Source organism: Bufo gargarizans, chromosome 3 (assembly GCF_014858855.1).
Source record: "Bufo gargarizans isolate SCDJY-AF-19 chromosome 3, ASM1485885v1, whole genome shotgun sequence".
Lineage (NCBI taxonomy): Eukaryota > Metazoa > Chordata > Amphibia > Anura > Bufonidae > Bufo > Bufo gargarizans.
The window spans coordinates 88689776-88833954 of record NC_058082.1 but is presented as its reverse complement, the minus strand read 5'-3'; the positions used below and the strand labels follow the sequence as shown (position 1 = coordinate 88833954).

General features: G+C 44.5%; 1 protein-coding gene across 2 annotated transcripts; it reads right to left on the bottom strand.

The window, feature by feature from the left end:
- Positions 1-25884: 25884 nt before the first annotated feature.
- Positions 25885-111360, bottom strand: PSPC1 (paraspeckle component 1). 2 transcript variants are annotated; one of them, XM_044284942.1, is made up of 9 exons: positions 110872-111360; positions 95174-95475; positions 79036-79131; positions 77277-77473; positions 74946-75030; positions 53091-53193; positions 31685-31742; positions 28532-28731; positions 25885-26377 (listed from the first exon to the last, which is right to left on the bottom strand). In XM_044284942.1, exons 1-9 carry the CDS (start codon positions 111250-111252, stop codon positions 26192-26194), a joined length of 1608 nt encoding a protein of 535 aa, XP_044140877.1. In that variant the 5' UTR covers positions 111253-111360; the 3' UTR covers positions 25885-26191. The 2 variants fall into 2 exon arrangements, with proteins under 2 accessions (XP_044140877.1, XP_044140878.1); XM_044284943.1 differs by lacking the exons at positions 25885-26377; positions 28532-28731; positions 31685-31742 and adding an exon at positions 37195-37483.
- Between the last annotated feature and the right edge of the window lie 32819 nt (positions 111361-144179).

Sequence of the window (144179 nt, the reverse complement as noted above, 5' to 3'; positions counted from 1 at the left end):
ATGCTTCCCAGAATTCCTTGGCAGAAGATCTGCAGCATGTACACCCCGAACAGACATACCCTGAAAACACTGATCAGTTAAGAGTATTGGCTAACAACCGGAAAAACAAATCAAAACATCATGTAAAATTTATCTAGGTTACAATAATAAATTCACCTAGAACAGGTGAGTCATATTAGGCTGAGATGTTTAAAAAAAAAAAAGAAGAAAATATTACATAGAATTTACAAAACGTCGTCTTACAAAGAATACAAAATTGCTTTTTGTGTCATGAAGAACAAAAAGTAAAAATAAAATAAAAAAATCAGACAACCTATGCTGGCAAACAGTGGTGTCGCAGGCTGGAGTGCAGACAGGGAGAAACAGAATTAAAGGGGTATTCCAGTTATGCAAAGTCATACCTTATCCACAGGATAGGAGCTGACTATTAGACCAGCGTGGGTCCTACCTCTATAACCCCCATCGATCACGAGAATGGCTACCCAGTAACCTAAATGAACAGAGGCTGTTCGGGCATGCGCGCAGCTGATCCATTCATTTCTACAGGATTTTAGAGATAATTGAGAGCTGTACTTTGGAAAGGGATAACTTTATATGGTGATATATCCCTTTAAGATAATAAGAAATAACTTATTAGCATTTCTGTTGTAGTCACAAGAAAACTGTACACCGAGTAACAACCTTCATAGAAGGACTGCAGATGATGAATTCACATATTCAAGAAAAGCTCCCAAAATATTATATAATTTAGTAAAAGTTCATTGGATGGTGTTTTTTTAAAAGCCAAAACTTGGATTTGATTGAATGCACATTTTTTTTTAAATCCTACTTGTGCTTTGTGAAAACGAAAATGCACTGCATGGGCATGGTCCAGGGAGAACAAAACTTACATGTAAGCAACGGAGAACGTGTAAAACGAGTTAGGTAAAATAAAAAATTCTCATACATACCTGTTCAAATTTACAAAAAGAAAATCCCTAAATCATAGATCCATAATGCACACTAAATGCTCATTACTGGCACAGTTTATTTATCATACTTTTCAGACTACAAGACGTGGGTTTAGACAACAAAAAGTTGGAGGAACAAAATTCTTCCTAATTAAACCTTCCTTGGTGGTATAAGTAAGCGGAAGGGTTATGTGGTCTCACTTCAGTAAGTGGCATTTATCATGTAGAGAAAGTTACTACAAGGCACTTACTAATGTATTGTTATTATCCATATCGCTTCCTTTGTTGGCTGGATTCATTTTTCCATCACATTATACACTGCTGGTTTCCATGGTTATGACCACTCTGTACATCCATCAGTGGTGGTCGTGCTTCCACAATATAGGAAAAAACGCTAGCTGGGACCATGGGAGGACACACAGGCTGGTGCTTTTCCCTATAGTATGCAAGCACGGACACCGCTGATGGGTTGCAGGGTGGTCTGTACCCATGGAAACAAGGAGTGTATAATGTGATGGAAAAATTAATCCAGCCAGCAAAGGAGGCAATATGGATAATACCAATACATTAGTAAGTGCCTTGTATTAACTTTATCTACATGATAAATGCCACTTGCTGAAGTGAGACAACCCCTTTAATGTCCCAACTAAGCATGAAAGTTGCCTTAGAGGAAACCGAGAAAGTCGCTTTAAAGGGGTCATCCAATGTTCATAAAAAGCCCCTGGGCGTTTTCATCTGTGTACAGGGAGAAGCAGCAGCAGCGGTGCAGGGACCAGGAGCGGCGCAGGGAGCGGGGTAAGTATATTCACTGGGAGGGGCTCGGCACAAGGAGGGGTGGCGTTTATGATACTGAATAACCCATTTAATGCAATTGTTAAATCTACATTTATTATTCCCCATAATTAAGTTTGCAGTGACATGTAATATGAGTATTCAAATAGAAGCAATTATTTAGCTTTTTCTAATTACTGAGCATAAGATGTGTGTATTAAATGTTTAATGCATGCCTAAGTCAAGCCCCTACTAATACAAAAGTACATGGCATCAATGAGTAAGGCTGTCAGCCGTCATGCAGAAACGACTAAGGCTGGTTTCACACCAGCGAGTGTCATTTTACCTGAGCACTAAAGATGGTGTATGTAACAAGTCAGATGGGCAGTGACAGGGCACATGTACATCGGGACAGAGATAGTGATGAGAGGCGGCAGGAAGCCTCTGTATGTTGCACACAGGCGTCTTCGGCTGACCGAATGCTGTTAAAGCTTTGCTAAGAAGACTCTTTATACTGTTTTCTCATAGAAATACATTGTCCTTAATATAGTACACTACTAAGTATTTAATATCCCTGTCCCTACACATGAAAAATAAAGCAAAATAACAGACTTTAATGTAACTGGAATAACCCTTCAATGCCAAAACTGAGGCTAGATTCAGGTTATGTTTGGGAACTATGTTTGTTGAGACCCTTTAAATTGACCTGCTCAGCACATCCCCCAAATGTATGAGATACTATGGATATGTCTGCCACAGATCCCTACAACAAAATAAAAAATCCTACACTGGTATATGCTATCGTAGTTAATGGGGCAGACGGGCCTTCAGCTTCCGGCACACATGGCTTTTGTAGCTTTGCCTGAACTGTACTGGAGAATGTGTTGTCAACTGCATTTTTCAACTGCTTGTTTCAGCAGGGCTGTTCTAGCAGGGAGAAGACTGTCGGAGATGTCTAGGGCTAGGATGAAAGCAGCAGCTGAAAAGTGCTCCAGTACATTCTCCAGTACAGTTTGTCCCTGTTCCACTCTCCAGACTTTCGGAATAAGAGAATCAATGTGGTCAACGTTAAGTAGCACCTGGGCGTACATCTACTGCTCAGGCAAAGCAACTGTCCTCCAATGCAAACTTTAAGCTGCTACCGCTATAACGTAAGAGTTTACAAATTAACGCTTTGGAACAAAGATGTCATAAATATTAAGTAAAGGCATGTCTCGCTGCTTCAAGTAGACCTCGTCTTATGTACTGCAATAACAGTATGTTGCCAGTACTTACCTGAGCGATACAGGTTATTAAAAAGTACCTATTTTGATTCCTTAAGACAAACAATGCTGCATAAAGAAGGTATGGTGATCACTGACATGTATAATATTTTTCTGGTTAACACGAACCCTGGAAAGCAAAATGCATATCAATATTTAACAACTAGATATCGGATACGTACTAAAAAGACATCATGGGATTGGGAGAAGAGCACAAAGGAGACGAAAAGGACGAAACTATAATTCAAGACTGAGTCTGATCAGAATTTATGGATTTTTGTACTTCTGTAATATATCAGGCAGGGGTTATTTATTTAACAAGACCATGGCTGGTATAGAGAATCCATTTACTAACAATCCTTACAAGTCCTGGAAAATGCTGTGAAATTAAAATGGGCTTTACCAGGGTGCCTGTATTTTTGGTAGAAAGATTATGTCTCCCACACAAACTAAGGTGAAATGTATCATCCTTCTGCACCAAGGATTTGGTATTAAGTAGCAAAACCAGATTTGCAACTTTTTAAATGTCAATGTGACTTTTTTTTGCCACAACTGCCATTTTTACACCATCTATGCAAGAAACCATCATAAAAGACAAATCTACGGCAGCTATGAGCTAGAGCAGATTTCAGTCTGACACACAGACCGCCAGAGGCATTAATTTCACTGCAAGGCCTGCGCCACGTCAAATTAATTGCCTGCTCCGGCAGCACAGGGCCTATCAAGACCAGGGCAGCACACGCGTGTCTTGATAAATCAGGGCCTGTGTGTATATAACTCATGTTAAATGGCATATGACTACAGTGATCTTCATAGAAAAGCCTGACCAAAATAACTGAAAGAGAGATGCACCCATAATCAGTACTTTATCCTACATATCTCCAGTTCTGAGAGTGCCTGGAATGTGGCTGCAAGGTTATTTACCCATCCTTGGGATCAGGTTCCAATAATTGTGTGGCAGAGTAACGAGACCATTCAGTTTGAAGGGAACCTGTTAGTGGCAAAAACCACCCCAAACCGCAAGCAGTACCTTTAAGTAGCCAACAGTAGGGATCGACCAATATAGATTTTTTTAGAACCGATAATCTGGGAACTTTCAGGCCGATAATTTATACCGATATTCTGTAAATTTTCATTTTTGAAAAAAATGTATAAAAATCCTACACAAATCTGCTGAAAATGAATATGTTTATGGTTAACGTGTATTATTATTTTTTTTGTAAATCTTTTTTTCATTTATACTTCATATTTTGTTGTTTTTGTTTTACTTAAAGGCTTAAACTGCTGGGGCTCCGATGGGAACTGCCACTGAGGAGGAGGGATCCTGTAGCCACTGCCACCAATGATTAATACTAGGGGGCTTGGGTGAGGGGGCGCACTGCACCACCAATGATTAATACTGGGGGGGCGCACTGCGCCACCAATGTTTTAATACTGGGGTTGGGGGGGGTGCACTGCGCCACCAAGATGATAACTCTCTCATTAATTTATATACAGGAGGCGGGAGCTGGCTGGAGAATCACATAGCCGGATCCCGACCTCTATGAGCGGTAGCTGCGATCCGCGGCAGTTAACCCCTCAGGTGCGGCATCTGAGGGGTTAACTACCGCAGCTACTTGTCAGAGGTCGGGAGCCGGCTATGTGATTCTGCAGCCAGCTCCCGCCTCCTGTATATGAATTAATGAGAAAGTTATCTTCATTGGTGGCGCAGTGGCCAGAGCCCCTCCCCTCCTCTTGTCCTCCCTCCTCTCATTGGTGGCAGCAGCAGCACAGGGGGGAGGGAGACACTGCTTCCTTCTCCCCTGTGCTGCTGAGGGAACACGAAGAGAGCGCTGACAGCAGCGCGATCCGTGTTCCCGATTCGTTATCTAATTATCAACCGATAATCGGTTGATCCCTAACCAGAAGTGTGTTTCTAATGATTTTCTTCTTGCAGTCAGATGTGGTAAAAGCAGGATAAAAAAACAGTGTGCGCTATTTTCCAGTCAAGGTAACATCACCCCCCTTCCCTGCCCCTTTGCTGTGACTGACAACGCATCTGCAGAGAGTTCGGCTAGCTTTGCTGAACAGCTGGCTGTCAGTCACAGTTGAAGGTGTAGCGAAGGAGGCGCTTGTTACCAAAGAAGGTGCTCTAGTTCTTGGAGGTTGAAAACAAAAAATATAATAATAAAAATCACTGGATTTGAAGACGAATCCAGGTTTTTACAACATAAATTGGAAGAATGTTTCTTACTAGTTCAGGCTAAATAATTTTTCTATGGGATAGTACAAGTATGGCAGTACCAAATACGTAGGTTTTTCACGTCCTTTTGAAAAAGAAAAAATGAAATAAAAATATAATTTATTTTCGCATCGCCTCAGAGAGCAATAACTATTTTCTTTGGATGGAGCTGTGTGAAAGCTTTTTTTTTTCTGAAAGTGAGTTGATGTTTGCATTGGTACTCTTTTTTGGAATATGTAAAAATGTTGGCAAAAAAATAAATAAAATGTTAATTTCAAATTAGTTTTTTTTTAAGCAAAGTTGAGTTGAAATTGCTACAACAGCTAATAAAATGAAATAAACCGTACAAATATATAAAGCAGGAAATTAATCCAGTAGCCTGATTTGCAATTCAATAATCCTTTCATAACATGGTATGGCGTTTCAAGAAAATGTAACACGGAATATGGTACAGATTTCTTTCTATAAATTAGTTACTCCACAAATAGACAACCCCTACACAAACGCCAAACTATAGTGCAATATAAAAAAAAGGTTTGTGCGAGACTCATGTATTTTTTTTTTTATATTTCTTTTTAGAACTGTCACTTTATCAAAAAGTACAAATATTTATTGCCTTACCTGAAGTACAAATGCTGCGATGGAAGAAACAGGCGCACAGTTCATACAAAGGATATACCATTCACAACCCGGCAGTACACTTGAGTAAGATTATTTAGAAAAGTTGTACCGATGTGATCATTGATGAAACAGTGGTGAGCTTTACTATAATGTGAGCTAATAGAAAGATCAAGGTCATACTTCACTACTATAACTGCTGGCATAAAGAAGTAAGGAATTCAAGGAGTCTGAGTGAAGAGTTCAAGCTATTTTCATAGTTGGCACTGTCAGGAAATATTCCATTCAGTCTCTTTACTTAGAACCTAAAAAAAATTTGCGTAAAATAAAAGGGACAATACATATATCAAATAAATATTTAAAAGAATTACCAAGCAGTAAATTAGTATGTACAAGTCACACAATGCCTTCATATATAGGAAAAGAGTGAAACAATATTTATGGATGTTGTACATATGAGAAAGTTATTCGAACAATGAACAGCACATAACTGCTGTAGACCAGAGAGAGATATTTAAAAGCAAAGTGTTTTTTTTCCTCCTTTTTTTACAGCCTATGCCTTCTGGCAATTTTAATAAAAACTCTTCAAAAACCATTTAAAAGTAAAAACAAATTCTCTACTAGAAAAAACTATGCAGCTCATATATTATGGGCACTAGAATACTCAACTACCACTTTCTTAAAGATGAACAGTCTTGTCTTCTGTATCTGAGGACAGCATAGGATAAAAGAGGAAGAGGCTTCTCCTGCCCATTCACAGAGAAAGCCTGCGAGTCCTGATTCTCCTGCCCATTCATAGAGAAAGCCTAAATCTTGCTAAATTTAGAGAAAGCCTGTGAATCCCACTACTCCTGCTTATTAGCGGAGAAAGCCTGTAATCCTGCCCATTCATAGAGAAAACCTGAGAGTCCTGCTTATTCAGTTCTGCGTTTCCTGCCCACAGAGTGATCGATTCCTGCCCCTGTATACAAACTCATACAAGAAAAGCAGTCAATCGGCAGTGTGTGGCCATACAAACGCAACAGCATCCAGTAGGTACGGAAATATTCTCAGCTAAAAAGCAGAAACAGAATTCCATACGTCTCCATATTAAATCAGAGGCATAGAGGTACAAAAGATGCCATTTGTAAATATATGGAAGTCCTACTATACATCTGTGGGCATGAGCCCCCAATATTCTGTACCCAATTAGAAGGGAACTGTGCCACTTCAGAGGTACTACAGAGAGAAATTGATCAAGGAATCTGTTAGCATGGTCTTCTATGTATTGCTATTTTAATAGTGTAAAATTAAAAAAATATAACTAGGGATGAGCGAATCGACTTCGGATGCTTCATATTAGAATGTATGGGCTCCGATGAGCTGAAGTTATTATTTCACGAAGAACTTTGGGTAATAACTCAATTAATTTCTACTGGTACCCTGGAACCGAACCAGAGTTCGTGAAATGTTTTTTTAAAGTAGAAATTGAATTATGAAGTTATTATGCGAAGTCTCGCGAGACTTCGAGAAGTAATTACTTCAGCTCATGGGAGTCAGTAAATTCTAATACTGCGTGGAGCTCCGTACAGTATTCAAACAAAATATTATGCAAATCTACTTCGGGTGTTTAATCCGAACTCGATCCCTCATCCCCAATTCTAATACTTACGGAGCGCTTGCTCCGCTCAGTATTTTAACTAAGTTTTATGTGAATCAACGTCAGATGTTTCATCCCTTTTTCATTGACTTCGGATGTTTCGCTCATCCCTAAATATAATTCAATACTGACCAACTACCACTTAACCTTAAAAAAAATACAGTACACACAAATTACACTAATTGAACAGCATATTTTTGCATTGCAGGCATATAAATGTTTAGAGGGTAAGCTATTCTTTAGTGGATTAGCAGTGTTATTGATTACATTATACAGTTTATCAGTATACATTTTCCCTTTAACACGCACAGTCAGTTCAGCTAACCATACATGTTTATTCCTGGAGGAAATCTCCCAAGTCACTCCCTTTGGTGGGTGAAGACCGATGCCAGAGGTGGATGGTGGTGGATTTGGTGGTCCTCCACACCACCTTTTCTTTTGTCCTGGCTACTGGGACTGGTAGGAAGAATCCTGCTGTGCTGCCAGGTAGTTAACTGGGGGATAATTTCACCCTGGGCTTAAGCGTATGCAAAGCAAGACCTGTAGAGCAGATGTCTGCCTCCTACAGACACCAAGCTAAGCTAGTGATTAGCTCAGTGCCTGCTGGATGGGTACAGCTGGTGGGAGGAATTTAACACTCTTTGCTTAGTCTGCACCTCCTAGTGGCCTAACAGCTGATCGGCGTAGGTACTGGTTGTCAGAACCCGGCTGATCAGATATTGATGACCTATCCTGAGGACAGTGAAAAACAGTCAGCACTCCGTCCTCTCAGTAGCGTGGTGCGCATGTCAAGGGTCAGCCTTCCATGTACGTAGTTGAAGACAAGGATTTAAAGCCGAAATGCGTCACAAGTGTTTTCTTTTATGTGACCAATAATAGATACAAACTGCATTTGAGTGAGTGCTGGCCTTATCTTCCACTATCCTGAGGATAGGTCATCAAAAATGTTGTATTCTTTATACGTTTCTAACTAGGCAAATGTAACAGCTTTCCAATTCACTCACTTTATCTCCAGTGGCTGCTTTCTCAGATTTCACTGAGGGTCACATGACCTGTGATGTCAGCTTCTCTCCCTGCTCTGATAATGTTTGTGCACAAGCCTGAGAGATCTGTACACCAGATGTCACAGTGCTGACCACGCCCCCCTGCACTGCCAGCTGCTGCTTATTGCTCTCTCCCAGGATTCTTAACCCCTTCAGCTGCACAGACCCAGGGCTGACATGTTTACTGTGTAGCTGCAGGCAGTGAGGAGACAAATGTTGGGCACAGGAGCTGAAAGAGAAGTTCTGCAGAGCATTGCAGGTAGTGGGAAGATCCTGTGTGTATTAGCAGTATTATTGTACAGCTAGGACTTGTAGTTCTATACATACAACATGCTGTGTCTCCCAGCAGGCAGACATGTCACATCAGATTTACAGTGCTATATCTTTTTTTTCCAAAACTTGAACAACCCTTTTAAGGCATAACTCTTAACGACTATGGTGGAGGACCTGCTATCCTGGATGAACAAGTCCTCAGGGCTGATCTTCTACAGTCTAGAGCAATCATCATAAACTAGGCAAGATAATTGCTTCCTAACACAAATATACCAAATTTGTATATACATTTTGTCCCAAACCACAAAGTCCCTTGGAGCGCAGCAGGTCTGTAGTGAATTAGGTTCCAATTCACACTCAGTCCTTTGTACAAAAAAAGACTGCGCAGCTCAAACGCTTTCCATAGGAGCGTGGATGAATAAGGTAGGTGGATAGTATCTTTAGATGCACTCGATCACTGGATTTAAGCTTTCCTTCACATTAATTTAAGATGAGAGGATTACTGGATTTAAGCTTTCCTTCACATTAATTTAAGATGAGAGGACTGAACATAGTGAGGTACCGCAACAATTCATTAAACATAGTGAGGTACCGCAACAATTCATTAAACAATTGCGGTACCTCACTGAGAGGACTGAACATAGTGAGGTACCGCAACAATTCATTAAACAATTGGTTTTATTATACTCACATAGATTAAAAGTCTCATGCATATAAAAGTATAAAATGATGCTCAGAATCGCATGCCCTGGGGAACCTTAAATCCAGTGATCGAGTACAAAAGATAATTACTTCATTTTAATAAACAACGTTACTTTCAATTACAGGAACACTTGAAGCAAACCCCCCCCCCCCCCCCCCCCACTGATCTTCTCAAACACTGTTTGTGTGGGGACGGGGGACGACACACTTCTGTTGACTATTTCCCTAGGATGTCATTGGGTTACAGCAGCAATTTCTTGTCTTGTTTTAAACATGATGATCTAATCTTTTAAACAAGACCAAGATGGCAGCACTAGCCCTGATATATTGCAAGTTACAGCCCCTAGAAATGGGCCATAGTGAAAGATGTATATATTCCCGACCAGATTTCAAATAGCTGTATCTCTCCGTGTATATCACCTAACACCGTGATCTTGATAACCTTTAGACCAGACAAGGCTCACATCTGTAAGTGCAACCCAGCCCGAGATATTAAGGGGTAAATAACCCCCCCCTTTAGCTGGCTGTGATGTCAGCCATCCTGGAGGAGGGGGGTAGTGGAGGAGTGCTGACAGGCTGCAGGGAGAGACAGAAAACGATGGTCTCTGCTACCTGCACATGGTAACTTGGAATTTTATGCATACTATCAATCCATCTTCACCCAAGGTGATATTTTTTGAATAGTTTTTCCAATTTGATGTATCAAGGGGGGGTGTTTAAGGCCTGCACTAAGTATAACACAGATTTAGACCCTGTATATTTAAACAGTCTAATAATGCAACAGATTTATCACATTGGTAGATGCTGAATGGTAAATGTGGTGCATATTTATAAACTGTCTAGTCTAAGTTTGTACCACCTATTTGTTGAATTACTTTACACCAGAATTGTGCGACACACACCAGAGGTCGACTAAGGAAATTTTGGTACATTTTCATAAGCCTGCGTTCAGTTGCATTGTAAATCTGGTAGCTTGTCCTTAAAGGGTTAGACACAAGAACTATTCAACATTTTGGCTTACAATGGCTCTAGCTAGTAACTCATCATAAAACCAAAGTTCTGGATTTTACAAACTTCTTGGTACTTCAAAATCATGATGATGTGCAGTTAGGACATCACTTTCCGTGTGGAGCTACAGGCTGTAATCTCGTGATTCTGCGGAAACAGATTTTACTAAAACACACGTTAAAAAAGAAAATGCAATCAGTTACTACTGACATTCTGTTCTAGCACAACATTAACAAAGCATAAAAATATTTAAAAAACACACCTTTCTGTATCACACACACCTTATATATTATATAGGTATAATTAGAAATATTTAAGCAAATATTTTCTCGATAGCTATGCAGAATTAACTTTCACTGCATATAAAAAAACAAAACAAAAAAACTTCTTTAAACACGTCAAAAATTATAGCCAAGGGTTTTTACCGGTGGACATTCATGTGTGGAGATTCTCACTGATCACTAAAATGAAGTGACACCTTTTTAATAAAAGGGAACCATTTATCCTCCTCTCAAGCTTTATGAAATGTAGATTTCCACTCTTCATATCTGCAGCTCTTCCTGGTGTGATGTCACTGCTGTGATGTGTGCTCTGAGCCAATCAGATCTTTCCTTCATGATAATTCCCTCACTGCATGAGTCTCGCAGTCGAGAGAGAGATGCTGCTCTATTCCCCATCTCCCAGAGTCTAGCATTTAGAGTTTTAAACTAGAGGCATTTTTTGGGTGACTGAGGAGGTTTCTGAAAATACTGAGAGTCTGCAAGAACAAACGTAGGGTACAGACTGCTGGAAGATGAGAAAGATGCCATTTTCCACCAATAAGAGTTAAAATCATGTATCCACATTAAAGGGAATCTGTCACCTGGATTTTGTGTATAGAGCTGAGGACATGGGTTGCTAGATGGCCGCCAGCACATCCGCAATACCCAGTCCCCATAGCTCTGTGTGCTTTTATTGTGTAAAAAAAACCGATTTGATACATATGCAAATGAACCTGAGAGGAGTCCTGTACGTGAGAGGAGTCAGGGACAGGACTCATCTCAGGTTAATTTGCATATGTATCAAATCGTTTTTTTAACACAATAAAAGCATACAGAGCTATGGGGACTGGGTATTCTGCAGCCTACTGTATGATATCCTCTTATTAATTTAAAATGGCCAACATTAATAAACTCTGCTAAAAAAAAGTAATGCATAAAGCGTTTAGGCAGGTGTGGAAAAAAATGCTTCCAGGAATGCAAAGTGAATGAACAAAAGAGAAATCTAAGTCCAAATCAGTATTTGGTGTGGACACCCTTTGCCTATGAAACAGCATAAATTCTTCTAGGTACCCTTGTAGACAATTTTTGAATGAACTTGGCAGTGATGTTGTTCCAGACATCTTGGAGAACTAACCACAGATCTTCCATGGATATAGGCTTGCTCAAATTCATCTGCCTCTAAATCTAATCCCAGACAGACTGAATGATGTTGAAATCATGGCTCTGTGGAGGCCAAATCAATCACTTCCAGGACTTGTTCTTAACACTGAAGATAGGTCCTGAAATTGGCTGTATGTTTGGCATACTTGTCCAGTTGCATTATAAATTTGGAGGCAATCAGAAGCCTCACTGATAGTATTCCAATAAATCTCTGCCTCCATTTTTAAGCATTGAGGCCACCATTAATCCTGACCAAATCCCAAACACCATTTGCTTTAAACTTCGTGCAGCAGAAGAGAGTCATCATGCTTACCGCTCATTAAAATTGTGAGGTGTCCAGCAGTGCCATCAACTCATATGGCAGAAACCAGTGGGCCCTGGGTATACCCATCTACTGCTTGTAGTAGTATGGCCAGAAGTTGTCTTCATGAAACAATTACGTCCAAACAGCCATACCTTCTACATGAAACAAGGCCAGGTGACTCAACTATGAATAAAAACATAGGCACTGGGAAGCAGAAGGTGCGCTAATAAGTCAAAATTTAAACTATTTGGCTGTAACAGAAGCCACTATGTTTGCCAACGGGATGGAAAATGGTACAATAATAAGAGTCTGCAGGCAACAGTGAAGCATGGTGGAGGATCTGTGCAGGTTTGGGACAGAAATTAAGCAAATTAAGTTGAGAATTTGGTTAGGATTAATGGTAACCTGAATGCTGAGTCAAATACAGGCAGATAATTAGCCATCAAGCAATACCATCAGGCAGTGTCGGACTGGGGTGCTTAGGGCCCACCAGTAAAATTTATTTGGGGGGCCCACAGTACTGATTCATTCAAATATGATAAATAATCTAAAAATTTTTATATGAACATAGGCTGGTCGAGGTGCTGTACATTGAATATATGTATGTAGTGCAGGAAGTCTACTTGTGCAAGGGGTGGGAGACTAAGGGCCCACCTTGCTCAGGGGCCCACTGGGGGATTCACCTGTACCCCTGTGGGCCAGTCCGAGCCTGCCATCAGGGAGGCAACTGATTGGCTCCATATTTATTTTGCAGCAGGACAATAATCCTAAACATACTGCCAATGTAATGAAGAACTTTCTTAATTGTAAAGAATAGGGAGTCCTGGAAGTGATTATACTGCCCCCAAAAGAACCCTGATTTTTAACATCAAATCGGTATGGGATTACATGAATAGACAAAGGGATTTGAGCAAGTCTATATCCACAGAAGATCTGTAGTTAGTTCTTCAAGCTGTTTGGAACAACCTCCCTGTTGAGTTCTTTCAAAAACTGTGTACGAGTGTATCTGGAACAACCAAAGTTGTTTCGAAGGCAAAGGGCTATCACGCAAAATATACATTTTATATGGATTTCTCTTTTGATACAGTCAGGTCAATAAATATTGGGACATTGACACAATTCTAACATTTTTGCCTCTATACTACACCACACCGTTCACCTGATTTGGATGTAAATACCCTAAAATTAAAGCTGACAGTCTGCAGTTACAGCACATCTTGTTTGTTTCATTTCAACTCCATTGTGGTGGTGTATAGAGGCAAAAATGTTAGAATTGTGTCGATGTCCTAATATTTATGGACCTGACTGTATATTTGTAAAATATGAGAAACAGCACAAGAACTACAAAGTGTTAGCACATAAGGAGTCACAGAGGATTAGGGTACAATCACACTTTGTGGTACACAACTGGTAACCAACCTATGGTGATCTGCAGGTCCGGGCATTGTGGCTGTAGTTTGGACACTGTAGTGCAGCCATATTACAGCTCTTAGAGGTTGTCACCCAATTAGGAAATCCTTTTACTACCATTTCTGATATTAGAAACTCTTGCAGCATTGCTTACCAATGATAAGGTTTTAATAAGCAGCATAAAACTTCAGAAATGCTTTAACCATTAAATGAGTATGGACATTTTCCAAGTAGCTAACATATACTGGAGTATAGTGACAGTAATATTCATGCTAAAAGCAATATACAATGGATTAGGGTCCATTCACACGTCCGTATGTGTTTTGCGGATCTGGAAAACACTGACACAGGCAATGTGCGTTCTGCATTTTGTGGACCGCACATCGCCGGCACCCTCATAGAAAATGTCTTTTCTTGTCCGCAATTGCGAACAAGAATAGGACATGTTCTATTTTTTTGTCGATCCGGAAGTGCGGATGCAGACAGCACATTCCGGTCCCATTGAAAATAAATGGGTCTGCACCCGTTACGCAAAATTGCGGAACGGATGCGGACCCATTTTGCAGACGTGTGAATGGACCCTTAGTCTTATTTTACAATAAACTGTAAAAAGAGTAGATAAGGTAAATACTGTAATTTAAGAGCATAAAGCATGCTTGACATATAACTGGGTATTTGTTGCACGAGTCCTACAAGTATCATAACTATTCCATGTTGGTCATACACGCTACCTGCAGATATCAAATAATTAAAGAGAAAAACTTTACAAAATCAAAACCTGTATGTCACCATGAACCATTAAAATTGGAATTTATCTTTAAACATGACAAGTAGGTTGCGGTCGTGTATTGGTAATTGTTGAAATGTATTCATCATGAATACCATAAAACTCAGCTGAGGTTCCAGATTTGTAATAATTTTTTTTCCAGGCAACACACTATCGCCTGTTCACTGTAAAAATGTAGCGAACCCTTTCATTAAATTATCAAGAATATCATAAGTTTTCAACTTGTGTGTCAAAACTGTAACCACTGAATAATAAATAGCTTACAGGGGTTTTCCATGCTGATATTGATGACCTTATGGAACAGAAAGCACAGCTCTGTTCAAAGTCTAGTGGCCGTGCTGCGTTACTGCAGGTAACTTTCCACTGAAGTGAATGGGAGCCGAGCTGCAATACCCAGCATGGCCACTACAATGTGAACGGAGCTGTACTTCCCGTTTCATTCAAAGTGCTAGTTCTAGCACCGAAGGCTGCAGAGAAGAGCCAATTGGTGGAAGTGTGGGGTGTCAGACACTCTCTAATGGAATATTAATGACCTATCCTTAGGGGAGGCCATCAACATCAGGCGCCCGGAAAACCCCTTTAAAGTAGATCATGAAACCATGCAGATACTGTGCTGATATACTACAATATCATGTACTTACTGAATAGACGTTCAACCAAATGAAAACATCAGTTGAAGGGCAAGTCCATATTTGAATACTATTGGCTTCTTGATAAGTTAGGGTTACATTTATGCAAAATCAATATTTTATGGTAAACAAATTTGATAGCTCGAAAAATCTGATAGCTGTATTTTTATTAATAATTTTTTTTATTTGGTTATCCACACTTTCGTAAAAATAAAAAATGCTGTATCAAAATTAATAAAATAAGAACACATTGTTTTCACCCAATCTGTAACGGCCCCAACTATAAATTATCTAATCAGCATGGTCTAGTGCATAAAAAAACCTAATTGCTTAGTTTTTCCTTTATCAAAAACAATACCGTTGATAGTGTAAAAAAAAATAAAAATTACATAAAAATTAGAATAGGTGTAGATGTCATGTATACATCTTCATAATATCATTTGCATCACAAGGTGAATCCCAAAATAAAGAAACCAATAAAAAAATAAAAATAATTCTTTTCCATTGCGCCCCCCCCTTCATTTAAATGTTTTAATACATTATGTGTATCCTAAAAAGGAGCTGTTAAAATACAATTGGTCCTACAAAAATAGAGTCCTCATAAAGGCTATGTTGATAAAAAAAAATAAAAAATAAAAATAAAAAAAAAAAAAAATTTATGAGCCCCAGATGGTAGGGAAAAGAACGCTGAAGGTAAAACCAGCTGTGGTGAGGGGTTCCGAAAGCATAGGCGTCTCCCCATTCATCTTCTTGCTGCTTCTATCACCAGATATCTGAAAGTGCACACTGGCATGACTGTCTCCATGAGAAGACACCTAAACCTCCTGCAGGAATTGGGGGTGCAAGCCAATAAAGCAGGTGCGAATGATCAGTCCGATTCCAGCCACATAGTTGCGATGTGCTGCTCTGCTGAGGCTTTCATGGGGTTCAGCAAAAAAAAACACAAGGGAATACTAAGGATGAGATGTAAAAACCTGTCTGATCCGTAGGAGATGAAGCTGGACTGTAGAAAACGTATGATGTATACAAAAAATTCAGTTTGTTAGGCAACATCTTTAGGTATCATGAAAATAAATCCATGTATTGTGTATTAGAGTACCTTTCACACTAGCGTTGGTCAGAACCGGCAGCCAGTTCCGGCAAACTGTATGCAAATGGAAATATGTTTTTTTCCAGATCCGTTAGAGGGATCCGGGGTTATTCTCATCCGGAATAACTGATCTGGTATTTAATTTTTTTTCAAGGAACAAAAGCAAAAAAAGCTCTCCTATGTCCCGGCGCATGTGCAGACCGGAAAACCGGATCCGGCAACGCGGCAGTTTCCGGAACACTTGGTACCGGATTTGCCAATAATACAATCTCTATGGAAATTAACACTGGATCCGGCAAGTGCGGTATTGTTCTGGGATTTGGGCAAAAAAAAAAAAAAAAAAAAAAAAAAAAAACTTCAGCAAGCTGCAGTATTTTGTTCGGTCAAATACTGTACAAGGGACGGAACAGAAGACATCCTGATGCATACTGAACGGATTGCTTTCCATTCAGAATGCATTAGGACAAGACTGATCAGGTTTTTTCCGGTATTGAGACCCTTTACCGGATTTCAATACCGGAAAAGAATAACGCTAGTGTGAAAGTACCCTTAAACACAAAAATCTTACTTTTTAAAGAATTAAAAAGAAAAACAAATCTACCAAAAATAAAAAATAATAAAAATAAACACCAAAGAATATATGGACCTTCAGTTACAGACGAGCGTACTATGGGTGCATTTATGAGCCTGTATCATGAATGAGTGTCCAAGCCAAATCATGGGATCTATGATGCTGGTAGTTCGGATCACTGGACCCACAGATGGACTGGGACACCTGTCTGGAATATGAGCACATAAATTAGCCTGTAAAACGCTGGTCTGAAGCCGCCATAACAGTTATACAGCCTGCAGTTTGCTTGTCAGCAGCATTAACATTTCCGTATATATTTTTACTAACCTTGTTGGAAAAGCCCTGGGGAAAGAAAAAACGTCTGTCCGTTCCCTATAATCCTACATAAATTCATTACAGGAATCTTTGTATTTACATATAACGGCCAATTGTATAGATGGACACATTTGACAGATTTATTACTAAACATACAATGAGCATCCCCAAGCATCCTACGAGAACTATACTTTTTTTCTACAATCTTTAAAAATCAAATTCTAGATAGATGATAAGCTAAATCATAGTATGTATCATAGTTCAGTGCTGCATTTACTATTTTGCAGACTTCAGAGCTGGAATTTTGCAGCATTCGCTGCTGGTTCAATGACTGGACGAAGCTTGTTCCAATGATATGTAAGCATTTGAAATTTTCACTGCACAGTAATAGAATGCACCAAAAGATGTAGAGCTTCATTTTAAGGCAAGCTGTTAACGGTCTGTATGTCAAGCTTTTCCAACTGTGAAGAAGATCACCAAGTCTTTACAAAAGTTATCACATGTAGATTATAAATGGCGCTCAGAAGTTAACATATCGCTTTAAAAAAAATACTCCTTTAAAAGGGCTTATGCAGCAAATAAAATAGATTTTTCAAACCAGCTCAAAATGGGGAAAAAAAACAAAACAAAAACCAAACACCATTGCGCTCCCATTCCAACACTGCCCGGACCCTCCAGCTTCTCTCTGGTCCCTCTGGACATGCAGGATACACCTGCTCAGCCAATGACTGCCTGCAGTGACCAGTTTCAGGCAGCGATTGGCTGAGCAGACATTCACCGCACATGAAGCAGTGCAGTGGGGGATCCAGGGGAGACTTCAGGATGGGAGAGGCAGGGGGATCGCCAAGGTGAGGATGCTCTTTTTTCATTTTTTTTACCCCACTAGTTGAAAAAAGTTGGACAATAGTTTCAACATAGCATTAAACATCAATTTTATTTATTCATCTTAGAAATCAATAAATAGAAAATGAAAATGTGGCAAACTACTAACCAGTGCCATTAAAGGGCATCTGTCAGCAGTTTTGTACCTATGACACCGGCTCACCTGTGACAAGTGTGCTCGGCAGCTGAAGACATCTGTGTTGGTCCCATGTTCATATGTGCCCGCATTGCTGAGAAAAATTATGTTTAATATATGCAGATGAGCCTCTAGGAGCTGTTACACCTAGAGGCTCTACTCTCTGCAATTGCCGCTCCCTCTCCACTTTGATTGACAGGGCCAGGCAGTGTAAATGTTATCACACCTGACACCGTCAAAGTGGAAAGGGCGCAACAGTTGTAGAGAGAGCAGAGCCTCTGTGTAATGGCAACACCCCCATTGCATATAGCAAAACATCATATTTCTCAGTAATGTAGGCACATATGAACATGGGACCAACACAGATGCCTTCAGCTGCCAAGTGCACATGTAACAGGTCAGCCAGTGTCATAGGTACAAATCTGCTGACAGTTGTCTTAAAAAGGACCTTTCACCTGGAAAAACATTGTGAACTTAGTATCCTGACATATACAGCGGCGCCCGGGGATCTCACTGCACTTACTATTATCCCAATCGCTAAAGCCTAGGAGGAGGAGACGCCCGGCAGAACAAGGGCAGACTCCGCCTACTATAACCAAGAGTCCTAAGTCCCAGCCTACTATAGCCTACTGAGCGAAGATACCGGAGGACATAATGGGAGAACGGAGCGGCGCCCAGGGATAATAGTAAGTGCAGTGAGATCCCCGGGCGCCGCTGTATATGTCAGGATACTTAGTTCACAATGTTTTTCCAGGTGAAAGGTCCTCTTTAAATCCAAGCATTTTTCTTTGGCAACAAAACCTCATGCATAAAGCCATATTACAGCCTTGTTGCACAGTGCTGTAATATGGAACCATGGAAGTTGAAGAGGACCTGTCACCACAAAATCCAGTACAATCTGCAGGCAGCATGTTCTAGCGCAGGAGGAGCCGAGCAGATTGATAGAGTTTTGTTGGATTCAGCAACACTTGTAATTTATACATTCAAATCTCCCCTCTTTCTAGTACACGTGGGAGGTGTTATCAGTGATTGAAAGCATTCTCCGTGTAAGTGTGTATACATAGATAGTTGTCAGTCACTGACAATATATCCCCGATGAACAAACAAATCAGAAAACAGAGATATACTGCATATATTACACATTTTACTAAATCTTTTCCCACAAAACTATACATCAATCTGCTCTGCTCCTCCTGCTCTATAACATGCTGCCTGGAGATTACATTACAGGGGCTGTAAGTTTTTCTTTAATGCTTAATGTTACTTGTGTTGCAGTTCAAATGCAATGAGGTGTGGGGGTAAAAAAAATGGACAACCAATTTGGTGGTCTTGAAAGTGATTGCACATTTGTTTTGCTTTGATCTAACACTGCTGTGGCTAGAGAAAAAGTTTGAACGTAGATCTCCAAGACCAAAAGAATCACAGCCCTGTAATTTACCTGGGTAATCTAGATGTCTGGGGTTATCCCTTATACACAGGATAGGGGATAACTATTAGATCGCTGGACGTCCTACTGATCATGGGTACGGAGGCCCCAAACCCCTGCAACCCCTTTTAAAATGATTGGAGCAGCCGGTCGTGCATGCACATGGCTGCTCCATTCATTTCTATGGGAAATCTGGAGATAGCCAAGTACAGCTCGGAACTCCCAAAGAAATCAATGGAGCAGCCGCACGTATCAAACAGGAATACCTCTTTAATCCCCCACAAATAAAACTGTAGTGGAGTTTAATACTATCAATTGCTGGAATATCACTAAGATACAGCATTAATGTCTGACTGGTGCAGGGTCAACCACTGAGATCCCCAAATATGAGATTTTGTACCATTTATATTGACAAAATGCTTGTTTGCAATGTGTGAAGTTACCATATAGAATCACCTTAGAACATTTTAGGTTAACACCAGTGTTCCCATGTGGCTTTCTAACCCCTTGCACATGGTTCGCAGGCTGCTGGCCGATTCTATTGCACGTCAACCACACCAGTAATGCCATGTAAGAAGTTAAAGGTATAGCACAGGAGTTTCATGCCAGGCTAAGATTAAATACCAATAGCACTCAAACCCATAATGGGCAGAAGATGCTGCACCAGTAAAAAAGTATTGTCTAGTAGAGTGGCAGTTTTAGGCCTCATGCACACGACCGTAGTTTAGGTCTGCTTCAGATCCGCATTTTCTGCAGATTGCTCATGGACCCATTCATTTCTATGGGTCCGCAAAAAAAGTGGACTGCACACGGATGTTATTCCTGTGCTGTCTTGTATCCATATGGCCATTCTTGCAGACAAGAAAATGCATTTCTACTGATGGGACTAAGAAAATTGCTTAATCTACACAGAATGTATCTTTATTTTGCCGATACGCGGTTTGGACACAGTCGTGTGCATGAGGCCTTACACTGAAACTTTGACTAGTTATTATATTGGAAGCAAACTATTCATACGGTTAACTATTCAACTGATTCAATTTCAGTTTAATTAGACCAACATTTCCCTCTAATATGTAGTGAGGAGAAAAATGACCTTTTATTTTAAACCAAAAAGTGAACTTCTGCAAATACCTTAGTAAATTTTGTAAAACTTTAAAACACACCACCAGAGCATGAGGTTATGATAATGCTTCACAGTATAGAATAACTGCCTGCCTAAATTCTATATAAGAGAAGAGCATTTCTAAATTTAATGTGAATAAGGGGGAAATAACTACATTCTAAAAACGGATAAAAAAAAAAAGGAAAAAAAAAAAAGGTTTTTATAGTGCTTTTCAGAGCAGATACACAAATATCAGACAGGAGAAAACCATGAAATCTGGATTATTAAAAACCTCCAAAACTCTTGTAATTTTCTCGGTGTATAGACGTACCAAAGAGGTAACTTTACACAAACTTCTCCATGGCCAACGGCAAGATCAAAGCCGTATAGCACTTTTGTTTTTATTTAATTTTTGTAAGGCATATGACCTTCTTAACATTTGCAGAGTAGCAGCCAGATCTCATTATAGTCAATGGGGGCTGGTGGGAACGCAGTAACATCTGGCTGTGCCGAATATCTAGAGTGTTCTCTGCCGAAACAGCCAGCTGGAGAGCTTCAACGCAGATGTGAAAAGAGGCAAAGGAGGAGGATTGCATTCTTAAGTCTATTAAAATGAATTGAATGGTAATCTACACAGACGAAAAACAGACTGAGTACATAATATACATATATTTACATATTTGTGATAGCGCTAGAAGTTTAAAAAGCTTTTGGAACAAATTTGCAAATGGCCTGAATTAAACACATTCGCATCTTTTGGGGCCCCATAGGAGTGAATGGGTCCGCATATAAATCAGCTGCAGAATCAAAATTGATGTGAACTCAGCCTTAGCCTACATGCACACGAATGGGGTTTGGTTCACTTCAATGGGGCCGCAAAATATGCGGACAGCACTCCGTGTGCTATCCGCATCTGTTGCTCTGCTCCATAGCCCCGCAAAAAAAATAGAACATGTTTTATTCTATAGGATAGGCATTGTAACAATGGATCCGCAAAAAACAAAACAAAAAAAAAAAACATACGAACGTCATCCTTTTTTTTTTGCGGATCCACAATTTGCGGACCACAAAACACAAACGTTTGTGTGCATATAGGCTTATGCAGACATATGCATCACCTGGCAACAGACTACAAACATGGTGCAGTCTGATCCTGCCATTAACCACCTATTTCGGTAACTTATTTGGTAGAGTAACAGAGGAAAGAATATGACTGATCAGATTACACAGGACACGTGTAGCCTGTTACCATGGAGACACATAGGTCGGCAGAGGCATAAAAAAACAAAAACAAAACAAAAAAAAATAAAATACACCCCACCCCGAATTGGTGGCATCCACAGAGAAGCAGCGTGTACAGACTTTGGCTTCAGCTGAGCAATGTGCATCTTCAACAAAAGGCTCCTGAAAGCTAGCTTGTAATGACGTATCCATGTCTGTAGGACTGTATGACTCCTAAGTAAACTAGGGCCACCAACATAGCGCTTTAGATAGAGGTAGCGAGTCCAACTAGATTCTCCTTTATGCTACATGGGTCATTGAGGTGATATCTTAAGGCCAAGTTCACATTAACATTTTGTTTTACTTTCTTCTGATTTGTTAAGTGAAAAGAACCCCCCCCCCCCCCCCCAAAAAAAAACGGATCAGTTATGAGCATCACTCGTGCTTAGCATCAGTTTGCACAAAAATAACCGATCAGTCTTTTGAGCATCAGTTATGATCAGTTTGCATCAGTTCCGTCAGATCTGTTAGAAAATGTCCTGCAAAAACTACTTTCTCTCCTGTCAAAGATAACTAACGAAAGTGACGCAAACTGATCATAAAACTGATAATCAAAAAAAGACTGATCAGTTATTTTTAGTGAAAAATTGATGCTAGCTGATGCATATGGTGATATTCACTTGATCTTAAGGCTACTTTCACACTTGTGTTTTTTCCTGGATCGGCAGGGTTCAGCAAAAACGCTTCTGTTACTGATAATACAACCGTCTGCATCCGTTATGAACAGATCCGGTCGTGTTATCTTTTACATAGCCAAAACGGATCAGTCATGAACTCCATTGAAAGTCAATGGAGAACGGATCAGTTTTCTATTGTCAGAGAAAATAAGAAAGATCCGTCCCCATTGACTTGCATTGTGGGTCATGACGAATCAATCTTGCTCCACATACCAGGACGGAAACCAAACCGCAGCATGCACTCCGGTATGGGAACGCAACCAAACAGAACGGAATGCACTTTGGAGCGCTCCGTTCTGTTCAGTTACGTTTTGTCCCCATTGACAATGAATAGGGACAAAATGGAAGCGTTTTTTCCGGTATTGAGACCCTACGACTGATCTCAATAACTGAATATAGAAACGCTAGTGTGAAAAGTAGCCTTAGGCTTAGGGTACTTTCACACTTGCATTGCTGGATTCCGGCAGGCAGTTCCGTCACCGGAACTGCCTGCCGAATCCAGAAATCTGTATGCAAATGGATACCATTTGTAGACTGATCTGGATCAGTCTCACAAATGCATTGCAATACCAGATCCATCTCTCCAGTTGTCAACCGCAAAACCGGATCCATTTTTCCAGAGCACTTGGGGCCAGATCTGTCATGAATGCATTTCAATGGGAAATAATGCTGGAACAGGCATTCCGGATTTTTGGCCGAAGATAAAACCGTAGCATGATGCGGTATTATCTCCATCCTGAAAAGTCAAAGACTGAACTGAAGACATTCTGATGCATCCTGAACGGATTGCTCTCCATTCAGAATGCATTAGGATAAAACAGATCCGCCCCTAGGACGGAACTCAATACTGGAAAAAGTTTAACCCAAGTGTTAAAGTACCCTTAGGCTACATGCACAAGACCGTATGTGTTTTGCGATCTGCAAATCCACAAAAAATAAATAAAAAATGAATGACATCCGTATGCAATCCATTTTTTATTTTTATTTTTTTGCGGATCCATTGCAACAATGCCTAAAACGGACAAGAATAGGACATGTACAATTTATTTATTTTTTTGCGGGGTTACGGAACAGACATACTGATGCGGACAGCACACTGTGTGCTGTCCACATTTTTTGCGGACCCATTGAAATTAATCCTATCTGCCCAAAAAAAAACTGGCAGATACGTGTGCATGTAGCTTTAGTTGAACACTAGCAGCGGCGATATAGCAGTGAACAGCCTGCCTGATCTCTCTGCATTCTGGCAAGGCTGGAGGTTTGTAATGCTCCGTCCAACCTCACTCACTCATAATGGGGACCAATGGAGATCTGGCTGTATTCTGGCAAATATGCAGAGAGTCAGCCGATGGAAAACTCAGCATATATGCCAGAATGCGGGTGGATCTCAGTCGGTCCGCATTGTAAGTGACAAACCTCCGGCAATGCCGGAATTCTCAGAGATCCAGCAGCCTTAGAAATCTATTACCATTCTGTCTAAGGCCACTTTCACACGGGCGTTGCGGGAAAATGTGCGGGTGCGTTGCAGGAACACGCACGATTTTTCCGCGCGAGTGCAAAACATTGCAATGCGTTTTGCACTCGCGTGAGAAAAATCGCGCATGTTTGGTACCCAAACCCGAACTTCTTCACAGAAGTTCATGCTTGGGATTGGTGTTCTGTAGATTGTATTATTTTCCCTTATAACATGGTTATAAAGGAAAATAATAGCATTCTGAATACAGAATGTATAGTAAAAAAGCACTGGAGGGGTTAAAAAATAAATAAAAAATAATTTTACTCGCCTTAATCCACTTGATCGCGAAGCCCGGCATCTCCTCTGTCTTCATCTTAGCTGTGTAGGAACAGGACCTGTGGTGACATCACTTCCGGTCATCACATGATCTTTTACCATGGTGATGGATCATGTGATGACCGGAGTGACGTCACCACAGGTCCTGTTCCTACACAGCCTAAGATCCAAGACAGAAGGAGATGCCGGGCTTCGCGATCAAGTGGATTAAGGCGAGTTAAATTTTGTCTTTTTTTTTTTAACCCCTCCAGCACTATTTTACTATGCATTCTGTATTCAGAATGCTATATTTTCCCTTATAACCATGTTATAAGGGAAAATAATAATGATCGGGTCTCCATCCCGATCGTCTCCTAGAAACCGTGCGTGAAAATCACAACGCATCCGCACTTGCTTGCGGATGCTTGCGATTTTCACGCAACCCCATTCATGTCTTTGGTGCCTGCGTTACGTGAAAAACGCAGAATATAGAGAATGCTGCGATTTTCACGCAACGCACAAGTGATGCGTGAAAATCACCGCTCTAGTGAACAGCCCCATAGAAATTAATGGGTCGAGATTCAGTGCGGGTGCAATGCGTTCAACTCACGCATCGCATCCGCGCGGAATACTCGCCCGTGTGAAAGGGGCCTAAAGCTACTGGTGGTGGTTTAGGGGCTATAATCAGGTGATGGCAGATCCCCTTGAAGACCAGCTACAAGATTGCTTAATGTTTTAGATGCACTGGATAACAAATTGCTTGCAAAGGTGAACATGGCTAAATACAAAATAGGAATATTATGCTAATAAATTATTAAGCTAGTTTATTAAACCATGGCAACCTGAAATGGTCAATCAACTTGATAATTAACTGTGCTTCAAAAGGCATGACAATTAGCATGCACTGCCTCCGTTACACCCACATTATATTACACTCAGTTGTACGGCATGCAAGTGGTGTGAGATGTGCCAAACTATGCAGCAGAAAAGCACCGTTTCACACTGGTCAAAAGAGCTGCAAAAATGAAAATGGCAAAGGATGCATATCCGTATTTGTACTGCAGCATGCAGTGCTGTGCTCTTCAAGTGCTTCGGCCAGTCACAAGAGCAGCAGCTTCCCAAATGTTTAATAAGTTACCATGTAAAATGAGAAATCAATAAAGAGTTTCACTATGGATTGCCTATCCTCAAGATAGGCCATCAATATCTGATTGGCGGTGGCCCGATACCCTGACGGTCAGCTGCTTCAGAGAGACCCTGGGGACAGAGGACAGGGTTGGATTTCACTTTGAGTGGCACAGCGGTGAACAGCTCCGTCCACTACACAATGATGGAGCTTTGTAGTTCCAGCTCCTGAGCTATTCTAACAATGCTGATAGGAGGGGGTTCAGGGTTTGGAACCCCGCCAATGAGATTTTGCCTATCCTGTGGTTAGTCCATCAATAGTAAAACTCCATTCAAAACGTCAGCCTTTATAACTCATGTTATACTATACAGAACTCCTCAATTTAGAGGAAGGAAAGAGGCGGTGGATATATACGGCGTTTATAAGGGAAATACAGGATCATGTATTAATCTAGACACTGAGATTCTACCTTTTAAATTGCTTTATTAAACAATTCAAAGGAGGTTTTGCCTTTATTGCGATCGTTTACGGTGCAAGTTTTACAACACTATTACAATTCGAGCAAATCACAGTAACATTTAACTTTCACAATAAGGCATGATAAATCTTGGTAAGATCAAAAACACAATATGTACGAGTTACATAACAAAACTTTCTACAAATGCTAGAGTTAAGACAAAACAATAGGTTCAAAAGTAAAAAGAAAATAAAACAAAAGGCATTCCACCGGAATTCATATACTAAAAAGGTTCTACACGGTATGGAGTGAAGTACTAATAACGGCGACGTTTGTTAGATGCATCAAAGTTTCCCCCTTGGTTTCCTCTACCATAGCCACCAGGTCCACCACCAACTGCATTTACACCACCCATTGCTGGCTGAGCAGCTTCTGTTCCTGCTCTGTTAACCATGGGAGATCCCATTTGGGATGGAGATGGCTGTGAGAATCTATCATTGCGCTATAATGCATTCGTTCAATGTGCAGTCCCAATAGGTTAACATATGTCATTATTATTGGATATATTCACAAAGTGCAGTCATGACGTTCAGAAGACAGTCCAGGAGAGTCGAACATAGAGGGAAGAAAGGAGCAACTAAATTAGTAACTATCACATGTAATATAAATATATAAATATAAAAAAAAAGAAAAAAATAATAATCAAGTGTCATTAACTAGGCTAAGTACACATCAGCATTACGGTATTACGGTAGTCTCATCCGGCAGAGGAACAAATACTTGTGGTTTTCAGCATTAACGCTGGGTTTCTGCATGCAGATTTAAATTTTCTGGTAGAAAGCGGCATTCATGCCAGAAAACCGACAGAACCCATTATAATGAATGGGATTTGGTGGCCCCTGGCGGAGCCCAGATTACCGGAATATCGTAAAGGAAGATAGACATAGCCTCACAACGAAAGAAAATTTTAAAAATAAATAAAAATCAAAGTGGATTATATTCTTTGCTCAAGTCAAAAGGATAATCCTACAAACCTTAATTAAATTTACTACTACAGGTATTTAGGTATGTGGCCAATACAAATTTTGTTAAAAATAAATACATAAATAAATCAAAATATCACTTTATGCAAAGAATCTCTTTTGCAATAGTGACGAATGAAAAAAATAAAATAAAAGTTGTTTTAAGGTTACTATACGATTTAAAGAACGGACCTTTTACAAGAATCAGATTTGTTTCAATGACAACTCGAACATCCAAACAAGTATTCAAAGGAAATAAATGTCAACGTTCACATGCTAAAGTGCATGTAAAACATTTCACTAATTTACCAAGTACAAAAAATAAAAAATAAAGTTTATATGACGCTTACTTACAAGTATGAATCACAAAATCTCTTTATAATAGTCATTTTAATAAGTCCTAATAAAATAACCGTTAACACTTTGGTATGCAAGGTTCTTAAATATATTTGGAAAAGAAGCCAGCAAAAATGTGTTTTTATCAAGAGTAATATTTAGGATAGATTCTAAAATCTAAACGCATAATTCCTGAATTTAATAAATTTCGTAAAAATATTAAATTGAGAATTGAAATACCGTATTTTTCACCTTATAAGACTAATTTTTTTACCCTCAAAAGTGGGGGGAAAATGCCACTGCGAATACTAATGAAGTGCTTCCATTATGGAAGCGCTCATTAGTACAGGAGGACCCGGAAGCGGTGAAGGCTCTGTACTCACCGCTTCCTGGTCCTCCGCTGTCAACTGTGCAGGCTGCGCACAGCGTGATGGCGCTCTGACCTCATGCTATGCGCGCCGGTTCACAGCACAGCAGACAGAGGAGGAGGAAGACCAAGCGCGCTGCAGGTGAGTAGCGGCGGCATCCAGGAGCAGGAGAGGTAAGTTGCTTTTTTATTTTATTTGCTCTGTGGCACTAGGGGCACCATAAATGTCACTGGGGGCTCATAAATGGCACTGGAGGGCTTATTCTGAGGTCTTATTAACACTGGGGCTCTGATCTGAGGTCTGATTAGGGGGCTTGTTAACATTGGGGGTCTGATTGCGGCTGTCAGATGAGGTCTGATTAACATTGGGGGTCTGATTGCTGGCCTGATCTGAGATCTAATGAAAAAAATTTTTTTTCTTATTGTACTCCTGTAAAACATGGGCGCGTCTTATGGGCCGATGCATCTTATAGGGCGAAAAATACGGTACTTTCAACAAATGGTCTAAAATGTGCGGAAATTACAATCCTTAACTCCTATTTAGAGAGTTACCGGATAGGTCATGTTAACGGCGAATAGAATATTTTCCTTAAATAGTAAATTAAACTAAAATTTAAATTTTACAAAATGTGAGCAAAGACTATGATCACACGAAAAAGGCTAAAATTATTTTCTAATTGCATACTAAACATTTATAAAAATGGATACTTTTTTTAAAGACATAATATGAACAAAAATGCGAATTTGTACTGTATACCAAATATATATATATAAAATATAGATATACATTATGGCTATCAGTCACTGCGAGGTGAAGGGTGGTTGGTATAAGAGTGCAAGTGGCTAAATAGTGGAATCAAAAGTAGGCTAACTGGATTCCCCATTTCAATCACAATCACGTTTTGATAAGGAAAAACTACTAATACATTACCACTGCTCCATTATCTGGCATCATAGCCGCTCCAATGCTTGCAGCTCCTTCAGAGCCCATTGTAGCACCAGGACCCATTGAAGGGCTTGAGACAGTTGCCCGGTTGGCGATATTCATCCCCATCATTGAAGGAGGAGGAGGTGGTGGTGGTGGTGGAGGAGGAGGACCTTGGTTTACAGCAGGAGCTGGGCTATAGGTATCTATGTAAAACAATCTTTACTTAGAATGGTTCTTTTATCTGCTGTACCCATTGAACATTGAATTATTTCTAAAGAGTTAATATTTAGATAAACTAGAGGCCATTTAGAAAATAGACAAGAAAACAGGATACAAATTGTTCTTTGCAAAAGTGATCGATATTTCTAAACTTTCACTTCAAGCTTTTCTTGAAGAACAGACTACGGTAAATAGGTTCAGTCAAAGAATTAAGTTCATTACATTGCAAAATGGGTGCTCCTTATTCCGAGACCAGAAACGATAGGAGGGATTTTAAATGACTGAAAACTTAAAGATACACAATACAAGGAATTATATCCACAAGTTAAATGTAATGAGGTGTGCCGGGTAACGATATTTCCTGGGTTACTTACTCAATGCTAGTCAAAGAGTAAAGGCGCCTCGAGACGAGCAGATAATTCGCTAAAATTCTATCAATGATTCATGTTGAATGATAATTGTGTAGTGTAAATGTGCGGAGCAAAATAATGATTGTTCTCAAAAAGCTTGTTCAATACTTGTAGAATTGTTTATGTGAACCAAGTAGTTATCGTTTGTTAATTAACTGTGGTAATATAAAGGAACATCCGTTTTAAAGGCTATGAACACCTTCGGGGGCAATATTTTTTTAATGAAAACATTTTACTTATTTTGATCTTTATTAAACCTCCCAGTATTTAGGTTCTACAGGGTTAGGCCTCATGCACACGACCGGTCCTTTTTTTGCGGTCCGCAAAAAAAACGGAAGCCACCCGTGTGCCTGCCGCAATTTGCGGAACGGGCGGCCCATTGTAGAAATGCCTACTCTTGTCCGCAAAATGGCCAAGAATAGGCCATGTTATTTTTTGCGGGGCTACGGAACGGAGCAATAAATGTGGGCAGCACATGGAGTGCTGTCTGCATCTTTTGCGGCACCCGAGCTGCAAAAACTGCGGCTCGGATGCGGACCAGAACCACGGTCGTGTGCATGAGGCCTTAAGTTGCAGTTTTCAATTTTACACTTAACCATCAGGTTTCTGCGCAGACGTCCAGATGTACAGTCTTCATCTCTGAACTCCTGATAGCTCAAACATTCACTTAAAGAGGACCTTTCACCTGGAAAAACATTGTGAACTAAGTATCATGACATATACAGCGGCGCCCAGGGATCTCACTGCACTTACTATTATCCCTGGGCACCGCTCCGTTCTCCCGTTATGTCCTCCGGTATCTTTGCTCAGTAGGTTATAGTAGTAGGAGACTTAGGACTCTTGGTTATAGTAGGCGGAGTCTGCCCTTGTTCTGCTGGGCGTCTCTTCCTCCTAGGCTGTAGCGCTGGCCAATCGCAGCACAGAGCTGACAGCCTGGGAGTTTTTTTTTCTCCCAGGCTGTGAGCTGCGATTGGCCAGCACTACAGCCTAGGAGGAGGAGACGCCCAGCAGAACAAGGGCAGTCTCCACCTACTATAACCTACTGAGCGAAGATACCGGAGGACATAACGGGAGAACGGAGCGGCGCCCAGGGATAATAGTAAGTGCAGTGAGATCCCTGGGCGCCGCTGTATATGTCAGGATACTTAGTTCACAATGTTTTTCCAGGTGAAAGGTCCCCTTTAAGCCATAATCTTTAATATGTTAGTGTTATGGGGCTGTCAGGAGTTCAGAGATAAGATCTATAAAATGAGCCTTTAGAGCAGCAACCAGAGAGTTCTGTATGAAACTGAGATACTATGCACATAGACAAATTTTAACTCTTGGGGGGGGGGGGGGGGGGGGGGACAACAACAATTTTTTATAAAAACCAATAGATTTTTTTTTTGTTCCAAAATGAGTAAAATGTAATGACAAAGATTCCCCCGGAAGGTGTTCATAGCCTTTAAATAACTAAACGGGATTGTCTTTAATCGCCCATTTAATTATCTACTCATCTAAATCAAACCTAGCTACATTTTGCAATGTCATAGTGACATATCAAAGGTTTTGATCAACAGGGGTTTGAGTACGAGACCCACGCGGCAAAATAAAGAGTTCAAGAGCTCAGCCGAGGCATGCGTCTCCTCACTGCTTAAAGATGACCTTTCATGGGTTCAAACATTATAAACTAAGCATCGTGATACGTAGGGCATAGTGCAGGGATCTAATTGCACTTACAATTTTTTCAGGGTGCCGCTCCGTTCGCCCACTGTGGCACCCGTTGTATTTTCACTGTGGGCCCCCGGTATGGTGATTAATAGCATCGGAGCAACGAGTAGGAGACTGAGTCTTTCTCCATGGGCATCTCCTTCTCCCTGGCTGTGGCACTCTACGCTGCAATTCGACAGCGCTACGGCCAGAGAGAAGGATGCGCCCACGGCGAAAGACTGTCTCCTCCTCATTGCTGTGATGCTAAAATTAGCATACCAGGCGGGAGAATACAATGGGGGCCACAGCGGGCGAATGGAACGGCGCCGAGAAAAAATAGTAAGTGCAATTAGATTCCTGCACTTTGCCCTACGTATCCCGATACTTGGTTTATAATGTTTGGAACCATGAAAGGTCCTTTCAGACAACCTCAGACTTTTTACTGAGGAGCACAGCCCTTCTAACCTCTCATTTTAGCCATTGACTGGAGTCTCAATGCTCAGAACCACTCCAATCAAAACTTCAGATACAACACAAGTACAGTTATATCCATTTTATTTTTGTAACAGTACATCAAGCAAAAATTGTAACTGTCTTTGCAAATGTTATTATATTGTAACATTACAACCTAGCAAAGTTAAAATCTCAATATTAATTTTATATACTGATTTAATGTTAAGTACACAATAAAAATGAAAACCCTCATACAACAGGATGAAGTATAAAATATTTTAAGTAAAACAAAAAAAAAAAAAGGCCCACGACAATATCGATGTCAAATTATGGGCTGCGTGGACGAGGAAAAAAAAAAAAAAAGGTTTCCAGTAAAAATCCCTACCTCCCATATTTATTGCTCCTCGGACGCCCATATCACCCATCCTCAAATCCTGTTCTCTCTGAAAATAAACATAGTTTTTGCAGTCAACCTAGATAATACGGAATTAAAATGTGCAAGGGGAAAAGTATTTGACAGTATTATTTAGTGTGGTATTTTATACCATCATGCAACGGTAAAAAGATAAACAAACACAAATCTGAAGTCACTTATGTCGAAAGTAATGCTTGCTGAGAAATGAAAATAGTAAGTATACTAAACTAGAAAATTTGCATTTTAGTATGACATTGTTGTGTTCACATTCCTACCATTTCCCTTTAGTCACCAGTAACACATCGATAGAGCTTTAATAGGCTTTAACTTATATTCTGGTTGTAGAGAGCTTCCAGTCTTAATAGGATCATATAAAAAGACAATAAAATAAAAACTAATATAGGAATTTAAATTTTTTGGTGCATGTTTCCTTTCCAGTGTGCCTCAAGATAGGCCATCAGTATCTGATGGGTCCACCAATCACATATTAACGACCTATCCTGATGGTAGGTCATAAATAGTAAAATCACTAAGAACTCCTTTAAAGGGAACCTGTCACTGGGAGTAAAAACGAACTTTCCGGCTGTAAGCTGCCTTTATGGTCGCTCATTTACACATTTATCTGACAGAAAGAGAGACTAAGGCCTCTTGCACACAAACGTATTTTATTTCCGTGTCCGTTCCTTTTTTTGCAGATCGTATGTGGGACCATTCACTTCAATGGGTCCCCCCAAAAAACAAAAACAAAGTTACTCCGTGTGCATTCTGTTTCTGTATGTTCGTTACACAAAAAAAATAAAAATAGAACATGTCCTATTATTGTCCGCATTACGGACAAGGATAATGTCACGATCAGTGTGGGGGAGGGGGGGGGGGGCACCACACTGAACACAGGAGGTAAGGGGAACATTTACTGGGCTTGGAAACTCCTAGACAATCCTAATCCGGGCCCTATCAATATGAATATACCCTGAAGGTAGGAATATTCATATGCAGGATACCTAGGCCTTTATATACCTATAAGGCCCTGGAAAAGGTTAGGACCAGGGACAACCCATTCCTCCCCAGATGAATGAATGGAAGTCTCTCTCTTTAAGGCCAAACAGGGAATATAACAAACACAAACAAACGAGACACTTAAAGGGGTTGTCCGGGTTCAGAGCTGAACCCGGACATACCCTTATTTTCACCCCGGCAGCCCTCCTGAGCCTGGCATCGGAGCATCTCATGCTCCGATGCGCTCCAGTGCCCTGCGCTAGATCGCGCAGGGCACAGGCTCTTGTGTTTTCAATAACACACTGCCGGGCGGTAACTTCCGCCCGGCAGTGTGTTCGGTGACGTCACCGGCTCTGAGGGGCGGGCTTTAGCTCTGCCCTAGCCGTTTTACTGGCTAGGGCAGAGCCAAATCCCGCCCATCAGTGCCGGTGACGTCACCGGGCTGCCTGTCAGCCCCATAGAGAGCCCGGTATGTCACCGGAACTCAGAAAAATGCCTTTGCCCTGCGCGATTTAGCGCAGGGCAAAGGAGAGCATCGGAGCATGAACTGCTCCGATGCTCATGTCAGGGGGGCTGCCGGGGTGAAAATGGAGGGATGTCCAGGTTCAGCTCTGAACCTGGACAACCCCTTTAACTTCTGTAGAGACTGACAAGCAGGAACACCATAGACAAACCCAAATGAAGATATCTACCACAGTCAGAAGGGTGAGGTCAGAATATAAAGGGTACAAGTGATGACCATTGAGCAACAGCTGAGAAAAGGGAAGTGGTCATTAACCCTATCAACACTGAATCAAGAGAAATCAAGGAGGCTGTTAGATTCCTCCACGCTCAGCCAATCTACTTGATTTCCTGACATCAGTCACCTAAGGGACCGTGACACATATTACTGTTCTATGAAGGGCCAGCTTTTCCTTTCCGCATGCGGATGTCATCCATATTTTTTGCGGACCTGTTTTTTTGCACACCACAAAATACATATGGTCGTGTGCAAGTCGCCTAAAAAGGTAGAAAGTACACAATTAAAATCGAGATTAATAAAACCGTCAAGGAAAGAAAAATACAGTTCACACAAAAGTCAGAGTTTGTTACATAGTTGTTTTTTTTTGAATTTCACCACTATTTAATCCAGGAAATAAAACGTAAATCAGATCTGATAGACCCAAAAGTATCCACCATCTACCATAAAGCAAAGTGCAATTTTATTTTATTTTTTTAAGTTAGAAACTAAGCAATATGCAAGTTCCATTCTATATAGTACTTGAACAAGATATGAAAAAAGGAAATTGTGGCGCCAGATTTGAAACGGCTTAGTGTTCTTACGACGTTACACGTGGTAACTGTTCTCTTCGTCCCCTTTAGTCATTTATAATAAATGGTTACTCTGGTTTTACTTTACAAAGCAAAAGCCTCACATGGGATTTCAGATCGGTGGGGTCCAACTCCCAGCAGTGGTCTAACTCTGTAACTGACACAGCTCCGTATTAAGTAGTGGTCGGGAAATGTACTGCAAGCTCGGTGCCATTCACTTAAATTGGACACTCTGCTTTAGTACATTTCCTGACTCCTTCCATTAGATGACTGTTGGGGGAGCCGGGAGTTGGACAGCTTGTCGGTATTTAATCCCTGGAGAGCCCCTAACCTAAAATGCATAATTAATTATAATGGGGTCTACTGGATATCTAATAGACATCTGACAAACAAATCACCGCCACATGCAGTAATATTTCATCCTTTATCGAAACCTCCAATGCAGATGCGTCTAATACACAAATTTAGAATTTGCATGTCAATGAACAAAAATTGTTTAAAAAAAAATAATAATGTATAAGATGTTAAACCACCATCTCAATATTTCATGTGAATTAACATTTGCAAATCAAAAACCTGGATCCTCTACATAGAGAAAGTATTGTAAACCATGATTCAACATTCAAGAAAGAGCCTTCATGTAAAGTGCAGTCAGTCATTGTATAATTAAAAGGTTCTACAAGTGTCTTATAGAATACAGATAATATAGACAGGAGTTTTATGAATCCTATATACAGGAAAGCAGTTTCATTTGGTGAACATTTCAACAAGAAGATCAATATGGAGATTGCAGGGTATCACAATGCAGTATTAGTTAGACACACATCAGAACGTGAATATTGGATATACGGTACAAGCCCAGTCAATGGGACTTGCCTAGCCATGACTCTAGGATGCAGCCTCTTTACATGTCTGCCCCAAAACCAGATGAAAAACAGCTGAAACCTTTCAGAAAATCAGTACAACCCACACCACAATTTTTCTGGAGTATTTAATACGAACACTATACCCACGTCTGTTTCACTTGGTCACTATTTTCCTGTTGTCAGGACTATTTAGTTGAAAACACCATTAATACCAGGGCACTGTACATATCAAGATGGGTTACATCAAAAGTACATAAAATGTAAGAAAGTACAGAAAAACTGGAGATTAATGAATGGCAAACTGATACAGCAGGGCTCTGCCCATGAGGGCTTACAATCTACAAGTGATCAGAGAAACAGAACTGTATCCAGTCTAGGCAATTCTATGAGAAGTAAAATCTCTACCGTCCTACTGGTCTACTACAATGAGACAACTGGACACCATCTAGGGAACACGAGCGGCCAAACACATTGGAAGAGGCTGCCCTTGGTGCTCTGAACGTCTAAAGCTACAGATTCTTAAAAAGTGCTTTGTATGACCAGTTCTGTAAAGGAAAGTTATGGTTTAAAATTTAAGTGCTACCTGCATCGACCATCTAACATGTATCATTGCCCTCCTACTCGCCCCCGATAGCAGATTCAATGGTACAGAAGGAGAAGTCACTTGGGAGCTAAGCCACCAGGAGTCTGCCAGCAGATTACTCCTCCCTCTTCAGAACGTACATGAGCCGCTGAGCAGAGTGCATGGGAGGAGGTCGAGAGACATTGCTGTCAATAGCTATCAAAAATGTATGTCCAGCCTTAGTGGCCATTAAGAAAGACGCATTGAACCAATGTTAAACAAAAGTTCCATGTAGTTTATCAGAATCGAAGGGGTTCCAGATATTACATATTGAACACTGATCACAGGTTTAAGTCTCTAAACGAGGCCTCAACAGCATTATGTAATGAAAAAGCAGTATTTGCCAAAAACATGAAATTGAAAGGGTTTTTTCCAGGATTTTTAGATTGATAACTTATCCTCAGGATAGGTCATCAGTATCTCATTGGTGGGGGTCCGACACACAGGACCCCAGCCAATCAGTTTTTTGAGAAGGCACTGGTGCTTGCAGTAGCGCTGTGTCCTTCTCTCAGTTAAGCCTAGGCCATGTGACATCACGCTCATAGATCACATGGCCTAGGCGCAGCTCAGCCCTATGGAAGGGAAGACCAAGCCACTATACAATGGACAGCTCTGTGCTTTTTCCAGATGATATCTCATCAGTATAAAAGTCTCCGAAAACCCCGTTAGTCAGCATGCTGTCTAATGCTCATACTTTACATTGCCTCATCAGGGACATTGTGGCAACATTACTCTTACCTATATTTACTACCATCACTACCAATATCACTGCAGCGTAGGCCCAGTGATCTGGCAACCTGTTTCATGGTACGTGATAGTCTTGCTGTGCAAGCCTAGTCCCCAATGTCACCAAGTTGGGGCACATGCATATAATATGCCCACAGCATTACCACTAAGCTATAACATCACAGAGAGAAGAGATGCTCATAAATAGCCTGCTTACAGTCTATAACACAATCTATGGCTATTCACACTGCTTTGTCAAATATCTATGGGGGGTTATATCTGGAATACCTGTATAGGCAAACACTGGAATTTGTCACATATAGCCCCTCATATTTAAAAACATACTATGTGTCATATCCAGAAGGGACTATCCCTATAAAGGGCATCTGTCAGCAGATTTGTACCTATGACACTGGCCTGACCTGTTACATTGTGCACTTGGCAGCTGAAGACATCTGTGTTGGTACCATGTTCATATGTGTCCCGCAATTGCTGAGAAAAATTATGTTTGATATATGTAAATGAGCCTCTAGGAGCAACGGGAGCGTTACCGGTACAGAAAAGGCTGAGCCCATTGCTCCTAGAGGCTCATTTGCATATTTAAAAACTTATGTGTTGGTCCCATGTCCAGATGAGAAAAATGAAGTTTTAATATACACAAATGAGCCTCTAGGAGCAATGGGCTCAGCCTTTTCTGCAATGGTAACGCCCCCGTTGCGCCTAGAGGCTCATTTACATGTATTAAATCATCATTTTTCTCAGCAATGCGGACACATATGAACATGGTACCAACACAGACATCTTCACCTGCCAAGTGCACATGTAACAGGTCCGCCAGTGTCATAGGTACAAAACTGCTGACAGATGCCCTATAATGACGATGTGCTAACTTACTTCCCAGACTTAAACTCGGCTATTGAAAATTTTCAGTCTTCAAATAATGGATGTTGGAGTCGAAGTTAAGTTTCCAATATTTTTATTCTTAATATACATGCACATGTTAAAAGGCTTAGTCACAATACTAACATTTACTTACACATCAGAAATCTACACTGACAAGACACGGTACAGTTTTTAAGTAAGCGCTAGGGTATGAGAGTCCAGACAAGATCTGGGGCAGCGTCGTTATAGAGCCATTATATGTGTTTGGTTGAGTATTTCCTGTAGTTTGGTTTTCTTTTTTCCATGTTTTCTCCCCCCTCGCCTTGTAGGTTTCCTCTTCATCTCAGTTCTCATTGTTGTGTGAATCTTAAAAAATTATAATTAAATTGGTTTTACCACACACAGAATATCACTGCTTTTCAGATAGAGACATTTGGCTAACTCACACACATTTTTGCCAAAGGAATTCTTTAAAAACAAGTCAAGCAGAAAGTACGGCAATATGGATTCCAATACATAGCACAAAACGCAAGTTTGCTCAGTATTTAGCATGAATCCTACTGCTATAATCATGGACTGCATATGTATTGCCTAATTAGACTAAAATCCACCTCTAGTCTCATGAGAGGCCTACAATACAAGCCTTTCCAGAGATTCAGCCATGTATAAACCTCATGTAGGTGGCTGTGAGGTGAGCTAAAAAGGTATAGCACATGTGCAGAGGCCATAGGAAACATCTCTTAATATAAAATACTTTCAGCCGCCCCATATTGGATTTCTGTTCCAAATAGCTAAGACTAAAATCATGCAAAAGTATGCACCCAACAAATCTAATATTTACCATGTACATTTCATCTATTTGCCAGCTCCTGGAAGTCTGGCTACATGCCAAGGGGCTGTTCTAAGAGTACCTGAGAGAAAAGGAGACTTTTCTCTAGCAGAAGGCAAACTATTATTTTTGTAATAGAAATGGAGCCTCTTCCCCCACTTAGAAGGCTTTGTACACAATTGGGCATTTTTTTTAATTTATTGCTTAGTACTCATTTTAAGCTAAAAATCATTTTTCAAATCTGTCTTTTTTAAAAGCGTTGAGCCCTTTTCTCTCTACAGCCTGGAGATTCTCTAGTAGAAGGCTCTGTATTTTTTACTTCTTCCGTCAGGCAGCTCAGCTGACGGCTCCTTATCTTAACAAATTGTACTAAAGTATTTATGACCTTTTAGTAATTTAGAGATAAGGGTTATTAGATGACTGGCACAAAGTGAAAGTACAATGCACAGCAAGACAGTTATCCCTTTGTGACAGAACTGAATATTTTTTTAAAATCAGTTCGTTTTTATTTGTAAATTACACTTTTTGTACAACCAAATACAAGTTATGATCTTATCACAATGTAAACAAATAGAAGAAACATTCTTCAAGTAAATTTAACAAAAGGTACAAATATAAGTATATCAGGTACTCTATATGCCGCCTCCCATACCTCCCTCCCTAAGAAGAATAACCCCCCTCAATTTTACAGCTGAATATTTTTAATAAAGTCCAACTGAAAAAAAATATATATTTTTAGCCCAAAATGAGTAAAAACCAAAAATCTATATTAAAAAAATGTCCCCAAAGGTGTACATAGCCTTTAAAGCATAATCAGCAAAAGCGGATTCTTAAAGCAGACATCTTAGATATTGTACATGACAATTTGTGTAAAGCTTTGGGGAGTAGCAGAGGTGCAACCCAGCCCACCCAATGTCCAAAATAACAAAAAATTCTTGATTGACAAAACAACATATTAAAAGTTAGTTTAGCTCTGATAACTCAAGTCTGCTCCTATTCTTTCCTCTATTGATATGAATAGAGCGTGTAGCATGTCAATAAATGAGGCTAACAGTAAACAGACTTAATTTTAGATGTAAAATTCCACAATGGACATAGCCAAGGTTTTTAAGATCACTAGATGTACAATTTAAGCACAAAGCAGAATACCAAATATTACAAGTAAAATTAAAAGAGAAAGTTGTCATTATTGCAATTTTTCATTATATTTACTAACGTCATTGGCAGTATTACAGTATGGATTCCTGAAACTAATGTAAACTGCTAAAAAAATGACCAACAGAAGGTTACATTACAACTTCATTAAAAAACATCCTTCTGTCAAGAAACAATCTTATGGTGATCTAGAAGAAGCTGCTAGAGATTGATCCACCTTGAACTAAATCACTGAAAGCTGTTGACTGATTTTGACTCAGTGAGCCGTTTCCACAAGGTGGCGCTGGCGAGATGGTTCTCTTTCCTTGGGAGATATATCTTTACATTGTGCTGTGAATGGCTGCTACGAGTTAGTTTATAAGTTCCATGAACCTTTCAAGTTTAACAAAAATGATACAAGGAACTATTAGCGCCCATTATGTAGTCACTAAATTTTAAGTGTTAATCCAGCTTTTGAGGGGGGAGAGGGTAAATCTAAAAAAAACAAAAATAAAATAAAAATAACTTGCCTCTTCTTTTCCCTGTGATCCAGCACAGTAGCTCCTGTGGTCCACCCGATTATTGATTAAAAGTAGTTTGCACGTTACCGCTGCAGATGTGCCAGTGGATATGTGCCATATTATGGCCCTAATCACCGAGTGCTGATGCCATTAATGCAGAATGTGACAGGACAGCAGCCACTGATTGGCTGCAGTGGTTACATGCCGGTTGGATGTAAACAATCACTGGGAGGACCTCCAGAGCTGGGCCACCAAGGGAAAGTGGTGAATACTGCACTTTGTCTTTTTTCAAACCATTGCCGCCGTTTATATTTTTTTCACAAGCTGGTCAATGACTTCAAGGGGTTTCCCCATAAACACCATTTATCACCTATCCACAGGGTAGGTGATAAATTTATGATTGTGCAACCACTAGGATCCCCACCAATCACAAGAACAGGTCCTCTAGTGACCATTGCTTTATTAACCACTTCACATCTGGGCCATTTGCCCCCTTCCTGACCAGGCCTAATTTTGAAAATCTAACATCTCACTTTGTGTGGTAATAACTTTGGAACGCTTTAACTTATCCAAGCCATTCAGAGATTGTTTTCTCGTGACACATTGTACCTTATGCTAGTCATAAATTTGAGTTAATATATTTTCCCTTTATTCATGAAAAAATCCCAATTTTGCCCAAAATTTTGAAAAATTAGCAATTTTCAAAATTTCTATTTCTCTGCTTTTAAAACAGAAAGGAATACCTCATAAAATATTAATTACTTAACATTCCCCATATGTCTACTTTATGTTGGCAACATTTTGGAAATGTCAATTTTTTTTTAGGACGTTAGAAAGCTTAGACGTTTAGAAGTAATTCTTAAACTTTAAGAAAATTGCCAAAACCCACTTTTTAAGGACCCGTTCAGGTCTGAAGTCACTTTGTGGGGCCTACATAGTGGATACCACCATAAATGACCCCATTGTAGAAACTACACCCCTCAAGTTACTTAAAACTGATTTTAAAAACCTTGTTAACCCTTTAGGTGTTCCACAAGTATTAAAGGAAAATGGAGATCAAATTTTTTTAATTTAACTATTTTGGCAGATTGTCCATTTTAATCAATTTTTTTCTTTAACACATCAAGGGTTAACAGCCAAACAAAACAATATTTATTACCCAGATTCTGCAGTTTACAGAAACACCCCACATGTGGTCATAAACTGCTGTATGGGCACACGGCAGGGCGCAGAAGAAAAGGAGCGCCACATGGTTTTTAGATGCCATGTCCCATTTGAAGCCCCCCTAATGCAAACTTACAGTAGAAACTCCCAAAAAGTGACCCCGTTTTGGAAACTAGGGGATAAGGTGCCAGTTTTATAGGTACTATTTTGGGGGACATATGATTTTTTGATCATTCATTATAACACACTGTCGGGCAAGGTGACCAAAAAAATTGGTTGTTTTAGCAGTTTTTATTTATTTTTACAGCGTTCACCTGAGGGGTTCGGTCAAGTGACATTTTTATAGAGCAGATTGTTACGGACGTGGCGATACCTAATATGTACACCTTTACACAATAATTGCATTTTTGAAACAAAAAATATGTTTTAATGTGTCCATGTTCTGAGAGCTATAGTTTTTGTTTATCTTTTAAATGATTTTCTTATGATGGGGCTCATTTTTTGTGGGATGAGGTGACAGTTTTATTGGTACCATTTTGTGGGACATATGCCTTTTTGATCACTTGGTATTGCACTTTGTGATGTAAGGTGCCAAAAATGTTCACCCGAGAGGTTAGGTCATGTGATATTTTTATAGAGCTGGTTGTTAGACTTTTTTTTATTATTTCACTAACACAATAATAGCATTTTTGAAAACAAAAAAAATGTTTTAGTGCAGGGCAGGCCAACCTGCGCCTCTCCAGCTGTTGTAAAACTACAATTTCCACCATGCCCTGCTGTATGCTGTCTGGGTATGCTGGGAGTTGTAGTTTTGCAATAGCTGGAGAGCCACAGGTTGTCCATCTCTGTTTTAGTGTCTACATGTTATAAGAACTATAGTTATTTGTATTTTTTCAGCGATTTTCTTATGCAGGGGCTCATTTTTTGCAGAATGAGGTGACTGTTTTATTGGTATCATTTTGTGGGACATACACCTTTTTGATCAGTTTATTTACTTTTTATGGTGTTTATCGGACTGGTTCGATAATGTGATATATTTATAGAGCCGACCGTCACGGATGCGGCAATACCAAATATGTCCATTTTAATTTTTTTCTATTTTTAACTTTTTTTATTCCTTACTTGGGGAATTATTATTTTTTTTACATGTGAAACTTTTTTTTATTTTTTTAACACTTTTTTTATTTTACACTTTTCGTTCCCCATAAGGTCATACAAGACCTCTGGGGGACATTTACATATTTTTTTTTTTCACTGTTGATTTCTTCTGTAACTGGGGCTGACCTAGTAGCCCCAGTTACAGGAGAAATACACCCCCCAGAGAGGCTGTACAGCCTCAGAGCAGGGCTGATAGAGGTCTGTAGAAGACCTCACAGCTCCTGCACTCACCCGACTCTGGCGGTCACATGACCACCGGGCCGGAACAGGAAGCACATAGCGCTTCCTGCACTGTTTACACAGCGATCTAGAAGGCAGGGACACCTGGGAACTGTCCCTGCCTTTTCTAAGGGTTGCCCTGCTGTCACTGACAGCGGCCAACCCGATCTGCAGCTGCACAGACGTTTTTAGTCTATGGGCGGACGGAGGGGTGGTTAAACTATATAGGACTGCTGAATACAACGCTCAGCTATGTCCTTAAGTCCCAAAGAAGTGACCGAAGCAGTGGTCCCCATTCTCATGATCAATGAGGGGTCCCAGCAACCAGACCTTCATCGATCATACATCTGTCCTGAGTAGGGGTGCACCGAAATTTCGGCGGCCGAAAATATCGGCCGAGAATGCACCTAATCTGTTTCTGCCGATATTTTTACATATCGGCCGGAAATAGCGGGGAGGGGCTGGGGGCCGGTGCGTTCACTGTGCTCCGGCCCCCAGCTCCAGTAGTTATAAAATGTTGTATGTACAATTAATAAGCATTCTATTCATTTGGCCCCCCTCTGCAGTATTACATTCAATACAGCCACATCCTACTCACAGGGCTGTGCTGGCCGGCCGGGCAGACGAGCAGCAGCATCACGACTGACGTCACATGCCTGCACCGCCTCCTTCATTCAGAAAGTAGGCCGGGCACATGACGTCAGTTGTGACGCTGCCGCTCCTCTGCCCGGCCGGCCAGCATTAAGATGACAGCCCTGTGAGTATGATGTGGCTGTATTGAATGTAATACTGCAGAGGGGGGCCAAATGAATAGATTTCTTATTAATTGTACAACATTTTATAACTACTGGAGCTGGGGGCCGGAGAACAGTGAACGCACCGGCCCCCAGCTCCTCCTCCCAGTTCCTCCCCGCTATTTTCTATTAATCTATTAATTGTACAATGGGGGCTGTGGATGGCACTGTTATGGGGTGGGGGTCTGTGGATGGCACTGTTATGGGGTGGGTGGGGGTCTGTGGATGGCACTGTTATGGGGTGGGTGGGGGTCTGTGGATGGCACTGTTATGGGGTGGGTGGGGGTCTGTGGATGGCACTGTTATGGGGTGGGTGGGGGTCTGTGGATGGCACTGTTATGAGGTGGGGGGGTCTGTGGATGGCACTGTTATGGGGTGGGTGGGGGTCTGTGGATGGCACTGTTATGGGGTGGGTGGGGGTCTGTGGATGGCACTGTTATGGGGTGGGTGGGGGTCTGTGGATGGCACTGTTATGGGGTGGGTGGGGGTCTGTGGATGGCACTGTTATGAGGTGGGGGGGTCTGTGGATGGCACTGTTATGGGGTGGGGGGTCTTTTAAAAGTATTTGGGCAAAAAGGCAGTTTCGGTTTCGGTCAAGGGGTATCCTGAATTTTCGGTTTCGGACCAGAATTTTCATTTCGGTGCACCCCTAGTCCTGAGGATGGGTGATATATACAGATGTTATACTTGAAGCTCTAATCTGTAGTTGTAATTACTCAGCACATACATTTCCAGTTTGTTGCATGTAAAGTCTGAGCATATCACAGGACTAAGAGGTTGACAATGTTTCTGAATCAGACTTGTCTGACTACGGCAGTTTTGTATCGGTTATTAACACTGGTCCTTTCTATGCATAGAGAAGGCTCCTTGCAACAGGCTGAACAAGGAGTATCATAACGGTAAGAACTCTGGACAAGCAGCAAAGAGTGGTCAATGACCTCACACTGCTGAGTTTATATGATGATCTGTTTATCTGCCCTACTCCAAAAATAGAATAGTAACACACTAAAATAGATTATCAAGGAATGGACCTCTCCTTTAGCGTGATAAGCAAACAGACGCTTGAAAGCAAAATGCAATTGCTAAATCTTCCAATACATGACTACATAAAGACCACTGGCAAAGCCAAGTCCTTAAATATGGACAGAGAAAATTACAAGAAATATAGAAACTGAATAGTGGCGTAAAATTTATATGGTGAAGATGTCACGAGATCTAGGTAAAGTAGTTGATCAAGATTGGGCTATTAGCTTAAAGGGGGTTGTCCCACAAAAAATACTCTACATTTTTCAAACCAGCACTTGGATCTGAATACTTTTGTAATTGCATGCAATTCAAAATTTAGTATAACCAGTGAGCTATTCAATAAAATGCATCAGTATAGCACCACCTGCTGTTTGTTTTCTTATTTCTTTGCCCTGTTTATTGAGACTATTGCATGTTTAGTTTCAACCTTTAACTGGTCCCTTAGGTATATGCTAGGGAGAGCATGGATACGCTCCCCTTTGTGCATCGTGATCTTTCAGCATCGTAAAAAATGATTGCTCTTCGTCATTAGATTAGTTAATATGGAGTCGTCTACTCGCTAACGATCTCATACCAACCTCTTGACCAAGCATTTGTCCCCATCTTTACATGTAATAATGAATGATTTAAAAGCAAACGGGTAACGACCGCAAATACGAATGAATAGCAATGTGCATTATAAGCAAAATTTTCGTTGCTCACAGTCGCAACATCTTCGATCGTTTGTCGTGATCTGTGTGGCATCTGCTAATGTAATAGTGGCTTAAAGGAATTCCAAAAATAGAGGAAATGGAGAGCGCAACGCACATGCATGGCAACCTTTCCACTCACTGCTATGGGACTGCTGGAAAAAGCAGAGACGGCACTCCGCTATTTTCATAACAACCACAGCGGTGAATGGAGGGTGGCCATGCTTGGTTGACGAGCTCTCCTTCACTTTGAGGGGCAGATTCTGGAGACAGAAACGGGTCCCAGAGGTGGGATCCCCACCTATCTGACATTGACTGCATATCATAAGGAGATGGGAAAGCCCTTTTAGGTTTAGTACAAAACACCAGTCCTATCTATACAGTAATCAAAGACATCAAATAACTTAAATATAAAAAATGTCCAGTCAGGAAAATGATATATAAGCAAGTGCCTACAGGGTTTGCGTAACAGGCATTTACTTCCTTTAGATCTTGCTGCTTGGCTGCTTTTTAGCTCAGCCCATTAGGAGCTGTGACTACAGCCTAGTTACAATGCCTACAGGAAGTCTTAGGGTAGTCCAAACCACACCTCCTGTCTCATTATTGGTTCAGTCTACTGCTCCCTCCAATGCCCTTCCTCCTGTGATTGGCTGCATACAAACATGTCCTAAAAATGTCACATACTTTGACAGGTGGGGTACTAAGACACTCCGTTTACTAGAATGAAGGGGCACGGGCACTGCACCATGGGCACTCGGCAGAACACAGGGAAGTTGGAGTTAGGTCACATCAGAAGATTGTTTAATAGGTACAAAATAAAAACAGAAGATTGCTGGTAATTAGGCATCAAACCTCTCCCAATTTCCTGCTTCTAAATAAAAAGTGTACACAACTTGATCAAATAGAAAAAATAAATTAAAAAAATGACCATAAATAATTATTGTACTGCACAAAATTATAACTGCTTTACATAAATGTACATAGAAACACAAGCAATTACATTCCCATGTAAAAAACAATTGATGCACATTTCTTTTAGTTGAGAAACGCGATTCATTAATAAAAATGTTACTTTAGTACACAAGGCACACTTCTGACATGGCTGACATTTCAACATAAAAAGTGTTAAGTGCTGCATCAAAATAAGAAAGAAAAAAACCGATATGTGGTTAGTGTCCAATAACGTCTGAGTCAATAGGATTTGTTTCTTAAAAGGACTACAACTTATCAAGGTTTACATGCATTTAATGCTTACAATGAGGCCGAGAACGCACTCATACACACAGTGGAGTCACATTATTATGACCACCAGCTAATATCCAGAGTAACTGTCTTGTGCAGCACAGACAGCAGCTAGAAGGACTGGGAGTGACTCTAAGGTCCTGGTAGGTTGTCGCAGGTATGTGGATCCATGCTGACTGCAGTGCATCCCATAGCTGCTGGAGGGTGTGTGGAGGGAGGATACATAGAGGAAACACGACGATCAAGATGGTCCTACAGATGCTCAATTGGGTTCAAGTTTGGGGAATTAGGGGGCCAGGGTAGTTCTTGGAAGTCTTGGTCATGTTCTTTTAACCAACATCGGACATTTCTAGCCATGTGATAGGTCGTATTGTTTTTCTGGAAGATGCCATCCGTCCCATGGAAAACAAGTTAGCATGTATGGGTGTGCATGATCTGCAAGGATGGATTTATACCCAGATGGGCTGCGAGTGCTTTCTACATGGATGAGTAGGCCTAGAGAACGTCACAAAAACATTCCCCAGACCATAACACTGCCTCCACCAGCTTGTGTTCTTCCAACAATGGTTGCAGGGTTTTTTTTCTCAGATTTTTCTCTCCCGACACGCTAACATCCATCCGTTGAATGAGGCAGAAAACGCCGGTCAGTGGCGGTCCAATTCCAATATTACAGCAAAAAATGAAGTCTTTTCTGTTGCTGCACCTTCGTTAGCAGAGATGCAGTGACCATCCAGATCCCCATATACAGTAGGGTTTCACCGGGTATCGAAACATCAATACTTTTGTACCAGTAGTGATTCGATACCGGGATTTGCCTTTTACGGATACTAGGCTGTGCTACTGCGCAGCCTAGTATCGGAGAACATGGAGCGCGCTGGTCTATGGAGTGCGCATGTTCCCTCAGCAGCACAGGAGAGGAGTCAGTCTCTCTCCCCCCTGTGCAGCCGCTGCCAATGAGGAGAGGGGCGCAGGAGGGGAGGGAGTGTGGCCACTGCGCCAATGATAATTAACGTTTAATACAAATACAGGAGGCGGCTGCAGAATCACATAGCCGGCACCCTTGCCTCTATGACAGGGAGCTGCGATCAGCAGCAGTTAACCCCTCCAGTATTAAAAACATTGGTGGCAGTGGCCATGGGGTCCCCTGACCCTCTCTTCAACGGTGGTGCAGTGGCAGTTGTAATCGGAGCCCCAGCTGTGTAATCCTGGGCTTTGATAGGTTACCATGGCAGCCAGGACACTACTGAAGCCCTGGCTGCCATAGTCAGCTCCCTGCTGCTGTGTGTAAAGAGCACAGGGCAGCAGGGAGAGTGCGAGATCCTATTCACACTAATAGAGCTCTATTAGGATGAATAGGACAAGGGATTAGAAGAGTCCAGGTTCTAACCCCTAAGTGGGGGAAATAGTTAAAATGTAAAAAAAAAACCAAAAAAAAACAAAAAAAAAACACACACACCAAAATATTAAGTAAATCGCACCCTTTCCCAATTTTACATATAAAATATATAAACAAACATATTACACATTGCCACGTCCGAAAAGTCCAAAACTACAAATATTTAAAAAAAAGTCTCCTGTGCGGTAAACGCCATAACAGAAAACAATTTTTTTTAAAAACTGCATAATTCGCCATTTTTTTAAATCACCTTGTCACCCCAAAAAATAGGATAGGACTGTTCCATTATGGGCCGGACAATCCATAAAATGTGGAATGCACGCAGCTTTTTTTGGGCCACAAGGAAACGTTATACTGTATGGGGACATTATACTGGACAAAGCAGCCACAAGGAGACATACTGTATTGGGCAGCCACAAGACGACATTATATACTGTATGGGCAGGCAGCGGGGCACAGGGAGACATATACTGTATGGGCAGGCAGCGGGGCACAGGGAGACATACTGTATGGGCAGGCAGCGGGGCACAAGGAGACATTATATACTGTATGGGCAGGCAGCGGGGCACAAGGAGACATTATATACTGTATGGGCAGGCAGCAGGGCACAAGGAGACATTATATACTGTATGGGCAGGCAGCAGGGCACAAGGAGACATTATATACTGTATGGGCAGGCAGCAGGGCACAAGGAGACATTATATACTGTATGGGCAGGCAGCAGGGCACAAGGAGACATTATATACTGTATGGGCAGGCAGCAGGGCACAAGGAGACATATACTATATAGGCTGGCCACTTGGCAGGCAGTGGGCCTCAAGAGTCACTATACTGTATGGGGCCACCAGGAGACATCATACTGTCTGGACTTAGGAACTATACTGTAAGGGGGCCACAAGGTGACATACTGTATGGGAACACTTTGTAACCCGTCATCAGTAAAATAATGTCTTGTGGCCCCCATACAGTAATGTTTTCTTGTTGCTCCTGTATGGGGGCCACAGTGAGACATTATAGTTTATTAAGTGCCATAACCATGTGCAGTGCAGCTTGCAGGCAGGGCCATGGCCGCAGAAGACAGACAGTACAACCTTTATTTCTGACACCTGGGCCGTTAGTGTCTCTCACTCCTCTTCCCCCACCTTGGCTTGGACATGGACTGCTGACTGACTTTGCGCGCCTCGCTCCTGTGCTCGGCCAGTGGGTGGAGACTTGAATATTGGAGCGAAGAGGAGACGGGGGCGGTCGCTGCAGGAAGTAATATGTACGGTACGCATATGCACGATGCAGGGGCGGGCTGACACAGATTTGACATATGAGGTCACCAAATACCGCGGTTATTTGAAAACAGAGATATCGCTGTTTCTTAATACCGCGGTATATTGTTGACACGGGTTAACCGCTCAACCCTAGTATCGAATGGTATCGAGTATCGCAATACTTTATAGTATCGAAATCAAATCAAAAGTAGGGTTCGCGCAACTGTAGTTTTAAGGCAGATTTACACTGCCCGATAATTGGGCGATAATTCCTGCGAACACTCATTCGGGACAATCTGCCGGTCTAAATGTGCAGCAAATAGCTTGTTTATTGGGTGATCCTGTCGTTCGTGCAGGCATCTAAATGATTGTTTCTGGGAAGCAGATTGTGTGGTCTAAACAGCAATCTGCTACCCAGAAACAATGCAGCTGTATGGGGCCGAGTGATCGCAACAGCGATACTTCGTCCTCATACTGTGGAGGAGATCCCTGCATGTAAACGCAAAGGTCTCCTTCACTGAACTAGCAGCCGACTGTAAGGAAGAGACGCTTGCTTCCCAACCATCGGCTGTAACATTGTATAGTGTAGACCACCTTTAGACACATATCTGGTGGCCACTGGCTCCACTGCAGCGTGTCTGTTCTTCCTCGAGCACCTTTGTAGTTGATGTTTACCTCTCACATCAATGGCACGTGGTGCTAAGTTTCTAAGTCAAAAGCCAATAATCATCCCTTTTTGCAACAAATTGCCCATTTTAACCATGACAGCATCAAGGGATGTGTGCACAGACAGCCTATCGCACATTTACCCACCAAGCCAGCTCACTACACAAGACTTCTTTCATAAGCTAAAAGCTGTCCACATTGAAAGTAGGAAGAGATCATTAGAATGGGACTAGACTGTGTATAATCAGACAAAAAAAATACAAAATAAATACAAAAGAACACAAAATAATAACTGACACGGGGCCATGTTAAACGAGAATTGGCATAATGCAGTACATTCCAGAACTGTAAGGGTTACATAGGATCATAAATCAATATAATGCTATATGCCTTTCGGCAGCGATGGAAGGTCAGGTCGGGTGCTGCGATGCGGACTCGCTGCGGGAGGAACGCTTGTCTGCAAAAGGCCTAAGGGTAAATGCATACGATCAGGATTGCGTGCAGCAAATCCACACCGTAGGTCATGCAGATTGTTTTCTATGAGAATTTTAAAATTTTCATACACACAATGCAGATTTTTTTTTTTTACGCGCGAATTTTGACCTACGGTGCAGATTCTAAAATCTGCAGCAGGTCAATTTATTTTATTTTTCCTAACCAAATTATCGCCATTCACTTCAAAGGGGAGAGTAAAATCCACACCAATTAATGCGGATTAACTGCACGGATTTACCTGTGGATCTCAGTGTGGATTGTCCGCACAAATCCTGAAGGTGTGCATTCACCCTTAGGTTGCAGAAAACCAAATCTAACAAGATAAATCCTTCTATCCATTCCTAAATAGTGCAATAGCAAGACAGATTTGCTTTTTCAGGGTCTGTAGATCTGTGTTGTGGATCTGTACCCCGTAACCGGGTAAAGTACATTATGCAAGTAAGGTTTCCCAGGACCCTGAAAAGGAAAATCTGCCAAGAAATAGCACTATTCAGTTTTGAGGACAGGGATTTGTCTTAGTAGATTTAGTATTAAGCATTCACCATTACAGCTCAATATCGTGAAAACCCAGCTCTCGTACACTGTTGGAAGTTATGATTTACCTAAACCATGAGAAATTGTTGTCGCCTATAAAAGCAAAACTGAAACCAGGCACTAGGGAAAGCTGGGTAGAGCTGGCCAGTATTCCTGCAAACACACAGGGGGAGTTCTTGTAGGCTTTGAAGTCCAGGAGGCGGTCCTATCAGTGATTGACAGCTGTCTCTGTATACAGAGTCATAGAGGGGAGGCTGTCAATCACTGATAGGACCATCTCCTGGATTTCAAAGCCCAAAATGAGCAGGAATTTAAATAAATAAAATAGAATATATTTTCCCATAAAACTCTCTCTCTATAATAATATATATATCTGCTCTAACCGGAACATGGGGCTGAGATTGCAAAGAGATCCTAAGATGTGTGTGCTGGGATATGTAGCTGAGATTGGAGAGAGTGAGTTGGTTAAGGTGGCGGTGGGAAGACTGCTTTATGTGGCTAGGAAACTGGTGGCGCAGAGGTGGATCCAGGGGAGTCCGCCAACTATAGAAGAGTTTGAAAGGAAGGTGAATGACATGTTGATCTTGGAAAAGAGTGTGTTTGTAAAGCGTGCCTGCCCTCAGAAGTTTGAAAAACTGTGGAATGTATGGTTGTCTCATACTCATCTCATGTTATAAAATGGGTTTGAAGGTTTAATACTCCTTTTTCTTTGTTGGGGGGGGGGGGACGAGAGGGGAGGGGGGGGGGGGGGTGATGTCCTGTTGGTCAAGGGAAAGTTGACCTGTTTAGGGATATGGTAGACTTTGGGGGATGTTTACTCTCTGCGATTTCATGTACTCAAGTGTGAGTATGCTGTGCTATGGTAATAATTATTATGCTTGTTGCTGTGAGCCATGATGGAATTTTATTCTGTTATTCATTTTGTCATATTGTGATTGTGAACCCTGAAAATGTCTTTTTTGGAAAAAAGAAAACAGAAATTTCAATTTCAATAAAAATGATTTGATTTAAAAAATATATATATATATCTGCTCAGCTCCTCTTGCTCTATAACATGCTGCCTTCAGCTCAGACACCATGACCAGTTTCCTTTAAGCCCCACCCCTTTCCTTAACTTCCTGTGTGACCGAGTTTACGTCAGTGCACATATATCCAGCTGAAGATGGAGGAGCAAGGAGGAATGAGGGACGTGACTGCAGGAAATCTCCTAAAATAGCTTTCTTAGTGGTTTAAAGATGTCCAAACAGAAAGAAGTAAAAGGTAAACTTACTTTAGCAGTATTGCATGTTTTTTTTTTAGGGTTTAATGTCCTTTCAAAGTACCTTTTATTTAATGTGGCAAAATATTCACTGAAAGCAACGTTGTATCAAAACCTGAGTAAAATTAACCTGTTACAGTACAAAAATTACATTGCAAAATGTGACATTAAATATGATGAAATATTCATGCTGTAAGATACGGACAATAAGGAGTATTACTAAAATGCTATTAGTATGCCCACGCCATTAGCACAACTGGTTCAAGGTTGTTCATCAGAATATGCCTTTCCAAAACCTGTACCACTATAGATGGACATACGAAAGATGGCAGCGGCTCTGCTCACACCTCAGTATATGGAGAGCTGTCCCCAGCACATACACCAAGTCTATCCATAGACCCATTTTTTTTACCTACATGGGCAGCAGAGTACAAATGCCTATACAATGGACCATTTCTCTCTTTTTTTTTTACATTGTTGCAGATAGGTAATGTATACTGCTATACAATGACATATTGGAGCCTTCCACCAGACGTCTAGGTGAGGAAACACTCCAGATGTGATACAAACAGAGCCCAAAATATAGTAAAATTAAAAACTGATACGCCATCACAAAGGCAGCTAAAATGACAAATGGCTGTTATATTGACAGTTTGGTCATGCAAAGTAAGGAGCTGTATCTGGACCATGTCAGTAAGCAACCCGACAGATACAATTACTACCCCGAGTCTGGTCGACAGACTACCAGATTTATTTCCTATTACAGAAGGAAAAAAATAAAAGATCCAGGAGGCAGAACAACTTAAAAAGAATGTGTCATCAGAAAATTACCTTTTGTTTAAATCACGTTTAAATCATATTTTTTAGTTATTTTTGTTTTAATTCGCTAGACAACTAATCTTTTTTTTTTTTTTATATTTCAAAAATTCTGCAGTTTTCGCACTGGCCACTAGGCCTCATAACATGCCGAGACTTCCTGTTCTGTACAGGTAACTTTTCAATAGTTATCAGATTCTCCAACAAGACTACAACAGATATCACCTCTCTATAGATAACATAGGATCCACCATTCACAATAGGCGGTATCACCGATTATCTTCACCCTCCTGACCTCTGTACAGGTCAAAGAGCATGCCTAGAAAACTTTTCCATATTAGTCAATAGCGTCAGCTCCTGACCATTGTGTTTATGGACCATGGGGCTGCTGTTAAAGAAGACATATTCTAGGTCTAGTGGCCAAGGTCAAAACAGCATAAACAGTGACATGGAAAACTTAAAAAGAAATCACCAAAAGATCTACAAGACGTGTTTAACGTAAGAACACGATATTAAACAATACGTCATTTTCTGAGGACACATTCCCTTTAAGTTTACTATCTAACAAGTAAGCTGATATCACAACAGAGAGCGGTGACGAGTACAAAACTACACAGAACTGCACGATTACAAGAACCTAGCAAACCTGCCACAAAAAACCGTGAAGCAATGAAGCCCAAGAACATCCACCACACTCAGCTGGATGACGGTCGTTTTATGGAGAGCAAACTTTGTTTTATGATAAACGGATTGAATCTGGAAACATTACTTACAGTGTCCATGTAAGCTGGTTTGAAACTTTCCTGACGTCTTAGATCATCCTGCTCCCTCTGACGAATCATGTCTTCTTCCCGTCGTCTCTGTTCTTCTTCATGTCTAGAATAAAAATTTATATAGAGACCATGAACTAGGGGAAAGATATCCGTTTGATACCCAAATAAAGCAATACCAGAGAGCGCAACTGCATGCACTAATAGGAAGGGGAGCTGAAAAAGCACCTCCTGGATCGGTGAAATCATATTGGTTGACACATAGGCTAACCAGGACCTTTATACTACTCTTTCAGCATATGAAATATAAAATTATTTTGCGTGTTTACGCTGGTGACAAATATCTTAAAGGAAATGGCTAACTATTACATTTAAAGGGTTCTCCAGACTCCACATATTGATGACCTATCCTCAGGATCGGCTATTTCCTGCAAACTTTGATGCTGGAACTATACTCTTAATGGAACTGGAAGCACAGACATCTTCAAACTGTATTGGCGGTGACACCATTACCTTGAATAGGAGCTGAAAGGCAGTAACCCAGAACGGCCACTACAAGAGCTGTGCTTCTGGGTCTACTTAAAGAGACACTGGCAGGCCCAATAAGCATATTTAGCTATATATATGACTGCACAGGTCTTCTAATGTGTATTCAAATCATCTAAGTATATCCCCTATCCACCCTAGGCTACTTTAACACTTGCGTTCAGAGCGGAACAGTCTCAGACGGATGCGCTCATATAATGCAGATGGTGGCTCCGTTCAGTACGGATCCGTCTGCATTAGGGCTGCAGCTAACGATTATTTGAATAATCGATTAGTTGCCGATTAATTTCTACGATTAATCGATTAATCGGGAAAAACGACAAAATTACAAAACAGAGAGGTTTATATGATCTTACTTGAAAAATTATGTTCAAAGGCCATATTAAAACAAATTGTGGACGACACTATTATGGGGGATCTGTGGACGACACTATTATGGGGGATCTGTGGACGACACTATTATGGGGGATCTGTGGACGACACTTATGGGGGATCTGTGGACGACTATTATGGGGGATCTGTGGACGACACTTATGGGGGATCTGTGGACGACACTTATGGGGGATCTGTGGACGACACTTATGGGGGATCTGTGGACGACACTTATGGGGGATCTGTGGACGACACTTATGGGGGATCTGTGGACGACACTTATGGGGGATCTGTGGACGACACTTATGGGGGATCTGTGGACGACACTTATGGGGGATCTGTGGACGACACTTATGGGGGATCTGTGGACGACACTTATGGGGGATCTGTGGACGACACTTATGGGGGATCTGTGGACGACACTTATGGGGGATCTGTGGACGACACTTATGGGGGATCTGTGGACGACACTTATGGGGGATCTGTGGACGACACTTATGGGGGATCTGTGGACGACACTTATGGGGGATCTGTGGACGACACTTATGGGGGATCTGTGGACGACACTTATGGGGGATCTGTGGACGACACTTATGGGGGATCTGTGGACGACACTTATGGGGGATCTGTGGACGACACTTATGGGGGATCTGTGGACGACACTTATGGGGGATCTGTGGACGACACTTATGGGGGATCTGTGGACGACACTTATGGGGGATCTGTGGACGACACTTATGGGGGATCTGTGGACGACACTTATGGGGGATCTGTGGACGACACTTATGGGGGATCTGTGGACGACACTTATGGGGGATCTGTGGACGACACTTATGGGGGATCTGTGGACGACACTTATGGGGGATCTGTGGACGACACTTATGGGGGATCTGTGGACGACACTTATGGGGGATCTGTGGACGACACTTATGGGGGATCTGTGGACGACACTTATGGGGGATCTGTGGACGACACTTATGGGGGATCTGTGGACGACACTTATGGGGGATCTGTGGACGACACTTATGGGGGATCTGTGGACGACACTTATGGGGGATCTGTGGACGACACTTATGGGGGATCTGTGGACGACACTTATGGGGGATCTGTGGACGACACTTATGGGGGATCTGTGGACGACACTTATGGGGGATCTGTGGACGACACTTATGGGGGATCTGTGGACGACACTTATGGGGGATCTGTGGACGACACTTATGGGGGATCTGTGGACGACACTTATGGGGGATCTGTGGACGACACTTATGGGGGATCTGTGGACGACACTTATGGGGGATCTGTGGACGACACTTATGGGGGATCTGTGGACGACACTTATGGGGGATCTGTGGACGACACTTATGGGGGATCTGTGGACGACACTTATGGGGGATCTGTGGACGACACTTATGGGGGATCTGTGGACGACACTTATGGGGGATCTGTGGACGACACTTATGGGGGATCTGTGGACGACACTTATGGGGGATCTGTGGACGACACTTATGGGGGATCTGTGGACGACACTTATGGGGGATCTGTGGACGACACTTATGGGGGATCTGTGGACGACACTTATGGGGGATCTGTGGACGACACTTATGGGGGATCTGTGGACGACACTTATGGGGGATCTGTGGACGACACTTATGGGGGATCTGTGGACGACACTTATGGGGGATCTGTGGACGACACTTATGGGGGATCTGTGGACGACACTTATGGGGGATCTGTGGACGACACTTATGGGGGATCTGTGGACGACACTTATGGGGGATCTGTGGACGACACTTATGGGGGATCTGTGGACGACACTTATGGGGGATCTGTGGACGACACTTATGGGGGATCTGTGGACGACACTTATGGGGGATCTGTGGACGACACTTATGGGGGATCTGTGGACGACACTTATGGGGGATCTGTGGACGACACTTATGGGGGATCTGTGGACGACACTTATGGGGGATCTGTGGACGACACTTATGGGGGATCTGTGGACGACACTTATGGGGGATCTGTGGACGACACTTATGGGGGATCTGTGGACGACACTTATGGGGGATCTGTGGACGACACTTATGGGGGATCTGTGGACGACACTTATGGGGGATCTGTGGACGACACTTATGGGGGATCTGTGGACGACACTTATGGGGGATCTGTGGACGACACTTATGGGGGATCTGTGGACGACACTTATGGGGGATCTGTGGACGACACTTATGGGGGATCTGTGGACGACACTTATGGGGGATCTGTGGACGACACTTATGGGGGATCTGTGGACGACACTTATGGGGGATCTGTGGACGACACTTATGGGGGATCTGTGGACGACACTTATGGGGGATCTGTGGACGACACTTATGGGGGATCTGTGGACGACACTTATGGGGGATCTGTGGACGACACTTATGGGGGATCTGTGGACGACACTTATGGGGGATCTGTGGACGACACTTATGGGGGATCTGTGGACGACACTTATGGGGGATCTGTGGACGACACTTATGGGGGATCTGTGGACGACACTTATGGGGGATCTGTGGACGACACTTATGGGGGATCTGTGGACGACACTTATGGGGGATCTGTGGACGACACTTATGGGGGATCTGTGGACGACACTTATGGGGGATCTGTGGACGACACTTATGGGGGATCTGTGGACGACACTTATGGGGGATCTGTGGACGACACTTATGGGGGATCTGTGGACGACACTTATGGGGGATCTGTGGACGACACTTATGGGGGATCTGTGGACGACACTTATGGGGGATCTGTGGACGACACTTATGGGGGATCTGTGGACGACACTTATGGGGGATCTGTGGACGACACTTATGGGGGATCTGTGGACGACACTTATGGGGGATCTGTGGACGACACTTATGGGGGATCTGTGGACGACACTTATGGGGGATCTGTGGACGACACTTATGGGGGATCTGTGGACGACACTTATGGGGGATCTGTGGACGACACTTATGGGGGGATCTGTGGACGACACTTATGGGGGATCTGTGGACGACACTTATGGGGGATCTGTGGACGACACTTATGGGGGATCTGTGGACGACACTTATGGGGGATCTGTGGACGACACTTATGGGGGGAATCTGTGGACGACACTTATGGGGGATCTGTGGACGACACTTATGGGGGATCTGTGGACGACACTTATGGGGGATCTGTGGACGACACTTATGGGGGATCTGTGACGACACTTATGGGGGATCTGTGGACGACACTTATGGGGGATCTGTGGACGACACTTATGGGGGATCTGTGGACGACACTTATGGGGGATCTGTGACGACACTTATGGGGGATCTGTGGACGACACTTATGGGGGATCTGTGGACGACACTTATGGGGATCTGTGGACGACACTTATGGGGGATCTGTGGACGACACTTATGGGGGATCTGTGGACGACACTTATGGGGGATCTGGACGACACTTATGGGGGATCTGTGGACGACACTTATGGGGGATCTGTGGACGACACTTATGGGGGATCTGTGGACGACACTTATGGGGGATCTGTGGACGACACTTATGGGGGATCTGTGGACGACACTTATGGGGGATCTGTGGACGACACTTATGGGGGATCTGTGGACGACACTTATGGGGATCTGTGGACGACACTTATGGGGGATCTGTGGACGACACTTATGGGGGATCTGTGGACGACACTTATGGGGGATCTGTGGACGGCGTAGTTATGGAGAGGGGGATCTGTGGACGGCGTAGTTATGGAGAGGGGGATATGTGCACTGTTATGGGCATAACAGTGCACAGATCCCCCTTCCCATAGCAGTGCCATACACAGACCCCCCCTCCTCCCATAGCAGTGCTATACACAGACCCCCCTCCCCATAGCAGTGCTATACACAGACCCCCCTTCCCATAGCAGTGCCATAGACAGATCCCCCCTTCCCCTACCCCTAACAGCCCCGGCCCCGATGCTTGCATCTTTATTTTACCTTTTTACAATGACGCTCCCGCTCCTGTAACAGCCAGGCAGAGCGGACGGCGGCGTAACGTCACTCAATCACGTGACGCGCCTGCTCCGCCCACTTCATGAATGAAGGAGGCAGAGCAGGCGTGTCACGTGAGTGAGTGACGTTACGCCGCCGTCCGCTCTGCCTGGCTGTTACAGGAGCGGGAGCGTCATTGTAAAAAGGTAAAATAAAGATGCAGCGACCGCCCGCCCGCCCGAATAGCAACGAATCGGCGATTATTCGATAACTGGATTCGTCGACAACGAATCCAGTTATCGAATATAATCGATTACATCGATTAATCGTTGCAGCCCTAGTCTGCATTATATTGTTAAAATATTTCTAAGTGTGAAAATAGCCTCAGACGGATCCGTCCAGACTTTCAATGTAAAGTCAATGGGGGACGGATCCGTTTGAAGATTGAGCCATAGTGTGTCATCTTCAAACGGATCCGTCCCCATTGACTTACATTGTAAGTCTGGACGGATCCGCACGGCCAGGCGGACACCCGAACGCTGCAAGCAGCGTTCAAGTGTCCGCCTGCTGAGCGGAGCGGAGGCTGAACGCTGCCAGACTGATGCATTCTGAGCGGATCCGCGTCCACTCAGAATGCATTAGTGCTGGACGGAAGCGTTCGGGTCCGCTTGTGAGCCTCTTCAAACGGAGCTCACAAGCGGACACCCGAACGCTAGTGTGAAAGTAGCCTTATAAATACAGTGAACTCAGGTTTTATAACCCGATAGAATCGCTCTTCTTTCTGCCCAAGGGGCGGCGTTTCAGCTAAACTTGCGCCCAGCCAGCCGCGCCCCAACCGCCATTTTGAAGCGCCGCCCAGCTCATCAATATTCACTTCGCTGGGCGGCTTCTGCTGTCCCCGACGTTCCGAGATCCCATAGCTTTCTACTGGGCATGCGCGGGATCTCGGAACGTCGGGGACAGCAGAAGCCGCCCAGCAAAGTGAATATTGATGAGCTGGGCGGCGCTTCAAAATGGCGGTTGGGGCGCGGCTGGCTGGGCGCAAGTTTAGCTGAAACGCCGCCCCTTGGGCAGAAAGAAGAGCGATTCTATCAGGTTATAAAACATGAGTTCACAGTATTTATAAGGTGGACAGGGGGTATACTTATATGATTTTAATACATATTAGAAGACTTGTGCAGATATATATATATAGCTAAATATGCTTATTGGGCCTGTCAGTGTCCCTTTAAAGTCCTAGTTCCAGTGATGGAGACTCCAGGGAACAGCTGATCGGCCGGGATGTGGGGGATTGGATGCCCACCAATCTGATATTGATGATATATCTTATGGATGGGTCATCAATATGTAGAGTATTGTGCTTTTTCATAAGTGTATAAAACATTTATCTAAATATCATAATTATAGTGGATTTGATTAGAACTATAAGAGGCCATATTGCTATATGTATGTATTTTAAAGATGGCCGAGAGAGGGTCATGGGAAGGACAGTTCAGATAATTTCTTATCATGGATGTACCAGTCTGAAAAGAGGCATTCTTGTCTCCATATAAATTTATGAAAGGAGAAAAGGGTGCTCTCCAGACGCAGCTGGTGCTAATTACCTCTACAGTTTGGTATTTATTAATGAAGCAGAAAATCTGTGATATTTATATACGCTTACAAATCAACCTTAGTTTTGTACAAGAAAATCAATAAGGCTACTTTCACACTAGCGGCATGGACCTCTGGCAGGCTGTTCCGTCGGGTGAACAGCCTGCCGGATCCGTCCTGCCGCTAATGACAGTGTGCCCCCGGACTGCCGCTCCGTCCCCACTGACTATAATAGGGGCGGAGTTCCGGCAGCGCACCACGAGAGGCTGCCGGAATAAAAACCTACGACATGTGACATTTATTCCGGCAGCCTCTCGCCGGAATTCCCCCCACATTATAGTCAATGGGGACGGAGCGGCAGTCCAGGGGCAGACTGTCACTAGTGGCAGGACGGATCCGGCAGGCTGTTCACCCAACGGAACAGCCTGCCGGAGGTCCGTGCCGCTAGTGTGAAAGTAGCCTAAGACATATGTATCGTTTTATATTGTTACGTATTCTTAAGGACGTTTATGTATCTGTCATATATATTTCTCAAAAGGGACGCATATACTCCTATTATATAATGAAAACAGTTTTAGTATGGACTTTGTTCATGATTATCTGTAGAGATGTGTATTTTAACTAACCATCAATCACCCGTTGGTGAAGCAGAGGAGGCACACATATCTTTGTGAGAAAATAAGGCTCATCATATTATCGGTCCCATAAATTTAGGCTACTTTCACACTGGCGTTTTGGTTTCCATTTGTGAGATCCGTTTCAGGGCTCTCACAAGCGGTCCAAAACACATCAGTTTTGCCCTAACGCATTCTAAATGGATAAGGATCCATTCAGAATGCATCAGTTTGCCTCCGTTCCGCTCTGGAGGCAGACACCAAAACGCTGCTTGCAGCATTTTGGCGTTTGTCTGACGATGCGGAGGCAAACTGATCCGTCCTGAAACACAATGTAAGGCTACTTTCACATTAGCGCTCGGGGCTCCGCTTGCGAGTTCCGTTTGAAGGCTCTCACAAGCGGCCCAAACGGATCCGTACAGCCCTAATGCATTCTGAGTGGATGCGGATCCGCTCAGAATGCATCAGTCTGGCACCGTTTGTCCTCCGCTCAGCAGGCGGACACCTGAACGCTGCTTGCAGCGTTCAGGTGTCCGCCTGGCCGTGCGGAGGCAAACGGATATGTCCAGACTTACAATGTAAGTCAATGGGGACGGATCAGTTTGAAGTTGACACAATATGGCTCAATCTTCAAACAGATCCGTCCCCCATTGACTTTCAATGTAAGTCAAAACGGATCCGTTTGCATGATCATGAACAAAAAAAATAAATAAAAAAATACCAGACGGATCCGCACCTAAACGCAGGTGTAAAAGTAGCCTAAGTCAATGGGGACGGATCCGTTTTCACTGACAATATGGCACAATAGAAAACGGCTCCGCCCCCATTGATGTTCAATGGTGTCCAAGACTGATCCGTTTTGGCAATGTTAAAGGGAGTCTTTCACCTAATCTGAGCGTTTTAGACCGCTCAGATCAGGTTATAGACTCTTTAACCCTCATTACGATCATACCTTTCTCTTATGTGTCCCTCGCCCAGATAATGAAAATAACACTTTTTAAACTTATGCAAATTACCTTCTGAAGGTGCCCAGGGGCGGCGTCACTGGGCGATGTGCCCAGAAAAACACACCTCCAGCCGGCGGACGTCACGAGCGGCACCAGAGGACGGCGGGCTGGGAACTGGCCCGCACCTGCGCACTGCTCTGCCCATTATGGGCAGATGAACAGCTTTTCATATTGCGCATGCGCCGGCCAACTAAAGACAGCCAGCCGGCGCATGCGCAATATGAAAGGATGTTCCTCTGCCCATAATGGGCAGAGCAGTGCGCAGGTGCGGGCCAGTTCCCAGCCCGCCGTCCTCTGGTGCCGCTCGTGACGTCCGCCGGCTGGAGGTGTGTTTTTCGGGGCACATCGCCCAGTAACGCCGCCGTGAAAGACTCCCTTTAAAGATAATAAAACAGGAGATTTTTTGTGAAGCTCGCCTGTAAAATCTTTTTCTAGTCTTTTCCATTGGGGGACACAGACCATGGGTATAGCTTAAGCCACCACTAGGAGGAGACACTATGCAAATAAGAAAAAACAGCTCCTCCTCCACTGGCTATACCCCCATGCTCCAACAGGAGGATCTCAGTGCGTGCAAAAGCAGTAGGAGAAGGAGACAAAAACCAAATATTAATAAAGAAAACAGAACCGAGGAATACCGCCATCAGGCCATAAACCATAAGGTCCCAATAGAATACAACCAACCCCTCCTGTAACAGACAAGAATGGGTGGGAAAAGACAAGAAAAAGATTTTACAGGCGAGTTTCACAAAAAATCTCCTTTTCTCTCCCATTCCATTGGGGGACACAGACCATGGGACGTCCTAGAGCAGTCCATGGGGTGGGAAGATCAACACCTCCAGAGGGAAAACGTCCAACGGTTAAACAGGAACCACAGCCTGCAATACCTTGCGCCCTAGGGCAGAATCAGCCGACGCCAGAGAGTGCAGCTGGTAGAACTTGGTAAAAGGTATGTAAGGACGACCAGGTGGCCGCCTTACAAAGTTGTGATGTAGAGGCTCGATTGCGCCTAGCCCAGGAGGCCTTCTCGCCCTGGTGGAGTGCGCAGTAACCCCCACTAGGGGAAACCCTATCCCAGGACCAATAGGCCTTGGCAATAGTCGACCGAATCCACAGCGACCTTGGGAGTCCGCCAGACCCTCACAAGGCCCCTCGGGAACCACAAAAGGAGTCCGAGCGGGGAAATGGGGCAGTAACCGACAGGTACACCCGTAAAGCACGGACAACATTCAGAGAATAGAAAGCGCGCTCCTTGGGGTTCGCAGGAGCGGGGCAAAAAAGAAGGGACTGGGCGCAGTACCACTTTATCCTTGTGGAAGACCAAAAAGGGCACCTTGGAGGAAAGGGCGCCCAGCTCCGATACCCTCCAGAAAGAGGAAGACTCAGGGAAATGTCCCTCAGGGGCACACAGAAGCCGTCTGCAGAGAAGACAGAACCAGGTTCAGATCCCAGGGGGGCAGGGGAGGGACATACAGAGGGACCGAATGCGCCACCCCCTGTAGGAAGGTCCTCACCGGACCAAGCAGAGCCAGAGACCGCTGAAAGAAAATGGTCAGAGCAGAGACCTGACCCTTCAGAGAGCTCAGGGACATTCCCATCTCAAGACCCGACTGGAGAAGAGAGAGGATCACCGGAACGGAGAAACGAAGGGGAAAAACACCTAACTTCTCGCAAAAAGGCAAGAAAGGCCTCCCAGGTACGATAGTATATCCGGGAGGGAGCTCTCATCATGGTCTTCACGACAGAGTCTGAGAAGCCCCTCTTCAAGATGAAGGTCTCAACAGCCACGCCGTTAAACGAAGCGGCTGTAAAATCCGGTGGAAGAGCGGTCCTTGAGACAGCAGGTCCTCCCTGAGAGGAAGAGGCCAAGGAATGTCTGCCAGCATCTGAGTGCCTTCCGAGAACCAGGCGCGGCGAGGCCAATCGGGGGCGATGAGTATGGTCGGGATCCCTTCCGCCACGACCCTGCGAAGAACCCTTGGGAGTGAGGCAGTGGTGGGAAGACATAGATGAGAGCAAAGTCTCGCCACGGAGACACCAGAGCGTCCACCCCGTCCGCCTCCGGATCCCGAGCTCGGGCCAGGAACGTGGGAGCCTTGTTGTTGAGCCTGGATGCCATCAGATCCACGTCCGGGCGGCCCCAACGGCGACAGACATCCTCGAATACATCCGGATGCAGAGACCACTCTCCCGGAACCACCCTGTTGCGGCTGAGAAAGTCTGCCGTCTATTTTTTGACCCCTCGAATGTACACTGCAGACAATATTGGAACATAAACTCCCGCCCACTGGAGGATCCTTTTCACCTCTTGCATCACCGTGCGGGTTCCGCCCTGAAGATTGATGTAGGCCACAGCTGTGGCATTGTCCGACTGGACCCTTACCGGGAGACCCGCTAGGAGGGAGGGGTCCAATGAGACAGAGAGAGGAAAATTGCTCTGAGCTCCAGTATGTTGATCGGAAGGGCTTCCACCTCTGACCACACCCCCTGAACCGTCCGAGCCCGGAGAACGCCACCCCAACCCAGGAGACTGGCATCGGTGGTGACGACTGTCCAGGAGATTGGAAGCAAGGATCTCCCTGAAGCCAGATTCTGAGGGGACAGCCACCACAGGAGTTCCATGCGAACCCGAGGAGGTAGGCGGATCTGAGAGTCCAGACCCCTCGATGTCCTGTCCCAGAAGGACAGGATCGCCTGTTGCAGAGGCAGAGTGTGAAACTGGGCAAAGGGAACAGCCTCAAAGGAGGTCACCATAAGCCCCAGAACCTACATGCACTCCCTAATGGAGATTCACGGAGAATGCAGAAGGCGAGACACCGACTCCCGTATCCGTGAGAACTTGTAATCCGGAAGGAATACCCGGGCTGCAGTGGTGTCCAGAATCATCCCCAGGACGGTCACCTGGAAGGTTGGAGAGAGGACTTCGGGAAGTTGATCAGCCAGCCGAACTGCTGCAGAGTCTGAATAGTGAACCTGAGCCGGACCGGATCCCCCGGAACCCGAGAAGGGAAGAAACGTTAGAGGTCTGGAAGGGAATTCCATCTTGTAACCAGAAGTTACAATTTTCAGGGTCCAGGCGTCTCGAACATGAGCTCTCGAGACCTGCTGAAAGGAGAGCAGACGGCCCCACACCGCAGGCGGTGGGGGCACCCCTTCAGGCGGAGAACTGCTTGGGAGCCTCGGGGCGGGCAGAACTCCCCTGGAATTGTGCCCGCGGACGCCAGGAAGGCTGAGGCTTAAAGGAAGGCTTCTTGCAGGAGTCCTGAGAGACGCCGGAGGAGGGGGCTGTCTCGAAAGGACTGGTTTCTAGAGCCAAAGGGGCGAGCTCTGAAAGGCGCGCTTGGATCTAGATTGGGGCAGGTGTGTGCTCTTGCCCCCCCGTAGCATCAGAGATAATCTTGTCCAGCGTAGCACCAAAGAGCCTGGAGCCCGCAAAGGGGAGGTTAGTGAGGGAGCGCTTGGAGAAAGCGTCGGCGTCCCAGACCTTCAACCAGACCTCCCTGCGCTGCGTGACCGAGAGGGCCGAAATCCGCGCAAAGAGAGTGCTGAAGTCCAATGAGGCCTCACAGAGGAATGTTGTCGCTTGGGACATCTGGAGGGCGAAGTTCAGGGTGTCCGCAGAGGTATCCTGCTCTGCGAGGTCCTGATGATGGTGCTGCAACCACACCGAAAGCGCCCTGGCTACCCAGGCAGAGGCGAACGCAGGCCGCAAACCTGTGCCCGCCAGAGTGAAGATGGCTTTGGAAAGAGAGTCCAAACGCCTATCAACGGAGTCCTGTAGGGGGAACCCGTCTAGGACTGGTATTGCCGAATTCTTAGCCAATCTGGCCACCGGCGGGTCGACCATAGGAGGAGAAGACCACTGCTGCACATTATCTGCCGGGAAAGGATACAGAGTATCCATGCACCTTGTGGCAGAAAAAACGGTGACCTTGGCGACTCGCCATGAATGGGGAATGTGACTGCCTCTGGTGCGTCACCCCTTCTGGAGTGGAAAAGGGGGAATTCCTGGCTACTAGTAGAAGGAGGTTCCCCCTGTATGTCAAAAGGTGTCACGGACTCGTCCGAGCCGGACCTTTCCACTTCAGACCTGTAGTCCCTGCGAGGGGGAGAGGCTGAACACGCCTCCAGGCAAGGGGGAGAAGCAGAGTCATCCGAGGAGGGATGCTGCTGCGTACGCTGCCTCTTAGGGGTCGAGCGTCCTCTGTGGGGGGCACCGGGAGGTGGAGCGCAGGCAATGGATCCATGGCCGCCCTGCGTTCCATAAAGGCCATGGCCGCGCGCCCTAGTTATGGCAGAGGCCCAGGAGGGCTCCACGGGCTCCGAAGGGGCGGAGGAGGGACTGGGCTGGTTTGGTGGAGGGGGAGGAGGTGGATGATCCTGTCCCGAGGCAGGGCAAGAGCCACAGGAGCCTGTAAACGATAGTGGCAAGCATCGGACCTTACAGGATCCCAGTGGGACCTGAGGCGTAGTGTTAGATTTTTTGGGGGGCCCCCAGACTTGGCATGACCGTGGCAATCCCGGAGTCAGGGTCTACTACAGTTTTGCGGAACACTATCTGTCCTACCGTGACCTGTGAGGAGCAGGAGTAGCAGCCAAGCGTGGAGAAGCGCTGAGGCAAAGCGGAAGCGCCCCAGTCACGTCACAGATCGCGTGAAAAATTAGCGCTAAAAAGAAATTAAAAAAAAAATAAAATAAAAATAAAAATCGCACACGCGCGGGAAACATGAAAAAAGGCAGACCCCGGCTCAGAAAATGGCGCCCGTCGCCAGGATGCATGGGATAACGAGCCCTCCGAACAAAACGGGAAAAGGTGCAGCAGCATAGCGCAGCAAATAGCCACTGCCTAAAGAAGGAATCCCTCCTCCCTCTCAGCCAGCAGGCCCTCTCAAATCCACAGGTAAGCCCTGAAGAACCGTGTCACAGTGTGAGCACGGGGGGAGGGGGAGCTGCAGGAGAACCGTTGTACTTATCCGAGTCCTGCAGTCTTCACCCTCAGTTCCGGACCAGCATGGGGTCACCTCTTCAGTCATCTGGCACAAGGAGTGGCAGTGCACTGGATAGAGGGCAGGACTAGGTGACCCCAGATCTGGTAGGCCACCGGAGCTGCAGGTCGAGCCCGGTTCCACTTATCTTCTGGGGGGAAAGGGAGGTAGCCGGGGACGGTCATTCGACCCCGGCGCTCGCTCTGCTGAGAGACCAGGGACGTACCACAAGACCCTGCGTCCTCTGTTTAGAAAAAAAACAAACCGGAGAAGAAAAAACTACAGGGACAACCCTGCAGGAGCATGAGTGTCACCTCCTTATCCGACACCAAGCTAAAAACGGAGGTCCTCCTGTTGGAGCATGGGGGTATAGCCAGTGGAGGAGGACCTATTTTTTCTTATTTGCATAGTGTCTCCTCCTAGTGGTGGCTTAAGCTATACCCATGGTCTATGTCCCCCAATGGAATGGGCGAGAAACAGATCCGTTCTGAACGGATGCATGTGGTTGTATTATCTGTGCGGATCAGTCTGTGCAGATCCACGACGGATCCGCACCAAATGCGAGTGTGAAAGCAATGTGGGAAACATTCAAATGGTGCCTAAGAGTCTATGCTTGATTGGTAGAAGTGTCAGAATGAAACCCTCTAGCTTTGATTTAGGTTCGAGGGGCCATGTGTATAGAATGTGAGATATGTCATACTTGGATACTTAACCCTTAATAGTATGATTCTAATAGCTTAGGTAAGTAAATGAGTAACAATACACCAACAGCAGAAGTGCATTTTGGGTAATACAATGACATCACAGTCCTTATCACATGTACACGCCTAGCCAACAATGATTGGAAAACTCCAAGCTAAGAAGGTGTCTAACTTAAGTTTGTGATTATAAACCACACAACGAGGGAGAGAGAAGAGAACAAACAAAAAAAAAAAAATTTTTTTAAAAATGAGAAAACACGAGAAACAAAGAAAACCCAGGAGAAAGATCCTAATGACCAGATCGTACCTTAGAGCTGACTTCCCTTTGTCTCTGCACATTATCTGTATTCTCGGTAATGTATAACTTTATTTTGTGTAGTATTGATATAAATTAATCAGCCTGATATTTAGCAAACTACCCGCTGTTGGCGGATGTATAGTTGTTAAAAGTGTTACTTCAATATTGTCACTATTCAGTAACGATACATATTACTGAATAAAAGACCTAAATATTGATTTGAGAGGTAACTCTCTGATTGGAATAATTTTATTCCATAGTCAATACCAGGCTTGATAATTTATATTGCTACCCCATTTGTCATAGTTTGTGCAGAACAAAGATTTGTATATTTTTTTTTAACGTTATTGAGTTTTTATCTCTCAAAAGTGTTTGGGTACTGCATATTACTGTATCATTGCAGATTATTGAGTTTCACATTAATCTTTGACTGTATTTTAAATTATTGTATAATAATCAATTTATATTTTTGCATAGACGCTTGTACCTTGTTTTACTGATTGCACAATATAATTAAATAACCGATCAAACTCTTTTTGAGGTGTTATATATGTCCACCTCAAGGATCAATCTTTTAAAATCTTTTCTTTGACCCTTTCTTTTATATAAAGCCTTTTGCTTTATATCCCCGACAAGAGCTTGAATGAGCCTTTTAATGAGCATTTGTAAGAACATTTGATATTAACGAGCATTAACCAACCTACCCTTTCTAGGCAGTCAGTACCACAACAGAGTAGTCATTAAATCTGCAGCCCTCTAATGATAATGAGAGTGATAAGCATGTCTAAGTCTATAGTGTAAAGATGAAATGTCAAAAACATAAAATATAAAAAAAAAGCTACGGGGGAGATTTACCATCCCCAAATGCCTTGATTTTGGCCTAAACAAGTTACAAACCCTTTTGCCAATTACAAACCCTTGGCACACTTATCATAATTTACACCAGAAACTAGCGTAAATTATGATGGACACCTACACCAGATTTAAGCTGCAATAGATTTCAGTCCGGTGTACGGACTGCCGGAGGATGCATTTATGACTAGCTCTGGATCTCATCAAAGTAGTTGCATCCTGTGGCAGGGGAGGGCTGTTTAACCACTTCAACTCCGCTAGCTAAAACCCCCTTCATGACCAGGCCACTTTTTACACTTCTGCACTACACTACTTTCACCGTTTATCGCTCGGTCATGCAACTTACCACCCAAATGAATTTTACCTCCTTTTCTTCTCACTAATAGAGCTTTCATTTGGTGGTATTTTATTGCTGCTGACATTTTTACTTTTTTTGTTATTAATCAAAATGTAACGATTTTTTTGGCAAAAAAATGACGTTTTTCACTTTCAGCTGTAAAATTTTGCAAAAAAAACGACATCCATATATAAATTTTTTGCCAAATTTATTGTTCTACATGTCTTTGATAAAAAAAAAAGTTGGCAAAAAAAATGGTTTGGGTAAAAGTTTTAGCGTTTACACACTATGGTACAAAAATGTAGAATTTCCGCTTTTTGAAACAGCTCTGACTTTCTGAGCACCTGTCATGTTTCCTGAGGTTCTACAATGCCCAAACAGTAGAAAAAACCCCACAAATGACCCCATTTCGGAAAGTAGACACCCTAAGGCAGTGTTTCCCAACCAGTGTGCCTCCAGCTGTTGCAAAACTACAACTCCCAGCATGCCCGCACAACCAAAGACTGTCCGGGCATGCTCGGGAGTTGTAGTTTTGCAACAGCTGGAGGCACACTGGTTGGGAAACACTGCCCTAAGGTATTCGCTGATGGGCATAGTGAGTTCATAGAACTTTTTATTTTTTGTCACAAGTTAGCGGAAAATGATGATTTTATATATTTTTTTTCCCTTACAAAGTCTCATATTCCACTAACTTGCGACAAAAAATAAAAAATTCTAGGAACTCGCCATGCCCCTCACGGAATACCTTGGGGTGTCTTCTTTCCAAAATGGGGTCACTTGTGGCGTAGTTATACTGCCCTGGCAATTTAGGGGCCCATATGCGTGAGAAGTAGTTTGCAATCTAAGGCCTCTTTCACACGACAGTTTTTTTTTTCCGTTTTGCGGGCCGTTTTTTGCGGTCCGTATACGGTCCGTATACGGAACCATTCATTTCAATGGTTCCGCAAAAAAAACGGAATGTACTCCGTGTGCATTCCGTTTCCGTATTTCCGTTTTTCCGTTCCGTTTAAAGATAGAACATGTCCTATATTTGGCCGCAAATCACGTTCCGTGGCTCCATTAAAGTCTATGGGTCCGCAAAAAAACGGAATGCATACGGAAATGCATCCGTATGTCTTCCGTATCCGTTCAGTTTTTTGCGGAACCATCTATTGAAAATGTTATGCCCAGCCCAATTTTTTATATGAAATTACTGTATACTGTATTTGCCATACGGAAAAACGGAACGGAACAACGGAACGGAAACGGAACCACAACGGAAGCAAAAAACGGAACAACGGATCCGTGAAAAACGGACCGCAAAACACTGAAATGGACATACTGTCGTGTGAAAGAGGCCTAAATCTGTAAAAAATGACCGGTGAAATCCGAAAGGTGCACTTTGGAATGTGTGCCCCTTTGCCCACCTAGGCTGCAAAAAAGTGTCACACATCTGGTATCGCCGTACTCAGGAGAAGTTGGGGAATGTGTTTTGGGGTGTCATTTTACATATACCCATGCTGGGTGAGAGAAATATCTCGGCAAATGACAACTTTTCCCATTTTTTTATACAAAGTTGGCATTTGACCAAGATATTTATCTCACCCAGCATGGGTATATGTAAAATGACACCCCAAAACACATTCCCCAACTTCTCCTGAGTACGGCGATACCAGATGTGTGACACTTTTTTGCAGCCTAGATGCGCAAAGCGGCCCAAATTCCTTTTAGGAGGGCATTTTTAGACATTTGGATCCCAGACTTCTTCTCACGCTTTAGGGCCCCTAAGAAGCCAGGGCAGTATAAATACCCCACATGTGACCCCATTTTGGAAAGAAGACACCCCAAGGTATTCAATGAGGGGCATGGCGAGTTCATATAAAAAAAACATTTTGTTGCATAAGTTAGCGGAAATTGATTTTTATTAGTTTTTTCCTCACAAAGTCTCACTTTCCGCTAACTTGGGACAAAAATGTCAATCTTTCATGGACTCAATATGCCCCTCACGGAATACCTTGGGGTGTCTTCTTTCCGAAATGGGGTCACATGTGGGGTATTTATACTGCCCTGGCTTTTTAGGGGCCCTAAAGCGTGAGAAGAAGTCTGGAATATAAATGTCAAAAAAATGTTACGCATTTGGATTCCGTGAGGGGTATGGTGAGTTCATGTGAGATTTTATTTTTTGGACACAAGTTAGTGGAATATGAGACTTTGTAAGGCTACTTTCACACTAGCGTTCGATCGGATCCGTTCTGAACGGATCCGATCATATTAATGCAGACGGAGGCTCCGTTCAGTACGGATCCGTCTGCATTAATAACTTAGAAAAAATTCTAAGTGTGCAAGCAGCCTGAGCGGATCCGTTCAGACTTTCAATGTAAAGTCAATGGGGGACGGATCCGCTTGAAGATTGAGCCATATGGTGACATCTTCAAGCGGATCCGTTCCCATTGACTTACATTGTAAGTCTGAACGGATCCGCTCGCCTCCGCACGGCCAGTTGAATGCTGCAAGCAGCGTTCAGCTGTCCGCCTGTCCGTGCGGAGGCGAGCGGAGCGGAGGCTGAACGCCGCCAGACTGATGCAGTCTGAGCGGATCCGCTCCATTCAGACTGCATCAGGGCTGGACGGAGGCGTTCGGGTCCGCTCGTGAGCTCCTTCAAACGGAGCTCACGAGCGGACCGGCGAACGCTAGTGTGAAAGTAGCCTAAGAAAAAACAAACAAAAAAAAATATTTCCGCTAACTTGGGCCAAAAAAATGTCTGAATGGAGCCTTACAGGGGGTGATCAATGACAGGGGGGGTGATCAGGGAGTCTATATGGGGTGATCACCTCATATACACTCCCTGATCACCCCTCTGTCATTGATCACCCCTCTGAAAGGCTCCATTCAGACGTCCATATGATTTTTACGGATCCACGGATCGGATCCGCAAAACACATACGGACGTCTGAATGGAGCCTTACAGGTGGGTGATCAATGACAAGGGGGTGATCAATGTCAGGGGGTGATCAGGGAGTGTATATGAGGTGATCACCCCCTTGGCATTGATCACCCCCCTGTAAGGCTCCATTCAGACGTCCGTATGTGTTTTGCGGATCCGATCCATGTATCAGTGGATCCGTAAAATCATACGGACGTCTGAACGGAGCCTTACAGGGGGGGTGATCAATGACAGGGGGGTGATCAATGACAGGGGGGTGATCAATGACAGGGGGGTGATCGGGAGTCTATATGGGTGATCACCCCCCTGTCATTGATCACCCCCCTGTAAGGCTCCATTCAGACGTCCGTATGCGTTTTGCGGATCCGATCCATGTATCAGTGGATCCGTAAAAATCATACGGACGCTGAACGGAGCCTTACAGGGGGGTGATCAATGACAGGGGGGTGATCGGGAAGTCTATATGGGTGATCACCCCCTTGTCATTGATCACCCCCTGTAAGGGCTCCATTCAGACGTCCGTATGCGTTTTGCGGATCCGATCCATGTATCAGTGGATCCGTAAAAGTGATCAGGGAGTCTGTATGGGGTAATCAGTAGTTCATAAAGGGTTAATAAGTGACGGGGGGGGGGGGTGTAGTGTAGTGTTTTGTGCTACTTTACAGAGCTGCCTGTGTCCTCTGGTGGTCGATCCAAACAAAAGGGACCACCAGGTATATTAGACGCTGTTATAAAAACAGCGTCTAATATACCTGTTAGGGGTTAAAAAAAAAACATCTCCAGCCTGCCAGCGAACGATCGCCGCTGGCAGGCTGGACATCCACTCGCTTACCTTCCGTTCCTGTGAGCGCGCGCGCGCCTGCGTGCGCGCGTTCACAGGAAATCTCGGCTCTCGCGGGAGGACGCGTATATGCGTCCACCCAGAAGAGCAGGACCGCCGGCAGGACGCAATCCTGCGTACGGCGGTCTGGAAAAGGTTAAGATTGCTCAGCACATGCCTTGATAAAATCAGGGCCTATGTTTAAAAAAAAAGTGAATTAAAGTTTAACTGCGGTTTTATAACGCCCACAAATGCATGCTACTTTCCTATTCTGCAGCCTCTTCTCACAGCGTTGTCATGTGTTCAGGCCGTCTCCTCTGTATTATAAACATGAGAAGGCAGAGTACTGGGAAGAGGAGCACAGCCCTGAGTACTGGGGGAGAGCAGTGGGAGGAGGAGCACAGCCCCGAGTACTGGGGGAGAGCACTAAGAGGGGGGAGCACTGAGAAGAGGAGCACAGCCCTGAATTCCTGGGCTCGGGCAGAAAGTGGAGGGGGGAGGGCTGCTTTACATGCTGCTATCTCCTAAATGGTAGCAGCTAGAAACATGCAACTGGTCTTGTTTGAAAGCTGACATTCCAGGCTTGCGTACAAGAACAGAATGACCGCTAATGACGGAGAAATCACTGTTCGAAATAGAGTCAGGAATAATTGCGGGTACAGCTTTATTCACAGCATCCCCCCGATTTCTATCAGTGATATCTTCTGTACTGAACAGAAGCAGAGATATAAGCAGTTAAAGCACCCCCTCCCCGTCAGTGTGGAGGAGAATGAGGGAGAAGCTGCATACCTGACAGGGACGCATAGTACTCATTTAGTGTGGTTTATATCTATATTCTGAGTATCCCAGTGACAGGTATTGTTCCAATTTTTGACCTAATTGGTGATTATACCTGACAGGAGGTCAGAAAGATAGTAAAAAAAATATATGGCTATTTAACACCAACTAGGATGTTTAGAATGGGCAGAGCCACATCCACAGCATTCCCGCGATGTGGAGAACTGGAAGCGGATTTTTTGCATATGATGTGGAACTGCAATCCGATAGCTACGTTTTGGAAGGAAGTTACTGATTTTCTTTGTTACAGGCGCGGGTGGATGGCACCCCTGAGATCTGCTTGCTGTGGATATTGAATGAAGAAAATTGGGATCACTACAAGACAATATTTTTGAGGGAGGCACTGTTTATGGCAAGGAAATGTATTGCTCCGAGATGGTATTGTCCCAATACACAAATTCTGACCACGTGGAAAAAACTAATTAACCAGATCTTACCATATTTAGTACTAGTGTTTAAACACCGTAACAAATTCGATAGAGTCTTGGGCCTCTGGTACGAGTCAACAGACACTATGGGCCAGATTTATCATTAACTCAGGTCAGAATAATGGAGTGAAAAAGTCCCCAAAAAAGTCCCAAACGCTAAAACTGTGCACAAATTTGCGACTTTTTTTTGCTCTGCACTATGCTCGCCAGTTTTCTGAAAGTGGGTGTGTTTTCTTATGTAAATGAATCTCTAGACAGATTTACTATTGGGACTATTTAAAAAGTCGCAAAAAAGTCGCAATTTCACTCTAGTGAGGACCATGCTTATCTTATGAGACTTTTTAATAGAACATGCGACTTTTTCATAAAAACATGCAACATTTTCGTAAAGATGTGCGACTTTTGTAAAGCTGCTTACTGACGGATAAACTGCTATCGTCAAACCACATTTATTACAGTCTTAAAGGGCCGATCATAAATCTGACTTGGCTAAAACTGACTTTAGCCATATGTGACAGTGGAGTGAGCTGTCAGAGTCATGATAAATCTGGCCCTATGTATACAACCTCGAGAATCCGACAAGCCCTGTTGTTGGCTCAGGGTAACATGGGTCAGATGGTTTAGAGGGGCTGTCTGACTATACTATTTGATGCTATGCTAGACAAAGGACTTAGGGGTTTGGAAAAATGCATTGGCTGATTAGAAATAATGGCAAAATTGTTTCTGTATTAAGTTTATTATGTACTAAGGAACAAATGGAGAATATGGAAATGGAATGCAAGTTCATATTCTACTTGACAACAAGAGTGCCATCATTGTTAATTTCACTTTTGTCAATAAAAAAGTTTAAAAAAAAATATATATTTAATATAAAAATTGCAGTTTTTTTTTATCTTTTCCCCTAAAAATAAGTTTAATAAATACATATATATACCCCAAATGGTTCCTAAAAAAAACTTTTAATGTGACAATTAAGAGGCTAAAACAAATGCTTAATTGATTTCATGTAATTGCTGGGCTCGCCTCTGGTTAGCTGTATGTGAGAGGATACACACTGCTCTGGGGGAGGTTATCTAAATTCTGATTGGTCCTGCGAGTTCATGTAAGGAGTGCAAGGGGTTATGGGAAGTGAGGAAAATACAGGATGGCCTCAAGGACAGGACAAAGATCAGCACAGGAAGTGCAGCAGAGGCCATCTTAGGAAGATGCTGAAATAGAGGCAGAGAGGAATAGGGCCGAATACAGACATCAGAAAGGTAAAAGTAACTGAAAAATAAAAGCTTCATGAATATTTTCCCTTCAGCATCACATATGTTTGGAATTTCATTTTTGGTAGTGAAATGGCAGTTAGTTACACTTTAAATTCATAGGGGCTGATGACAAGCGTTAAGTCTTCTAGTTTGGTGAAAACTCATTTTGTGACTGATTGGAATTCCCAGCACATAGGTCACTCAGCATTCAAAAATGTCACATTTACAGAACATACTACATTAGATCTTTCTCATGTCAACCTGACATGAAAGATGTACGCCGTTATACTGGTCTGAAATACCTACCTCATATGAAACTGCTTCCGCTTTTGAAGTTCCTGATTCCTCAGCTCCTCCAGCCTTCTCAGCTCTTCTTGCCGTCGCATTAGATCTGCACAAATACAGCAATTAATTTACAATACAGCAGACATGATGCTCCAAAAGTCACATTTTAGAAATATGTAACACACCAGTAAAGTTCCAGTCTACTTAGGCCATGCTCACATCAGTGTTGTGAACTCCAGCAGTCTAGCATAGCCGGATACCACTGTGCACCGCCAGATACACACTCACTATAACGGGATCCAGCTAGACAAAAACATTTGAGTGTAGTATTGTTTATCCGTCCGAAAGCCGGCATATATGCCTGATACAGCAACCAGATCAGAGTCCCGATGTCCACAATGCAGATGTGAATCCGGCCTTAAAGGAGAAATCCCATAAGAAGTTATCCCCTTAAAGGGGTTGTCTCACTTCAGGAAATAGTCCTTTATTATGGTGATAAAGTTAATACAAGGTTCTTACTAATATATTGTGACTGCCTATACTGCTTCCTTTGCTAGCTGGATTCATTTTCCCATCAAATTATATAATGCGTGTTTCCATGGTTACAACCACCCTGCAATCCTTTAGCGGTGGTTGTGCGTGCACACTATAGAAAAAAAAAAGCACGGTCCCGGCCACCAGAGAGGCTGGCACATTTTCCTATAGTGTGCAAGCCCGACCACCGCTGATGGATTACAGGGTGGCCATAACCATGGAAACGAGCCATGTATAATGTATGCTACTGCGGCGGAGGAACAGCTTTACACTACAACATGGCGGATGTGTGCATGGAGCCCAACAGAAATATCATATCCATGCCAACTCATTAACACCTTAATATTTCCAATAAAATGGCACAAAAGAATCACCAAATCAGAAAATGTAACCAACTGCTCTGCTCCGGAGCTCGTATTCATAACTGAAAACAATTGCAGATGCTATTTATCATTATAGGCAACACACAACAGATATCGGCCATATTGCTAATGTCCTAATTAAACCAGATGGAGTAAAAATGGGATCAATAGTAATCAGGCTGGTAGGAACGTTCCACATCATGGGTCTCCGATGTCCTTTAAAACATTCATGGGTCATAAGCAGAAGCAATAATTGAATAGACAAGCAAATTTAAAAAAGGTGCCCAAACGACACAGACAATATAGCAACCTTCAAAGACAGGTTTCTTTTTAGGCTAATACACACTGGCCCTGATCAAACTAGTTTTCTTTATTTTGGAGTAAATTTGTTCATTCTCTTTTGTTTTACTTTTCAGGCCTCACGCACATAACCGTATCAGCTTTGCAGTCTGCAAACCACAGCTCCGTAAAATATGGATACATTCGTTTTTTTTTCTACTAGAAATAAGCTTGTCCACAAAAAACAGGCAAGAATAGGCCACGTTCTATAATTTGGCGGGGAAAAGGGGGTTGAGTTGAGAACCCATAGAAATTAATGGGTCTGCGTCCAATGCTCAAGAAATGCAGATGGGACGCAGATCCAAAATAAAGTTGTGTGCATGAGACTTAAGTCACATTTATCAATAGTCTGCGACAGGCCATTTTTTTTTTTTGCTCCTACTAAGAACTTCAGAAATCCGGCTGTTTGCTGGCGTTCCTGTGGAGTACGTTGGTTTGAGGCCTTATTTATCATAGGGGCTGTCTCAAAAAATGGTTCCAACTTGCCATGGCTGGTGCAGGTGAAAATAAGCTAGAATGTCATTCTTTGGCATGTGCTAAAATCTTCAGTGCTGTGCGCCATTTTCATAAAGACATTACCTTCTCGCAGAATGGAGAAACGTGAAGACAATCTTTAAATTATTCCCTGCTGATAGATTAGGGTCTATGTGTTTTAGTTCCAGAGAAATACATGGGATCTGTTGATAAGCTTTTGTTTCACAGCATAAAACATACCTCAAACCCCTTTGTATTCACGGCTATATATGTAATAGAATTTTATAATTAGACTTTAGAATTTAGATTTTCAAAGCATTTGTAAAATAAAATAAAACAAAAATAGGTGACGGGCCTATGGATCCCAGAGATGAGGAATAAACTGTCTACTGATCTTTTATTGGCGATATGTATAGCCTTTATTCTAGTAACTTACCGCAGGTGGTAATGTACAAGGATAAGAAAGGAAAAGGTTACGGGCAGACATGGTGGCGTCTGTGTGCGGCCAACGGCCACTAAATTTTGAGGGTGATGCTTCAGTTTTACTCCAGAAATTCTAAGCCTCGGCTGTACATTTACATCTCAATGTTTGCCTGTACCCTAAAAACCTGTGGAACACATTCAGAATGGAGGGGACTCTTACCTTGTCTCATAAGCATCAGCTGATGCTCATGGCGGGCTGCTTCCATCTCTGCCTCCAATTTCTCCTTCGCTTCTTTTATGTTCCGGTCAACCTGTTCTTTCTGCTGTTTCTCCATTTCATACAGCGCTTTCCATCGTGAAGAGTACTCAAACTCGAATGTTCCTGGCTGAGCAAACCTTGGGGGCTCCTCCCTTTCTCTAAAAAAAGATAAAAATGTATTTTCATTAAAAAAAAACAAAAAAAAAAACAACAAACAACAACTATGGCATAGAAAGGACCTTTGTATATGGCATAGATATCTCAGATAACTTTATGAAAACACGGCCAATAATACATATACATATATATATACAGCTGAGAATAATCATGGACTTAGAGGAATTATATGAAATTTTGATACACTATGTATTTCATGTATTTATTGCACGTGTCACTTTATTTTAACAAACTGGATGTATACTTTTCACATTGTAATATCTCTTTTTTGATTTATTGTGTAAATGTCAATTAAGTTGAAGCACTAATTGTTTTGATTGGTACACCTTTATATGTAACTGGTTCACTTCTTATCAATGCTTGAGAAAGGCTCATGTGAGAGCCAAAACGTCGCTTGTGCCACCTGTGGGTGAATAAACTCTTTTTCACTGAGGATCCTTGGGAGTGCAGTCCGTTTTTTCTATTTCCGTGTCGGTGGGTAAGCACCAGTTACCATACCCGGACATTGCACCCGTTTTTTACTTCATTTTTTGCTTGGTGGTGCTGCCAGTTATTTATTATATATATATATATATATATATATATATATATATTCTTGCGGTATGTAAATCAAAACCATTGGTACAGGAAGGAGGCCATGTTTCTCAAGGGGCTTCTCTTTGGCTGTGATATTCTCCACTGTGAATGGGCAGCTCACAGCCAGGGAGAAAAAGACGACCCTTGAGAAACATGGCTGTCTCCTCCTCCTCTTCACTGTACCGATGGTTTGGATTTACATACAAGGCAGGAAACCAGAAAGTGGGGCACAGCAGGGGAACGGGTCAGCGCATAGTGAAAACCGTAAGCGATATTACATGCCTTCAGTATGCCCTGCCAGCTATTTACACGATAATGTCAGGACTGGTGAAAGGTCCTCTTTAAAGCAGTAACATTTTTGCCAAAAATTTGGTATGTGCAAAACTGAAACAGGTGTTTCAGAAAACTGGTACAAGTAGGATAAAGAAATATCCCCTCCACTGTGTCTGGGGGTCAGCTAGCACAATGCGGCAGATTTATCACACCTCCATTCCAGAATTCTGGCTTCAAAGTTGCAAAATAGAGCTTTAGAGACTTTTTGCACTTGCACAAAATTTTTTGACTTTTTGCAAGTTTACACCACTCACTCTAGTTTTGAAATAGGTGTTAAAAAGTGAACGTGGATAACTACGTTAAGTTTCACTCCAGATTTATCACAGACTTTTAGATGCTGAAGATCTATCAGTTAAATAGAACTGCAGAACCCCTTTAGTGTTAACAGCGGCGATACAATCCACTTCCGGAACACAATGGGGGAGATTTATCAAACTGGTGTAAAGTAGAACTGGCTTAGTTGCCCATAACAACCAGTTTCCACTTTTCTTCATTTTCCAAAGGAGCTGTGAAAAATGAAAGCTGGAATCTGATTGGTTACTAAGGGCAACTAAGACAGTTCTATTTTACACCAGTTTGATAAATCTCCCCCAATAACTTCTCAGGTCTGCGGCAAGGTTAACAGATAACTTACTTGAGGTACTGCTGAGTCTTCTGCATAAATTTTTCTGGCAAACCATCTTCATCATCAAACTGCTCCATTGGTTCTACAATAACTGGTCGTGGAGTCCTAAAAATATTAGATACACCACATTGTAATAAACCTTAATCATCATCTAATTTTTCATGCAACTTAAAGGAGTATTCCCATCTCAGACAATGGGGGCATATCTCTAGCATATGACCCCATTGTCCGATAGGTGCGGATCCCACTGCTGGGACCTGCACCTACAACGAGAACAGAGCGGGGAAAGCTGTGGCTGGAGGACCCCAGATTTCCCAGGGTCCGTCCACCACCAAGCTCTGCTCCCATAGAAGTGAATGGGAGCGTACCACGCATGCGCGGCCCAGGCTCCCATTCATTTCTATGGGGTCGACGGAAATAGCCGAGCCAGCGCTCGGCTATTTTCGTCAGTCCAATAGAAATGAATAGAGAGCGGCTGTGTATGCGCAGTGCGCCCTTCACTTGCGGGGCCGCGTTCTCGATATAGATGAGGGTCTCATCGGTGGGACCGGCACCTATCAGACAATGGGGGAATATCCTAGCGATATATACCCCTATTGTCTGAGATGGGACAACCCCTTTAAAACGGTCCATAAAATGCATAGGCCTTAGACTTTGCAGTTCCAACCAATAAAAAAATAAAAAAAACACAGAATGTTTTTAATTTTTATTTTTAACATACAAAGCTAGCTCACCACCAGTAATGTCATTTATTTCACCTTGGCTCAGTTACATCCATACATTTTCAGGGAACCTGGTCATGTGATCTCAAGTCTGACCACTAGTCCAGAGCTTGCTCTCCTGTTTAGACAGCAGTGGTCAGTCTCCCAGCAGGCTCTGTGTGAACTACAGGATGACATCACCAATCAAATCCGCCTGGCAGATCTCAGACTCCTCCCCTGCCCATCCAGCTCCACCCTCCATATTCCTCTGTAAATCTCTGTATGCATAGGATCCCGATGAAGTTGTGTCTCCCCTACCTAAAGGTGCAGATATACAGTAGGGTAGATTTATATACACTTCCTGACTCACACTGCTTGTACTATCTGTGTGTGCTGACTCCAGTGTAGTTGGAGGAGATGCAGCTTCACCCCCGCCGATCAGTTGTTTGAAGAGGAAGAAGTGCTCCACGCAAGCGCTGCCTCCTGGTCATTACACCACGCGTCTACTGTGGAGTGGCGGCGTAGTGCAATTACATGTACTTCCTTCATTCAAGTGAACGGAGTTAGTAATGACATTAGACTGCACTTCTGAGATGACATGCAGTGTAATGAGGAAGTCAATGAGGACCCGAACTTTTGAGCACTAAAATGGCTGTAAAAATGTCATGGAAGGGGCTAGAGGGCTGCAAATGGCATCAAAATGTGGTTAAGAGCATGGCAAGTGCTCTGCAAACAAATGTGGATAGGGAAATGACTTTAAATAACAAAATACGTAAAAATAAAAAATAATCTTGATCTAGGAGGACGAGGTCCATATGGAGTAGGAGGTTGAGGAGGTGGTGGATGTGGAAGCGGCGGTGGAGGAGGAGGTAGCCTACACTGCTTTTTGGTTTTACATTTATTTTTTTAAATTAAGGTACACCCCAAAACATTGGGAAATATAACCTGTGATAACCCCCTCCAGTCGTGCTAAAAACACGTTCAGACAATACACTGGCTGCAGGGCAGGCCAGCACCTCCAAGGGGTAAAGTGCAAGCTCAGGCTAGGTGCCCAATTTGGAGACCCAAAAGTTGCAGGGGCTGACCCCTGTCAGTCAGTTCGTGTAGGCGTGTGCACACTTACTGCCCCCACCATGTCGCACGTCCCTGTGATGTCCACGATTCAATTTGATATCTGCTCTATCAACTTTCAATGTTCTTTTCTGAGCCTACCATGTTGATCGCGGTTATCGGCGAATCAGGGTTTCACGCCGGAGAGGGAGCGTGAGAAAGAGACCAAAATTTAAAAGGGGAGATAAATTTATATAAAAAAAAAAAAAAAAGTTCTTGAGGCACAAATGTGGGACAAATTACAAAAGCCCAAATGTGGGCCAGAAGAGTAAAGCGGAAATGTGGGACAAATTACAGAAGCCCAAATGTGGTACAACTTGTTAAAGTTTAAGCATTGAATCAAAAAGAGGTGGCGCGCATCAATTAAAGAAGAATTTCTGAAATTTTATTCCGTCACCTATGCAGAGCAGGGGTTTATTCACGTGCAAAATTGTAAAATGTCAACTCAAGAATGTAACAGAAAAATTAGTGAAATTTATTAACCCGTCTACTTCGGGCTCTTTCACACCTGCGTTCTTTTCTTCCGGCATAGAGTTCCGTCGTCGGGGCTCTATGCCGGAAGAATCCTGATCAGTTTTTTCCTAATGCATTCTGAATGGAGTGAAATCCGTTCCGGATGCATCAGGATGTCTTCAGTTCCGGAACGGAACGTTTTTTGGCCGGAGAAAATACCGCAGCATGCTGCGCTTTTTGCTCCAGCCAAAAATCCTGAAGACTTGCCGCAAGGCCGGATCCGGAATTAATGCCCATTGAAAGGCATTGATCCGGACTTAAGCTAAACGTAGTTTCGGCGCATTGCCGGATCAGACGTTTAGCTTTTTCTGAATGGTTACCATGGCTGCCAAGACGCTAAAAGTCCTGGCAGCCATGGTAAAGTGTAGCGGGGGAGCAGCATACTTGCCGTCCGTGCGGCTCCCGGGGCGCTCCAGAGTGACGTCAGGGCGCCCCACGCACATGGATGACGTGATCGCATGGCACGTCATCCATGCGCATGGGGCGCTCTGACGTCACTCTGGAGCGCCCCGGGAGCCGCACGGACTAAGTATACCGCTCCCCCGCTCCTACTATGGCAACCAGGACTTTAATAGCGTCCTGGGTGCCATAGTAACACTGAAAGCATTTTGAAGACGGATCCGTCTTCAAATGCTTTCAGTACACTTGCGTTTTTCCGGATCCGGACAACGCAAGTGTGAAAGAGGCCTAAGTAGAGCAGGGTTCTATGACAGAAAAAAATTGTTTGTCACCTGAAAATGTAAAAGAAAAATTATAGAAATTTATTAGGCTGTCAACTAGGTAGAGGAGGGGTATATTACACGCAAAAATTTGTGAATTTCACCCGGAAATGTAACAGACAAATTTTTTATCTGTCTACTCGGTATAGCAGTGTTACATCACATGCAAAAATTGGACAAAGTAGTGAAATGACAAAATAAATATTTGGAGTTCCATATGGAGTAGGAGTTTGAGGAGGCGGTGGACGTAGCGGTGTAGGTGGAAGCGGCGGTGGAGGAGGACGAGGTAGCCAACACTGGTTTTTGGTTTTAATTTATTTTATTTTTTTAATTAGGGTACACTCCAAAAGTGTGTGAAATATCCAAAATACAAGAATGAGCAATTGCACTGCAGTATAACAACGTCTGGTTAAGGCAGGTATACATGTCTATTCTGCACAAGGTACGGACAAGTCCTGAGGGATTTATGCCTGGTTCATTTTAATGAACGCGAGCTTGTCCACATTGGCTGTGGACAGGCGGCTGCACTTGTCTGTGATCACGCCCCCTGCTGCGCTAAACACACGTTCAGATAATACACTGGCTAGTAGCCAGAAGGCCAGAAGTTGAAGGGGGCAGACCAGTCATTCAGTACGTGTAGGCGTGTGCACATATACTGCTCCACCATGTTGGTGAAATGCTGCCTCCTGCTAAGACGTTCCATATCAGCTGGTGGTGCTGGTTGTTGTGGCGTGCTGACAAAGCTTTTCCACATTTCAGCCATGCTAACCTTGCCTCCTGAGGTGCTGGCGGTGCCCCAGCTGCGTTGGCAACCTCTTCCTCTGCCTTGTGCTTCCACTGTGCCCCCGCTGTCAGGTGGGAATGCCACCAGCGCCGCGTCTACCAGCGTGCACTTGTACTCGCGCATCTTACGATCACGCTCCAGTGAGGGAATTAAGGACGGTACGTTGTCCTTGTAACGGGGATCCAGCAGCGTGGCCACCCAGTAATCAGCACAAGTTAGAATGTGGGCAACTCGGCAGTTATTGCGGAGACACTGCAGCATGTAATCGCTCATGTGTGCCAGGCTGCCCAGAGGCAACGAAAAGCTGTCATCTGTGGGAGATGTATCGTCTGTGTCCTCTGTATCCCCCCCCCCAGCCACGCGCCAGTGATGGCCATGAGCTGGTCTGGGTGCCACCCTGCTGTGAACATGGTTCCTCCTCCTCCTCCTCCTCAAGACCTGTGCCCTGGCTGGACAATTGTGTACCTGGCGTTTTTGGGTGCAGGAACCAAACCTCTGAGGCACTTGTGAATGACTCGCCGGAAACCCTACGAAAGGATCCCTCTTCCTCCTCCTGTGCCACATCCTCTTCCATCATCGCCAGCAGCGTTTTTTTCAAGGAGGCATAGAAGTGGGATAGTTACGCTGAGAATGGCGTTATCGGCACTGGCCATGTTGGTGGAGTACTCGAAACAGTGCAACAAGGAACACAGGTCTCGCATGGAGGCCTAGTCATTGGTGGTGAAGTGGTGCTGTTCCTCAGAGCGACTCACCCGTGCATGCTGCAGCTGAAACTCCACTATGGCCTGCTGCTGCTCGCGCAGTCTGCCCAGCATGAGCAAGGTGGAGTTCCACCTTGTGGGCACGTCGCATATGAGGCGGTGAGCGGGAAGGCCGAAGTTACGCTGCAGTGCTGACAGGCGAGCAGCAGCAAGGTGAGAATGCCGAAAGCGCGCAGAGACGGCCCGCACTTTATGCAGCAGCTCTGACATATCGGGGTAATTTTTAAGGATTCTCTGCACCACCAAATTCAGCACATGCGCCAAACCAGCTAGTCCCAGAGCCGCTACGAGATTTCGCCCATTATCTTACACCACCAGGCCGGGCTTTAGGCTCACTGGCACCAACCACTCATCGGTCTGTTGTTCAAGGCCCGTCCACAGCTCCTGCGCGGTGTGGGGTTTGTCCCCCAAACAGATACGTTTTAAAACTGCCTGTGCTGAAGTTGGTGGTGAAGGTGTTACGCTGACCAGATGAGGAGCCGGTAGAGGATGAGGAAGCGGAGTAGGAGGAGGAAGCAACAGTAGGCAAACTGAAGTGCCCTGCAATCCTCGGTGGTGGAAGGACATGCCCCAAACTGCAGCAGAAGAGGAAGCAGGAGGAGCCAGAAACTTTTCTTGGTTTTTGAGGTGTCTACTCCACTGCAGCTCGTGCTTTGCACTTAGATGCCTGGTCATGCAGGTTGTGCTCAGGTTGAGAACGTTTATGCCTCGCTTCAGGCTCTGATTGCACAGCGTGCAAACCACTGGTGTCTTGTCGTCAGCAAGAACTGCCACCCCAGGGAACTCCTTGGAGCTGGCTTTGGTGTGCTCGGTCCCTTGCTGCGGTGGGCAGTAGCAGGCGTACTGTCTAGAGGAAGGCGGCTCCGCTTTTGCACCCTGCTCCCTCTTCTGCTGGGCTGGTGGCTCTGTGCAACCACCGCCTCCTTCCCCCGAACTACATAGGTCACTCGCATGACCTTGATTCCATGTGGGGTCGAGGACCTCATCGTCCTCCACATCATCTTCCACAAAGTCTTCACCGCTGCCCTCTTTGTCGGTCTGCACACTTTCGAAAGCCCCAGCAGTTGGCACCTGTGTTTCATCATCATCCGAGACGTGCTGCGATGGTCCTCCCATGTACTTCTCTTGAAACATAAGTGGTTGGGCATCGGTGCACTCAATCTCTTCCACTTCTGGGTCAGGGCTATGTGGATGGCCCTGGGAAACCCTGCTAACAGAGTCATCAAAAAGCAGAAGAGACTGCTGCATGACTTGGGGCTCAGACTGCTTGGCTGACTTGCAAGGGGATGAGGTGAAAGACTGATGGACATGGGCTGCAGGTGCCAACTCTGATCTTTCGGTAGGAGACAATGTGAAGGAACTGGAGGCACTGTCAGCAACCCAATCTACTATCGCCTGTACTTGTTCTGGTCTCACCCAGGGCTGTGGAGTCGGTAGATAAATGCTCCGACTCCTCAGTTTTTTGTACTTCCGACTCCCCGACTCCGACTCCTCTGTATTTAATATGCGAATGTATTTTATACATTCCTTGAAGGAAAGAAAGGCAACATACATGTCATTACCACAGAACTACTGGCTGGGAAGCCAACAGTCTACCGTATTAAACAGTTTAAGCAAAAGACAAACACAATGAAAACAACAGTTTTATTCATTTTTTTTTAAATCAAGTGGCTGGATAGTAGCAGCAGGCATAAACATCAGGAACTTTACAAGTTAAAAAATACAAACCACATTATTTGGTTGTTTTAGAACAAAAACAAAGCTCATCTATATGAACCAAAAACAAAATCTGTAAAACCTAGAAATGGTTTATATTAATCTTCTTCACATCACTGAACGAGTTTGTTTTGCGGTTACGTGAGGCACTGCATGCATTGGCCTTTATTCTTACAGTAGAGAAGTCATTAATTATAACTGTTTATGAATTCGGACATTTAAACTTGCTTTTTTTTTTATTCCAATTTAAATTTGTCCTGCTAGGCGGTTGTGTGGAAGCTTGGCTGTGAGCTGGATTACATCACCTTCAGACCTTGTTCACACCATAGTTAGTGCAGTGGTAGGACCCCTTGCTATGCTGAGAACCGTGACGTGGTGCTTGGGGCTCCGATATCTTCCTGACAGGAATATATTGGCAAAAGTCTCAGCTTTTAATATCTGCTTTTATGACTAGCCAGTATAGTCAGTGGCATATCCGTGTGGTGCATTTTTTCTGTGATTTATGATTATATTTTCATCCGCACAATGCTCCGTTTTGTGTAGGATGCCTTTGTGGTGCATGTGGACCGCGCCGACATCCTCCACCGTATGCAAAATATTTTTTGCTGGGGATAGTCGTTTGCTGCGGTCCACATGCGGTGGGGCTGCTCCCCCAATGAAAAACACGCTACAGTGTTAGGGGTTGAGCAGCTCCCCCAGATTTGCCACTATATTTCTGTGTTTTTGTCTTGTTTTATATGTAGTGTATGTGCCTTCACCTGGCATTCAAACACTCTTTGCACCTGGTAGCCTCCATCACATGGTCTGATATGGGTGTGGCTTACAGTCTGGCTTTGTTCACATTGCACTAGTTGTCCTGCTAGGCGGTTGTGTGGAAGCCTGGCTGTGAGCTGGATTACATCACCCTCAGACCTTGTTCACACCATAGGTAGCGTAGTGGTAGGACCCCTTGCCATGCTGAGAACCGTGACGTGGTGCTTGGGGCTCCGATATCTTCCTGACAGGAATATATTGGCAAAAGTCTCAGCTTTTAATATCTGCATTTATGACTAGCCAGTATAGTCAGTGGCATATCCGTGTGATGCATTTTTTCTGTGATTTATGATTATATTTTCATCCGCACAATGCTCCGTTTTGTGTAGGATGCCTTTGTGGTGCATGTGGACCGCGCCGACATCCTCCACCGTATGCAAAATATTTTTTGCTGGGGATAGTCGTTTGCTGCGGTCCACATGCGGTGGGGCTGCTCCCCCAATGAAAAACACGCTACAACCTACCAGGCTGCATAAGATGGGGAGGATGCCTCAGCCCGATTGCCTTAGATGCTCACAGACTGGCGCGGACTTCTGGCACATGATGTGGGAATGCTCCCATATCAGATCATACTGGCAGGATATCCTTAGAATTTTGTCGTCATTGGGTATGGGCCCGATTCCGTTATGTCCCAAGGTATGTCTGTTGGGTGTATTAGACAATGACGGGTGGTCGCATTACAATAAAATATTCCTCAGTGAATCCCTGTTTATGGCACGCAAGGTGATAGCCCTAAAATGGATGGCGGAGGATCTTCCTACTGTGGGAATTTGGAAGAGGCTAGTGAACCAGATCATCCCATACGAAAAAGTATTATATGTGAATAGGAAGTGCCCTGACAAATTTCAGAAGGTTTGGGGTTTATGGTGCGACTCTGCTCTAACCACATCGTCCAATTCTGTAAGGTCAGACAACCACTGAGGGGGCAAAGAGCCTCTAGGTTTTCTCTATTTTGCTTCGATGCTTTGATTGCCCACACTGTGCTCGGGAAGGGAGGGAAGTGATGACTTCTGTGCAACGGTGTACTCTTTATTTATTTATTGTACTGTATTATATGACATTTCGGTATGTTTCATTGTACTTGTTGTAGCCTACTGTATGCGATTTTACGATATGCATATGTCTATGCCATGTATGTGCCTTGTTACTCTTTTTCAATAAAACGAGTTAAAAAAAAAAAAAAACACGCTACAGTGTTAGGGGTTGAGCAGCTCCCCCAGATTTGCCACTATATTTCTGTGTTTTTGTCCAATTTAAATTTAGTAGGAGTCGGAGTCGGTTCATTTTTTGCCGACTCCGACTCCAGGTACCCAAAATTGACTCCGACTCCTCGACTCCGACTCCACAGCCCTGGTCTCACCATTCGTATAGCCGCATTAGGCCCGACCAAATACCGCTGCAGGTTCTGTCACCTACTCGCACCTGAGGAAGGTGTTTTACTTATGCGTGTAGCTGGCACAGATCGACCACGTCCTCTCCCTGCAACAGGAGCTCCACCAGCAGCACCACGACCTGGGCCACATCCCTTATTTGACGCTCTCCTCATATTTCTCGAATTTAGGATCTTGCCCTAAATGGGTGTTTAATAGTAGAATAGAACAACAGTATGTACAGGGTGTAGCTCACACGCCCTGAACCAGACTAGGCCGCAATTCATTTGCCAAAAATGTCTGTATTTCAAATACCTTAATAGAACCCCTGTATATAAAAGGGTGTATCTCACAATGACATATGCAGCAAAGGCTGCCAAATAAACTTTTTTTGCCCAAACGGGTGTTATTTTTTTTAAATAACTGAATATGACAGCAATATATAACCCTGGAATTTCACACGTGCTAATGCTGCAAGGGCTGTAAAATTGTGTATTTTGGAAAAAAAGTGTGTTTTTAAAAACCCAGAAAATGATGGCTGTATTTCTAGCTTAAATTGCACACTGGCTAATCCAGATGTTGTATATTACCAAAAAAGTGAGTTTTATTACTAACAGAATATAAAAGCTGTATATAATGGATGAATTTCACACCTCCAGATGCAGCTAGGAATGTAAAATAGTGTATTTTGGAAAAAAAAAGTGTGTTTAGAAAAACCAAGAAAATTATGTGGTTTTTTTTCTAGCTTAAATTGCACACTGACTAATCCTGCAAATGCACCAGATGTTGTATATTGCCAAAAAAGGGTGATTTTTACAACCAGATTATTAGTGCTGTTTTTCAAGCTTGGATTTCAATGTCACAAAAGCTCAGATGCAGTGCTGGTGCACTGAGCTTGCATAAAATGGGCGCCGCCCACCTAACTATGAATAGCCTCCATTCATCGGGAACATGTGTACCATCTAACTCCATCATAAGACCATTTACATCCGTACAGAAACAGACATCGCTACCATTGCATAGTATGCAACTAACTTCTCTGGATCGTTAACACATTTGCGTTTATCCATCTTAAATGGGTTCTGCAGTTTGTTTAAACTGATTATCTATCCTCTCGATAGATCATCAGCATCTGATCGGCAGGGTTCCAACACCCGGGACCCCTGCCAATCAGCTGTTTGAGAAGGCAGCGGCGCTGGCAGTAGTGCCGCGGCCTTCTCACTGTTTACCGCAGGGCCCAGTGACGTCACGACTAGTATCAACTGGCTTGAGCGGGGCTAAGCTCCATTCAACTGAAAAGAGCTTAGCCGCGCCCAGGACAGTTGATACTAGTCGTGGCGTCACTGGGGCTGCGGTAAACAGTGAGAAGGCTGCGGCACTCCTGGAGCACCGCTGCCTTCTCAAATAGCTGATCGGCGGGGGTCCCAGGGGTTGGACCCCCGCAGATCAGAGGATAGATCATCAGTTTAAACAAACTGCTGAACCCCTTTAAGTTTCAAAGCTGATAGCACTATAACAGATCACTTGATCAAAATCTGTCCAGCTTGCCTTATATACTTACTGCTGACATCAGCCCGAGTGCGTCCGAACAGGTCTGGACATGTCCATTGGAATATCTCTAATATAATGCATTAATATTATAACTGAATAGGCTTTTCATGTATAACTTAAAGGGGTTTTCCATCTCAGACAATGGGGGCATATTGCTAGGGACCCGCACCTAGAATGAGAACGGAGCCGGGAAATGAACAAAGGGCGCACTGCGCATGCGCAGCCGCCCTCCATTCATTTCTATGGGGCCGCCGAAAATAGCCTAACACTGGCTCTGCTATTGCCGTCTGCCCTATAGAAATGAATGGGAGCATGGGCCGTGCATGCGCGGTGCGCTCCCATTCACTTCTATGGGAGCAGCGCTTGGTGGTGGACAGACCCCGGGATATCCGGGGTCCTCCAGCCACAGCGCTTCCTGCTTCGTTCTCGTTGTAGATGCGGGTCCCAGCGGTGGGACCCGCACCTATCAGATAATGGGGGCATATCCTAGCGATATGCCCCCATTGTCTGAGATGGGAATACCCCCGGCTGAGATCGGGGAACCTGTTACATTGATCTAATAGGCTGAAGGCTCAAGCAGGCTTTGGTGCCTATTAGATGACTACCAATACAAGCCACTAGGTGGCAGCATTGTATTGGTATAATGCAAATGAAGTGTTCAATGGTGTCTATATAGACATTAATGAACACAATAGGCAATCTAATCTTATTTTCCATATGAATCAGCAGCAGGTGGGCAGGGGAGTGGCTATAGCTCTGAATTAAATAAACGCTGGACTCGAATCAGCTCATTAGCATGCGGCATCTTTGTGTGTATATTATGAGGTAACCATCTGTCACACCAGTAAGTGAATACATCGAAGGTACTTTTTAGTAGTTAATAATTGTATATAATTAGTTAGATTATAATCAAATATCCACATGACAGGTTCCCTTTAACCAATAAAAAAAAAAAACATCATGGGCATCACCGCGTGCGAAAATGCCCATGCTATTAAAATATAACAATATTAATGGCATACGGCAAATGGCATAACGGGGGCAAAAAAATAAAAACAGACAATTTGCCATTTTTTGTCACTTCAACTAACCAAAAGTGATCAAAAAGTCGTACACACTTCAAATTGGTATCACTAAAAAGAACAGATCGTCCCGCATAAAATGAGCCCTCAAACAGCCCCGTACACATAACTACCAAAAAGTTATAGGGGTCAGAATATGGTTATAAAAAAATTAAAAATATTTCCACAAAGGTATAAAAAAAAATCTGTATTAAAAACGCAAAAAAAAAAAAAAAAAAATATACAAGTGTGGTATCGTTGTAACCGTACTGACCTAGAGAAAGATGATAACAGGTCAATTTTACTGCATGGTGTACGTTGTAAAAAAAATAAAAACCATTGTCAGAATTGCATTTTTTCCCAATTCTACCCCTTTTGGAATTTTTTGGGCGCTTCCCACTACATGGTATGCAACCATAAATGAATAAAGTTGGATGATAAAGCTGTCACTCAAACCGAGGAGAGGCGCCATTAAGCAGCTCAAAGCAGAGAGCATGGCACAGTGAAGATACGCAGCCTGAATACTTTATTAACACAGACATGCATTACCTAGGCATATAAAATGTGGATAGCTACGTAGGTCAATCTTTAAAGGGTTTTTCCATGAGTTTAGGGCTCATATACACAACCGTATGTATTTTGCGGTCCACAAAACAAGCATCCACCAAAAAAAAAAGGGATGACATGGCATGTTTTTTTGCGGATCCATTGTAACAATGCCTGTCTTTGTTCGCAAAATAGACAAAAATAGGACATGTTCTGGTTTTAGCGGAACAGACAGGCAGACACGGAATGCACACTTCCGACATTTCCGGGTTTTTTCAAGCCCTATTGAAATGAAAGGTTCCGCATACGGACCTGTAAAAAAATAAAAACTATACTATACTGAGGCAGGGGTGTGGAAATTAAAAAAAAAAACTACTTGTCGAAGGACTAAAGCGGGGTCTCAATCTACTTGTCCCTCATGACAATCTACTTGCCCTGATACAAAAAGTAATTTTAAATCAAAACCATATTTAAGTGAATCCCTTTAATGTACATGCCATACTGGGGCAGTGAATCCCTTTAATGTACATGCCATACTGGGGCAGTGAATCCCTTTAATGTACATGCCATACTGGGGCAGTGAATCCCTTTAATGTACATGCCATACTGGGGCAGTGAATCCCTTTAATGTACATGCCATACTGGGGCAGTGAATCCCTTTAATGTACATGCCATACTGGGGCAGTGAATCCCCTTGATGTACATGCCAGTATAGGGAAGTCCCCCCCCCTATTCATGGAGGGTGAGTGGCTGGAAGTTGGAACCTGGCAGCACTCCTATTGACACTTCAATGCCAGGGAGAAGAAGCAGAGCGGCAGCCTGACAGCAGAGCATAGCTGACCCAGAGCAGTCACCACACACACTACCTGCTGGGCTATCCATCACGGCACGGGCTGCCACCATGTCAGGAGCTCCTACTACAGCCGCTGACTAACGTGTGCCTCCGCTGGGAGCTGACTTCCGGCCTGCACAGGAGCGCTGATAACTAGTGATGGGAAGTTCGGATCTTTTAGGTGAATCAGTTCCTTTGAATCAGCTCATTCAAATGAACCGATTCATGAATCGGATCTTCGGTTCACTTGGGGAGTCAGACTGCTGAGCTGACTCGCAAGTGAACCGAAGACTCTAGGTGCCGGTGCGCATGCGCAGATGCTATACACATTCGATTCACTTGCTGCTGCTGACTCAGTGCAGTCGGCTCTTCAGCTCTCTGAACTCTGATTAGTATTGAGCGAGTCAGGAAGAGTGATTTATTATAGTAAAGGGAAGCTGAGGCTGACGCCGGACAGGAGGACTCAGGACAGGAGGACAATAGACTTGTATTATGGCGTAAAGCAAAATGGAAGGCTTTAAAAGGCATTCCATTTGCTTTCCGTCCTAATGGAAGTCTATGCAAATCAAAATGGATCCGTCTGGGTCCCGTTATGCAAGACGGAAAACTAAGTCCTGTCGACACGACAGGACCCAGACAGATCTGTTATGATTTCCATAGACTTTTACGATGACGGAAAGCAAAACGGAATGCCTCTTAAAGGTTTCCGTTTTGCATTCCATTTTATGGATTACGTTATTTTATGTTATAACCCTTTTATAATGGAAAGCCATAACGGAATCCATAAAGGTGATGTGAACCCACCCTTAGTTATATAGCTACTGAATGAGATGCCTTTAACATATATATCTCCTGAGAAGCCAATTTGATTCTAAAGGGTTAATTTAATTCAACCTGTAATCTAAACTCTGTGTCATCTGTCCCTTCTCTTATCTCTCTGCTCCTGTCCCTTAATCTTATCACTGCTGCAACAAAAGCCTCAGCCTCAGTGTAAACTGTTCTAGAGTCTGACTCACGGCTCTTTTAACTCAATGAATCGAATGAGTCACTAACTAAGTCGGATCTTTAGATTCTTTTAACTTGTGACTCATTCGATTAATTTCTATTCTTAGACTCCCTGCACTTGTGTGACTCAGACGACTCAGAGCTGCTAGTGCTTGCCTTGCCCCCTCAGCTCTGGTCGGTGATTAATTGGTGGGCGGGGAGGGGTGGGGTTGGCAGAAGCAGCTTCCACTCTAAGATCATATTACGCTCCTCCCCGTCCCTCCCTCAGGCTCCTTCCTGCTGCCAGTGTGAGGTGAGCGGCTCTGTCTGCATTGTCTGTGTGCTGTGTGACTTAGGGCTCTTTCACACCTGCGTCATTGTCTTCCGGCATAGAGTTCCGTCGTCGGGGCTCTATGCCGGAAGAATCCTGATCAGGATTATCCTAATGCATTCTGAATGGAGAGAAATCCGTTCAGGATGCATCAGGATGTCTTCAGTTCCGGAACAGAACGTTTTTTGGCCGGAGAAAATACCGCAGCATGCTGCGCTTTTTGCTCCGGCCAAAAAAACTGAAGACTTGCCGCAAGGCCGGATCCGGAATGAATGCCCATTGAAAAGCATTAATCCGAATCCGGCCTTAAGCTAAACGTCGTTTCGGCGCATTGCCGGATACGACGTTTAGCTTTTTACCAGTGGTTACCATGGCTGCCGGGACGCTAAAGTTCTGGCAGCCATGGTAAAGTGTAGCGGGGAGGGGGGGAGCAGCATACTTACCATCCGTGCGGCTCCCGGGGCGCTCCAGAGTGACGTCAGGGCGCCCCAGGCGCATGGATGACGTGATCGCATGGCACGTCATCCATGCACATGGGGCGCTCTGACGTCATTCTGGAGCGCCCCGGGAGCCGCACGGATGGTAAGTATACCGCTCCCCCGCTCCTACTATGGCAACCAGGACTTTAATAGCGTCCTGGGTGCCATAGTAACACTGAAAGCATTTTGAAGACTGATCCGTCTTCAAATGCTTTCAGTACACTTGCGTTTTTCCGGATCCGGCGTGTAATTCCGGCAAGTGGAGTACACGCCGGATCCGGACAACGCAAGTGTGAAAGAGGCCTGAGCCGTTTCAAACGGATCGGATCAGTCAAGTGAACCGGACATCACTACAAAACACTGCGGTAAGCAGCCCGGACTTGCTGCACCGGGCTGTGTATTAGAGGAAAACACGGCGCAACCCTAGCCCTGCTACTTGCCCGCAGGGCTAAGCTGCCTGCACAAACTACCTGCCCGGCGCCCGGAACTGCATGTCCCGGGCGTCGGGCGATAGGAATTCCACACCCCTGTGAGGTCATCTGTATTTCAACTTTGGGAGTCCATCACCCGGGACCCAGCCAATCAGCTGTTTAAAAAGGCACTGCTGCCTCCTCGCAGCTTACCAAGCACAGCGATGTACATTGTGTAGTGGCTGTGCTTGGTATTGTAGCTCAGCGATTTGACTGAAAAAAGTGTTGTTACTGGCCTAAGAAAAGCTGGAGAATACCATGGCACTACTGTGAGAAGTGGCTCCTTCTCTAACAGCTGATCAGTGGGTCCGGGGTGTCAAACACCCAACGATCATATACTGTTCACCTATTTAGAGGATAGGTCATCAGTATAAAATGTCTGGAAAAGGCCTTTAAGACACAAATAAAGATGTAGTAGACATAACACACATGCTTAACTAGATGTGTTAAAGGGGTTGTCCAGGTTCAGAGCTGAACCTGGACATCCCTCCATTTTCACCCCGGCAGCCCCCCTGACATGAGCATCGGAGCAGTTCATGCTCCGATGCTCTCCTTTGCCCTGCGCTAAATCGCGCAGGGCAAAGGCATTTTTCTGAGTTCCGGTGACGTACCGGGGCTCTCTATGGGGCTGACAGGAACCCCGGTGACGTCACCGGCACTGATGGGCGGGATTTGGCTCTGCCCTAGCCAGTAAAACGGCTAGGGCAGAGCTAAAGCCCGCCCCTCAGAGCCAGTGACGTCACCGAACACACTGCTGGGCGGAAGTTACCGCCCGGCAGTGTGTTATTGTAAACACAAGAGCCTGTGCCCTGCGCGATCTAGCGCAGGGCACTGGAGCGCATCGGAGCATGAGATGCTCCGATGCCAGGCTCAGGAGGGCTGCCAGGGGTGAAAATAAGGGTATGTCCGGGTTCAGCTCTGAACCCGGACAACCCCTTTAACTTAAGGCTACTTTTTACATCGGAATTGAAATCGCAGATGTGTAAGTAGCCGACACCTTCAATTGATTTTCAAAGGCTTTTGTTTCGGGATATCACGAGGAGTTAAGAAATTTCGGTTAAGAGTTTGAGTGTTAGGGTGAGTTCACATCACGTTTTTCCAATCCGTTTAACGTAAAATGTATACGTTAAACGAATGCTTCAGACTGACTCCATACAGTGGCATCCGTTCAGTATAGAGTTCCATTGTGGGAAAAAAAAAATAAGTATACTTTTTTACCAATGCAAAAGGTTTATTTACAGGATTGTGCAGGATACAAGAACGTGGTATGCTGCATTTTTGTATCTTTTTTTTTATGTATACGTCAAACAGAGGCATAAAACGTGATGTGAACCCAACCTTTCGCACGATGTAGAGTCACACACAGCAGAGAAGTAAAAGTACAGCAAGCAATGAAAACCACTTACGTTGTCAGTATAAACGCTCCATCTGTGCATCTCTCCATAGCTTTCCTTGCTGGGGGCTTTGCTGCAAACTCCACAAAGCCCTTGCCTGTCGCTCTGCCACGATCATCCACTATGACAACCGCTCGTTCAACTGGGCCGAACATGGAGAAAGCTTCTTCAAGCAGTTCATTTGATACCACAGGAGACAGATTTTTGACTGTGAGCGCTGCCCCGTGGGTAGCAAAGCGGATACGGAGTGGCCTGTTTTTGAGTACCATGCCATCAAGCTCTGCTTTTGCTACTTCAGCGAGTGTTCTGGATTCCTAAAAAGAAAAAAAAACAGCACATCAAAAATGTATTATTTCCTGTTTGTAATAACTGCTGGCCAACCAGTGAAGGTCATGCTTACATGAAACCAATCCATAGAATTGTAAAATCAAGCAAAAGTGACCAATTATCAAGCAGTGTAAAGCAAAGCATGATCCAACGCTAAGTGATTACTGTAGTTTGTCCTCGCTGAGATCGTCCCTGTACAAACATAAATCATCAATCACCGCCGTGACCTCCGGAGGTGTAAACTGGTAGGTGAGTAGACCGTGCGGGTGGAATACGTTTTCCACAAGCACACATGACAGTTTACACGATAATCCACACATGTACGGGCTTGTCGTTCGCATGTCTATTAAAAGAGGACCTTTCATCAGTCCAAACATTGTGAACCAAGTATCATTATCTGTACAGCGGCGCCCAGGGATCTCACTGCACTTACCATTATCCCTGGGTGCTGCTCCGTTCTCCCATTATGTCCTCCGGTATGTTCGGGGACTTGGTTATAGTAGGCGGAGTCTGCCCTTGTCCTGTGGGCGTCTCCTTCTCCTAGGCTGTAGCGCTAGCCAATCGCATCGCAGAGCTCACAGCCTGTGAGAAAAAACCTCCCAGGCTGTTAGCTCTGCGCTGCGATTGGCCAGCACTACAGCCTAGGAGAAGGAGATGCCCACAGGACAAGGGCAGACTCCGCCTACTATAACAAAGTCCCCTAAGTCTCCTCCTACTATAACCAAGTCCCCAAACATACCGGAGGACATAACGGGAGAACGTAGTAGCGCCCAGGGATAATAGTAAGTGCAGTGAGATCCCTGGGTGCCGCTGTATATGTCATGATACTTCGTTCACAATGTTTGGACCGATGAAAGGTCCTCTTTAAAAGGGGTAGTGTCTAGAGATCAGGTAAAAGGTGAATTGAGTTATGATTCCGTTAACATGGACCATAACGCAATTCTATAATGTAATACATAACAGAATGCCTTTAGAGGCATTCCGTTATAATAGTAGTCTATGGGCTGCAAAACCAATCCGTCCCGTTTCCGTTATGCAGGAGAGGACTCCCCTCCATAACGGAAATGGAACAGATCCGTTTTGCAGCCCATAGACTTATTATGATGGAATGAATAACGGTAAACCAGTAAACGAAGCGTGAACGAATTTCAAAATATGAAATTCGCTCATCTCTAGTAGTGTCATACACCGGGGCTTATCACTAGGATATGACTCCAATGTCAGATACGGTAGGTGCAGGACCTACAAAGACCTATAGAACGAAGCCTGCAAAGTGAAAAAGCGCGGGCCGTACATGTGCGGCCACCCTGCATTCATTTCTACGGGACTGCCGAAAATAGTCAAAACACTGGCTCAGCTGTGTCCAGCAGACCCACAGAAGTGAATGGACCAGAGGCTGCACTTGCGGCTGATGGTGTATTAATTTTTAAAGGATGTTTTTTTTGGGTCGTATGTTAGGTGATGTTCACATATGCCTCAAACAATCAGTCATATGTGATACCAAAAATAGTAGTGTTACATGTGCATGGAAAATGGCAGCGATTGCTGCCTCTGGCTGCTCCTGGGAACCTTGTATTCTGCACAGCAGCTAAACGGTAGATAGACACGTCTGGCCCATGCACAGTGGATTCTGCTGCCTTCACTGACACTGGGGCAGCTGGGGGACAATATACATCCACATATACCTGTACAGACCATACATCACCATACATGAAAAGTCGCTATTATTTTTACTGCTATTTAGCTTATTACCATTAGCCATGGTAAAGTGTAGTGGGGAGCGGGGGAGCAGCATACTTACCGTCCGTGCGGCCCCCGGGGCGCTCCAGAGTGACGTCAGGACGCCCCCAGGCGCATGGATGACGTGAGCCGCACGGACTGTAAGTATACTGCTCCCCCGCTCCCCACTACTACTATGGCAACCAGGACTTTAATAGCGTCCTGGCTGCCATAGTAACAATGAAAGCATTTTGAAGACGGATCCGCCTTCAAATGCTTTCAGTACATACACTTGCGTTTTTCCGGATCCGGCGTGTAATTCCGGCAAGTGGAGTACACGCCGGATCCGGACAACGCAAGTGTGAAAGAGGCCTTATCTTAGTTTTCCTTTTGGCTTCAGTTTTTGTGATGTTTTTATCACTTTAGTAGTTAGCATTTTATTTTGTCTCTAATGACCTTGTGACTTGTGTGAGATATTTACCTTTTTCTTAGGCTACTTTCACACTTGCGTTCGGGGCTCCGCTTGTGAGTTCCGTTTGAAGGCTCTCACAAGCGTCTCCGAACGGATCCGTCCAGCCCTAATGCATTCTGAGTGGATACGGATCCGCTCAGAATGCATCAGTCTGGCACCATTTGTCCTCCGCTCCGCTTAGCAGGCGGACACCTGAACGCTGCTTGCAGCGTTCGGGTGTCCGCCTGGCCGTGCGGAGGCAAACGGATCCGTCCAGACTTACAATGTAAGTCAATGGGGACGGATCCGTTTGAAGTTGACACAGTATGGCTCAATTTTCAAACGGATCCGTCCCCCATTGATTTTCAATGTAAAGTCAAAACTGATCCGTTTGCACTATCATGAACAAAAAAAAAAAAAAAAATGTTTTATTTTTTTTGTTTTTGTTTATGGTAATGCAAACGGATCCGTTCTGAACGGAGCCTCCGTCTGCATTAATATGAGCGGATCCGTTCAGAACGGATCCGATCGAACGCTAGTGTGAAAGTAGCCTTATTTGGCTTACCTGCCGGAGCTCTCTTGCTCCCGCATTGCTGGACGTTACTGGAATACCCATTGGCCCCATTTACAATAATGGGGTCAAACAGAGATCCAGATGCTACCCGGCGAGACAAATACCGCCACATGTAACTTCTGGCAATGCCGGGTCCAGGGAGCTTTGGAAGGCTGTCCTCTGCCGGAACGAAGGTTGCAAATGTTAACCACCTCCCGACCGCCTAACGCACGGATGCGTCCGGAAGGTGGTTGATTTATTCCTCCTGGACGCATCCGTGCGTCATCTCACGATAGCCGAGATTTCCTGTGAACGCGCGCACACAGGAACGGAAGGTAAGCGAGTGGATCTCCAGCCTGCCAGCGGCGATCGCTCGCTGGCAGGCTGGAGATGTGATTTTTTTTTAACCCCTAACAGGTATATTAGACGCTGTTTTGATAACAGCGTCTAATATACCTGCTACCTGGTCCTCTGGTGGTCCCTTTTGTTTGGATCGACCACCAGAGGACACAGGCAGCTCAGTAAAGTAGCACCAAACACCACTACACTACACCCCCCCCCCCTGTCACTTATTAACCCTTTATGAACCACTGATCACCCCATATAGACTCCCTGATCACCCCCCTGTCATTGATCACCCCCCTGTAAGGCTCCATTCAGACGTCCGTATGTGTTTTGCGGATCCGATCCATGTATCCGTGGATCCGTAAAAATCATACGGACGTCTGAATGGAGCCTTACAGGGGGGTGATCAATGACAGGGGGGTGATCAGGGAGTCTATATGGGTGATCACCCCCCTGTCATTGATCACCCCCCCTGTAAGGATCCATTCAGAATTTTTTTTGGCCCAAGTTAGTGGAAATTGTTTTTTATTTTTATTTTTTCTTACAAAGTCTCATATTCCACTAACTTGTGTCAAAAAATAAAATCTCACATGAACTCTCCATACCCCTCACGGAATCCAAATGTGTAACATTTTTTAGACATTTATATTCCAGACTTCTTCTCACGCTTTAGGGCCCCTAAAATGCCAGGGCAGTATAAATACCCCACATGTGACCCCATTTCGGAAAGAAGACACCCCAAGGTATTCCGTGAGGGGCATATTGAGTCCATGAAAGATTTAAATTTTTGTCCCAAGTTAGGCTACTTTCACACTTGCGTTCAGAGCGGATCCGTCTGAGACGGATCCGCTCATATAATGCAGACGGTAGGATCCGTTCAGAACGGATCCGTCTGCATTATATTGTAAAAAAAATTCTAAGTGTCAAAGTAGCCTGAGACGGATCCGTCCAGACTTTACATTGAAAGTCAATGGGTGACGGATCCGTTTGAAAATTGAGCCATAGTGTGTCATATTCAAACGGATCCGTCCCCATTGACTTACATTGTAAGTCTGGACGGATCCGTTTGCCTCCGCACGGTCAGGCGGACACCCGAACGCTGCAAGCAGCGTTCAGGTGTCCACCTGCTGAGCGGAGCGGAGGCTGAACGCTGCCAGACTGATGCATTCTGAGCGGATCCGCGTCCACTCAGAATGCATTAGGGCAGTACGGATGCGTTCGGGGCCGCTTGTGAGCCCCTTCAAACGGAGCTCACAAGCGGAGCCCCGAACGCTAGTGTGAAAGTAGCCTTAGCGGAAAGGGAGACTTTGTGAGAAAAAAAATAAATAAAAAATATCAATTTCCGCTAACTTGTGCCCAAAAATATTTTTTTTCGATGAACTCGCCATGCCCCTCATTGAATACCTAGGGGTGTCTTCTTTCCAAAATGGGGTCACATGTGGGGTATGTATACTGCCCTGGCTTTTTAGGGGCCCTAAAGCGTGAGAAGAAGTCTGGGATCCAAATGTCTAAAAATGCCCTCCTAAAAGGAATTTGGGCCCCTTTGCCCACCTTGGCTGCAAAAAAGTGTCACACATGTGGTATCGCCGTACTCAGGAGAAGTTGGGGAATGTGTTTTGGGGTGTCATATTACATATACCCATGCTGGGTGAGATAAATATCTTGGTCAAATGCCAACTTTGTATAAAAAAATAATAAAAAAAAAGGGAAAAGTTGTCTTTTGCCAAGATATTTCTCTCACCCAGCATGGGTATATGTAAAATGACACCCCAAAACACATTCCCCAACTTCTCCTGAGTACGGCGATACCAGATGTGTGACACTTTTTTGCAGCCTAGGTGGGCAAAGGGGCACACATTCCAAAGTGCACCTTTCAGATTTCACCGGTCATTTTTTACAGATTTTGATTGCAAACTTCTTCTCACGCATCTGGGCCCCTAGAATGCCAGGGCAGTATAACTACCCCACAAGTGACCCCATTTTGGAAAGAAGACACCCCAAGGTATTTTGTGATGGGCATAGTGAGTTCATGGAAGTTTTTATTTTTTGTCACAAGTTAGTGGAATATGAGACTTTGTAAGAAAAAAAAAAAAAAATTATAAATCATCATTTTCCGCTAACTTGTGACAAAAAATAAAAAGTTCTATGAACTCACTATGCCCATCAGTGAATACCTTAGGGTGTCTACTTTCCGAAATGGGGTCATTTGTGGGGTGTTTGTACTGTCTGGCCATTGTAGAACCTCAGGAAACATGACAGGTGCTCAGAAAGTCAGAGCTGCTTCAAAAAGCGGAAATTCACATTTTTGTACCATAGTTTGTAAACGCTATAACTTTTACCCAAACCATTTTTTTTTTGACCCAAACATTTTTTTTTATCAAAGACAAGCTTGCATGACCGAGCAATAAACGGTGAAAGTAGTGTAGTGCAGAAGTGTAAAAAGTGGCCTGGTCATTAAGGGGGTTTCAGCTAGCGGGGTTGAAGTGGTTAAAGTAGCCTTTAAGGGCTTAAGCTGAATCTACTTAGGCTACTTTCACACTTGCGCTAGGTGCGGATCCGTCTGGTATCTGCACAGACGGATCCGCACCTATAAATGCAAACAATGGTATCCGTTCAGTGCAGATCCGTCTGCATAACAGCTTTTTCAGATCCGAGTTTTCACGATCGTGAAAACTCAGCTCCGACAGTATATTCTAACACAGAGGCGTTCCCATGGTGATTGGGACGCTTCAAGTTAGAATATACTAAGAACTGTGTACATAACTGCCCCCTGCTGCCTGGCAGCACCCGATCTCTAACAGGGGGCTGAGATCCGCACAATTAACCCCTCAGGTGCTGCACCCCCCTCCTTCTCCATTATTAAAAGCATTGGTGGCCAGTGCGCAATCCCCCCCCCCCCCCCTCCCTCCCCAGTATTACTTCAAATAGTTTTTCTATTGTTTCTTAGACCCAGTATTAAAGGGACACTGACAGGGCCAATAAGCATATTGAGGTATATATATATGGCAGTACAGGTCTTATAATGGGTATTACAATCATCTAAGTATCCCCCCTGTCCACATTATACATACAGTAAACTTAAGTTTTATAACCTGCTCCAACGGTCTTCAATCTGCCCAAGGGGCGGCGTTTCACCTCTCTTGCGCCCAGCCAGCCTCCCCCAACTGCCGCTTTGAAGCGCCGCCCAGCTCATGAATATTCAGTTTGCTGGGCGGCTTCTGCGGTCCCCGCTCTGAAGCGCTGCGCTGAACAGTGCCCTGCGCATGCGCCGGATCTTGTGAAGTCGGGGACAGTAAGCACCGCCCAGCAAAGTGAATATTGATGAGCTGGGCGGCGCTTACTGTACCGGACTTCACAAGATCCGGCGCATGCGCCGGGCACTGTTCAGCGCAGCGCTTCAGAGCGGGGACCGCAGAAGCCGCCCAGCAAACTGAATATTCATGAGCTGGGCGGCGCTTCAAAGCGGCAGTTGGGGGAGGCTGGCTGGGCGCAAGAGAGGTGAAACGCCGCCCCTTGGGCAGATTGAAGACCGTTGGAGCAGGTTATAAAACTTAAGTTTACTGTATGTATAATGTGGACAGGGGGGATACTTAGATGATTGTAATACCCATTATAAGACCTGTACTGCCATATATATATACCTCAATATGCTTATTGGCCCTGTCAGTGTCCCTTTAAAAGCATTGGTGGCAGTGGCCACAGGCTAACAACCCCCCCATCATTGGTGGCAGCGGAGCGGCATTTCCGATCGGAGTCCCAGTTTAATCGCTGGGGCTCCGATCGGTTACCATGGCAGCCAGGACGCTACTGCAGTGCCATGGTTACTTAGCTTATACTTACCTGTGCTGTCTGTGGCCGGCGCTCCTCCTACTGGTAAGTGACAGGTCTGTGCGGCTCATCGCACAGACCTGTCACTTACCAGTAGGAGGAGCGCCGGCCGGCCACAGACCCTCATATTCCACTAACTTGTGCTAAAAAAACAAGCAACTTATATGAACTCGCCATGCCCCTCACGGAATACCTTGGGATGTCTTCTTTCCAAAATGGGGTCACATGTGGGGTATTTATACTGCCCTTGCATTTTAGGGGCCCTAAAAAAATGGGAAAAGTTGTCTTTTACAGAGATATTTCTCTCACCCAGCATGGGTATATGTAAAAATACACCCCAAAACACATTGCCCTACTTCTCCTGAGTACAGCGATACCACATGTGTGACACTTTTTTGCAGCCTAGGTGCGCAAAGGGGCCCAAATTCTAAAGAGTATCTTTACGATTTCACAGGGCATTTTTTACGCATTTGGATTCCAGACTTCTCACGCTTTAGGGCCCCTAAAATGCCAGGGCAGTATAAATACCCCACAAGTGACCCCATTTTGGAAAGAAGACATCCCAAGGTATTCCGTGAGGGGTATGGTGAGTTCATGTAAAATTTTATTTTGTCACAAGTTAGTGGAATATGAGAGTTTGTAAGAAAAAAAAATTAAAAAAAAAGATTTCCGCTAACTTGTGACAAAAAATAAAAACTTCCATGAACTCACTATGCCCATCAGCGAATACCTTAAGGCAGTGTTTCCCAACCAGTGTGCCTCCAGCTGTTGCAAAACTACAACTCCCAGCATGCCCGCACAGCCAAAGGCTGTCAAGGCATGCTGGGAGTTGTAGTTTTGCAACAGCTGGCGGCACACTGGTTGGAAAACACTGCCTTTAGGGTGTCTACTTTTCCGAAATGGGGTCATTTCTGGGGTGTTTCTACTGTCTGGGCATTGTAGAACCTCAGGAAACATGACAGGTGCTTAGAAAGTCAGAGCTGCTTCAAAATGCGAAAATTCACATTTTTTTACATTAGTTTGTAAACGCTATAACTTTTGCGCAAACCAATAAATATACACTTATTGCATTTTTTTATCAAAGACATGTAGAACAATAAATTTAGAGAAAAATTTATATAGAAATGTAGTTTTATTTGAAAAATTTTACAACTGAAAGTGAAAAATGTCATTTTTTTGCAAAAATTTCAGTCAATTTCGATTAATAACAAAAAAAGTTAAAATCTCAGCAGCAATGAAATACCACCAAATGAAAGCTCTATTAGTGAGAAGAAAAGTAGGTAAAATTCATTTGGGTGGTAAGTTGTATGACCGAGCAATAAACCGTGAAAGTAGTGTAGTGCAGAATCGTAAAAAGTGGTCTGGGGGGGGTTTAAGCTAGGGGAGCTGAGCTGGTTAAGGTGTTAAAGGGGTACTCACACCCCCTGAAATAGCTACAAATAAATGCAGGTCCCAACATACCTCTCTAGAATGTTGTGGGACTCCTATAGAAGTGACTGGGAGTAGGGGTGGGCAATATATGCGATATGCACGATATCAATCTGTGCAACGATACAGATTTTGTCCATATCGCCGAACTGCAATATGACCACGGAGCGGTAGTGAATTGAAGTAGCTTCTCACTGCTTCGTGGCTCCAGCTCCCGACTGACTCCGCACCCGCTGGCTGACGTTGAGTGTGACGTCAGGTCCTGCCTAATGCATGCTGGGAAGAAGACTTGACACCTGCGGACTGCCGAGCACTCTGCAGGAAAGGTAAGTATAGCGATTCTTCTGGGGGGGGGGGGGGGGAGAGAATCTATTTGCAAAGGATGGCCATCGGGCTGATCAGATGGCACTGGTTCTGGGGGACATGTCTGATGGCAGATGATGGCAAATGCCATGGGGATTGGGGCTGATGGCACTGGCTCTGGGGGACATGTATGATGATGGCAATTGGCAAATGCCATGGGGCTGATGGCACTGACTCTGGGCCAAGTTTTGTAATTTGTATTTTTTGTATACAAACAGAAGAAAATAATATATTGCAGTATATATCGCACATGCTTCAAATTATATTGCAATATAGATTTTAGGCCATATCGTCCACCCCTAACTGGGAGTTCTGCCTGTATTACGCTGGCTGAGGGTCAGCCAGATAATCGATAAGGAACGCTCATTACTGTGAGGAATATAAATTAATATTTCATGTCCGCCATGTTCCCACACCAGCCATCAGCTGTCAGATAGCAGATGTAGTGAACTCAACAGGAGGGCCCTGCTTCAAAGCCAGCAGATGGCAGAGGACCTCTAGCAGTCCACCAGTGTTTACAACTTTTCACAATTCCATTCAGCCAGGAACCCAGCAAATGGAAAAGGAAAGACCTCTCTGCAGGAGGTCTAGTCCATTCCCCAGTTCAATGGAAATTATCAGACTTTCTGGGGGCCGGCAGTTCATAAGGAAGTATGAATCGCCCAGCCATCACAGGCAAAAACCGGATACATATTTGTGTCCCTGTGGTCACGATGAACAGGCCCGTGGTCATAGTTTGGTGGTGAGATGCCAGGGAAGGGAGATTTACACATCTCCCCACAGGGACTAAATAACGGTACCATGCTTAGACTCTACTTGTAGCCGGAACCCAGTCGGGTCTGTTGGTCCCAGAACCATCTCCCTGTGACCTTCTGGTCTAGAGCTATGAACCCTAAAGGGTTTTGTGGGTCATTCAGCTGCCAGGAACAGCAGGGAGGGGGGGGGGCCCTTCCCAGAGGCAGGAAGAGGAGGGGCCATCTGGTAAACTGACTTTTGACATGCTTAACCCTGTTTGAACCATACCACCTGTATTTGTGGACTGAGGTTCTGTATATATCATTGTGTGTATAGTGTTATTTCTAGTGAGCCCCTACGGCGATTAAATATATAATTCAATCTTGTGCTGTCTTTTATATCGATCACAAATCCCCATGTCCTGTGTTTCTGCCTAGTTATACACTACCGCGGGTTGGTTTCTTACCATATATAATCCAGTTAGCGGACTGGGCTTATATCAAACAAGAAACTGGTGGCAGTCTTCCCGGGCTGAGAACGCGCTGTTTCACTGGGGCAGTGAAAAGGCTCTCAGCTTGTTGTCTCTCGTGGACAGGAGGAGTCTGTGAAAACTAGGGATGTCCCGATACCATTTTTTAAAGACAGAGTACGAGTACCGATACTTTTATTTAAGTACTCACTGATACCAATTATAACAGCGGCGCAGTTGCTGATAGCAATGAAAAAAATTAAAGCTGGAATTTGGTTGCTATGGACAACTCCTTTACTTTTCCTTTGTACAAAGGTTAATAAATTAATAAATGGGCATATAACAGTGTTTCCCAACCAATGTGCCTCCAGCTATTGCAAAACTACAACTCCCAGCATGCCAGGACATCCTTTGGCTGTGCGGGCATGCTGGGAGTTGCAGTTTTGCAACAGCTGGAGGCACACTGCTTGGGAAACACTGGATATAAGGAGGGGAATGGGCATATGAAGGGAGAGAATGGGCATATAACAGTGTTTCCCAACCAGCATGCCTCCAGCTGTTGCAAAACTACAACTCCCAGCATGCCCGGGCAGCCTTTGGCTGTGCGGGCATGCTGGGAGGTGTAGTTTTGCAACAGCTGGAGGCCCACTGGTTGGGAAACACTGTTATATGCCCATTCTCTCCCTTCATATGCCCATTCCCCTCCTTATATCAATTCAAGCAGGAACCCAGCTAATGGAAGAGGAAAGACCTCTGCAGGAGGTCTAGTCCATTCCCCAGTTCCATGGAAATTATCAGACTTTCTGTGGCCGGCAGTTCATAAGGAATTATGAATTGCCCGGCCATTACAGGCACAAACCGGATACATACTGTATTTTTCGCCCCATAAGACGCACTTTTTCCTCCCTAAAAATGGGAGGAAAATGCCCCTGCGTCTTATGGGGCGAATGCTGACATGTTTAACATCGCTGGCTGCGATGTGCGAGCGGAGGAGGAGCTGGGGGCCGGCAATTGCGACGGGGCGGTGCAGTCACTGTACTATAGGCCCGCCGCTCCAGTGCTACACAAATATCAAAATGTATTATTCAATTAAAAGTTATTAAACATGCCCCCCTCACTCCTAATAGTACCGCATATCCTAATTGCTTCTGTATAATTCCGGCAGGCAGCAGCGTAACTCACTGATGTCACGTGCCTGCGCCGCCTGCTTTATGAATGAAGTAGGCGGCGCAGGCAAGTGACGTCAGTGAGTGACGCGCCAGCCGCCCAGCCCGCCTGCCGGCATTATACAGAAGCAATTAGGATATACGGTACTATTAGGAGTGAGGGGGGCATGTTTAATAACTTTTAATTGAATAATACATTTTATATTTGTATACTGGGGAGGGCGGGGGGACACGGAATCTGTGGATGGCAGTTATGGGCTGGGGGGGGGGGGGGGGGGTCTGTGGATGGCACATATATAACAGCGTCCGTCATCCACAGATCCCCCCCCATAACAGTGTCCGTCATCCACAGATCCCCCCCCATAACAGTGTCCCGTCATCCACAGATCCCCCCCCCCATAACAGTGTCCGTCATCCACAGATCCCCCCCCATAACAGTGTCCGTCATCCACAGATCCCCCCCCATAACAGTGTCCGTCATCCACAGATCCCCCCCCCATAACAGTGTCCGTCATCCACAGATCCCCCCCATAACAGTGTCCGTCATCCACAGACCCCCCCATAACAGTGTCCGTCATCCACAGATCCCCCCCCATAACAGTGTCCGTCATCCACAGATCCCCCCCATAACAGTGTCCGTCATCCACAGATCCCCCCCATAACAGTGTCCGTCATCCACAGATCCCCCCCATAACAGTGTCCGTCATCCACAGATCCCCCCATAACAGTGTCCGTCATCCACAGATCCCCCCCATAACAGTGTCCGTCATCCACAGACCCCCCCATAACAGTGTCCGTCATCCACAGACCCCCCCATAACAGTGTCCGTCATCCACAGATCCCCCCCATAACAGTGTCCGTCATCCACAGATCCCCCCATAACAGTGTCCGTCATCCACAGATCCCCCCCATAACAGTGTCCGTCATCCACAGATCCCCCCCATAACAGTGTCCGTCATCCACAGATCCCCCCCATAACAGTGTCCGTCATCCACAGATCCCCCCCATAACAGTGTCCGTCATCCACAGATCCCCCCCATAACAGTGTCCGTCATCCACAGATCCCCCCCATAACAGTGTCCGTCATCCACAGATCCCCCCATAACAGTGTCCGTCATCCACAGATCCCCCCCATAACAGTGTCCGTCATCCACAGATCCCCCCATAACAGTGTCCGTCATCCACAGATCCCCCCCATAACAGTGTCCGTCATCCACAGATCCCCCCCCATAACAGTGTCCGTCATCCACAGATCCCCCCATAACAGTGTCCGTCATCCACAGATCCCCCCCATAACAGTGTCCGTCATCCACAGATCCCCCCCATAACAGTGTCCGTCATCCACAGATCCCCCCATAACAGTGTCCGTCATCCACAGATCCCCCCCATAACAGTGTCCGTCATCCACAGATCCCCCCCATAACAGTGTCCGTCATCCACAGATCCCCCCCATAACAGTGTCCGTCATCCACAGATCCCCCCCATAACAGTGTCCGTCATCCACAGATCCCCCCCATAACAGAATGCCCGTCGATCCACAAGATCCCCCCCATCAACAGTGTCCGTCAGCCACAAGATCCCCCCTAACAGTGGTCCGTCATCCACAGATACGCCCCCCAGAACAGTGTCCGTGGCATCCACGAGATTCCCCCATAACAGGTGTCCAAGTCATCCACAGATCCCCCCCATAAAAGTGTGCAGTCATCCACAGATCCCCCCCATAAAAGTGTTCAGTCCTCCCAGATCCCCCCCATAAAAGTGGGCAGTCATCCACAGATCCCCCCCATAACAAGATTGTCAGTCATCCACAGAATCCACACCATAAACAGTGTCAAGTCATCCTACAGATCCCCCATACAGTGTCCGTCATCCACAGATCCCCCCCCCCCCCAATAACAGTGTCCGTCATCCACAGACCACCATTAGTTCCAAACCCACCAAAAGCACACCTTTTGGTTAAAAAAATTTTTTTCTTATTTTCCTCCCCAAACACCTAGGTGCGTCTTATGGGCCGGTGCGTCTTATAGGGCGAAAAATACGGTATTTGCGTCCCTGTGGCCACGATGAACAGGCCCGTGGTCATGGTTTGGTGGTGAGATGCCAGCGAAGGGAGATTTACATATCTCCCCAAAGGGACTAAATAGCGGTACCATGCTTAGACTCTACTTGTCGCCGGAACCCAGTCGGGTCCCTGTGACCTTCTGGTCTGGAGCTATGAACCCTAAAGGGTTTTGTGGGTCATTGAGCTGCCAGGAACAGCAGGGAGGGGGGCCCTTCCCAGAGGCAGGAAGAGGAGGGGCCTGCTACAGTTTAAAATACTTGTGCCTGCAAGTGGGCGTGTCTTTGCTCTGAAGGAGAGTCACATCGTGCCATGTGTTCAGAGGGACCTGCAACCTGCGGACATCACTGCCTCCCATGTGAATACAGCTAAGAACTTATCACAACCCAAAAGGACTCATCCATCTGGTAAACTGACTTTTGTTCTGCTTAACCCTGTTTGTACCATACTACCTGTATTTGTAACCTCAGACGTCTGTATATATATTCTGTTAGTATAGTGTATTGTCTAGTGAGCCCTTAAGGCGATTAAATATATAATTTAATCTTAATCTTGCGCTGTCTGTCTGGTATCTCGATCACAAATTCCCACGTCCGTGTTTCGGCCTAGTTATACGCTACCACAGGTTGGTTTCTTAATCTATATAATCCCGTTAGCAGACCGTGCTTATATCAAACAAGAAACTGGTGGCAGCCTTTCCGGGCTGAGAACGCGCTTATTTCATTGAGGCAGTGAAAAGGCTCTCAGCTTGTTGCCTTTCTGTGCCCGTGTGGACATGGAGTCTGAACACTGTACCAAGACTGACCTTACCCGCTTCTCCAGGAGGGCGTAACGTCACGCCTTGGTAACCAGTGACCATACCGTATCCCGTGAGCTCAACGCAGTTGACATTCGGCATCAGTCGGGGTACGGTATTCATCACAATTACCGATAATCTGCCGGTGTAAAAGTGCCGCCGAGCAAATGCTCATTCATCGGATAATCGTATCTTTTATGCAGGCACAGAAATTGTTTGCTGGCAGCAGACTGCGTCGTGTAATCACGCCCTGCGGTCGGCAAATAATGATTCTGTATAGGGACGAGCGATGGCGTTAGTGATCATTCCTCTCCATACTGTGGAGGAGATCGCTGCATGTAATAGCTGCAGTCTCCTCCACTAACGAGCAGGCGATTGCCAGGAAGGAACGCTCTCCTCTCGACAATCGTACGGCTCATTTATACATGCACCCCACTCCATATCAAAGTATTGCCTTAGACCCGGGTCAGGAAACTCTAAAGCCATTGTGAAACTACAACTCCCAGCATGCTCCAATCACACCGATTGGAACAGCAGAGCAAGTGTGCATGCTGGGGGATGTAGTGTCAGAACAGCTGGCACGCTGCTAGGCTTGTGAGGTTGCCAGGCAACCCTGTCTGTCTGCACCGGTGTAGCGTTACATTACCCTACTTCGTGAGATTTCCCTACCTCCTGAATTCCCGTCACACTGCTAATGACGTGAGGAGGCGTTTGAGTTTTGACGATCTGCGCATGCGCAAACCGACAGTTTATGGAAAATCTCAGCGGAGTTCAGCTTCACACCGGGACACTGCGCATGCGCCGGCCGGAGTTAGCCGCGCTTGCGCACTGGGCCGTAATATCTCCCTACTGAGGCTCTTCTGCGCATGCGCAGTGTCCCGGTGTAAAGCTGAACTCCGCTGAGATTTTCCATAAACTGTCGGTTTGCGCATGCACAGATCGTCAAAACTCAGGAACGCCTCCCACGTCATTAGCAGTGCGACAGGAAGTCAGGAGGTAGGGAAATCTCACGAGGTAGGGTAGTATAATGCTACACCGCCTTATTGTCCACATTTCATGACCGAATCTGAAACCGATGTGAAAGCGCGTGATCCGGTGACATGTTACGTGTAAGCACTCACGCACGCAGATCAGCAAATACGCGGATACCGGCCAAGAGCCACTTTCTGCGGCCTCTATTGTAGAAATGCCTATTCTTGTCCACAAAATAGGCAAGCTTTATAATTTGCGTAACAGCCGCAGACTGCACACGGACATCTAACGCCGACCCAATATAGAACCCTAACATACAAGAGCAGACACGTATCCTCACATACAATGTCCACTAGACTGCTGATGACACCCAGGCTGGCCACATGACACTTCTTTCAGACCAAACCTAGAAATACGGATGCGTTTTTCATGCGTTTTGTCACTTTAGGAGACGGGCAGGAGATGGAGAACAGGAAGGTCCCCCCTCAGGGCCACCTACCAGGCGGATGAAGCCGAAGCCCCGGTCCCGGTTGATGAAGACCTCGCTGGGTTCTCCAAACTTCTCAAAGAGCTTCTTAAAATCCTCCTCCGTGATGTCGGTCGGCAGGTTGCCCACGAACAGGCGGCACCGCTGGGTGTAGCTCTTCTCCCCGGGCTTCAGGAAGCTCTTGATGTCGATGGTCACCCCCTGAGACTCCTCCGCCTCTTCCATCTTAGGAGGCATAAGAGCCGGGTCCCCCTCGGACAGGTCAAAGCTGCGCTTGTTCCTCCCCGGGTGCACCATCTGCTGCTGCGGAGGGGAAATCCTCTCACTGCTGTTGCTGCCATTGTTGTTTCTCTCGATGCGCACTTGCTTCAGATTCCTGTTCGCCATGGCCATCTTCCAACAGAGACGACTGCGGCAATTCTACGGAGAGAGCGCTCACCACGCAGGTCCGACCCAGCGACTTCAAAATGGCGCCGTGAAAATTTCCAGCGGGTGCTGACGTCACGCCCCCAGATCCCCGTTAGGATTGAAAGAGGCCAAAGCGCTCGGTCACCCTGCTGTCTCCGCACAGCTAGAGCGCCGGCCATTTTTTAGTAGACCAACAACCTATTCCGACCCTTGTAATGGTCTAAGGTAAAATGTCCTCCTGCAGGGGACAGCATATGTGGAAATAATAAAGACTTTTTAATCCGGTGAAAGCGAGACGACGTGCCTTACATAAGAGCCGTACTGCAGTGGGCAGCCTCCTGCCATTGGGTTGTGTGTTGCTAGGGCACGTGAAGTTCGGGAAAAAGATGCTACGAGTGTAATAATATGGCAAAAATCTTTAACCTGAGCGTTTATCCTGCAGTGCTTTCCAGCTGCAATGAGAGGGGTGCAGGAGTGAGACCAGTGGAGAGGCTATGGGAGAGTTCTCAAAACTGGAGTAAAGTAGAACTGGTTTAGTTGCCCATAGCAACCAGATTCCACCTTTTATTTCTCAGCGCTCCTTTGGAAAATGAAAGGTGGAATCTGATTGGTTGCTATAGGCAGTTTGGTAAATCTCCTCCTATGTCTTTGTTTTCCAAAGCAACCAATCACAGCAGAGCTTTCAATTCACATTTTAGTCTTGCAAAACTGAAAGCTGTGCGGTGCTTGGTTGCTATAGGCAACAAAAGTTATAGGTTTCCACAGCGGCAGTGTGATAGATCTGCCTGTATTACAATGCTTCCCTCACTTTATCAGGATATTCTTTTTGCCTAAATTTTTCAATGCAGAGATATTAAAGGTTTTCTGTCACCATAATTAACCCTATTAAGCTAGCTGACATTAGCGATGTGCTAATGTCAGCTAAACCTATCTAGTCTATTCCTACTTTTATCTATGCCCCCGTTACGCCAGAAATCTAACTTATATAATATGCTAATTAGCCTCAAGGAGCATAGGTCATCAGTATCTGATCTTTGGGTCTGACACCCGGGACCTTCGCCGATCAGCTGTTTCAGAAGGCAGTAGCCGCTACCTTCATCAGCTTTTGCTAGACCGTTTGACATCACGTCTATCGGTCACATGGCCTAGGCACAGCTCGGCTCCATAGAAGAGAATGGAGCTGAGCTGCGATACCAAGCACAGCCACTACAATGGACGGCGCTGAGGGAAGGCTGCAGCGCCACTGTAAGCAACGCTGCCTTCTAAGGGCTCTTTCACACTTGCGTTCTTTTCTTCCGGCATAGAGTTCCGCCGTCGGGGCTCTATGCCGGAAGAATCCTGATCAGTTTTATCCTAATGCATTCTGAATGGAGAGAAATCCGTTCAGGATGCATCAGGATGTCTTTAGTTCCGGACCGGAACGTTTTTTGGCCGGAGAAAATACTGCAGCATGCTGCGCTTTTTGCTCCGGCCAAAAATCCTGAACACTTGCCGCAAGGCCGGATCCGGAATCAATGCCCATTGAAAGGCATTAATCCAGATCCGGCCTTAAGCTTAACGTCATTTCGGTGCATTGCCGGATCCGACGTTTAGCTTTTTCTGAATGGTTACCATGGCTGCCAGGACGCTAAAGTCCTGGCAGCCATGATAAAGTGTAGCGGGGAGCGGGGGAGCAGCATATTTACCATCCGTGCGGCTCCCGGGGCGCTCCAGAGTGACGTCAGGGCGCCCCACGCGCATGGATGACGTGATCGCATGGCACGTCATCCATGCGCATGGGGCGCTCTGATGTCATTCTGGAGCGCCCCGGGAGCCGCACGGACTGTAAGTATACCGCTCCCCCGCTCCTACTATGGCAACCAGGACTTTAATAGCGTCCTGGCTGCCATAGTAACACTGAAAGCATTTTGAAGACAGATCCGTCTTCAAATGCTTTCAGTTCACTTGCGTTTTTCCGGATCCGGCGTGTAATTCCGGCAAATGCAGTACACGCCGTATCCGGACAACGCAAGTATGAAAGAGCCCTAAAAGAACTGAACCGCTGCGGTCCCTGGTGTCGGACCCCCACGGATCAAATACTGCTGACCTATTTAGAGGATAGGTCATCAGTGTAAAACTCCTGGAAAACCCCTTTCATCTTTCATATGATGTATAAGGAAAAAAATGCAACTGCACCATTGTTTTATGAGCTTTGTTTTTACAGTGTTCACTGTGCGGGGAAAAAATAACACATTACCTTTATTCTGCAGGTCAGTAGGATTACAGTGACACCAAATTTACATAGTTTTTGGTATGGTTTTTATACTTAAAAAAAATAAACTGAAAAAAAAATTTTTTTTTTGCATCCCAATATTCTGACATCTGTAACTTTTTATATTTTCCTCTAAGGAGCTATGTTAGGGCCCTATTTTCCAGGGCGATCTGCATTGATACCATTTTGGAGAGTATAAGATGCTTTGGTCACATTTTAAATATTTGATAACAGCCATTTTGATTTTTTCCTTTATGTTGCTCACTATATGGCAGTGATGGCGAACCTATGGCACGGGTGCCAGAGGCGGCACTCAGAGCCCTCTCTGTGGGCACCCGCACCCAGGAAAAACTCTATGGCGTACCAATATGCTTTTGACTTTTCCTGCCATTTATCAGCACAGGACGCACTATGAACAGCACAGGCAGCGCACTGAATGTAGGCTATTAAGCTATTATAGCTATATGATAAAGTACATGAAAGATATACTATATTGGTATTCAGGTTAAATTGCCGTGTTGGCACTTTGCGATAAACAAGTGGGTATTTGGTTGCAGTTTGGGCACTTGGTCTCTAAAAGGTTCACCATCACTGCTATATGGGATAAAAACAGTTTGGCATTTCTGGACTTGGCGATACCAATGATGTTTTTTTTAATATTGTTTAGTGGGGAAAGGGGTGATTAGAATTTTTTATTATTTTTTGGTTTTACATATATTTTTAGCCTCCCTAGGGGACATGACATTTTTAGGTTGCCTCTACCATAGACTGCAACGGCTGACCATTGCAGCCTTTGGGAAAATTACTGTGAACTTACTATGGCAGGCCTGGGAGCTTTCAGAAGGCTCTTGGCTGCCATAGCAACTGAATGGCTCCCAGTATCTCATTGGAGGGGGGCTGTTTGGTCACCAGGAGCAGCTCGCTTCCGGTAAATGATGCAGGGGTGTGGAATTCCTATCGCCCGACGCCCGGGACATGCAGTTCCGGGCGCCGGGCAGGTAGTTTGTGCAGGCAGCTTAGCCCTGCGGGCAACTAGCAGGGCTAGGGTTGCGCCGTGTTTTCCTCTAATACACAGCCCGGTGCAGCAAGTCCGGGCTGCTTACCGCAGTGTTTTGTAGTGATGTCCGGTTCATGAACGAATCAAATTACTTGACTGATCCGATCCGTTTGAAACGGCTCAGTCACAGCACACAGACAATGCAGACAGAGCCGCTCACCTCACGCTGGCAGCAGGGAGGAGCCTGAGGGAGGGACGGGGAGGAGCGTAATATGATCTTAGAGTGGAAGCTGGCTTCTGCCAGCCCTACCCCTCCCCGCCCACCAACCAATCACCGACCAGAGCTGAGGGGGCAAGGCAAGCACAGCACACTAGCAGCTCTGAGTCGTCTGAGTCACACAAGTGCAGGGAGTCTAAGAATAGAAATTAATCGAATGAGTCACAAGTTAAGGGCTCTTTCACACTTGCGTCGGCCGGATCCGTCGTGTAGTCCATTTGCCGGAATTACACGCCGGATCCGGAAAAACGCGTGAGAACGCATCATTTTTTCATTCCGGATGCGTCTTTCCGGCTTTTTTCCGGAGATAGATGCAACGCTTGCGTTTTTTGTCCGGATCTGTCGTACGGATCCGGTACGTAGCCGGATCCGTCGTACGGATCCATTGAAACAGCGGATCCGTCGTGTTTTTTTGAGCGGATCCGGTATGCAAAATAATTTCTTATCAGAAACTAATCCTATCACTAAAAATTAATCAGAAACTAATCTTATCACTAAATTTAATAAAATATGCAAATATTTTGGTCTATAAAAAGTAAACCTTTAAGGGACTAGCTCAGATTCTGCTTAGGATTGTCGCCAGGATGATGCCTGAACAAGAGTTTGCTTTCAAAGCCCTGATCTTGGTTTCAAGATGGAGGAAACAACAGCGAGATAGACGTTGGCGTGGTCTTCGTCGGTATTGGGTTCATCCAATTTCGTCAGCACGGATTACCGAAGGAGCATTTGAAGTCCTGTACCCGGAATTGCGTCATTATCCTGAAAAATGTAATAATTTTTTTCGCATGAACATGGCTAGCTTTGATGAGCTCCTAGACCGAGTATCACCAAGACTGGCCAGGATGGATACGTATTTCCGCAGGAGTGTGTCACCTACAGAACGACTCATGTTGACCATCCGGTAAGATAATGACATATATATATATATATATATATATATATATATATATATATATATTAATTTTAATTATTTATATGTGTTGTCTAGTATTTATATTTCATTAACAATTTTTTTAGAAGATTTTTATAGCAGCTATACTAATCTGTATGTATTTAATATAAATATTACAGGCGGTAAATATATATTGATGCTTTCAAGTATAGAAAATTTTTACTCATAACGATATTTATGATAATTATTGTGATTCAGGCCATATCAAATTTGACAAATCCATAATCTAAAATTTTTAAGTATTTCAAATTACTAATCTAATATTTTATTTATTTTTTCTTCAGCTTTCTGGCTACAGGTGACAGTTTTACGTCGCTACACTACCATTTCCGGCTTGGGATTTCAACGATTTCAACAATTGTAAAAGAAACGTGTCAAGTTTTATGGGAGGAACTGCATGAGGAGTTCATACCTACTCCCAATCAGCAGAGATGGCTTCAAATTGAAAAAGATTTTTATGAGGTGTGTTAATTTCCGCATTGTGTCGGCGCAGTGGACGGAAAACATATCCGTATTATAAAGCCACCAGGTACCGGATCAGAATTTTTTAATTATAAAAAGTATTTTTCAATTGTTTTAATGGCCATCGCTGATGCTGAGTACCGGTTTGTGGCAATTGATATTGGTGCATATGGCCGCACCAATGATTCAATGATTTTTAAAAACTCTTTCATGGGACGGAGCGTGTACAATCGGCGATTTGACTTTCCACCTCCTGAACCTATGCCTGGAACCGACAGTCCACCACTGCCATACGTCTTGGTGGGTGACGAAGCTTTCCAAATGTCTGGAAACCTTATTAAACCCTACTCCAGCCGTGGATTGGATGCCACAAAACGCATTTTCAATTATCGGTTAACAAGGGCACGAAGAATGGTCGAGTGCACCTTTGGGATCCTTGTCTCTAAATGGAGAGTTTTTGCTAAACCGATTCAATTGAAGATTGAAACAGTAGACGAAGTGGTAAAGTGTGGGGTAGTTCTTCACAATTTCATACGGACTAAAGAACCCGCGATTGAGCGAATAATCGAGGACAGCGAAATGTCTAGTATTGAAACTTTTGGACCACGTGGTACTGTGGCGGTGTCTGCCATGCGAGATTCATTTGCTGCCTACTTCAGCTCAGATGCTGGACGTTTACAGTGGCAGGACCAGAATGTTTAAAATTCAAATTTTGTACTGTTGCTGTTTTTTTTTCCAAAAAATTATTCATTAATAAAGTTTAAGAACTTTTTCAAATATAGTAGTATGGTGTTTCTTTTTAAATAATTTATATTATTTTTACAAAAAATCTTATCACCGCATGAGTAGCCACTATCATTGGCTGGCTCCCCAAGCGATGTGAGAACATGTCTGGCCTTTATCCACTACACCCTCTCCCACCTCCTGTAGAGCGACAGTTCCAGTGTCGCTCCACAAGCGGTGTGAGAGCATGTCAGGCCTTTATCCACTACACCCTCTCCCACCTCCTGTAGAGCGACAGTTCCAGTGTTGCTCCCCAAGCGGTGTGAGAACATGTCTGGCCTTTATCCACTACACCCTCTCCCACCTCCTGTAGAGCGACAGTTCCAGTGTCGCTCCACAAGCGGTGTGAGAGCATGTCAGGCCTTTATCCACTACACCCTCTCCCACCGCTTGTAGAGCGACAGTTCCAGTGTTGCTCCCCAAGCGGTGTGAGAACATCTCTGGCCTTTATCCACTACACCCTCTCCCACCTCCTGTAGAGCGACAGTTCCAGTGTCGCTCCACAAGCGGTGTGAGAACATGTCTGGCCTTTATCCACTACACCCTCTCCCACCTCCTGTAGAGCGACAGTTCCAGTGTCGCTCCACAAGCGGTGTGAGAGCATGTCAGGCCTTTATCCACTACACCCTCTCCCACCGCTTGTAGAGCGACAGTTCCAGTGTCGCTCCACAAGCGGTGTGAGAGCATGTCAGGCCTTTATCCACCACACCCTCTCCCACCGCCTGTAGAGCGACAGTTCCAGTGTCGCTTCACAAGCGGTGTGAGAGCATGTCAGGCCTTTATCCACCACACCCTCTCCCACCGCCTGTAGAGCGACAGTTCCAGTGTCGCTCCACAAGCGGTGGGAGAGCATGTCAGGCCTTTATCTTTAGATAAGTAAAAAAAAACACAAGGACACATAAAAACTTTGAACAGAATTTTACTGAATTTTATAAAATAAAAATATATATATAAATAAAACAATATTAATATAAAATTTAAAACAACAAAAATTACAAATCCTGGCATTGAGGATTTGGAGGAGGAGGTTGGGGGGTGGAAGGCAGTGCACGGCTTGATCCCTCTCCACCTTCGTATGTTCTGGTGGACACTGAAATGTGTGATGTGGGAGGAGAGACAGCGGGAGTATGCAAACGGGATGGGGGATTGGGTGAAGGAGTTGTCCGAGCCAGCGAAGGAGTGGTGAAAGTTGATTGTTGAAAATAGTTAGGAGGAGAGAGAGAACAGTGGTGAAAAGGCTCGGGGGTTGTAGAATGGGGAGGGGGTTGGAGTTTGCGGAGGTTGGAAGGGGTGAGGAGGTTGGAAGTGGTGAGGAGGTTGTGGTGGGGGATAGGAATGGGAGGGGGGATAGGAATGGGAGGGGGGATTGGAATGGGAGGGGGGATTGGAATGGGAGGGGGGATTGGAATGGGAGGGGGGATAGGAATGGGAGGTGGGATAGGTTGGTGGTTGGGGGACGGAAGTTGTGCGGTGTCTCAAATCCCACACCGCATCCTCCACCCTACGTCTGAACTCCAACACCTGGTCGGGCGTGAAGTCCGCCACCAGCTGATTAACTGACAGCCAATAGGTTTGTAGCGGGCCCGGCTGAGAAAACTGCGCCACACACTCCCGCAGACTTCTCAGCTCGGCCTCCATGGCTACAATCCTATTGCTGTAACCACACAAGGTCTCATACAAGAGCCTTGTGAGGTCTTCATAATCAGCTTGGCGGCTTCTACCGGCCCTCTGGCGACGCATCAACGCCTCAAAAAGTGGCGCCATAACGGCCATTGTTGCGTCACCAGAGGGCACCAGTAGAGGACGATTTGGGTCCTGACCAGGTGCTGGACGAGGTGGAGAGGGATCCGCGGGTGGCAGCTCAGCAGGGACCGCCTCTTGATGACTTTCACAAGCGGTGTGAGAGCATGTCAGGCCTTTATCCACTACACCCTCTCCCACCGCTTGTAGAGCGACAGTTCCAGTGTTGCTCCCCAAGCGGTGTGAGAACATGTCTGGCCTTTATCCACTACACCCTCTCCCACCTCCTGTAGAGCGACAGTTCCAGTGTCGCTCCACAAGCGGTGTGAGAACATGTCTGGCCTTTATCCACTACACCCTCTCCCACCTCCTGTAGAGCGACAGTTCCAGTGTCGCTCCACAAGCGGTGTGAGAGCATGTCAGGCCTTTATCCACTACACCCTCTCCCACCGCTTGTAGAGCGACAGTTCCAGTGTCGCTCCACAAGCGGTGTGAGAGCATGTCAGGCCTTTATCCACCACACCCTCTCCCACCGCCTGTAGAGCGACAGTTCCAGTGTCGCTTCACAAGCGGTGTGAGAGCATGTCAGGCCTTTATCCACCACACCCTCTCCCACCGCCTGTAGAGCGACAGTTCCAGTGTCGCTCCACAAGCGGTGGGAGAGCATGTCAGGCCTTTATCTTTAGATAAGTAAAAAAAAACACAAGGACACATAAAAACTTTGAACAGAATTTTACTGAATTTTATAAAATAAAAATATATATATAAATAAAACAATATTAATATAAAATTTAAAACAACAAAAATTACAAATCCTGGCATTGAGGATTTGGAGGAGGAGGTTGGGGGGTGGAAGGCAGTGCACGGCTTGATCCCTCTCCACCTTCGTATGTTCTGGTGGACACTGAAATGTGTGATGTGGGAGGAGAGACAGCGGGAGTATGCAAACGGGATGGGGGATTGGGTGAAGGAGTTGTCCGAGCCAGCGAAGGAGTGGTGAAAGTTGATTGTTGAAAATAGTTAGGAGGAGAGAGAGAACAGTGGTGAAAAGGCTCGGGGGTTGTAGAATGGGGAGGGGGTTGGAGTTTGCGGAGGTTGGAAGGGGTGAGGAGGTTGGAAGTGGTGAGGAGGTTGTGGTGGGGGATAGGAATGGGAGGGGGGATAGGAATGGGAGGGGGGATTGGAATGGGAGGGGGGATTGGAATGGGAGGGGGGATTGGAATGGGAGGGGGGATTGGAATGGGAGGGGGGATAGGAATGGGAGGTGGGATAGGTTGGTGGTTGGGGGACGGAAGTTGTGCGGTGTCTCAAATCCCACACCGCATCCTCCACCCTACGTCTGAACTCCAACACCTGGTCGGGCGTGAAGTCCGCCACCAGCTGATTAACTGACAGCCAATAGGTTTGTAGCGGGCCCGGCTGAGAAAACTGCGCCACACACTCCCGCAGACTTCTCAGCTCGGCCTCCATGGCTACAATCCTATTGCTGTAACCACACAAGGTCTCATACAAGAGCCTTGTGAGGTCTTCATAATCAGCTTGGCGGCTTCTACCGGCCCTCTGGCGACGCATCAACGCCTCAAAAAGTGGCGCCATAACGGCCATTGTTGCGTCACCAGAGGGCACCAGTAGAGGACGATTTGGGTCCTGACCAGGTGCTGGACGAGGTGGAGAGGGATCCGCGGGTGGCAGCTCAGCAGGGACCGCCTCTTGATGACTTTCACAAGGAGGTTCTGGCGCCCGAGTACTGCTAGTTGTTCTGTAAAAAAAAGAAAAATTTGCATGTTTTTAAAATTGATTTCAACATTTTACCATTTTTTTAGGGATTTTTTTACTTACCTTCGCAGCTCTAGGGTTCTACGTAGGAACCCTAGGGCAGCCGCATAGCGGTACGGCTGCCGGCGGGTTCCGCCAGACCCACTCGGGCGATTGACCTCCTCGTTATAGTCTTTCTTATAGCGGTCCCTTATTGAGCGCCATCGCACCATGACTGCCGTCTCTGAAAAATATAAAAATAAACATTACTCTCAAATTACTGGCATTACCAAACTGCAGCCCTACAGCTGTTGCAAAACTACTACTCCCAACATGCCTGGATAGGGCATGCTTGGAGTTGTATTTCTGCAACAGCTGGAGGGCCGCAGTTTGGACATGACAGATAACTAATCAATTTAAAAAAAATTAAGGATACTTACTGCAATCTTCCTGTTTGCCTTCACTGAGGTCGTCCCAATCCATCAGCATTTTTGCACAAATCTCCATCCACAGACTCCGGGTCAGGTGATGGTCTGCATGGCGGCGGTCGGTATGGTCCCAGAGTGGGACGCGTTCCTCCACCAGATGGATGAGGAGTTCATTGTCGATATAGAAACCGGATAATTCCTCCTCATCCGTTCTGGCAGAGGCCCTTGAACCCTAAAAAAATGAGAAAATAATGTATTAATTTTAAAAAATAATTTAAAGGGAGTCTGTCACCACATTTTAGCATGTTAGACCGTTAAAATAGGGTTATGTGATCCAGCCAGAACATAAAAACTGTACCTTTGTGGTAGAAAACGGACTTTTCAATTTGCAGAAAACGAACTTATAAGATTATCTTCTGAGCCCTCTCAAGTGCCCAGGGCGGTCTCTCAATCCTCGGAGCCCCAGGCAGGCACCTCCTAAACGGCTGATAACTCCGCCCTCCGTGCGCCTCAGCCCGCCCGTTTACTCCCCTCCCCTGTCCCTTTCCACTGTGGCTGTGCGGTACAAATCTTAGCGGGCGCATGCGCAATGCGATGCCCGCTCCTGGCAGGGCATCGCAATACCTATTGCGCATGCGCCCGCTACGATTTGTACCGCACAGCCGCAGTGGAAAGGGACAGGGGAGGGGAGTAAACGGGCGGGCTGAGGCGCACGGAGGGCGGAGTTATCAGCCGTTTAGGAGGTGCCTGCCTGGGGCTCCGAGGATTGAGAGACCGCCCTGGGCACTTGAGAGGGCTCAGAAGATAATCTTATAAGTTCGTTTTCTGCAAATTGAAAAGTCCGTTTTCTACCACAAAGGTACCGTTTTTATGTTCTGGCTGGATCACATAACCCTATTTTAACGGTCTAACATGCTAAAATGTGGTGACAGACTCCCTTTAATAATTTACACATATGATATAACAAGATTCAATACTGAGATATACTCACACGTCCCCGACCGCCGCGTGCTCCCCGGCGCCTTGTGGGTGGTTGCTGACGACCTCTTGAGGCAACAGTAGGATTAGATTAAAATAAAAGAATATCAAACTTAATAACCAAATATTTTCAGAATTAAGAAAAAACACAATACATTTCTCTTTTTTTTTTTAATTACCGATTCATGGTGTCCACCCCCGACTTCCTCCTCTCCCGCTGTCGGAGCAGGGCCGGAATACCTCTCCTCCGCTGACGATTGCTGTAAAAGAAAAAAAAATATTAATATTTTGGACATGGATGGGATAATAAAATAAAACTTTCAAACATGACATACCGTATCCAAGCGAACTCGTCGCCTTGGAGGAGAGTTCCCGGACTCACTTGAATAGCCTATTGAAACAATTAAAAATAATTAAACAATTGATTTTGAATCATTGAAAAAAATCCCTCAAAAATGATACTTACTGGACATTTTTTTTTTTTTTTTTCAAAATCAGGTCTGTCTCCCCAAAAATATAACCTAAGAAAAATGAGAACAAAAAGATGAAAGTTAACACATTAATATTAAACAACAGTACCACCTTAACCAGGGGACTACCACCCCCAACATCCACCATGCAGTCACCCCAGCCAGCTGCAGTCCCAAAGAAAAAGCACTTGAGACTGAAGCTGGGGTGACTGCACGGTGGGTGCTAGGGGCAGCATTCCCCAGGGGACTACCACCCCCAACATTCACCATGCAGTCACCCCAGCTAGCTGCAGTCCCAAAGAAAAAGCACTTGTGACTGAAGCTGGGGTGACTGCATGGTGGGTGCTGGGGGCAGCATTCCCCAGGGGACTACTACCCCCAACATCCACCATGCAGTCACCCCAGCCAGCTGCAGTCCCAAAGAAAAAGCACTTGTGACTGAAGCTGGGGTGACTGCATGGTGGGTGCTGGGGGCAGCATTCCCCAGGGGACTACTACCCCCAACATTCACCATGCAGTCACCCCAGCCAGCTGCAGTGCCAAAGAAAAAGCACATGTGACTGAAGCTGGGGTGACTGCATGGTGGGTGCTGGGGGCAGCATTCCCCAGGGGACTACTACCCCCAACATCCACCATGCAGTCACCCCAGCCAGCTGCAGTCCCAAATAAAAAGCACTTGGGACTGAAGCTGGGGTGACTGCACGGTGGGTGCTGGGGGCAGCATTCCCCAGGGGACTACTACCCCCAACATTCACCATGCAGTCACCCCAGCCAGCTGCAGTCCTAAAGAAAAAGCACTTGGGACTGAAGCTGGGGTGACTGCATGGTGGGTGCTGGGGGCAGCATTCCCCAGGGGACTACTACCCCCAACATCCACCATGCAGTCACCCCAGCCAGCTGCAGTCCCAAAGCAAAAGCACTTGGGACTGAAGCTGGGGTGACTGCATGGTGGGTGCTGGGGGCAGCATTCCCCAGGGGACTACTACCCCCAACATTCATTTGCTGCCTCCTACATGCATCTACTATGTCTAGGACATAGTAGATGCATGTAGTTAATGTATTAAAAGACCAAACACACACTGAATACTCACCTCCAGGAGCTGAAGACACGACCTGTCCTCTCCCGCTCGGGTTGTCTGTGGAAGTTCGCGCCAGCCAAGACCTTCCTCCTTCCTGGCGCAGGCGCAGACGCAACTTCCGGATCCGTCGTTGCGTCGTAACAACTGAAGAAGTTAGGACGGATCCGGAACAATACATTTCAATGGGCTATTATTCCGGATCCAACGATGCGGCAAGTGTTCCGGATTTTTGGCCGGAGCAAAAAGCGCAGCATGCTGCGGTATATTCTCCGGCCAAAAAACGTTCCGTTCCGGAACTGAAGACATCCTGATGCATCCTGAACGGATTTCTATCCATTCAGAATGCATGGGGATAAAACTGATCAGGATTCTTCCGGCATAGAGCCCCGACGACGGAACTCTATGCCGGAAGAAAAGAACGCAGGTGTGAAAGAGCCCTAAAAGAATCTAAAGATCCGACTTAGTTAGTGACTCATTCGATTCATTGAGTTAAAAGAGCCGTGAGTCAGACTCTAGAACAGTTTACACTGAGGCTGAGGCTTTTGTTGCAGCAGTGATAAGATTAAGGGACAGGAGCAGAGAGATAAGAGAAGGGACAGATGACACAGAGTTTAGATTACAGGTTGAATTAAATTAACCCTTTAGAATCAAATTGGCTTCTCAGGAGATATATATGTTAAAGGCATCTCATTCAGTAGCTATATAACTAAGGGTGGGTTCACATCACCTTTATGGATTCCGTTATGGCTTTCCATTATAAAAGGGTTATAACAGAAAATAACGTAATCCATAAAATGGAATGCAAAACGGAAACCTTTAAGAGGCATTCCGTTTTGCTTTCCGTCATCGTAAAAGTCTATGGAAATCATAACAGATCTGTCTGGGTCCTGTCGTGTCGACAGGACTTAGTTTTCCGTCTTGCATAACGGGACCCAGACGGATCCATTTTGATTTGCATAGACTTCCATTAGGACGGAAAGCAAATGGAATGCCTTTTAAAGCCTTCCATTTTGCTTTACGCCATAATACAAGTCTATTGTCCTCCTGTCCTGAGTCCTCCTGTCCGGCGTCAGCCTCAGCTTCCCTTTACTATAATAAATCACTCTTCCTGACTCACTCAATACTAATCAGAGTTCAGAGAGCTGAAGAGCCGACTGCACTGAGTCAGCAGCAGCAAGTGAATCGAATGTGTATAGCATCTGCGCATGCGCACCGGCACCTAGAGTCTTCGGTTCACTTGCGAGTCAGCTCAGCAGTCTGACTCCCCAAGTGAACCGAAGATCCGATTCATGAATCGGTTCATTTGAATGAGCTGATTCAAAGGAACCGATTCACCTAAAAGATCCGAACTTCCCATCACTAGTTATCAGCGCTCCTGTGCAGGCCGGAAGTCAGCTCCCAGCGGAGGCACACGTTAGTCAGCGGCTGTAGTAGGAGCTCCTGACATGGTGGCAGCCCGTGCCGTGATGGATAGCCCAGCAGGTAGTGTGTGTGGTGACTGCTCTGGGTCAGCTATGCTCTGCTGTCAGGCTGCCGCTCTGCTTCTTCTCCCTGGCATTGAAGTGTCAATAGGAGTGCTGCCAGGTTCCAACTTCCAGCCACTCACCCTCCATGAATAGGAGGGGGGGGGGGGATTTCCCCATACTGGCATGTACATTAAAGGGATTCACTGGCCCAGTATGGCATGTACATTAAAGGGATTCACTGCCCCAGTATGGCATGTACATTAAAGGGATTCACTGCCCCAGTATGGCATGTACATTAAAGGGATTCACTGCCCCAGTATGGCATGTACATTAAAGGGATTCACTGCCCCAGTATGGCATGTACATTAAAGGGATTCACTGCCCCAGTATGGCATGTACATTAAAGGGATTCACTGCCCCGGTATGGCATGTACATTAAAGGGATTCACTGCCCAGGTATGGCATGTACATTAAAGGGATTCACTGCCCCAGTATGGCATGTACATTAAAGGGATTCACTGCCCCAGTATGGCATGTACATTAAAGGGATTCACTGCCCAGGTATGGCATGTACATTAAAGGGATTCACTGCCCCAGTATGGCATGTACATTAAAGGGATTCACTGCCCCAGTATGGCATGTACATTAAAGGGATTCACTGCCCCAGTATGGCATGTACATTAAAGGGATTCACTGCCCCAGTATGGCATGTACATTAAAGGGATTCACTGCCCCAGTATGGCATGTACATTAAAGGGATTCACTGCCCCAGTATGGCATGTACATTAAAGGGATTCACTGCCGCAGTATGGCATGTATATTAAAGGGATTCACTGCCCCAGTATGGCATGTATATTAAAGGGATAATTCACTGGCCCAGTATGGCATGTATATTAAAGGGATTCACTGGCCCAGTATGGCATGTATATTAAAGGGATTCACTGGCCCAGTATGGCATGTATATTAAAGGGATTCACTGGCCCAGTATGGCATGTACATTAAAGGGATTCACTTAAATATGGTTTTGATTTAAAATTACTTTTTGTATCAGGACAAGAAGATTGTCATGAGGGACAAGTAGATTGAGACCCCGCTTTAGTCCTTCGACAAGTAGTTTTTTTTTTAATTTCCACACCCCTGTGATGGCTCAAATGCCATCATCCAGCTGGTGAGATAGGTGCTGGAACTACACAGTGGACAGAGCTGGTTACTGCATTCCGACACCAGAGCTACTCCTGAACAGCTGACCTTGGAGAGGTGCTGCGTGTCGGACCATGACGATCTCATATTGATTACCGATCCTAGGGATTGATTATCAATCAATTGTTAAATTCTGGAGAACCCCTATAATAGATATCCAGGCAGTTTTACATTAAGGCTACATTCACACGACAGTGAAAACGGCCGTATGTTGTGTGAATGTAGCCCAACTGATGTAACAAGTATATTATATGGGTGATCCGTGGATAACAGGTTAAAGTTTTGATAAAATAATGAAATATTTCAAGTAAGAACAACAAACAAAAATCACCCTTTTCCTTTGAAATGCATTTATTTTTGTAAAACAAAAATCCAAAGCTATACATTAATGGTATTGCCACATCAATGGAAACCTAAAAATGCTATACATCTTTAACCTGTTTAGGACATAGGGCGTACCGGTACGCCCTGATGTCCCGGTACTTAAGGACACAGGGTGTCCTGGTACGTCCTATGTATTTCCGATCACCGCCGCTCGCAAATCATTGAGCAGGCACCTTGGCTAAATGCGCGAGGGGTCCCTACGTCGGTGATCGCCGCAAACCGCAGGTCAATTCAGACCTGCGGTTTGCGGCTTTTACATGAGGTGGCGGTTGCGGGCGGCAGTGCCATCAGGTCCCCATGGGGCTGTAGGGGGGACCCGATGGCCTGGTAGGTAGCGCGATGCCTTCCTGAAGCATCGGCACTGGCTTCCGGTGACGAGCCTGTAAGATCCAGCCCCCTGGATCTCACAGGCCGGAAACTGTATGAGTAATACAGACTGTATTACTCATACAGCCAATGCATTCCAATACAGAAGTATTGGAATGCATTGTAAAGGATTAGACCCCCAAAAGTTGAAATCCCAAAGTGGGACAAAAAATATAGTGAAATTGTGTAAAACTTACATAAATAAAAAAAATTGTATACATATTAGGTATCGCCGCGTCCGTGACAACCTGCTCTATAAAAATACCACATGATCTAACCTGTCAGATGAATGTTGTAAATAACAAAAAATAAAAACGGTGCCAAAACAGCTATTTCTTGTTACCTTGCCTCACAAAAAGTGTAATATTATAGCAACCAAAAATCATATGTACCCTAAACTAGTACCAACAAAACTGCCACTCTATCCCATAGTTTCTAAAATGGGGTAACTTTTTTGGAGTTTCTACTCTAGGGGTGCATCAGGGGGGCTTCAAATGGGACATGGTGTCAAAAAACCAGTCCAGCAAAATCTGCCTGCCAAAAACCGTATGGCATTCCTTTCCTTCTGCACCCTGCCGTACAGCAGTTTACGACCACATATGGGGTGTTTCTGTAAACTACAGAATTAGCGCCATAAATATTGAGTTTTGTTTGGCTGTTAACCCTTGCTTTGTAACTGGAAAAAAATTATTAAAATGGAAAATCTGCCAAAAAAGTGAAATTTTGAAATTGTATCTCTATTTTTCATTAATTCTTGTGGAACAACCTAAAGGGTTACCGACGTTTATAAAATAAGTTTTGAATACCTTGAGGGGTGTAGTTTCTAGAATGGGGTCATTTTTGGGTGGTTTCTATTATGTAAGCCTCACAAAGTGACTTCAGACCTGAACTGGTCCTTAAAAAGTTGGTTTTTGAAACTTTCTGAGAAATCTCAAGATTTACTTCTAAAGCCTTGTAACGTCCCCCAAAAATAAAATGTCATTCCCAAAATGATCCTAACATGAAGTAGACATTTGGGGAATGTAAAGTAATAACTATTTTTGTAGGTATTACGATGTTTTATAGAAGTAGAGAAATTGAAACTTGGAAATTTGCAGATTTATAAATAACATTTATTTTTTTTTTTTTTTTTAACTCCATTTTACCAGTGTCATGAACTACAATATGGAAGAAAAACAAACGAACCAGCACCTCCATAATAAGTAAATTTGAGAACGCAGGTGCACGCTACCTTGGCTGAAACACAATTGGATTAGTAGAACTACAGGTAACAGCACACTGCTAGTCAATTGCACAAAGATATAAGCAAACACTGAAAGAATAATAGCTGCTTGGTGGCCATACTTACTGAAAGTGCAGTTAGAAGCTCTTTGCGCATATAATTGATCAAACATATGTCGAGCCCATCTACCAGACGACAAGGTGGCTTCTAATCAGATGGGTCCTACTCTAACATGCCTCTCCTGGGCTTACAGCCTACAATCTGGGCAAAGTAGTACCAAGCTGTATCCTACACATGCCTCTCCCAGGCTCATATTTACTTATTATGGAGGTGCTGGTTCATTTGTTTTTCTTCCCTATAGTCACTGCCACTGGGGGGGGGGGTGGCGCCCCCTGGTGGTGAGATTGAACCGTGCACCACCGCCCATTTACCATGTGATTTTAATTAGATAGCTTGCCAGCTGTATTCTACTTTGCCCATACTGCAGGCTCATAGCCTGGGAGAGGCATGTGTAGGATTCAGCTTGGTACTACTTTGCCCAGATTGTAGGCTGTAAGCCCAGGAGAGGCATGTTAGAGTAGGACCCATCTGATTAGAAGCCACCTTGTCGTCTGGTAGATGGGCTTGACATATGTTTGATCAATTATATGCGCAAAGAGCTTCTAACTACACTTTCAGTAAGTATGGCCACCAAGCAGCTATTATTCTTTCAGTGTTTGCTTTTATCTTTGTGCAATTGACTAGCAGTGTGCTGTTACGTGATGAACTACAATATGTGACGAAAAAACAATCTCAGAATGGTCTGGATAAGTCAAAGTGTTTTAAAGTTATCACCACATAAAGTGACACTGGTCAAATTTGCAAAAAATGGCCTGGTCCTTAAGGTGAAAATGAGCCTGGTCCCAAAGGGGTTAAATGCATTAACACAAAATTTTTCATTATGCAAAGGTAAAAAACGTATTTGTTTAACGTACAAGTTAAACGGCTGCCTCCAACGGATGCCGTACGGGACATTCATCACCATAGGGTTCCATTGTAAAAAAAAAAAAACATATCTGTTAATGTATACATTTTTTTTTTTTGCAGGAGTCTATACAAGATTGAAAAGCGTAGTGTACTCTACATTTGCATCCTTTTTTCTCCAACGTATATGTTAAATGTAGGGCAAAGACGTGATGTTTACAATTACATATTTCTCATTTCTGGATATAACGCACATCAAATATCCATGCAGTGTTCAAAAACTGTATTGCGTGAATAAAGTTTATATGAGAACTTTAAAATGTGTGTCTTGACGTTAATAAATGAGCGCATTCGAGCTTGTATCTCTATATGCTGCATTTTTTAAAACCATTTCAAATTGGATATACAGGACAACCTGGCTTGGGGAAGGCTTAAACGGTCTTATAATACGAGAGCCATAAGGTATCAGCTGTCCGTTTTATGATCTGGTATAAGTATACTTGAACTAAAGCTCTCCCTTGTGGATATTGAAAACATTGCATGCAGCAACATTGAAGCTAGAAAGGTTATTCAGCCATAGTAAGGAGTGGAAAGGTATATTGCCAGGATATGCTATTGAGTACTGACTGTGGTGGTGAAATCTCTGGGACTTCCAGTAAGGGCTTCAGGTCCTTCAGAATTTGCAACCATATAATGTCCGATTTGGAAATGTAGATTTTTCAAAAGCTTACACTCTCAATCCATCCAGTTAGCTAATAAAAGGTGTCATAACAAAAAAGCTTTCGTTAACATTTGCAATTGCAACTCAAGACCCACTCAAGTCAGGTGGTTCAGTAGTGCTGCAGCCCCTTCGTACTAATGATCAATGGGTTCCCGGTCAACAAGTTAAAGCATATTCTAGTGATATCGTACCTCCCAATTTTCAAAGAACATAAAGCAGGACAAATCCAGTGGAGCATGCCGTGGTACATTATTTTGTGTGTTAAGCCATGTCTTAAACCTCGCCCAATCTCTCCATAAAGACCCAATCCTACTTTGTGCACAAGTTATTAGTCAAGTGAGTATTTTGACCATATCATTTTTATGCATATTTTCTAACTCCTAGCTGTATAAACTTAAATGCTTATTGAAGCATATCAGGTGATGTATATTTGTGTAATGAGGGAGGCCTAAGGAGATCAAGACCCTATATTGAGGTGTGCATAATTATTAGGCAGCTTGTTTTCCTCAGGCAAAATAGGCCAAAAAAGAGATTCCAAGTCCAACTTCCAAACATGAACTCAGTAATGAGTAGCTCCGCCGTTATTGTTTATCACTTCAAAATTTGTTTCGGCATGCTTGATGCAAGCGTTTCCATGAGGTTAGTAGGAACATTTCTCCAAGTGGTGAAGACAGCCGCACGAAGGCCATCTACTGTCTGAAACTGTTGTCCATTTTTGTAAACTTCCCTTGCGATCCATCTCCAAAGGTTCTTAATTGGATTTAGATCAGAGGAACACGCAGGATGGGCCAAAAGAGTGATGTTGTTCTCCTGGAAGAAGTCCCTTGTCCTGCGGGCATTGTGTACTGTAGCGTTGTCCTGTTGAAAAACCCAGTCATTACCACACAGACGAGGGCCCTCAGTCATGAGGAATGCTTTCTGCAACATCTGGACATAGCCAGCGGCCTTTTGACGCCTCTGCACTTCCTGAAGCTCCATTGTTCCACTGACGGAAAAAGCACCCCAGACCATTATGGCGCCCCCTCCACTGTGGCACGTAGAAAACATCTCAGGTGGGATCTGCTTGTCATGCCAATAACGTTGGAAACCATCAGGACCATCAAGATTAAAAACATTTCTCATCAGAGAATAAAACTTTCTTCCACCTTTGAATGTCCCGAGTTTGGTGCTCTCTTGCAAAGTCCAAACGAGCAGTTCTGTGGCGTTCAAGGATACGAGGTCTTTGAAGACGTTTTTGTTTTTGAAGCCCTTTAGTCTCAGATGCCGTCTGATGGTTATGGGGCTGCAGTCAGCACCAGTTAAGGGCCTTAATTTGGGTCGAGGATCGTCCAGTGTCTTGACGGACAGCCAATTGGATCCTCCGGCTCAGTGCTGATGACCTTTTTTTGGGTCTTCCACTTGACTTTGTTCCATTACCCTCAGGATCATTTAAGAATCTCCAAATGACTGTCTTACTGCGTCCCACCTCAGCAGCGATGGCGCGCTGTGAGAGACCCTGCTTATGCAGTTCAACAACCCGACCACGTTCAAAGGGGAGAGTTTTTTTTGCCTTTGCCATCACAACGTGTGACTACCTGACAGAAAATGACAATGAATCCACATCTTTGCACAGATTTGGCCTTTTAAAGGCATGTGGTCCTAACCTTTAATCAGCTGAAAAACAGCCTGTTTCAGTTTAATCGTTATTTTCAATTAATTGAATGCTGAAAAAATGTTTTGTCTCACTCTCATTTCTTCTTGTTCCATGTTGAAGCTCTACTTGGAACCTTGTTAAGATCCAACAATGTAAAATATGATGATTTGCCATTTTTCAAGTGGTCTTAAACTTTTGATCAGGACTGTATGTCCCTTTATATGCTCTAACGACCTGTCAGTGTCCCTTTAAAGTCAAGGGTGATAGCCACTACTTCAGCCATGAAAGTCAAAAGGGTCTAATGAGTGAGCCTTGATGGCCCCAGTTGTAGAAATATTGAATAGAGGATCCCACGGGCTATACCGATCATACGTTCCCATGAGCCTCCCATATGGGAAGAGTGTGGAGGGTTGAAAGTCCATGTGCAGCCTTGGTCAGTGACATATCTCTCTACATGATGATTGTCAATGTTGATTAGATAAGAGATTTTCTTTGTTCTTTGCAAGCTCTTACAAAATTGGTACCACTATCAGAGCAGATTTGTTTGATTGGGCCTTTAATAGAAACTGAATGAAACACTGGAAAGCAATTATGAAGCTAGAGGTGACCAGAGACTCAATAACGTCTATATGCACAGCCCTAACACTCATGCAAGTTTGTGGTTTCCGTGGCCTGCTCTAGTATGCCAGATGATGGTGATAGACCAGGAAGCCAAACATGTCAAGACCAAAATTTGTGAAAGCAGGTTCTGTACTAGGTTGTCAGGAAGATTTGCCATTTTCTGTAACTGAAACAAACCACAAAGTTTTTGGCAAGTGAAATATCTGAAACAACTCACAAGTCATTTTGCTTCCACTATCCAGAATCCAGCTGCACATAGAGCTCCCTCAGTGAAACAACATCCTTGGTGCTTAGTTTGTTGCTGGCAGGGTTGCATAAGTAAAGACGCGATATGATTGTTTGGGAGTATTATTTGATTATGTTCATTACTGTCGAATTTTGCATTTGTGATATGTCCCCCAGCTCTTAATTCATTAGCATCTATGAATAGGTCAAGTCACCTAAAAGAACTTTCTTTAGGAACACAGGATTTTCCAGGGGTTTAAGTTTACATGTAAAATACTCTTGTTGAACACAATAGATCATGTCTCTGGGCTTTGAGAGGACATTTACTGTATAGACCTTGTAACAGTAGTGCCAGCCTCTGCAATGCTCTGATAATAAATAAGGAAGAAACCAGCACTCGCTACAGGTGCACGCTGCCTGGGAGAAGAGGCCACTCCACATAATTGATTGAGAAAAAATCCCAGCAGTCGTGTCTTGACTGCAGATAGGCTATTTTATTCCATAAACGGAAATGGTCCTATAACCAGGATGCGTTTCTGCGATGTGCCTTCATCAACAGGTACATCCAAGTGTGATCAGAACAAGATATATATAAAAGGTACCGCCCACAGGGACTGGGAGGCCCATCCCATAAGGGGAGTGGCCAGAAAGGGATATAAGACATCAATGTAAATCAGCATACTACAATAGTAAACAAACAAAAGGCACTATGATGGAAAGACTATCTTACATGTTGTAGACTAATCCCATGGTGGATAATTAGATAGTTGACATCTGAAAAATAAACAATAAATCAATTATAAAAAAAGTTACAAATGCATAACCTCATATTCCTTATTAAGGCCTCTTGGGTGCAATGTATCCAGCGTGTGAATCCAAAAGGCTTCTCTCCGTAGGAGAATTTTCTTGATATCACCCCCCCTCCCTACGTAGTCTAATTACCTGTTCCAGAACCTGAGACTTCAGCTGGGCTATGGAATGTCTGCATTTCTCAAAATGGCCTGGTATAGGTAACAACACATTTTTTGTTCTGATGGTTGACTTGTGCTTATTAAAGGGGTTCTTCACTTTCATTTAACTGATGATCTATCCTCTGGATAGATCATCAGCTTCTGATCGGCCGGGGTCCGACACCCGGGACCCCCGCCGATCAGCTGTTTGAGAAGGCAGTGGCGCTCCAGCAGCGCCGCGGCCTTCTCACTGTTTACCGCCGGGCTGCCCGCCCACTGACGTCACGACTTGTATCAACTAGAGTGGGCGCGGCTAAGCTCTGTTCACTTGAATGAAACAGCTGATCGGCGGGGGGTCCCGGGTGTCGGACCCCCGCCGATCAGAAGCTGATGATCTATCCAGAGGATAGATCATCAGTTAAATGAAAGTGAAGAACCCCTTTAATTCTGTCTTTCACTGCCTGCATTGTCTCTCCAATGTATAGCAGACCACAAGGGCATTTTATTTGATGAGATAAATAACGTTGGAAGAACGTCCAGTATGTGGATGATAAAATGTAGGGCCCTTTATGATGTGCGAACATTGGAGACAATGCAGGCAGGGAAACGTGCCTTTACGTGGTGTCGACAATACACTTTGGCGTGATAAGCATTTGGTGCCTCCTATATCTGCATTAACTAACATGTCCCTATAGCTAGGGTTCTTTCTATTGCAGATCAGAGGTAGGACTTTTAAATTCCAAAACCTCTGGATAGGCCTTACCCAACAAATGCCAATGTTTTCTGACGATATTGTCAATCTGTGTATTGAATGGATGAAATTTGTGTATAAATGCTCTGATTTCGTTTGTGTGGCTCTAATAGATCTAGCTGTATGAATTATGCAAGCTATAGCTCTGGTTAATGACTTACATCAAAACTTGTTTTGAATAATTTGGACCCAAGCTGCCAGAGACTTTAGTGGCAAGTACAGAAACCTGGGGGTGAATCTCTGCTAGGAAGCTGTCTTACATTTAGAAGTGACGGTAGATCCGCCGAAGTTATGAAGACGCCTGTGTCTCTTAATAACTCTCTTTTTTTATTGTAAAAAAATTACAATGACAGTCAAAATGTAAAGACATATTATACGACTATATGACAGAAATAACAGGTGTGTTTTCCAAAATGAGGTATAAAACTAATAGCGCTAGCTTTACAAATATAGATTATAGAGACCTTTTACAATAGCAGGGAAACCAGCTGGAAAACATTGATTGACAACAAAGTAACATTGGGAGGGGATGGGGATAGGGGAATGTAAGAGAGGTAGTGTTGATGGAGGATTTGAAGAAATACCAGTAGATTTGTCAGGCAACTTTGTCTCTGTAGGACATGGATGTGTATAGTGCAAAATGGGTGTAGACGTAGAGGTTATGAAACGACAAGCGATCGTCTAGGATTTTGGGGTGAGCTAAATCAAAAGCCTCTATGTTTTCCTTGAATTCCATATTTTCATAAAGGACGGACGAGAGTGACTCTACCAGTGTGCCAATTCTTCAAAGCGGAACAACTGGTCCACTTTATCTATCGAGTGATATGGTATAAACAATCTTGCTGCTGTCCAAAGCATTGTGGGTAGGTCACGCTTAGAGGATGAGAAGATGTCGCTCGGACACAAAAGAGCCACCAATTTGGGTTCCAAAAGTAAGTCAATGGAACAAATTTGGTTTATCAGATTATTCACTTCCTTCCAAAATGATTGGATGAGTGGGCAGAACAACCATATGTGGGAGAGGGAGCCCTTCCCTGCATTGCATCTCCAGCATTAATCAGAGACTGTGGGGTTGCTCCTGTGTAAAAACACAGGAGTTTTATACCACCTGGGCAGGAGTTTGAATGAATTTTCCTGAATTTTAATACATCTGTTGTTGAGGGAAGTGTCAAAAATATGTGTGTGTGTGTGTGTGTATATATATATATATATATATATATATATATATATATATATATATATGTGTGTGCCCAGGCATATGTGTATATATGTATATATATATAGTCCAGAAAAAAATGGGCGGCACTCCAAGAAAAAGTACAAGTGAACTTTAATCACCCAGGTGGTGCAACGTTTCGGTTCTGCACTAGAACCTTTTTCAAGCAGAATTACAACTCAAATCACAGCATTATATACAGGTGGAACAATTAGCTAGCTGAACATGTGATCACACTCCACCCTGTGGGTGTGTTACAAATCTTGATCATCCAATAAAAAAGATGTATACAACAAAAATAGACACAATGCAGATGCAAGTAAAGCATACATGTGACAGAATATATACGTGACATATACATGTTTACACATAGTGTATCAATGACCACATATTGTATCGATCATTTATAAAATCGATCTGTCCGATCGGTGCATTGTGATGTGATAGTGTTTTATACAAACGAGAGTAGCAGAGAGGGGGGAGGGCGATCAAAGAAACATACCAGAGGGACAAAAGGAACCTGTCATGCCGTTGCTCAGCGTTGTTTGTTGTTCACTGCGCACCACTCTGAGATGTGCCGGCCGGAGACCTCTGATGTCATCAAATCGGGCCGCAGCGTCATCTTCCCGAGTCTCACCCCATGCGCATGCTCAGTGGATAGAGACTGCTTCCCAGCGCCATCTTGCTTAATGGAAAACAGATCGCTACGCCAATACACTAAGTGTAATGCATCCAAGCCACTTGTTCAAGGGTAACAGGCACATCAGAAAGAGAGGGACAATCTAGAAACCAGAATGTCACCCCTCATACCCACATGAAGCCATGCTGCGGCCACGGAATCCGCGGCCCCTGCAAAGGCGACCCTATGGTTACTGAGTGCCCTCATACCCGGGAGGGATCTCCTCTTCTGGGCATAAGGATGTCACAAAGTGTGGACAGTAGCTGGGTGTCTTGTCGCTCAAGTTTCACATGGTGCTTATCAAAAGTAGGCATACGGCACTTCAAAATTGTAATACAGGTATCAGAAAAACAGTAAGATCAATCATGTGGGGCAAAAAACGTCCCACATAACCCTCTGGTATATGGTATGTCATGATCAGCCCAACCGCCTCCGCCAATCTTCCAGTAGTGAAATGTGAATGATCTGTGTAGAAAAAAGAAAAATAAGTTAATAGGGCAAGAAAAATATTAGTTGAGTTAATTAACTCTCTTAGTGTACACATGACGGGGCCTAGTTGCACCCAACTTGACACAAGGGGCAAACCACCCTACATAACATCCCCAAAGTTATAGTCTACATTTAAGCCTTGAGGCTTCAAACTGCCTAACCTGTGAATCCAGCTAAGCTCTCTATGTCTCAATACCTTAGATCTATCCCCACCTCGCCTAGGTTGGGGAATCTGATCCACTATCCAACATCTCAGGTCGCCTTCCCTGTGCTTGGCTTCCGTGAAATGTTTGGATACCGGTAAGTCCATCCTCTTTTTTCTAATACTCAAACGATGGTTATTGAGGCGAGTCTTAAGCTCTGTGGTCGTCTCCCCTACATACAGTAAATTGCATGGACAAGATAGTATATAGATAACGTAGCTGGAATCACAGGTTAGGTGAAATAAAATTTTGAAAGATTCACCGGTCCCAGGGTGTACAAAATTCTTCCCCTTACGAATGTACTTACAGTTGACGCAGTTGAGGCAGGGATAACATCCCAAACCCAACTGCGCCAACGTGGTCTGTTTCAAGGATCCTTTTGAACCTATATCCGCCTTTACCAACTGATCCTTCAGATTCCTGGACCTACGGTAGGAGAGAAGAGGAGGACGCTGAAATTCAGAGATCTCACTAAAACATGTGCCTAATAGGCCCCAATGTTTTTTCAGGATCTTGTTGACGGAAGGACTATGTTCACCATACACCGAGATGAAAGGAATCCTGGCCATCTTACGGATAGCCTTCCGTGGTGTTAATAGGTCAGCCCTGTCCAAATTCTGTACTTTACTGATATGTTCATTTAACAGCCGTTTGGGATAACCCCTATCCTGAAATTTCAGGGACATCGAGCTCAGGGTCTCCTCTAATTTGGTCTCATTAGACACTATACGCTTGGCTCTAAGAAACTGAGAGAAAGGCAATGACTGTATCATTTTCCTCGGATGGGAACTGTTAAAACAAAGCAACGTATTCACATCAGTAGGGTTTCGTGTACAATTCGGTATATAACACTCCCTCATTAAGCACCACTTTGGTGTCTAAAAACTGGATCTCAGTCATGGAGTGAATGAGAGTAAATTGCAAATCCGGATCAGTGGCTATTGAGGAAGCCATGAAAGTCGACCAATTCTGTCTCTGAACCTGTCCATATGAGGAAGATGTCGTCGATGTATCTCCACCACCTCAGCACATGTCTGAAGTGGTGGGATAAATAGACGACATCCTCCTCATAGCACCTCATAAAAATATTTGCGTAGGTGGGGGCCACGTGAGGACCCCATTGCCACACCCCGCTGTTGCAGATAGAATGTATCTCTGAACAAGAAATAGTTATATTGCAATACAATCTTGAGCAAATCCACAATGAACTCACAGGCCTGTGGGGTATATGTGGATGTCCTCAACATTTTTTCAACTGCCTGGATGCCCCTCTCGTGCACTATCGAAGTATATAGTGACGTGACATCAAACGATGCTAGTAATACTGAGGGTATCTGTGTCAAATCAATATCCTGAATCTTAATGAGAAAATCTGATGTGTCTTGTATGTAGGAAGATCCCACCAGTTGAGAAGTCTCGTAGAACTTTGTCTAAAAAAATGGCGATGCCACTGAAAATAGAATCACTCCCCGAGACAATCGGTCGTCCCGGGGGATCGATGAGGGTCTTGTGAATCTTGGGCAGCACATAGATCACCGGGGTGACCGGATGTGTTACCTCAAGATAATCACAAAGACCCCCATCGATGATGCCTGCAGACATGGCTTCCCTCAGGCATCTGGCTATTCTATCAGAAATCATGAATTTAGGATCTGAATCAAGGACTCTGTAAACATGTGAATCTCCCAACTGTCGCATGATCTCACCCACATATTTCTCAGTGTCCATCAGTACGATCGCACCCCCCTTGTCGGCAGGTTTCAAGGTAAGGGTGGGATCAGTTCTGAGAGACTTTAGGGCCTCAGCCTCAGCAGTGGTCAGATTGGGATGTCTGAAGTCCACGTCGCCTTGTGAAGAGGACCTGAGTTCAGAGATACCCCGTCTGACCGCAGTAATATAGGCATCCACTGCCGGTTCATTGATGACTGGTACAAAGCTGCTCTTATGGAATAGGTTGAGAGACCCCATGGTGAACTCACTCAACCTGGGCCTAACAACTCCATCCTTTTTATACGACCATACTGCTAATTTAATGCGACGAAAAAAAGAAAATAGATTACATTCCAAATCAAACCAATTGGTGCGCGAACAAGGACAGAATGAAAACCCCTTTGAGAGAACACTCACTTGAATGGGGGTTAATTCTTTAGAAGATAAATTCACTACAGTCATTTCTTCTTTCCTGTGTTCGTCTTGGATGTCGTAGGTCGAACCTTGTTGTTCCGTAGTTTGCCTGCACCTCCCGTGTCCACAGATCATTCACATTTCACTACTGGAAGATTGGCGGAGGCGGTTGGGCTGATCATGACACATCATATACCAGAGGGTTATGTGGGACGTTTTTTGCCCCACATGATTGATTTTACTGTTTTTTTGATACCTGTACTACAAATTTTGAAGTGCCGTATGCCTACTTTTGATGAGCACCATGTGAAATTTGAGCGACAAGATCCCCAGCTACTGTCCACACTTTGTGACATCCTTATGCCCAGAAGAGGAGATCCCTCCCGGGTATGAGGGCACTCAGTAACCATAGGGTCGCCTGTGCAGGGGCCGCGGATTCCGTGGCCGCAGCATGGCTTCATGTGGGTATGAAGGGAGACATTCTGGTTTCTAGATTGTCCCTTTCGTTCTGATGTGCCGTTACCCTTGAACAAGTGGCTTGGATGTATTTCACTTAGTGTATTGGCGTAGCGATCTGTTTTCCATTAAGCAAGATGGCGCTGGGAACAGTCTCTATCCACTGAGCATGCGCAGGGGTGAGACTCGGGAAGATGACGCGGCGGCCCGATTTGATGACATCAGAGGTCTTCGGCCGGCACATCTCAGAGTGGTGCGCAGTGAACAACAAACAACGCTGAGCAACGGCATGACAGGTTCCTTTTGTCCCTCTGGTATGTTTCTTTGATCGCCCTCCCCCCTCTCTGCTACTCTCGTTTGTATAAAACACATCACATCACAATGCACCGATCGGACAGATCGATTTTATAAATGATCGATACAATATGTGGTCATTGATACACTATGTGTAAACATGTATATGTCACGTATATATTCTGTCACATGTATGCTTTATTGCATCTGCATTGTGTCTATTTTTGTTGTATACACTTTTTTATTGGATGATCAAGATTTGTAACACACCCACAGGGTGGAGTGTGATCACATGTTCAGCTAGCTAATTGTCCCACCTGTATATAATGCTGTGATTTGAGTTGTAATTCTGCTTGAAAAAGGTTCTAGTGCAGAACCGAAACGTTGCACCACCTGGGTGATTAAAGTTCACTTGTACTTTTTCCTGGAGTGCCGCCCATTTTTTTCTGGACTACAAAATTGGGGTAAGAAGCCTATTCCCCTGGAGACGTGCACCCTATTTCCACTAGACTGCGTACCAGTGCCGCCATTTTTCCTTTGTATATATATATATATATATATATATATATATATATATATATATATATATAGGCCTTTTCTCTGGGCCCGTCCAGGTGGGTTGTGTATGCATACATAGAGATGTATGTATGCCCCCTTCTGGCAGCATACATCTCTTTGTATATAGCATATGACATATATATATATATATATGTATTGTATATTGTAATATAGGTGGGCTTACTTGCCCCCTATATGTATACGTGTCCATTCATATATGTTTATGGATGTGCCTCAAGCATCCATAAACATATATGGCAGTTGCTCTGATGCCCCCAAATCCCCCGCTCAGATGCGGCTGCTGGGGGTGGTGGAGGAGACCGACAGTTGGACAATTATGTCCAGCGTCGGCCTCTACAAAGGACAGAGGATCAATAAGATCCTCTGCCCTTTGTCACCATCTCTGCCCTTTGTCACCTGATATATATACTCCCCTGCTCCTCTGATATTCCCCTGCATTCCCTGCATTCCCCTGATTAACCCCTTATACCACCAACGATCCCCTGCATTCCCCTGATTCCCCTAACCTTCACACCACCAACCTCTGTGTTCCCCTATAGCCCCTGTTTTCCCCCATAACCTTTGGTAACCCTTACCTTCCCCTGCCCTGAGCCTAATCCCCCTGTGTTCCCCCAGGATCCCTCCTATTCCCCGCTACCCTGGTATAGTGCTACCCCTGATACCCTTTCCCGGCTGCCCTGCTTACCCCCACAGCAGTGTCTGTATTTACCCCTTGTTATTCCCCGTAGGGAGAGTATATTGACAGGATTGGGTGGGCCTCTGGTAAAGTGTATGTATGTGTATTATAGTTAGATACTGGGGAGGAATTGGGACTGTGTTAGCGTAGACAGTACCGTATTAGTGTGTGTACTTACATTGCTGTGTGTTGCCATAACTATATATACCTATTCCCTTGATATAGATATATATAGTTATAAACATCCTTTGTAGTAGTAAGGCGCCACAGTAATAGTTGTGGTGTATTGTTGGTACTGTATTATTAGTGTATTATGTATGTTATGTTCTGTAAGGATTAATAAATACTGTCATATTTATACCTATTGTGTAACGTGTGGTTACTAGCGGTAGTTAGTAAGGCACATGCTGCTAGTTTAGTGGTTAGTGTAAGGCAATCAGCAGTGATTTGTTATTCATTAAGGCTTAAATAGGCGGAGTCATCATAAGGCGATTACGCCTATTTATGAATATTAATTATCGAGATTTACATAAATATCAATAATTAATATCCCCTTTAACAATCTGCTAAACCCATGTGAGTGTGACAAGATAAATGCTTTCTCTGGGTCTGTAAGAGTAATTGAAAGTTCTTTTTCCTAGGCGTCTAGAAAGTATAGAGCAGGTGGGATTGAAGATGGTAAAGATTTATACGTGAGTGAAAGCAACCTTCTCGGAAGTTTGGGCTTCGCCATCAGCTGATCCAACCAGGTCCTAGGTCTGGTTGATGTGCAGGGTAGAGAGACATGTTTTATGTCTCTACAAAAATCCAATAATTGGATGATAGAAGTTTTCTGGACCTCAGGGAGAGCCACTATGTCGTCCCAAAACCATTTTACATCCTGCATAGTGATCTCATATAGACGAAAGTCTGATAGCAGAGACCAAACTCTGGTCGGTCTCAGGACATTCGGATCTATATAGGGTTGTAATAAATCTAATGGTAAATCAGGGGAAGGGAATTGAATAGTCTGCTCAGAATAAGCTTTAGACCAAATTGACAGTGCCCCTTTCAGCAGTATATGTTGAGATTTATCTCTCGCAAATGGCTTAATTCCCCAGAGTATCCATTTTTCGCTTATAGTCAGGAGATGTCTTTCTAGGTCTGCACAGAGGTTAGGGGAGGAGGGCGTTATCAGGGAGAGACATCTGTCAATTTGTATAGCTTTATAATAAGCATGTACAGTCATGTGAAAAAATTAGGACACCCTTTGAAAGCATGTGGTTTTTTGTAACATTTTTAATAAAAGGTTATTTCAGCTCCGTTTCAACAATACAGATAGATTAAAGTAATCCAACTAAACAAATAAAACTGAAGAAAAGTCTTTTCAAGATCTTCTGTAAATGTCATTCTACAAAAATGCCTATTCTGAGGAAAAAGATAGGACACCCTTGCCCCTAATAGCGAGTGTTACCTCCTTTGGCTGAAATAACTGCAGTGAGACGGTTCTTGTAGCCATCTACCAGTCTTCGACATCGGTCTGAGGAAATTTTACCCCACTCCTCAATGCAGAACTTTTTCAGCTGTGAGATGTTTGAGGGGTTTCTTGCACGTACAGCCCTTTTCAAGTCACCCCACAGCATCTCAATGGGATTCAAATCTGGACTTTGACTTGGCCATTCCAGGACTCTCCATTTCTTCTTTTTCAGCCAATCTTTGGTTGATTTACTAGTATGTTTTGGGTCATTGTCATGTTGCATGGTCCAGTTCCGCTTCAGCTTTAATTTTCTAACTGATGGTCTCACATGTTCTTCAAGCACCTTCTGATACACAGTAGAATTCATCGTGGATTCTATGATGGTGAGCTGACCAGGTCCTGCTGCAGCAAAGCAGCCCCAAACCATGACACTTCCACCTCCATGCTTCACAGTTGGTATGAGGTTCTTTTCTTGGAATGCTGTGTTTGGTTTACGCCAAACATGTCCTCTGCTGTTGTGTCCAAATAATTCAATTTTGGACTCATCTGTCCAAAGAACATTATTCCAGAAGTCCTGGTCTTTGTCAACTTTATCTCTGGCAAATGTCAGTTTGGCCTCGATGTTTCTCTTGGAAAGCAAAGGTTTCCTCCTTGCACACCTCCCATGCAAGTTAAACTTGTACAGTCTCTTTCTGATTGTAGAGGCATGTACTTCTACATCAACAGTAGCCAGAGCCTGCTGTAGTTCTCGAGATGACACTTTAGGGTTTTTGGAGACCTCTTTTAGCATCTTGCGGTCTGCTCTTGGGGTGAACTTGCTGGGGCGACCAGTCCTGGGCATGTTGGCAGTTGTTTTGAAAGCCCTCCACTTGTAGACTATCTTCCGGACAGTGGAATGGCTGATTTCAAAATCTTTTGAGATCTTTTTAAATCCCTTCCCAGACTCATAGGCTGCTACAATCTTTTTTCTGAAGTCCTCTGACAGCTCTTTTGCTCTCACCATGGTGCTCACTCTCACTTCAACAGTCAGGAGCACACCAAACTAAATGTCTGAGGTTTAAATAGGGCAAGCCTCATTCAACATGCAGAGTAACTATCTACTAATTATGTGCACCTGGTGTGATATACCTGTGTGAGATCTGAGCCAATTTAAGAGGGAATACATGTGAGGGTGTCCTATCTTTTTCCTCAGTTAGAATAGGCATTTTTGTAGAATGACATTTACAGAAGATCTTGAAAAGACTTTTCTTCAGTTTTCTTTGTTTAGTTGGATTACTTTAATCTCTCTGTATTGTTGAAACGGAGATGAAATAACGTTTTATTAAAAATGTTACAAAAAACCACATGCTTTCAAAGGGTGTCCTAATTTTTTCACATGACTGTATGTCTGGAAGACCAAAGCCTCCAAATCTCCGTTCCCGTGTTAAAATGTGATATACTAACCTCTGTGATCTGCCACTCCACAGGAAATGTAAGAATATCTTTCGGACCTCAGTGAAAAAGGCATTAGGGAGCCAGATGGGGAGAGATTGCAGAGGATAAAGCAGTTTGGGCATTATGTATGTTTTAAGGAATTTTTTTGGGCCCATCCAAGATATAAAGGGGATTTTAAGGGATTTGAGCTGAGTGCGTATTGAGCGTAAGAGGGGAGTATAACTAAGCGAGAAGAGCTCTAGTGGGTCAGCTGAGATCTGGATCCCTAGAAATGTTATGTTGTTGGATGCCCATGCAAACGGTGTGGTCTTTTTCAACGTGTTAATTATGGAGGGACGACAAGAAATGTTTAGAGCTACAGATTTGCTATAATTAATCTTGAAATTAGAAAGTTGTCAGAATTTGTGAAATATAGACAGTAGTGAAGGGAACAATGTTAAGGGGTTGGATGTTAGAATGAGGAGGTCATCCGCAAAGGCAGCAGTAAGATGATTGTGTGTACCAACTCGGACTCCCTGTATCTCAGGGTCTTGTCTAATCTTGCAGAGGAGAGTCTCAATCACTATCACAAACACGGCCGGGGATAGTGGGCAGCCCTGCCTGGTACCATTCAATATCCTAAATGAAGGAGA

Coding starts and splice junctions, on each gene's coding strand:
- PSPC1 (XM_044284942.1), bottom strand. CDS start 111,252: ATGGCCATGGCGAACAGGAATCTGAAGCAAGTGCGCATCGAGAGAAAC. Junction 95,476..110,871: donor GCTTCGGCTTCATCCGCCTG/GTAGGTGGCCCT, acceptor TTTTCTTTTTAG/GAATCCAGAACACTCGCTGA. Junction 77,474..79,035: donor AAGACTCAGCAGTACCTCAA/GTAAGTTATCTG, acceptor ATCTTTTTTTAG/AGAAAGGGAGGAGCCCCCAA.